Below are 143,609 nucleotides of genomic sequence, written 5' to 3' on the forward strand. Positions count from 1 at the left end.
TCCCACCTTCCAAAGCCCAGGTTTTGGGCAGCTCAGGGAAAAGACAGGAGAAGTCCCCAGTGCCTGGGTGTGGGCATGACACAGCCGGGTCTGTGCACTGGCACTCAGTCTGAGTGACTCAGCGCTGACACCAGGAGCTGTCCTGGGCAACAGCCACAGAACAGCCACAGCTCTGCTCCCCTCTGCTCCTGAGTCACTCATGGACACACCAGGGAGTCACTCATGGACACAGGGAGTCACTCCTGGACACTCCAGGGAGTCACTCATGGACACAGGGAGTCACTCATGGACACAGGGAGTCACTCATGGACACACCAGGGAGTCACTCATGGACACACCAGGGAGTCACTCATGGACACAGGGAGTCACTCATGGACACTCCAGGGAGTCACTCATGGACACAGGGAGTCACTCATGGACACACCAGGGAGTCACTCATGGGCACTCCAGGGAGTCACTCATGGACACACCAGGGAGTCACTCATGGACACAGGGAGTCACTCATGGACACACCAGGGAGTCACTCATGGGCACAGGGAGTCACTCATGGACACAGAGAGTCACTCCTGGACACTCCAGGGAGTCACTCATGGGCACAGGGAGTCACTCATGGACACAGAGAGTCACTCCTGGACACTCCAGGGAGTCACTCATGGACACACCAGGGAGTCACTCATGGGCACTCCAGGGAGTCACTCATGGACACACCAGGGAGTCACTCATGGACACACCAGGGAGTCACTCATGGACACAGGGAGTCACTCATGGACACACCAGGGAGTCACTCATGGTCACACCAGGGAGTCACTCATGGAGACTCCAGGGAGTCACTCATGGACACACCAGGGAGTCACTCATGGACACAGGGAGTCACTCATGGACACACCAGGGAGTCACTCATGGACACAAGGAGTCACTCCTGGACACTCCAGGGAGTCACTCATGGACACTCCAGGAAGTCACTCATGGACACAGGGAGTCACTCCTGGACACTCCAGGGAGTCACTCATGGACACTCCAGGGAGTCACTCATGGACACTCCAGGGAGTCACTCATGGGCACACCAGGGAGTCACTCATGGGCACAGGGAGTCACTCATGGGCACACCAGGGAGTCACTCATGGGCACTCCAGGGAGTCACTCATGGACACACCAGGGAGTCACTCATGGATGCACCAGGGAGTCACTCCTGGACACTCCAGGGAGTCACTCATGGACACACCAGGGAGTCACTGCCTTCAGTGGCGTGTGGATGTGGAAGGGTTTGTGCACAGGGAGCAAGTGCCCCGTGACAGGCAGCAGCACGGGTGTTGTCCTTGGCTCCCAAGCACAGATAAGCTCTGTACCGAGCACAGGCTACGGGACAAGCCCTTTTGAAACATTTTCATTGCAAACCAGCTGCGGTGTCTGGCTTTTGCCAGTGCTGAGCAGCGCGGTGCTGAGTGGGTGGAAGGGATGCAGCTGGTACCCACCAGTGCATGGGGTGATGCTCAGGTGCTTTGATGCTCTCCAGCACGTGCTGAACAATACCAGGTGCAGCAGAAAAGGTGTAGCTTTGTGGGATCTGCTGGCTGCAGCCAAAGCTGGCCTACGTGCAGCAAGAAGGACCTAAGCTCCACCAAGATTCTGGGCGGGCAAAGTGTTTATGCCTTTCCCAAACAGGATTAAACTGCTTTTAGAAACAGGCAGGATGGTGCCGCTCCTCAGGGCAGTGGAGATGTCTCTGTGCAGCCCCTGCCCCATCAGGGACTCAGCACACAGACATCTGGACAGCAGTGATGCCATTCCTGAGAGAGGTGTGCCATGGGTTCCTCACCTGGGGCTCAGGCACTTGTGAACCTGTGACAAAAGAAGCTTGCAGGGTAGGACCAAAGTGTCCCAAATGTCCAAAATGAAAGAAAAGTCAGATTTCATCCTATAGGTCCCCAAGGAGGGACAAAATTGTCACTTTACAAAAGTAAAAAAGGCCAAGTTTGGAGTCTCCTTGGAGCTGCTCTTTGGACCAGGGATGTGTTTTGCCTGATCACAAGGTATTCCTTTTTAGGGGTGTTTTTTTCTCTTAGCAAGGAAATGTCTGTACTTTGTTCATCAACTGCAGCAAGGAATGAAATAACACCTAAATGTTACTTTTCATTTGGGTGTAACTGAAAATGCAGGAAAATTGGAATATCTTCTTGTAGATTATCCATTGGAGCTATTTTTTTTTTTTTTTTCCTATTTATATGGATCCTGACAGGACAGAACTATTTATTGAGAGTTAAATAATGACATCTGCTATTAGGAATATCAAATCCAGTAGAAGATGTTTCATATTAAAATAGAAGCTCATGGCCAAATTTCCTCTTGATGAATATAGACACAGCTTTATAAACTTCTTCAAAGTGTCACTCTTTACACCAGAATAAAATTCAGCCCAAGGAGCTTCTATTAACAAGTCTTATCCACATGTGCAAAAAGAGGCAGCTTTTAAAAAAAGTGTCTCACAACAACAACAACAACAAAAGGCAGAAACAAACCCCCAGACCTTTCAGGCTTTGTTGCATTAGGTGGAATCAAAGTGACCTCTAGTGATTCCCTGTGAACCGTGCAGCTCGGCAGCTGCCTGCACTGAGCTCGAGGGTGAGAGGATGCGTGCTGCTCTCTCAGCTGGTAAAAATGCAATCAATACCTGATTAATGCAAAACTACGGCAATTAGCAGCCCTTACAATAGCAATTCTTACAATTCAAGTGTAGAATATTTTACTGAACTCTACCGTTTCTTCTCATGCAGGCCGTGCACTGCTAAAAGGAGAGTTTTTATCAGTCTGTTAAAAATCAGCAACACAATGAATTTATTAGTAACTTATCATCCATGTGTCTTCTGGCACTGCTGACGTGCTGTTCTTTGGGAATAGACAGGATAGGAAGTGCACTAGATTGGTGATTTAACTCATTTGTTCCTATTTTTTTGGAACAGTCACAGGCTGATCACAAAATTATTACCAGTTGTGTAGGGAGTGTGGACTGTTGCTCTGGGACTAAGCCATACCCATCCCCAGGTTCCACCAGAGAGATTATCACCTCTACAAGGTCATCTTTCCTCTCCCAGCCTATTAACGTGGGGTTTTTTTGTTTTCTTTTTTTTTTAAAAGAACGTAGAGAGAGTGGATGTTACAATTCATCAGCGGTGGGGGAAATGAAAATTGTGTATCAGCCAAATTATGTTGGTTTACCATGAAAATCAATACCAAAGGGGGTTAGAAATGGGATGTCATCATTCAGAGGCAATGCAGGAGAAGATCTGCCAGCAGCAAGATGGCTGTGTGCTCTGTCCCAGTACTCCCCAGGGATATCTCAGGGTTGGGGAAGGCAGAAAAAATCATTGATTCCTCCGGCACAGGAGATTGGGATGGGCACGGAGGAGATGTTCAGGAGATTCTGAGCTCTGTTGGGACTCAGAATGTAGATATTTAAAAAACCTATTTCATAGGCTAGATGTGTCCACCTCTGAATCAGGGCTAGGTGGAAACCAGTACCCTATTCCTACCAGAAGAAAACCCACCCAGCTGCTTTGGTTTCACTCATGTTTTAAAGAATTAATCTCTGACTCCTGATTCTTTCCTGCCCTATCTCTATGTCCATTAAAGACCATGAGGTTTGACATCTGCAGGGAGAAGGACAAGAACATTGCTTCTGTCTTGCTCTCTCTCCCTCGCTGTCAGCTCCCCATGATGACCATGCCGAGAGCAAATTGCTTTTTGAGTCATTTCCAGGGCTGATTTTGCATTCCCTGTAATTTTCACGGAGGCTGTGCCACAGCCGCTGCAATGGAACCAGCTCCCTTGTTGTGGTCAGTGCCAGGCTGATCAGCCACTTGCAATAAAGATCCTTTTCTTCCCCTGGATTTGTCAGCACCTTCCACTCCCACCAGCCAGTACAATTTGGGACATTCCTAAGACGTGTTTCAGAAGGACTTCGCATGGAAATGAGGAGTTTTGCAATGGGTGCTGCTGGACTCTCTGTCTCAGCCTGACCCTCTGCCTGCTCTGCCAGGGATGCTGGGGCCTCTCTGCCTCTCTGGGGTGTCCATGGTGTAAAACCTGGCTGTATTCCTAATAACCTCTGCTCTCTACTCCCCAAATGCCCAGGTTGGGCCTGGGTGTTGGGCTGTTAGTGCCAAGGTATGATTTCACCTGCCACTGCCCAGGAGCATCTTCTGAATTCAGCCTCCTCCCTCCTGGGGCACGAAGAAACTTCAAGGGGTAAAATGCTGCATGTGTTTGTCCAGGGCTAGAAATCAGCCAGAGAAAACCTCTTTGTGTTCCAGTAATGAATCCAGCCAGCAGAGAGTCCCAGCCCAGGCTCTGCTCTGCCTGGATAAACCTTCCACAGAGCTGTGACTGGGGGCCAAGCACGAGGTCCCATCCACATTTCTGTGTGAAGTCAAATATGACTCAATCTCTGTTTGCTTTTAAGGCTTAGAGACTGAAGGGAAACATTTTTATTTGTTGTGAGCGGCAAAACCAATAAAAACAGGTGGGTAAGGAAAAGCAGGGGGCTCAGCAGTGTTAACTCTGAATTATCTTTTAGGCCAAGGTATCTTTATTGGTGTTAAACCAAACCAGAATCCTTCTGTGCTTCAGTTAATTTCTTTCACTGAGAAACATGCACATTTTATTAAGCTCCTTATAAATTTCATTTTCATTTTGGATTAAATGATATCATTTTAATGAAAGGCAGCAGCTAGAAAAATGCATTTTGTCTTGAAAGAATCGCTTTCTGGTAAAGAACCATTTCCTATTTTTAAAGCCAGGACTGTGATAATCCAAATGCTTGCATAGCCTTTGGTTACCAATCCTGAAAGCTGTAAAAATATAATTTATTTTACACATGCATGCTGTGGGTTTATTTTTCCAGCGAAGGAATGAGAATACAGGAGCTAGTTTCACTTTTGTGGTCTAATAGGTCAGTGCAGATTTACGATTTTAAACATGTGCAGCCATAAATACAAAACAAAACAAATTGTTGCTGCTGCTGTGATCCAAACCCCAAATTAAAAACAAATACAAATTAGAAATCCCCTTTAGAAATCTCATCTGTCTAAAGCTGCTGAAATATTGTCTTGACGACAGAACTTCTCACATATAACAACACAGCACAATAGGTTGATCATTTAGAGTATTTTTTTACTAAACTTTTATTTTGTTTGTTTTGAATATCCTCAGAGGCATTTTTAAATTTGACTCTGTGAGCGTGTGTTTGCATGTCAATTCCAGATTGTGTTGGTTTTTTCGAGTTATCTTCTTCCGGCCTCCATTGTCTGCAGCAAAAATGTTAAATATGTGGATCTGAAATGTTAAAAAAAAAAAAAAAAAAAAAAAAAAAAAAAAAAAAAAAAAAAAAAAAAAGGAAAATAAAATAAAACTCGCTCTTGTATTTATGTCATGGTAAAATTCGCACAGTTGAAATTGGCATCAGGTGGTGATTCAAAAGTAGGAGAGTGGAACATTTCAATTCTTCGATGTGAAGTGTAAACCAGACAGCTGGGTACCAGCTGGGTCCACAAGAGAATGTGTCACCTCAGTCCTCCACGGGCACTTGCTTGAAGAAGGAGAAACATAGTAGTGTTAAATATTTTGTAAAAGGTTCACTGCTGTCTGAAGGAAGGTTTTCCTAAGGGACAGAGTGTGACAATCTGTTCCTTAGAAAATATCTCACCGAATTCACTGGGCCTGGAAGCAATGGTGGGGTGCAGGAACAGAGACTGCCCAAACAGCCTGGAGAAATCTAGATGTGCTCCTCTAAATTGCTCACAACCACCTGTGGAGTTTTGGGGGTTCTGCCTTGGTACCCAGGAGTGGATTTAGAAATGTCAGAGGAGGAAGCAAGAGAGAGGAAGGGCAAACCCTGTGGCTGAGGAGTTCCTTCAGCTTCCCCCAGCATCTCCTGCAGGGGTTTCCAAATGGAGCCAGCCTAAGGACTTCCCTCATGCCAGAAAGGAGTGAGTCAAAATATTATAACAGCTCGAGGTTCCCTGGTCCTGGTGGGGCTGCACAAGCTGCCAGGCAAATTTTGGGTCAAAAGAAAAAAAAAAAAGTGTTTACCAACACAGCCTAACACTAATGGAAAGGATAATGCCTGAAAGCACAGTGAAACCCTTTGAAGGTGTGAGACTAGTGGCTCTTCTCCCTGTATCTTCCTGGGCTGTGTCTGTGGTTTAGCCAATTTTGTGATACCTGTAAAGTGTTGAAAATTCATTTCCAGTCCTCTTCAGGCACCTTTGCCCAAGGCAGAACCTGACGCAGCTGCAGGCAGACCTCACTCCTGGAGCCCAGCTGGAGAGCCTCTGAGCAGCAGAGAAGCCAACCTCTTTGGAGGTTCACAAAGAATATTACTATGGGCCAGGTTTTGCAGCTTGGCTTTGCCAAGGAATAACCTCAAAGGTGTTGAAATGTCCAAGTAAAGATGAAGGTGTGCAGGGATAGCTTCATTCACCCTGCAGAGAGGAGCAAGTCAAAGATAACTGAAGTACAGCTTGAAAAGCACCCTGCTGTGGTTTCCTGGAGAATGGTGACACTGGACCTGGGAGGAAGAGAAAATTGGCTCATGGGTACATATGGAAAATTACTGGATCCACTACAGAAATTCAATTTGTCTCTTTAAGCCCTTAACCAAGAAGCCTTGCTGCTGTCCACCCAAGAGCAGACAGGAACCAGCATTTGAGATGACACATCCAGAGAGGATGATGTTACACAGGTCCATCAGATCAGCTGTGTTGGCAGGGCAGCTGTGGAAGTAGAAACTCTAATCTGTGGTAGGGAGGAGAGTGCCTGAGCAAGCACAAGCTAAATGTCTTGAGCCTGGTATTGCACAAAAACCAGAGCAGGTTTTAGATGAAAAAAGGGTCGAAGATTGAGAGCCAAACAGAGAATGGGACTAATAGTACCAGACCGGTCAGTTAATGTAGAACGTTTCTTTGATAAAGTCAGCCATTTTATTTTCTTTTTAGAGAGAACAATTGATCTAAGGTGAATTTGCAATGATGTCACATTAGTACGTGCCACCTCAGCCCAAGAGGATGGAAACAAGCAGGGCTGACGTGCAGGCTGAAGGCTTGGCAATGAGGGGCTGTGAAGAGCTCACTGTGGAAATGGAAGGAGGAGACAAATGGATTTCCTCACACATTGATTGTTTCACTTATCTACTCTAATGCCCTGGCAGAAATTTAGGAGTGTGTAATGGTAGGTGACAAGAGGAAAGCTGACACGGTCAATAAATGTGATCAAAATACTCACCAGGAAGCACGAGACAACCTTGATCAAATAATAGAAATTACGAGGAAATGATAATCAGAGGTGCTCCTTATGAGTAAAAACAGTTGTTTCTGTTAGAAATGGGAGGCAAGAAGGAAGAACAGAGTCCTACAGGCATCAACCACACCCACATAACCATCAGGAATGTAGCACGCCTGTGCCAAAATCCAATGTGATGCTAAGAGGTGTCAGGTGAGGCATTTCCACCAGAGTTGGGGGGAAAGCTTTGGGAAGAAGCACATAGAAAAAAAGGGATTTTGAAGCTGAATTTTTTTGTTTAGAATTTGAGTAAGTCTGATGATGATGGAGGCACAGGAAGAAAGTCAGGGTGTTGTGTACTCTGATGGAGGGAGGATTAGAGATGGACCCTCTGCTGGAAGGCTGCTCATCCTTTATGTACATTTACTCTGGTCAGTCACACCATCCATGGAAAAACAAACATTCAGCAACACATCACATCTCCCCTGGAATTCCAACAGGTTTCACACATACCTCTACACTAATTACTTGTTATTTAAAGCAGTGTTTAACTTGCACTTACATGTCAGGAGAGGTTTCCAGGGCTGACCAGCCTGACCTCTGGGTGTTGGAGCAGCAGTCAGGAGATGAGCAGAGGTCAGGGTCACACTGAAGATACCCATCCCAACCCAAGCTCTGGTGAATCAGGCAGGTCCAACCCAGAGGACAGGGGCTGGCAGGAAAGAGCCCCAGGACAGATGTGCACACCTGGATGGGATGTGCAGGTGAGGTGCCTGCTCACTTACAGCTGACGTTATTTTTGGTGGCTGCAGTCAGAGCTGATGTGATGTGAGTAGGGAGTGAAGCTGAGACCTCAGCCAGGGTGGGCTGCTGAGGCCAGCTCTGCTCCTGTCCAGGAGCAACACCCCACCACAGATGGGTGCACAGGACAGCCCCTGACGTAGGGTCCAGTTGTGGGCGGTTCCTGCATGGACAAACAGCCTGCACAGCTCAGAGCCACAGCCCAGTTTGGTTCCAGTGTGATGGAGGGATTTTGCCTGGCCAAACCTGAAGCCCACACTTCCACCCAGCTTTTCCCTTGTCCAGTTTGGTGCCCAATTCACTATTTCTCATAGCGAGTTTCCTTGGTTCAAGAATCTGCTCTTCAATATACCCACAATTATTATTGAACTAAAACCTTCCCATTTTCAGCTGCATTCCAGGTAAAGAAGCTGACAATTAACCTGATTTGGTTGTGAGTTAATTCATTTAATCTCAAGGTACCCTTAATCTTGAAATTAATACCCCTAAAACATGGCTAAGTAGCATCCAACTCTCTTCCTTTAATTACACGTATAATGAAGCTCATTTAGAAAGCAGCCAGCAGTATGGAGACCACATTGCAGTGTTGCCCCTCTTTCCCACTCTGACCCAAACCCCCTTTTCCAGGTTAGTATGACAGTCAGGACTTCATCCAGCACCAACTGATGACACTGGTCCTAAAATGTCTCCCACAGCACAAAGGCCTGGTGATTTCTGGTTCTGTGAAACACGAAGAAGAAACAATCTCAGTGGACCCAACCTGTGCTGTGTTAGGGTTTTTCCTGCCCTCTGGCAGCAGGTAAAGAACTTTCAGTGGCAGCACCCTCCTTTTGTTCCTCCCACCTCTCCCTGCATTAATATTCTGCTCTGGCACACAGGACTCAGGCTCTGGCATCCCTCAAATGCTGCAGCTGAGTGACAAACTCGAGTTAAACTATTGTTTTCTACCTGTCACCTGAACCTGGAGGACAGGAGGCTCAGGAGAGACCTCATCACTCTCTACAACCTGTGAAAGGAGGTCACAGCCAGGTGGGAGTCGGTCTCCTCCCCAGGAACAAGCAGTAGGACAAGGAGAAATGGCCTCCAGTTCCACCAGGGGAGGTTGTCTTGGATTTTAAGAAAGAATTGCTTCACAGAGAGAGTTGTCAAGCACTGGAACAGGCTGCCCGTGGCAGTGATGGAGTCCCCATCCCTGGAGGTATTCTTAAGACACTTAGATGTGGCACTTGGGGACATGGCTTAGTGCTGGTAACACCTGGACTCAGCATCTCAGGGGTTTTTTCTAAGCCATTCTGTGGCTCTGTCACACTTAGATTTGCCACCAGGAGGAGGGCTGGCACGGAACATGAGCGTGGCAGGAGTTGTGTCCTGCAAGGAGTGCCCCAGACTGCAGCAGGCTGCGTTTCCAGAGCTGCCTGCTCCCTTGCCTGCTCATTATGCTTCTGTCTAAAAACTGTTGGGGATGCCAGGAAGTAAAAAAAAGAAGAAAACCCTGCCCAAAACACTGGTAATTAGTTCCTGTAAATGGGCTTCAGTCTGGTTACGTCTCTGGCTCAGTCTGATGTAAGATTTTTTTCACTCCCTTTCCAAAATCACATGTTAAAACTGGTTCTCTGAGAACATTCTGGGACATTTGGTGTAAACAATTCTGATAGAAAATTGCAACAAGGGTTTGTTGGGTTTTGGGGTTTTTTTGTGTTTCCCTAGGGGGTTTCAAATCATGGCACAAGGACCAGATTCCTGTGGGAAACACGATCTTGCTCTCCCTGCCCTCTGCTCCCCTGGGAAGCTTGGCAGTGCCCAGCTGGGCAGCTCATCCACCCCTGCACACCTCCCAGCACACCAGGCACCTCTCCTGGGCTTGGCACGAGCAGGCAAAGCTCCAGCACAACCCACAGCTCGTTCAGCATCTCTCCTCCCTGGTGCCCACCCCGTGCCCACCCCAGCGCTCCATGCGGGTCCATGGCCCTCCATCAGCACACCTCACTGCAGAGACAGCAGGAAGGGGAAGGGAAGAACTACAAATGGATCTCTAACCCATAAAGGGGATTAGAGACAGGCACAGGCTCCTCCTGGGATGGAGGGTTCCCGTCTGAGAGGGGACAAGGCTCCCCCATCGCAGCAGCTGTGCTAGGAGAGGCAGCCCAGCTCGGTGGGAGGGTTAGGGAGGGGAGTGGGAGGTCCTGGGGGAAGAATTTCTCAGGGAATTGCATCATGGATTGCTGGCCTGGGGATGGGCAAAGGTGTGGTTGAAGGACGTGTACCAGACTTACTTAATTTTATGAGGCTGAGAAAGAAGAAAAGCCCTTTGTACCTTCATGCCCAGCATGAGTTCTTGCAACCAGGGCCAAAAAAATCACAGAGCTGCCAACAGCGGTTCACTGTCTCCCACACTGGCACATCCTCCTTAGGATTCACTCACCAACAGAAGAAAACTTCAAAAAAAAAAAAAAAATGGAGAGGTTTTGTGACACTTGGCTTTCATGTATCTTGTCGGGGTAACTTCACACCTCCACTCAGGAAGCAACCCCAAATATCCTGTAAATAAACACTTCTCCTTCATGGAGAAGGTTCCCATCCATCGCATTGCTCACTCTGCACTTTTAAATACAGCCCAGGAGGTTGGACTACGTGCCAGCATTTTTTCATTTCCTTTCATGTTCTTGATGCTGCAAAAATTCTTGCCTTCCATACCTTGGCCCCACGGCCTGTAAGGCCTCCTCACCTTCCTTTAGGTCTTCTCCTGATCCTTGGGGTGAGCACCACCCTCACCTGAGGGAAAACCCAGGGAACTACAGCACTTTAGTTCAACACCAGTCCCTGGAAAAATTATGGAGGAGATTATTCTGAGTGCTACAGAAAGGCATTTCAGGAACTATAACAATCATCAGGGTCTGTCACTGGGGGCTCACAGGGTGTAATATATGTGCTAAAGTTAATTCGTGTTATCAAATTATAAAAGGTAAATGTTGAACTGTATAAAATATGAATGTCAAAGATGTGATCAAACGAACATAAGTAAAGGTAAAATGTAGAAACCAAAATTGGAAAATTTCCTTAGCTTGGGAAGCACAGGAGGGACACGAGGAAAGTATGATTGGAATTACCAGAGAGGGGGCCTTGAAACTATCGCTGCCAGGAATCCCTGAAAAGAAACAAAAAACCACGGAAGAAGAAGATACAAGTCCGGAGACCAAGATAATCACTTCAGATGGATATCTCTACTCGTCTCCGCCGACATTAACATATCCACGACACACCCGGGCTCGGCCATCAGCTGCATTGTTCCACCCTACCGGTCTATTCAGACCTCCGATACCAGGACTTGAATAATTAATGAAGACGCCTCGGAGAGGATAACGTCAGAATTTCGGACTTCACTCCGCGATCTTGTGTATAAAAAAGGGTGGCTGGAGACCAAAAATTGTGAACTGGGGGGGATACCAGGCTGGCAGAGCTTGATATCCGTGTTCACCCGGCACCGATCCCAGGCTCGGCGCTGTCCTTTTAATTGTGGCTTTCCGAGACTGATATTTTGTCTCACAATAAAATTCTAAATTTTGATACTTTAAATTTGGTCGATTTTATTTATAACACAGGGGAAAGTCCTGTCCTCAGCGTTTATGTCTCAACAGAGACACCAAGCTGGGAGAGCTGCTGGGCCACACTGGTCACCGGGAGCCTGTGAGGTGGGTGCCCTTTCCTGGCTGGGCCTTTGCATCCGATGGGTTGGCTGTTTGTCCGTGGGATTTTGGGGTTCTTTTAGGGTATTTTGAGGCTCTTGGGGGTATTTATTGATACTGTTTTGATAAGGCAAGTGCTTCTGTGTTGAGTAAATCACCTGCTTCGTTCAAGCGCCACGAGAGGAGGGGGAAAGCGAGGCTGCAGCAGCTGCCAGGTGGGAGATGCTCAGAGGGTGCTGCCTCTGGGGCTCAGCAATCTCTTACACGCTGCCTTGTGTGCCCACCCCATCTCCTTCTGAGACCAAACCAAGGGGAAGACGTCAAGAAGGCAGCACCTCTGTGCAGGAGGAGGCCAGACCAGCGACACCGCGCATGAACCAGCCTGTTACCACCCGCAGGGCCTCGGACATTTCACGGGTAAAATTCTCATCTCAAAACGCGGTCTCACCAGAAAGAGCCACATAAAAGAGCAGCAACGAAACAAGAGACCGATGCAGAGTCTCACTGAGCTGTTCCCTCACTGCTGAGGCTCCTCCAAGCCCTGTTTGCACCATGGTGGCTCCCGGCAGCCATCTGGTGAGCACAGCCATCAGCTTCTACAGAAACCAGGTGAGGGATGGCACTGACGGGGACAGAGAGCTGTCGGGCTGCCAACAGAGCCTCCCTCACCCTCCTGAGCTGCCCTGAGATGGACCTGCTTTCCCTCAGGCAGTACACAGCACGGCCCAGGACGGGCTCTTGCACAGTCACAATTAATTAGATTTCAGATACATAGTTTTCAATGTATCCAAAGTGTTTGCGCTGTCGTCAAATCAGTGACAGAGCTAACAAAGACAGGGAAATACAGAGGCATTCAAGCCGTTGCCATCATGCTTTTGTGTTTTACTTCATGTTTCTTGCCTACTCAAAATACTTAGGGTTTGATTTGTGAGGTGTTTTTTAAGGCTCTAGCATGACCTGTGAGGATGAAGATTTAAGGCTGGAGCACCACAAGCCCCTTTCCCTTTCCTTTCCTTTCCTTTTCTTTTCTTTTCCTTTCCTTTCCCTTTCCCTTTCCCTTTCCTTTCCTTTCCTTTCCTTTCCTTTTCCTTTTCCTTTTCCTTTTCCTTTCCCTTTTTCACCCTCTCCAGCTTGCAAACAAATGCACTCGTATTTGTTCCTTGCAATTGATTGGACAAGAAGAAGAAAGCCAGGTGCTTTTAGATCCTAATGCACATCTTTGCGAATAAGAAACGAGGGCTCTCGCTCTGAAATAAAAGAGGCTAAGAGACACTTGCCAGTTTTAATTAATAGTGCAGGGAATATCTTGGCTCTGGGGTCCTCCCTGCAAGATGTTGTGTCAGGGTTTTGAACAGCAGGAGGGATGTGCTGAGTCACTGAAGGACATCTCCCTGTGCCAGAAAAGCTGGGTGCAGGATGTTGGCACGGGGTTCAAGCTGCCAAGACGTGGCATAAAAACAGTGGGAAAGGATCCTGCCTGGCCCGGGACAGCCCCTTCATCAGCAGCATCACCCATTTCACCTCCCAGAGAGGGGGTAATTATTCCTTGTCAGTTAGACTCAATCACTGAACTCCACGCAGCTGGTGGCACAGAAGCATTTAGCCTCGTTTACCACCCTGGTAGCCTTTTAGCTCTTCCCCATTTCACACGGTCTCTGCCATTTTGCCCATAAATTCTTCTTGGGGGGGGCGGGGGGGGGGGGGGAATCATAAAAATTTATGAGGAAAAAAAAAGGCATAAAATGGAGGCAGCTAAGAGAAAAGGTACTAAAATTTTCAAATGAAGATGAGGTTACGTACCCCCAGCTGTTTCAAGTGCAGTGATTGAGGGTCTCGCTGATGAGGGATGATTACATTCCTCCTGCCCCTCACCCCCATTAAAAGCACTGTGCATCCTCCCTTTGGATAGGGCTGATTAACAGTAGCACAGGGGAGACCCAGAAACAACCACATCTTCCCCTTTTTGATGCAATCCTTGAATTTCCCTGACTCAAGTTAACAAACACAAGCCCTTTGCAGGAAGCCAGCACCTTTGAACAGTCTGAAATGTTTAAAGAAGTAGGAACTGTGGGTATCACTTTGCAGAGAGACCCTTTTGTGGAAGTATTTAAAATGGAGAATATACAGGGAAGTTATCTTCTCATCAGTTAATTGGGATTTGGCTTCCAGGATTGGTGTTGCCACACAAAAGCCCAGGCTAGAAATAGAAAAGGACATTACTTACAATGCCAGGGTTCTCAAACTGTATCGAACCCCCATGACTCAGATTTTGCACCCAGCTACTGTTTGCAGAAGTGCCAGTTTCAATAATAAGGTTAATAATGACAGAAATACTTTTTTTTAAACAAACAAATTATAAAAAGTGACAAAGAACGTAAGTGGCCATACCCCAAATACCTTCTGACTCTTAGCAAAAGAAATGAAAGAACTCCAAGAGCTCCCTTCCACTTTTTTTCTTTGAAGCTTTTCAGCTATTTCCCCATTTCTCAAGTCCTGCAGTGGGATCCATGTTAACAAAGGCTGTGGAAGGCACCTGACATTGCACATATAAACAGAGGAAAGTCTCCCAAACCCCCTCCCTCTGCTCTCACTGGCTTTGCTGCAAGTTACAGCTGTGTGCTGCTGTACAGGAACATCACAGTTACAGAAGGCACTGCCTAACTGGTTTGAGACCCTAGACAACAGGACTGGAAAAGGTTGTGGGGCTATTCAGTCCATCCTCATGCTGTCTTAAAATCCTTCTCATGAAAGGAGAATCCTCTCTTCGGTAAATTAATGGAAAGATTGTTAATTAGGTAACAATCAGTGACATACGGGACTAAAATCGGTAGAAGTAGAAATGCTTAACTCCCCACAGCATCCCCAATGCCAACAGCATCTCCACGGAACAATTTCCTGGTCAGCATCTTTAATTTTTCACCAGTTGAAGGCACACATTCCCCTGGGATCTTTTCAGAGCAGCACGGATGGGTGAAAATATTTAATGTATATTCAGCAGTTACCAGAGTTGACATCTGACACCAAGGAGCAGTGGCACCATGTGACCAGTCAATTCTCATGGAAGGATGTTTTCTGTAGCTTAAGCCCTGGTCTTTGAAAGGCAGAATGTGTAGAGTAAAAGCAGAGGAAATCTTTGATAGATGAACCACTCAAAAAAGCTTCTCAAAATAAATAGTCACAGGGTGTTTCTACTTAGGGCAGTAGGGAGGTGGTTGATTGGGTTGCAGTTTTTGAAGACCAGCACTAAATCTTCACACCACACATACATACGCTGATAACTCAATTCTGGATGTGCCTGATGCATCCAGCCTAAAAAGGCAGTAGTCTTTTTCCTCATAGATCACCCCATCAATAGATCAGATATCTGCAATTAATTCACTGCTCTTCTCTTTTCCTGGTGACTCTTACCTTACAAAAATCCTTATTTATTAAAACCAGAGTGCACAGCTTTGCACTTTGCAAGATTAAATTTAATCTCACCTCTATTATTCTAATTCTCTAGCTCATCCAATTCCTCTAGCATACTCGGATCCTCCTTCTCATCTGAGCCCTCCCTCATTTATCTCCCATCATGCTTGATGAGCACGCTCCAACTCTTCCTGCCCAAATCATTACAAATTAATTAAGGCCAATCAAGACCAATTTTTGAAGCACACCACTAGGCATCTCAAGATTTGATTTTAAAGGTTTGTTTGCACCTCCCTTGGTCACTCCCTTTCCACCCCCTCAGTAACCATTTTTTAGCTGCATTGATTTCACCCCTCTCATTGATTATTGCTTATATTGCAATATTGCTCATTGATTATAGCTCATTGATTTCACCAGCTCTCAAAGCTGGAAGAATCCTGCCATCTTACAAAATTACAAGTTCATCAGAGGGACATTTTAACTTCTGAAGACCAACAGAGTCTTATGCTCAATCCTCACCTGCCCTCTTGAGAAGGGAGCTTGTTCTTCCTCTGTGCTGTGCAGTTGTCAATCCATTTGGTTTAGGGCAGGACTGGACTGGAGTCAATGCTCAGTGGTGCCTCAACTTCACTAAAACCCAAATTCCTGCCCCAAGGCTACAGACTGACAGGGCAGGTAAAGGTGGTACAAAGAGGTGAGGAGATAGGACTCACTGAGTTTGGGTTTTGAGGGATTTTGGTGAGGTTTACTTTGGTTTGGAGCCTTCTCTGGAGGATGAGATGTGGAAGGGGCGACACTGCAGTCGGATATTCACAGTGTGCTCCTACTGTTAATATGTGACAAAATCACAGGTTGAAAACTAAATTGGAACTTTGATTACAAAGCTGGCTATTCTTACGTGGCTCCCTATTTAAATCACTGAATCAGAGGCAATTTTTTAACCCTGATGAGCCTTCTAAGGTCACTGTGTGTCCTCCATCAGGCTACCAGCAGAACAAACAGCTTGGGGTGTCATTAGTCTGCCCCAGGTAACAACATTCTCTTGAGATCTACCCCAGTGATTATGTGACAAGCTAGCAATGCTTCCCTGGAAATGTGTACACTGGATCACAGGTGCCACTTCCAGCGATGCCAGGATTTTTACATTTAACTTTGTGAATAACGTTAAACTACTAAAAAACCCCTCTGATGTGCAAGAGCTGATTCTGACCTCTTTTCTTGTTCTACAACAGGCCAGTGGGATTAGCCTCCATTTATGCTGATAAAATTGTGCTCAGGAAATAACTGATGGTGACCAAACTGAGCTTGCCAAGAGCTCCCCTTTATGTCATGAATTAAGATAGGCAATATTTGAAAGTAGAGATCTTTTATTAGACACGTCAGTATGGCTAAAAAGCACCAGAAAAGCTTTAACACTTGCAAGCTTTTCTCCTTGTATGTACTTTAACTCTTTACAAAGAGATCCCCTCTTAGCTTCCAGACCTTTGAACCAGCCACACAAGCACAAGGTCCTTTTACTCTCAGCCACTTTTGTTTCCATCTGGGGCACCTTTGCACAGCTGGGGAAGAACCCTGTGCTACACTGCTCATGTAAAAGTAATAATAAAAAAATAATACCATAATAAAAATGGTAAAATAATCCAGCGTGTAAAGCTCTTTTTGACAAGTTTGAAGTTATACATCAAGCAACAACACAGGGAATTATAAAGATCAGTTTTTTATTGACATATTTTAGGTACAATAAATATATTTACATGTTCACATTTCAAACATGGAATTACATGTAAAAAAACTTGTACATGAGATCGTCTTTGCGCTTCCATTTTTACATTCACTTAAACAGGTACGACAAAGATCTCTTATGCACGTGGAGGATTTGGTATAGTCCAGCATTACACTCAAGCAACCAGCAGTGCACACCTTGTGCAGATGATGCTGTAGAAAACATGAGGCAGACGCACTCCCAGTGCAGTCAGTATGACACAGTCGGCTGCTGAATTTATATCCTGAACTGCTAATGAACAAACTCTGCAATCCAGATTAGAGCAGTACATTTGAAATGATTCTCCAAACACCCAAATATAGAGATATATGTATTTATGTATATATACACACACACTGCTTAGGCCTTTACAGGTTAGGAAGGATCACATTCAGTAATAGTAATAGGAGGTAGGATGGTGTCGACAGTGTTGGTATTTCTACGTGGCAATAACAAAAAGTGCTATTACTATCACTGAATTCAAGAACAGAGCTCCTGGAAAAGTGAAAAGGATAAAATAGTTGTTAATCCTGTTTAGCCTGGCTAAATGCTCAAGCATGTAAAGGAAATGTCTACATTCCCCAGCACGGGTAAAACTGCAAAGCAAAAGTGTTAAGTGATGCTCCTCCAGTGCTCTGGGACGGGCAGCATCGCCCAAGGGGTGCCACCTGTATCAAAGCAACCTCAGCTTCAGGCACCAAAGTCTGCAAAGGAAAGTATGGTGGGATTTCAGGACAGGACATCTAGAGTTCAGGTACCCTCAAAAGAGCTGGAAGAACAGAAAACAGAGCAAAATATTGAATGCAATGCACTCAGATGGGGGGGAAAAAACCAAAACAACTGAGTGAACAGGGAGTGAAAAGGGCAGGAACATAACAAGGATGCAAATATCCTTGTGGAAATGGCAAAATGGAGGCAAATGAGATGGAAATGAGAAAAAGCATAGTAGAGGGGCAAAGAGTACCACAGGAAAAAAGAAAGTTGACTTAATCCAAGGGCCCCTTTATAAATAAAATCACATGCAATGGTACAGAAGATCAGCTGTGAATAAATAAGTGTTAGCATCTGGTCTCTGCTGGATCTGTAAGTGAAAATGTCTATTAATTAGAAGTTAAACTGCTGAAAGAAGTGTCATCATCTGAAAAAGAAAACCTGCAAACAAATGGTTTTGTTATTCTCAAAATAGAAATAAAACTGTAAGGTTCCAAACTCAGCCTGACAGACACTAGGAAAAAAAATATCATGCATATTAAAATCCATTAGATGCACACAAAGAAAATCCTGAACAAGCACAACATCAATACAGCAGCGTTTGTGATCTTCCAAGTGACTACACACAACTTTGCAATGCAGCTACATTTAACTGTACACAGGTTCTTTTACAGAAGTATTCGTAATCTGCAACACTGTTCAAAGTTTAGATGGTAAAAAACACTCAACACAAGTGCTGTTACATAAAATAAAAGCAGTGTAACCTGTTGAAAAAGTGTGTCTATAAAGCCCATTTCCAGTTAGTTAGAAAAATCAGAGCATCCAACCAAGAACGCAGAGAGCAACACAGGCACCTAAAGGACCCCGTGAGATTATGAGCTTAACCTTCAAGGTTTTCTTTAGTGCAATAAGGACCACACTTTCCACCAAAACAAGCAGAGAAGTAGAAAAGGGAGTTTGTTTGCTTGTTTGAAATTAAAAAAACCCAACCCTGCCAAAAGCAGCGTTACAAAGAACAAAATGATCCTTCCCAACCGTATTATACCAGAAGTTGGCATACGCAAGGATCCAATATGAATCTGGTTTTGTACACAAGCCCCAGTGCTCATGTGGACAGTAAGTTATCTCCATGATTAAAAATCAGGTTACAAAAAAACCTTACAGAAAATCCTTAGGATTTGATACTAATTCAAGGTAAAATACTTTCAAGTATTATGTTTATGAATTAATTAGAGGACAAGGCATGATTTAAGGTAACATTGAAACAAAAGCTCCATGTTACCCTAAATGACCTTTATAACACAGCTAACTTTCTGCAATCTGTTCAGGATTTGTTTCCTTTACACTTAATTTCTCATCTACCATGATGCTAAAAAAAGAAATGAAAACAAAAGCACAAAAAAAATGCATTAAAAAAAAAAAAGTCTGTGTCTCTCTGAACAAAAAATGCCTTTTTGACAGTGAACAGGGTGAAGCCAGATTTTCTACCTTCAAGTACCACGACTCGCATCACAGACACAGCACTACACAAAGGACAGGAACATCACAATACTATGCCAGAGGACAAAGCCAGGGTATCTCCCAGGCAGACAAAAAAAAAAAAAAAAGGCCAAAAAAACCCTCCAAAGAAGAAACCCCAGAGCCTCCCACCCCCCCTCTGAGCCCAGCTACAAGGGTGACACACCCACACACGCATACAGACACACAGCTACTGAGGGTAGCAAACAGCAGGAAGTGCCTGCAGCAGCTTCCAGGGAAACTGCATCATTTCAAGCTACACAGATAAGATACTACGTTTAAAAAAAGATAAAAAATCTAGCACCAAGTAAAAGTTTTTTTCTTATCCCCAGCAGTTGACATAAAAAAAAAAAAACAAACTAGAGGACCTCCAAGGTTATTCTGAAATAACACTCAAGTTTTACTCTCATCTGTATCCTTGTAGTGGAAAGGTAAACATTAGTGAATTAAATAATGCTCAGTCTGCTTGGCATTTTAAAGGTTAGGAGGACTTCTTTACAGAAATTTGGAAACCTGAAGCAAATCTTCAGATTTAAACTGGGGGGACAAACTAGATATCCAAGGATACCACGCAGAGGGAGTGCTTGTATCCACTCCTCCCTCCCAAAGTCACACTGGGGATATGTGTGGGCTGAGGACAGCATCCCTCTGGCCATGGAAATGCTACAGACCTGTCCTCATCCCCCTGCCTGCAGCAAGGACCCTGAGCACCCCCAGCACCACACCACACTGATAACACTGCACCAACCCCGCCCGTGTGTGAAACCAAAACTGTGAAACCAAAACAGCCCCAACTTCGGAGGACAGCATCACACCACAGAGCTCACTTGTACCTGCAAACAGCACAATGGAACAAACCCAGAGAGGCCCCGAGCCTTGGTATGACAGTGCACTGGATTTCCCCTCAGAAGTTAAAGGACAGAGTTGTTTTAGGGTTGTTTTTTAATTAAAAAAAAAAAAAAAAGAAAAGAAAAAAGAAAAAAAAAGTAGAACATTCTACTAAAATACCACAGATCATATGGTTAATTCAATATTTTAGTCAAGGGAAAATATGAATAGTTGTAAAGTGAATTTTCCAGTGGTACAAGATGGAAATGAAATAATTTGGGGAAAAAAAAAAAAAAAAAGCTGGCTTCATATAACCACCTACTGGAGTTACCTATTTAAATAATTATAAAATTATGCTAATAAAAACTGAACAAATAATACACAGATCAGGATATATGTATTGACTTACTAGCATCTTTATAAAAATTTGAAGATATACACAAAAACACATCAACATTTATGGAACCATATCAATTTAAATTTAGGTACGACAACACAAAAAACTAACAAAAAGCTAAGATGTGGTTGACTGTAAGCACTTTCAGTAGCATTTTAATTTTAAAAGGTCAATATTTACATACTACATTAAATGCCTTCTCTTTTTTTTTTTCCATTTTGCATCATACTGTGAATTCACTACAAAGAAAGAACAAGATAATGGTTGCAACAGATCTTCCACGGAAGTTAACTTAAAATGCTCAGATTTAACTCTGTGCTGGAAGAGAACACATCAAGAACACGTCTGTCTAGCTTTAGCTCTACTTCCTTTGGGGTTTTTTGGGAGGAGACAACAACTGGATCTAAATGAGCTGCATCATCCAAACTGATCAATGCCAGGAGATCCGCTTTTGAGTTGAGATTTGAGAAGTAAGAGAACACAAACATTTTAAAAAACGACTCACCTAATTGCTACTTTTGCTACTGAGTTTTTTTGGATATTAGAGAGGTATGATGACAACATAGGGTGCGAGTATGTATGTATGTGTATAATAAAACAAATATAGACATACATACATATGGTATGTTTACATGTAGGAAGGTACCCAGGTACTGCTGAAAGCAGCTGAATTAATCCCCAGCAATCCACCCACACCCTGCCTATGCACAAGCAATAATCTCCTGCAACCGCTGCTAAAGAGGATTCATCTACTCATTAAACAGGCACCGCTCACGTCACTCCTTCATTTAAATAGATATGAGGCCATTTCATGCCTTTATTCCAAAGCCACACATTTGTCTCAAAAAAAAAAATAAAAAATTTAAAAACCCAGCTGAATAAAAATTTTTAAAACTTAAGTTGGCTGAACCTCAGGCTCTTTGGGATGGATTCAAAACCCAAAGCAGGAGCGTTTCTACAAACTTCTTTGACTTTTGAATCAAACCCATATTCTTAGGCTCCAAGAAACCCTCTAACCCCAATAATGTTTGCTTCTGACAGGACAGCTGATCAACTGCAGATGTTCCTACTGCTGAACTCAGCTGCTGGCCTGTCTGGAGTTTGCATCTATCCCAGATTTCCAGACACGCACCACTGTAACTGCACTCCGAGATGTCTCCTTGTCCTGCTCACTGCAGAGAAGCTGCTCCCAAACAGTGGGATGAGCAGCTGTTTGATGCCTTGTTTTAAAGGTAAGCAGTTATTTCTTAAGAATACAAGTGGCATAACCTGAGGAGGCAGCATAGGGGTCCCAGAGCTGATGATGTGAGGAGTTAAAGTCTGGGGCTGATCACTCTGCAGGTCTTTGGGGCTGCTCCCACTGGGCACTTCCTACCTGCAGCTCCTGCTCTGTCCTGGGCTTAGCTCTACCCTAAAGCACTTCAATTACACAGCAATTGTGGCTGTCATTAAACATTATTCAGGAATTATACAGGTGGGTGTAAACCTCGCTTCCATGGAAAGATTTTCATTCTATTACTGTGTCTTGTCACTAAGTTTTAATTGGACTTAAAGAGTATTTCCGAAGCACCATGTAATCCTGTATTATTTCAGTGAACAGAGAGCAGGTCTACCTAGAAGACTTTTGACAGTACTTCTTCCCTCATTACTTTTGGTAACTTTTACTAAATTGAAAATATGGACTAAAAGTGGAAGAAAGCCAATTAGGTATCTGTGCCATTAAATCATTAAAAAAAAAAAAAAAAAGATACTATTAAAAAAAGGTACTATAAATTTACTTAACTCATCCCTTTCAGCTTGGCATGCCTATTTTGGCCCCCATTGGCAGCTCTTTTATTTCATACCCATAGTGTTTTTCTGCAGTCACTCAGGTAACAAACCTACATTTCTCTAAGTCCCCCCCTTCAAAATGTAGGTGGAATGCTTAAGAGTATTCCTAAAATAAAGCATGAAGCAAAACATCGTGGTCTAAAAATTAAGGAAACGTTCATAAAAACTGGAATCCAATATAAAGATGACATTTTAATAAGTTTATTCAGAAGTAACTGAAAAAATTACTCCTTTGGCAACCCCGTCTGGACGGTTCTAACCAAAAGGAAATATTACGAATTTTACTTTGAATAAAATATAACCTCCTTAATGTTTGCATGGCATTTTTGGTAACTGAGATGTTCACCAGGAGATTCACAATGTCCTCATAGTCCTTTATGTATCAGGAACACCACATCCAAACAAGTCCTTTCAGTCACGGGTTTCTTACGGTTCAGCATTAATCACAAAATAAATCTCAAAATAAAAAAAACTGATCAAAATAAAGCACGAGGCAACCATGAAACACTAGCCCAAAAGAACTATCAGGAATGTACCACTCTTCCTGCATAACATTTTTGAAGTGACCCACCAAGTATTTCTTTTTCCTTCCATCTGGCAGAGTTATTTAAAACAACCTAGTTACAACTCGGAGTTTACTACCCCACAATCTGAAGGGCAAAGATCCTAGTTTTTAAAAACCAAGGGAAAATACAGCGATGTTATTCCCCCTAGACAGGGTTTTATGGAATATGTGGAGTTGGAAAGAGAAGATGGAAGTCTATGTTGGAATAGAAAAATGCAAAGACAGACTTATTTACAAAGATCAAAACTCCAATTTTCCAGTGTCACCTCCAAAGCTTCTGAGCAAACCGCTATTCAGCAAAGCAGACCATGTTCAAATCTATGCAAGAATACCTTCTGTGCTCTCAGTATACAATGCAACTAATTTGTTTAGAAAAATGAGTTTTCATTCAAATACCTCGCACTGAAGATAAGAGCAACCATTATCAAATATTCTTTGCTATGGAGAAAGGTTTTTGTATCTTTCGTTGTAACCATTCTTTCTCAAGTCACTGTGGTCACACAGTAGGATCCTGAAGAACAATGTCTACATGCATCAAAAGCGTTTTGAAAAAAGAAAAAAAAAATCTCTAATTCCATGTGGTTACAACAGAATGTGAAGAAACTGAACAGAAATTCCACCTTTGCAGATCCCTCTGGAATTCACCTCTCCTGGAGGTCAGCTTGGTGCTTTCTGTAGTTCAACAGAGCAGTTCCAGACTGAGCTGTCGCGGTTCCCAACCCGATGGATTCTCCACTGGGAGTCTGTAGCTCCACAGGACACTGAGGTGGGTGCAGGGGCTTCCCTCAGCAGACATCACTCCACAATCAGCGCCACGTTGATGTGGGACAGATCTATCATGTGCCTGTTAAAAGTTAAAAGAAAATTAAATGTGGTGCTCAGGCTGATCTGGCATGGAGCTTCTATGAAGGTCACTAATGAACAGATGCTTGATTGGATTCAAGAAACACTGAGCCAGAGGAGACTGATTTTATCTTCTGAAAGGAGGGAAGGAACCTCGGCGGCAGCAGTGCTTAATTATTTACCTGTGGAATTTCTGTTGAAATGCTAAAGCGTGTGCTGGCTCCTTGAATTTTGCTATGGCTTTCCGTTGTTGAGGAAGCATCTGTAAACTCTGCAGAGACAAAAAGCCAAAACCATATTTTTAATATTCACTTCAAGATCCACCTCACAATAGTCCCTTATTTTGCATGAAACCAACTGAAAGTTTGCTGTTATTTCTTTATTCAGAAACATATTTCTGTTCTCTTATTTGTGTCCAATGAAAGAATAGACTGGAAAGAGACTTCTGAGACTGCAGTCAGGGTCCCATAAAAGAACAGACTGTAAAGAGACTTCCGAGATTGCAGTGAGGGTCCCAGCTGATGGTGTTTGAGTTGGTGCATTAAGCAACTGCACCCCCTGGAAAACCCAGGCTATCACTTGTTAAGCAAAGGTGACAACTCTTGAATTCAATCCACGCACATGAGACAAACCCCACAGCCAAACTCCCAGCAAGAAGCATTCAACTGCTCAGAGCTCAACTGCCCACACAAGCAGCTGGAGTCATTTACCTGAGGTATGTAAGGGATCAGGGCTTTCCATGGGTTAAACAGGGCAGAAACAGAAAAAAGTGCTAAGTTCTCTCAACTGCACATCCTCACGCTGTTTTTATAAAACAAGTGGCCAGCTTTTGACAGACACCACCACAAAACCCCACTGAGATGGATCAGGTCACCACAATCCAAGTCCTCCATACGTCACATCTCCCCAGACGAGCCCACCTGATACGTGCCTCCCACACCAGGAGAGCAGCAGCCCACAATGCCTGAACTATGACAAAGCCCCTCCACAGTGCTGAGCTCTCCAAACCTACAGCACACCTCAGCCAGGGCTCTGGAGAACTCATGTCCTGATTCCCTGCTTGCAGCAGGAACTCCAGGTCAGGCTGATCCCAGAGACCTTGGTAAAGAGGCTTTATCACATTTAGGAGAATTAAAGTTTATGCTTTGAGTTAGCCCTTCAGTTATAACAGATTAGTTTTCCAAAAGACACTTGAGAAATTCAAGAAGATGAAGCTTTACACATTAAATAGCTGCACAGCCAACAATCAGTGAGAACAACCAGCAAGTATTCAGCATCACAGAATACTCAGGATGGAAATATGATCCTGAAATCCTGCTGCCTGTGAACACAGGCCAGAGATTTCAGAGTAACGAGGTTAAAACGGATCTGAAGGCTTCAGTCAAAATTTCACAGTTCCACAGTGATTCCAACATCTCACAGAAAGTTCTGGATGTTTAATAGCCTATGCTGGAGCACATTAAAGACAGAATTGTTCTGATTCAGCTTCCAGTTGTTCTTACGGCTTTGGATGGAGAATAAAGAATTATTAACACTCTACTTTTCTCTGAGTTTCTACATAAAGGCAATACAGCTTTATATTGAGATTTAAATATATATATATATATACACACACAGACAAATGCATGTATAGGCACACCTTAAAACTTTTCTAGAATATGACCTCTGGATGGAAAAGTATGAACATAATTCTTTGCTCCCCCATTCTGCCTGGAACACAGCCGCACCCCCCACACTTGGATGATTCCAAGCCCTCTGATGGTCAGTCTTGAGGATTTTAAACTTTACCTTCAAAAAGTTCTGTATCACCATCTAGACTGTGAAAAAAGTACCACACACCTTTAGAGAAAGCGACAATTCCTTGGGAAACAACATACAACCCTACACAATACAGTTTGAGTGTGACATGCTGTGGTATCTCTCAGTGAAAGAATTTTTAATCCCACTAATCTGTTCCCTGTCCATTCAATCTAATGGAGCATTGTAAGCAAGGTATCAAATGCCTTGATGAAATTTGTTATTAAAATTGTCTATCTTTTTTTGAACACATGAAACTCTCCTGGTAAGACATGTATTTAACAAGAGCCATGGCACCTGATAAGTTATATTTCTCTGTGTCTGAGCCTGACAATTCAGCTTTGCCACCTTCTGTAACTTACCTACCTGTGATTTTGAAGCAATTAATTTTGCACCTTCTTGTAACTGACAGGAAACTTTCCTCTCTCCAAGAAAATCACAGATGTTTAGTATTTTCACCATCCTGTGATTTCAAAGTGAAAGCTGAGTAAAAGTTAAAGGATTCAGCAAATCTGATAAGCATCAGCAGGTTAATTTGTATTTTATAGTTTTTGGAAAGCTGCTGTGATGAAAAGGTATAGCTAAGTCACTGCAACTTCTCTGTTTCTGAGCTGGTAGAAATAGGATTTACCATTAAAAAAACCCACCCAGCAGATGATTTTTATTTCTTTTTAAATCAGAATGCTGTGTCAAGAAGACAGTTAAGCACATTTTACCAACAAGAATGCAGTCACACTGCAGAAAGCAGCAGTGAAAGACCTTGAATAAAGCTCAATTCACCTGCAGGTTTATCTGCAGGAATAAGTGACAGAGATGCTGAAGTCTGTGTTCTCCTCCCTTACTGATCTCATTTTTTTTATGATTTATAGAACTAGATCTTAACACACATTTTCTTGACACTGCTTTTCTTGCTGAAAAAGAACCATAAACTAAGTAAGTCCCATCACTGAGGTCTATGCTTTGAAGACTAAAAAATTAAACACAGCCCTTAACTAAGATTTGGAAAGAACAAACTTTAAGAGCTGACAACAAAAGTATCTCTGAATTACAACTAAAACCAACCAAAGAAAAATTCTGCACCTTTCAAAGAAGTCAACACTTTTTAATACGAGAAAAACCTGTTTGAATCACCGAAAGGATGAATATTTCAGTGCACATTTCAACAAGAGGAGCTGTACAAGAAGCCAGGGATGCATCCTTCCAGCTGCATCCTGCATGTCCTGCAGTCAGACTGCTTCCCTCCCTTCCCACATCCACCCTCCAGCTCTTGCTGCCAGCTGATCCTCCCCACAATGTCAGGTCTCACTCAACTACCACAGCACATTCGCCCAGTGCTTTATGCTCCAGACCCTTGTTGTGATCAGCTGAAGAAGAGAAGCTGTGTTTGGTGACTCTTCCCACAAGAACTGAGCTATTAATATTCTTGAGAGGCACAAAAAGCAAAATTTGATTTTGCAGTTTCGATGAGCATGATGATGAATTATTAACAAGTTTCTCAGTAATTAGCATGTTAAAAATTGACTAAAGGAAGACATTCCAGTGTAGAGCAGACTTATTAACGAAATTAGGCAAAGCATCTAAATATTACTATAGATAACTTATTTATAATTTCTTATGAATTAATAAGCTTATTGACTGACTAGTTTGGGTACCGTGTTCTTATACTGTATTATTGCTTTATTTTCTACAGGGAGAAAAAAAAAGGCAATCAAAACACTAAATGCACTTTAATACTCAACTGCTTTGGCAACAAGGCATCAGTTCTTGGGTAAGTTTACTTAAAAGCATCTTTATCAGATTTAATTTCACTGCTCAATACAACTATGGAAATAAAAACCAACCCATCTGATCCTTCACTGAACAGCCTAAACATAACCCATCACTCACCCTGGGATAAGGCAGCACCTTCTCAATTGCTGCAGTTACACATGCCTAGATTTAACACTGAAATTAAGGACTGGGAAACAAAGGATAAGCTAATGCTACACAAACAATACTGCTCCAGTTGGAAACTCTCTGAAAAAAAAGTAATTTAAATGGGTTTATTTCAAGTTCTCAGCCTCTGCTGCATTCAGACTTTGTCAGCAAAAATGATGCACAATCACTTCATGTTTGCTAAGGTATATGAAGTATATACAACTTCTCTGGGTATAGATAAAAAGCAAAACCTTCTGGCTTTATTTTAACAAGAGACAATTACTAAGGTAAGTTACTCTGAAGATGTGACCACAGCCTGAAATGTCACCATCTTTGCTGTGTTTTCAAACAAATCCTCATCTACCATGACTTGTAAGTGTGATCCAGCTAACAAAGATTTATTTATGTTCTGATTTTGGGACCATACCTTCTTACTCACTTAACAACTTCAGCCCTGATTTTTTATGTTTTAAGAACATTCATTAAAAGGCACAAAACACATTTACCATAGGTGCAGGTCCTGAGCTGCTGCTATCCCATCCTGAGCAATCAGGCTGGGCATGGAAGTTAAGAGCTCCACTTCAGCAGAAACCTGAAGTAAAATTACTGTATACTCATTCTATTGGATTATTTCTGTCTTTTTGAATTTGGAGTGATTTGTAGTTTAGAGCTGATGCTACATTTATATGATGTAAACAGCTATCGTCAGAAGAATACATTCCTTGTGCACCCTGTGGTATTTTAGTAGCTCTAAATATTCAAGGCATTATCTCAAAGATTTACTGCACCAGCTTCTGCTTTTGTTGATCACAAACACACAAGCTAGGAAAATACATTAAAAAAAAAATATTTTGCAACTCTTAATCACATTACCTTGCTAGTTTAACTTAATTTTTTTCATCCTTTTTGAATAATTTGGCAGCTGATTTGGGTTTTTTTCAGTGATAACATTCAATAGCCCTTGCCTTTTGAAACCACATTATCTCAGAGGCACAAACACCAGTGCTGATGGGCTGAGCCTAGGCCAGTGGGGTGTCCATGCTGGAGTTGGCTGGCATTGGCTCTATCAGACACAGGGGACCCTTCAGGCAGCTTCTCACAGCAGCCACCCCTGTAGCCCCCCAGTACAAAAACATGGCCATGCAAATCCAATACACATTTCCCAAAAAGAAATTCAGTGTGTTGGTCTTAGACCTGAGGCAGCACCACAAAGCAGCTACGAGCACCACACAGGACAAATGACAGCTGCCCTCTCATTTTCAAAGAGAAATGCTCCTACAGCAATCCTTGGTCTTATGATCCTCACTGTAACGACAAAACACATGGTTCTGTATTTCCCAAAGCATGATACCTCAATTTGGTCTGAGTTTGGTATTATTCTGTGACCTACAGATGTTAAAGGCCAGTGGTGGAGGCAAGGAAGGATGCAGCACTGCCTCTGGAGACCAGCTGGTTCTATCTCTTGACTCCTCACTCTTCCTCCACAGGAGACTTCCCTACTGCCACACTGTGCAACACCAGAATCTCCTATCATGAGCCCCTAAACTGAACTATCACAATCCTCCCAAATGTCACAGCTCTGAGAAAACAACTTCATTCACATGTTCTCTTTAAGTTGACTTAGTCAGATGTTCAGCAGAGGATGAAAACCTCTTCCAGGATCCACTCAGGTGGAAAGGATTGACAATACATACAATAACTTCATGGGATTTCAAATGAGTGGTTACTTTACAGATTTGGCTGTACAGATGTACTGTGAAGCACTCCCTGATAGCAGCCTGAGGTCACAGGCATTCTGAGCATGTTCCTGTTTGACTCTGGAGAACAGAGATTACATTCTGACATATTTCTAGCATTAAAAATAAAAAGCTAGTTTAGAGTGAGGAAGGGTACTTTACATGGAAGGGATTTAGGAAGCACGGAGCTCACACTGATCTTGACTGTGTCCTTTTTCTGCTTAGGAACTGCCACGGCAAATTGCAGATCTTAGGCTGAATGGAAAAATTCAAGAAACTCAGTACTTCATTATCATACTTTTGATTGAGAGTTTGCTTACAAGCTGTTTCAAAACATATTATTTAACTCAACAACTTAAAAAATAATCAGCAGCTCTGGCTTTTTCTGCAACTGAACTATTACCAGTGACTAAAGCATGAATATCATAAAAGCACCATTCCCTCTGAAGGTATTTCCTTATGCCTGAAGATCTACACTGCCCTCAAATTTCTCCTCTGTCCAAGCTCTGTAATTAAACTTGCACTTACTTGTACGATATTGAAATAGCCAGTAGCATCATATCAGCACATTAATCTCTAATAAAGCTTCACTGCAAAATCAAGGGCCTTGAGACAAACAGCAGGACATCCTCAAGTACAAAGCTAGAGACTGCTTGCAGAATGCAAACACCTTTGGCACCAAAACTCTCAGAGGTTACACAGAAAGGAAGAAGTTAAAAGGGAGATAACAGAGCACTGGGAGATGGAAACCAAGCAGGTAGGAATGAGACTGGAGCAAGCACTCATTTCAGCTATAGGAGACATACAGGAAATGAAAGTTTCCTCCTTTACTTAATTTCTCTCACTGAAGTAAATGGACTGCCCAGCAGACCATACATTCAGTACACCAGTGGGTTTGGGATTAGGAATGGCAGTTCACATAAAGCTACTCAAAACCACATCTGTGCAAAAAGTAAGTAAACTTCCCCAACCAACATCATCTCCAGTGTGTGATCCAAGCTGCTCTGCAACAAGTCAAATAGCAGCACAGCAGGCACTTTCTGAACAGAAAGATGAGATTATTTTTTTCTTCCCTCCCATCAATAAATGCAGACACATTTTTATTGTCCTCACAGTCTCCTGACACCTGAAGCACCTTTCCTGGCAGCGACACTTCCCAGCCACCACCAGCAGGCACAGAGGCTGGGACAGAATGTCTTTATTTCACCCTCAGTTGTTGCAATTGATCTCCTCCACCTCCTGTTCCTTCCTTCCTGCTTTTCTGCCACATTTGACTTCCTACTATCTGCCCTTAAAAGTACTCAGCTTTCTTTTTCCATCTGCAAGGTGTGATGAGGGGAAAGGCAGTTCTGTCCCTGAGCTGGGCATCTGTCGCTCACACACAGCTCTGCAGCGAGGCTGAACTGGACAGGCTCATGATGGAGCTGCTCTTCTTTTCCCCCAGCCCCAAGGAAGGAGCAGGAGTGGCCATATCTTCTCCCACAGCTTCTGCAAGAGCTGAAAATGTTTCCACAAGTACAAAGGCCACAGGGGTCCCCACATCAGCCTGAGCACCTTATGGCAGAGGAGAACCCCCCTGCGGACCTGCAAGAGCTCCCATGTTCTGGGGGTGTGCATCCAGGGCATTTCCACCCACGCCTCTGTGAAGTGAAGATAAATCCAGCACTTTGGAGTGCAGAGGCAGGGCAGGGGGTTGGCTGTGGCTGCCTTTACACCAGCTGAGCACTAGGCAGCACTGTCACTCCAAGAAAGCAAAGCCAGGCACAGCAGCACAGGAACTGCTTTCCCTTTCCCAGACCAGAAATGACAGCGTTAGCAGAGTAAAAACCTTATTTGCAGTACACCTACAAAGTACATCTACAATCCCAACATTCTCATCGCCTCTGAGATACAACAGTGTAGCTTTCCTTTCTTCCAAGCATTGGAATTTATGATCTCAAATCTTGATAAATACTGAGATTTTGCACTGATGTATTATGTTTGCAACCACTTGATGTAAGAAAACATGATTAAAGATGATGATGATGGAATACCTCCATAGAACAATTCCCTCAGTACTCAAATCATCTGGAGATCTAGAAAACGGTTCACTCTGCCACTATCCTAAAAAACCTCAGTCCATCTGAGGGTGGCAATAACTAGCTGAACACAACTCTCTTTAGACAGTATAAACATTAAACCTAGATTCAAGAGCACAAAAAACCAAGTGCTGTTTCTCACGACCTTTGCAACTCATTAGTAATCTACTTTATCAAGTGCTTCTGGATGGATGTGCATTGAATGTCACTGCTCCACCACCATCCTCAGGAGGTTTTAGTTTGGTGATGTGCTCAGAAATCTTCTGTACTTTCCAACACCCTGGAATACAGAATTTTATTTATAACATGTAATTACTTTAGAATCAGCAATGAGAGTTTACTGCAGGTACATCATTTGCTTCTGAAAGTTTATCCTTTCCAGAAAGAGTATGATAGCAATACTGTCATACATATATACAACTAATATACACTTATCTTGGAAGGAAGCATTTCTGCTAATTCCATCATGTTTGAGCTGTAAAAGGCAGCTATAACAAAGGGGATGTTCCTGGAGCCCCAAAGATTTTCTTATATTCAATGTCTTGAGAATCTTAATGGTTTGTTTTGTTTGGTTTTTTTTCCTGTGTTAATAACAGAGCACCTTTCGTGAATTAAAGAGTTTTCAGTGATTAGGCAACAGAGGGTATTTCAAAGGCTATCTATGGGAAAAGGTAATTTTCTGCATTTCTAGGGCATGGGAAGGGAAAAATGCCAAATATCCAACTTCAACTCTAAGTTTCCCCCATCCTGTGTAATATGCATGCTGAGTGATTTCCAAACTGTGACTCACAGAACACTCACTGAAAGCTGATGGCAAAGCTTGGAGAACTGAATTCCATGAACTGAGGGAAGTTTTTAACTTCCTTTCCCAAGGTTTGTGCAAGGTACCTGTACCTCGAGAATGATATTGACAAGAAAAAGCTAAAAATAAAAACTCAAGCCTTTTGGACCCAGAAAAGCAAAGTAATCTCTTCCTCCCTGTTCACTCCATGATGATCATAGACTTTTTCCACAACTTAAAACTGTTATGCCAGCAAAGATTCACTTTCTGAGGAAAGACACACAGGATGATCACACTGTAACAAATTCAGGATATTTGGAAACCAGAGCTGGTGCGGGATCAGTTGCTTTACAGATGCCCCAGCGCGGAAGATGATTAAGCAGAGGTCCTCTACCAGGTGGGACAAGTGCTGGTGGCCTATTCTTCTTGTCAAAGAGCAAGGAGATCCTTGGAAGTATTTCTTCCTCCTCTCTGCAAGCTCTGTCTCAGTGCAGCCACTCCCACATTCACATCCTGCCTGCAGCAGAAATTGATCCATGAGACGCTCAGATTTCTGAGTTGTGTTTGCATGCTGCTTTGAAGCAAGGTGCTTGTTTAACATCAGAGGTGTTGGTACATACATTTGTGAACCTTTACCTTTAACCAAGGATTTGGGGGTTGGACATGTGTCATTTAAAGACACTATCCAGACAGGAAGAGAACTCCCTAAGTTTTGATTCAGATTTAAATTTCCTTTACAACTGAAAAAAAAAAAAGAAAAACATGAGTTCAACATACTTATTTCCCCTGGAGACAAACAAAATGAGAAATCTCTATCTCAGAAGAGTTCAGTTCCTTAAGGAAAATCCTGGTGAATACAGTTAACAGCTGAAGACAGGATATTCTACACCTTAAAGACTGAGTCAGATGGAATTGACTCACCTTTCCCTCTTACTATTTCTTCAGCTCCATCAGACACCACCTAAAAACCCGGGCATCTTGCCAAATTTCAAAAAAAGCAGCTAGAATTTCACACCTTGCTATCTTCTCACAAATGCCATCTCCCCAAATCCCTCTTATTTCAGTCCATCAAGCTGCAACAACACTTCACCTTAGAGGACCAGAGCTCTGCACTACCCGAGATCTGTCTGCTCTGGTCCCTCTCACACACAGTCCTCACACAGGAACCCACAAAGCCTGCATGGAAAGAGCCCTCCCAGCCACTACTGGGCTCTCTTCAGCAGCTCACTTCAGCACTCCTCCCTGCAAAATCCTTTACATGAAACACATATTAAAGGAAGAACAAGGAAATAATTGAGTCTTTGCTATCAGAGCCTCCCGACCCTCCCAGCTGCAGGGGATTTAGTACTGCACTGAGCACAATCAACAGTTAAAACATTAATTTACAGCCAGGAGAAAATCCACTCATATACTTTGAGATATTGACCTCTTTGAAAATCTAGCACCACCTCTATAGAGCTAATTGCTGTGAATAGCAACAACGTAGATTTTTAAACATTCTGTTTTCCATTCTTGTCCTCCAAGTCACTTGAAATCATTGCAGGAACACTTCTGTGGTGCCACCTCTCATGGTACCATTGAAAAATGAAATCAAAAAGCCAAGTATTTCAGACGGTGAAACCAGTCTCATAGTCTCATATTCTTCCTACAAAAGTATCGCTTTTTTCCTGCGTATCTCACCATTCATACCTGTGAAAGATCATTTAGTCTCAAACAAGCCAGGAAACTTCTAGCCTTCTACAAGTCAGACTTGAAATTCAAGTGCAGAATTAGCACAAGAGCATTCAGCATCATCAGCTAAATTCAAGCATCTTGTTCAACTACTACTTCTAGATTTCTTGCAAGGTGAAAATGGATGATGATTCAGAAAGTGTAATTTCCAAAGGTATAGTTGATGCTGCTGCAAGAATACAAGTTCTGGAGGACACAGATATGCATTAAATCCCACCAGAAAATTAGTCATTGTTTTTTCTCCTGTAAGTACATCCTTCTAAATTGGCCTGTGACATTGAATTGAGCGACCAGGGTTTGGAGTCTGCTATGAAACAGCAAGTACCGAATAAATTTTTTAGCACATTCTCAATAACTTCTCTCAATTGTGAGATTTCCTTGCAGAGTTTCTATTAATTTCCTTCTAATATTCTCATGCAAGATTTAGCAAGTAAACACTGAATAAATGTGCTTTGGAACTGTATGAATAATTTCCTAGAGTACTACAGAACATGAAGGCACAAAGTATTTTGAGAGGGTAGTTTTGCTTTCCCAAACAAATTAAACCTCTCTGAATTGATGACGTAAATAATTCAGCATTATTCCATTTACTAAATTAGGAACAAGTGAGGCAGAATGTTCATCTTTAGGAGAGCTGTGTATTTTGCAACAGAGAGATGATCCCAGTAATAAAGAAGTCTCACAGAACACCTCCAATTCATGCATTGCGTTTGTCTGAAAATGTTCCTGTCAAAAGGAAAAAAAATTCTCACCTTTATTTTTCATTATTCATTGACTGATACTTTTAAATGCAGTAACAATAAGTCAGACAGGACCTCCTAAGCCTTTCACTGCTTTGAAAACCTCCTGCTTTCCTCAAGTCATTTAACTGACACATCAGTTCCAGGAGGCAGTTTGTGAACAGAAGCTGCACAGCAGATACCCCAGTGTGTGCATGTCATAACCTTGCTCACAGGCCCCTACTGAAGAGAACCTTCCAAAAAATTAAAGATCAATAAAATCCTCCAAAGAAGACTCTGCTTTCATCTGAAAAAGTAGAGGATGCTACACAGTAAAAAATGTCCACCGGGTCATTAAGTACTTGTATCCCAGGACTGCAGGGACAGGAAAAGGTAAATGTCAAAAAGGAGAGTAGGTGCAAGTCAACAATAAACAAGGACAGCACCCAAAATACATCTGCTTTGATACAACCACCTGGCTTTAACAACCTAACAGGATGGACAGCCTTGTATGGCCTAAGAAAATAACAAGAGATAGCACTGGAACTCCAAAATGAAGGAGAATTTTGCAGCAGGAATGTGATGGTTAGCAAAATCCTACCTTGCCTCCTGCGCTGCAATATCATCACGTGCTTGTCTTTGCTACCAGGTGTAGCCTGCGTGGGTGGGGGTGCCTTCAACATAAATCACCACTAAACACGCATTGTATTTAGCGTCAGGGAATTAATTGAGCTTTCCGGAATGAAAGCCTTTTGGCACAAAAATGATAAACCAAGGTTGACCTACCTGAATGGGTCCCACTGACATCAGCAGGTTTTTCAGTTGGACATCAGTAGTTGATGAAGAAAGCCCTTCAACTGACACAATACAGGGCTGAGGTTTGCACTCCACCACTCGCAGGTTCTGTTTATTTGGCATCAAGCGTCCTCGGCCCATCTGGCCTGCTACTCCTCTGCCTCTGCCGTGCATAATGACCTGCCAACAACAAAAGTAACAGTATTTTGATTTACTTACCCACTGACTCTGCTTGCTGCACTTGACAGAGGATAGAAAAGTTGGCTATTTACTTGAAGACTTGATTAAAGTACGCATTGATTTAAAACAGCTTGTTGCTGTTTGCCAATTTGAAAGGCCACTTATTAACATTCATCTACTGCTTATACAAATTTCTTTTAGCAGGGTAACAAGTTATATATTGAGTTATATGTACTGCACTCATCCTAGAAGCCTCAGCTCTAGCACAGATTGATCAATCAAGCAGTGGAAGATACCAGACAAAAATACATAACCTAGTTTTCAACACTGATCACATCAGCAGCATGTGCTCAGCTCCCACATTTGGAGTCTGGACAAAAAAAACCCCAAAGGTGATCCCTCTCCTTTTTCTATTCTTAACCCATAGTTAAATTTAATGTACTCACAAGATCAGCAAAGTGCTCCAAGCACCTTCAATCTCTACTGCTACCAACTCTTGGTCTGTTACCAGAACGGAGTTTTATTCACCTAAGGCTAAATAAAATAACTTTTTTCAAAGTTCCTCTCTCCTGTACTCTGGAGTGGGAAATTCATGGATTTAATTCTTGCAAATTAAATATTGAACAGTCAGAGAGTGGAAAATAACAATAAAACAGAGTAACAAACATTAAACAGAGTTAACACTTAACACTGAGTCAACATTCAACAGTTTCCTGATTCCTACTTGGAAAGCCTATGATGGATAATAACTTTTCATACCCTTCAACATCAGCAACAAAACTTTGTCCTTATATGAAGCAGGAAGATTACGGCCAATAGTTCAAAACCAAGAACTAACTTAAAAGCCCAAATGCCAGCTACTTTCAAGGAGTGTGCCAGCCTGCAAATGCAGAGAAGGCACACGCCACTGCCACCCTGACCCTTCCCTGCCTCCTACCAGTGCACGGTCAGTGCAAAAATCAAGTTACAAGATCACCAACTGTTTTGAGTGATACCAACTTTGGGGATCCAGCAAAGAGTTACTGGGTGTTCCTACACATGCAGGAAACAGCCAAAATAAAATCTCAACCCTCAACTTCAAAAAACCACTTGGTTTTAAAGCTTGAAAGCATGTCGGTTACCATCTCCTCCAGTAGCTGTCTCGGGACACACGCACTTCCCCAGGGAGTGCTGAGCTGGCCAGAACGTCAGCAGATGAAGCAACCTGCAGGCATTGCCAGTCTGTGCTGGGTACAAACAAGCCTCTCTAGATTAAAAGCTGTATATGCAATTATGCATCTCCTGGGTCATGCAGCCCTGCGCTAGCAATTGACAAACAGAATGCTGGTTATTAATAGAGCAACACAGCTAGACAGTGAAACTTCTAGCAGCAATATGCATCTAAAAATCACCTTTTTAGGCTGATGGATTCCCTGGATGTTTTTGACTCCTTGAGGAGCTGGTGAATGGATCTGTGCCTGCTGCTGCTGTTGGTGCTGCTGCATTCCCTTTGTCAATGTGACCTTCCGCACTGGCTGCTGTTTCGGCTCCGGGGGTTGTTGAGGTCGCTGGAGTTGGCCCTCAGGGTGAAAAAAGCCAGCATCCTCTCCCCCCTGCTGAAATCAACAACACAACAGCGGCTCAGTGTCCAGACACTGCACATCCTTGCCCTGAGCAGACTCCTGCCACATTCCAGCTCACTCACAGAGTGTCCAGGGCTTTGCCTGCTAAAGCAAACTGGTGGCAGTGTCAGGGGCATGCAAAGGCTCAGCCTGGAAATTGCACTTCAGCCTAAAATAAATCCCTGCTATCTGAAGAACAGTTTACTTTGCTCAGGCTTTATTATAATTACAATGGTCAACAGTGTATTTTCATATACAAAGCAACAAGATGTTTTCACTTCTCTTTCCAAATCATTCTTCCTTCCAGGTTACATGTGAACTATGGTGTGCGTTATATTTTTATTACTTTTCCTTCTTTTTTTAGTATAAAGAGAGACACACACATTGCAGAAAGAGGAGAAAAGAACTGCGGAGGCTGGAAGAATTAGGCAAATGCTCTCTTCATCTTTAAAACTTCAACCTCCCTTTAGTTAAAAACTGGTATTTATTTTGAAGTGCATACTCATTTTGCCAACTTCTATACCAGCAGCGTTTTAAGCAGTCCCCTTCCTCGGACACAGTCTGTACTTGGAAGAGTTTCTCAAGGTGTTTTTTTGTTTGCCTTACAAAGCTCTCATCAAATATATTTGTAATCATAAACACAGTGAAACACCATCTCAGTGTCTCTCTCATCCAAGATAACTCTGGCCATTACATCTCTTGGTGCAATCAAGCACAGTAAAACCATGAGCTTAAAGCACTGAGAGAGAAATTATTCCCTTGCACTGCCTTTACCCAAAACGTTTGGGTTTTTTCCTACAAACAGGTGATTCTTGAATTTCTATCTGCCTGGCCAGATTGGATCAAACACTGAAAATTCCATGGAGCAAGAACCAGCAGTCTGACAAAAGACCAGGTGCTTTTGCATCTATGACATGGATCATATTCTTGCATGGGTTCAACAGCAGAATCTACACCTTGACAGGACTTCAGCTTTAGACCTCAAATACTAATGAACATTTTACACTCCCTAACCAACCTCAGCTAACCCCACAAAAGCTCTCAAACAGAAGGCATGTTGAAGGGGAAAAAGTAAAATATTACAAAAGCACCTTCATTTACACAGGGTTCTGTTTTCCCCTTCCCTTAAATATTCACAAGCCAAAACTCTTTTTGCATCTGTAACACATCACAAACCAGAGGGTTTCATGTTAACTGGCACATTTCTTGTGGATAAGGAGACAAAACACAAGGGTGCAGAAGGAACAGACTTATGGTCTAATAGCAAGATTATTTTCATTAAGAATACAAATCATTACCTCTCTACATTAAAGAAAAGCAAAAGAAACACCTAGTGAGGGACTGGTTACTAAGGCTCAGCTAAGATTTGATAAGAAATAGTCTGTGGTATGTAGGCCAGTCTCATTTTTGCAAGTTCTGTAGTTCACAATTTACACCTCTAAATCAAGGACTCTGCATTATAAAGTATATGCAGGCTACAACTTCTCAAGAACTCAAGCACTTAAATCCCAGACAAATGAGCTTCAAATTTCTTTGCACTAAACTCAAAAGCACAATCTGTCACAGGGAAAATCCTAAAGCTCATCATGGCATTTGTCCACAGTGTCCAAAAGGAGAAAGCAACAGAAACCTGCATCTGTCTTTTTCCACCTCTAATCACAAACAGGTTTTTTTCTTTACTGAACTGAATGGCACCAAGTCTTCACGGAAAGTTTCGTATACAAAGCTTTGAGAGGAGCGATCAGTGAAAAAATTATAAAGCTTTCCCTTCAGTTTCTCTTCAATTTGTATTCAAAAATACAAAAGCAGGAGCACTCCTGAAAAACCCAAACTTATGCACAAAACCTTACCAGCATTAAATCCTCCTCATTTTAGCATTAGTTCTGGTATCAGCATCACCATAAGCTCTATGCCTTGATCAGATAACTTCTTTTATTCAACCCTACAGCAGCTGGAAGATGATGAAACTAAAAGGAACAATACAATTCTAGGAGGAATTTAAATGCAATAACTGGGAATTAAAATCTAATCTCTGCTAAATGCCTGCTGTGAGAACCATAAATATTTGCAACCATTTCTTTCCAAACCAAAAAATTAGCCCAGCACATTAGAAGAGCATCTGAGAGCAAAGCCCTCAGGTACAAAACACATCCAACATGCTCATTACTGAAACTTCAAAAGCAAACAATCATTTCACATAAAAGTCCAGGATGGCCAACAACCACCCAAATATTTAACTACCAAGCTCAATTATCACCAAATAAAACTGTATAAACTCAACACAGAACTGTAACAGAGTCAAAGACATTAGCACACAACACTAGGCTGCACTGATGAAAAATCTGATGGGGTTTGTTCCCTGCTGGGGTCTCAAATGCCACCACTGATCTTTGCTGTTACCATGATGCTTCTGCAAGAGTCTAAAAAGGTGGAAAGCTCTGGACTTTTTAAAGAATTGATCCATTTCAGAAATAAGAAAACCAACAGAAAACAATACAGAAAGAGGATGGAACAAGCTTTGCTTGTTCCTGCAAAAAGAAGGAAAGCAAAGGCAACTGGATCAACCCTTTTGTTTTAAATTACTGCTCTGAACATTTGCTGGTTTTGAGACCACTCGAAGAGGGAAAGCAGAGACAAAAGTGCAGCACTGCTTCTCAAGGGAGGTCTGTGAGTCAGTGACATGGTGCTCCAGGCCTAAGAGAGCTGAGCAAGTCAGCAAGACATTAGTTCCTGTCCCAGGCTGCCTGGCTTCAGCTGAAGATAAAACCTGGTGGTCTTCTTGAGAAATAAAAACCAAACATAACTGCTAAGTGACACATGCCAACAAGCAAAATGACACAGAAGATGCATTTTAGCAGCAATTTCTTTTAGCAGCAATTTCTTTTTCACTGGTTAAAGACACAACAGTGCAAGGACAAACACTGTCCAAGCCAAAACGAACAATGAAGTACCATGTAGAGGCAAATATTCTCACCACCACCATAATTCTTTAAACTTGTATGCAAGACAACAACAAGTGGCTTTTCCAGGTACAACAATGAAGAACCAAGTCAAGCAAAACACCTGAGAAGAGCTTTTTAACTTCTGCACTTAAAGGTACAGAACCTCAGAACATTACTGACAGGTCACATGCTCACAGGAGAACACTGACATTTTGGAGGAAAGGACACAGTTGTTAAGGTGACTGTACATATGCTGACTCCTGATGCTCCCTCAGGAGCTGTACAATGAAAAGCACCAAAACACACAGCAAATTACAGGCAAGCAGGTGAGTCTGCTGAAACTGTACTGCAGGAGCTACCCCAAACGACATCTAAATCACAAAAGCTAAATTGCTAACATCTCCTCTTCTTAAAACATCTCAGGTCCGGCTCGGGTTAAATGAAGTTTTGATTTACCTAAAGACAATTTCTGTATTGCTATTTTTCACCAGCTTACATCACTGCCCTCCCCAGATTTAAACACGCAGCAACAGAGGGAAGTATTAAAATTTTGACATCTCAAGTCAAAATATGTTTTCTTTCCTAGAGTATTTTACAATGTACAGGGCTGCACTAGATTTTTCAGAAATGCATCTATTCATCATCATGGCCCGTCTCACATAATTTGATGTACAAAATGCTGACCCTGGGTAGAACGCCTCAGTCAACCACAGAGACCTGGGACTGACTGATACAAGCTCTGATTTTATACTTCAAATTCCCTCTAAAGTTCTGTGCAGATAATTATTTTCTATTTTTTGTCTGCAAATCAATGATGGAAGAATGTTTTCCTCTTATTGTCTAATCCCTAATTTCTAGATTATAAATCATCATGAGTTTTGAGCTCCACATTTCCAAGTTTTACAAAGGGTCTGCCTTCCTAAGATCTGGCCAGGAAAGAGTTCTCTTAAAAGAAACTTTCCTATTATTCAATTAAAGCTGGACTAATGAAACTGCCTTTTTTTAAGTTGCAGGAGTCCCGTTCAGGGGTAAATATAAAGCACTGAAAGATTGTGAGCAGTGCCAAAGCAAGTTAATTTCAAATACTGTGTCTATATAAACAAAGCTCAGAAGATTGAGGTAAAAGGATTTGATTTACATGGTGAATGTTTTTCAAACCTCTGCTCTGGAAGAATCTGCAGTTTGACCTGAAACTAGACTAACAAAAAGAACTGATGCCATTCAATGGCCATGACTATTAGAACCAATTCACTGATAACTATCAAGGCTGGTTTTTATCAGCCTCTCACTATACAGATCTATATATAGTCAGTGTTATGTTTTGAGCAACATAGAAAGAAATCTGTCAAATATGAGATCACAAATTCTAAAAGCAGAATTTCATGAAGGTCTGAATTTGGCAAGCTGGAGCCCTCTGTCATAATCATTATGACAGTTTTATGATGAAGATGAAGTTTATTTGCCACCAACATTAGCAGGACAAATTTATTTATAACAAATGCTTTAAAATGTACTGATAAAAATGCCTATTGATACTGTCAGAGCTGCTTGCAGTTTGACAGATCAAATCTTATTTTCATTCTTAAACCCCATGAAGGAATGGTATCACCAACTTGCATTCTGTAGTGAGCAAATTGATTAATCCCCCTCTATAGAAATCTCAACTCTTGATTACACCTATCAGACGTTAAGCAGCATTATTCTAGAGTGACAACACTTGACAAATTCCCAAACCATTTTTCTCAGCCTTTGTGGCCCTGCTAGCTTGTATTAACCCTGATGAAAAATTAATTTTCCTTATCTTCTGCTAAACCCCAAAATCCAAATCCGCCAAACTGGCAACTCTTTCTGTAAAGGTATTATGAAAACCTCTAAAAGATTAATTGCATGTCTTCAGGTGACATTAAATTAATTTCTGTACTCGTGACAGACATTTGATACTCCGTACTGAGAGGACAGATAACATTGTCAGGATACACAGAAGGACAGTGGTGCAGTGTCCCAGGGCAGCCTCTTATGAATTCTCCTTTCGATAAGGCCATACTTCACTGTCATTGGCACTGTTAGTGATCATGCAGCCCACAGACCTCACTGCACAGGTTTCTATTAACCACCACAATGCTGTCTCTATCCATGTAATCTTTGTAAAGCTAATTCAAAAATCGTCCAATGGCAAAGGGATGCACATGCTGGATAAGGCACTTAAAGGGAATAAATAAACTCGGGTTGATTTGTGTAAAAATAACGCAGGGAAGCAAAACGTTGTCAGCTTTTCTGAGATGCATTACAACTCAAATTCTCTGTAGCACGATGAAGACTTAAATCTTCTAGGGAAATCTCAGTCCAAAATTGTACTGTGATTGATTTCTTGTAAGAAAGGAGAAACCCCTCATCTGTTACCAGTTTAAGTCAGTATTTCTAGAAATTAGTACCTTTAAAGTATCACTATTAAATTCATCTTTACTTTCTGGACAAGAGAAATGACTATTCATTCATGAGCTATTTAGGTTTTCATAAGTAAACCTGTATTTTACTGATACTGCAGCTGACTGTAGTAAAACGTACCGACATCCACAAAGACAGCTGTGATCCCACCTAACAAAGAGAAAGAAATGTAAAGCAACAACCACATAGAACAGCAGTGACTTTCATCAAATATACACAAGTGCTTTTTGAGTACAATTATCAGGAACATGTATTAAAAAGCAAACCCCTAATAATGAGCTATTTCTCTCTGACTGGCGCTCCAAATGCTTTAGCACTTTGATACAGCTGGCTGACAGACTGGGGACCTGGGAATAGGAAGCCTAATCACTTGCCAAATATCCCACAACCGAGTGACATGACCAAGCACTGTTTCTGAACAGTTGACGATCTGTTTTCAATCTGTCAAATGCCAATGAGAAACACCTGGAGACCTTTTTTTTTTTTTTTTTTCCCCTCTTTTTTTTTTTTTTTCTCTTTCCTTCCCCCCAGGCCTTCTAGGACCTTTAAAAGGTTGGGGGTTTTTTTGGGTTTTTTTTTAAAGAATAGCAGTAGCTAAGAAAACTGCTCTCCCACCAGGCTAGAAAATGCCACTCCATCAATAGACAACTCATCATTAACAATTGGTTTAAGACATATTAATGGGCTAGTTCTGAGTCAAAGTACACACAGCAATAAGCTACATCAGGCTACAAAAGTGATGAAAGAGCCAAGTCATTCCCAGTTCACACCAGAGAAAAGACACTGCTGCTGCTGGAATTTAGGGGTTATTTTCCCCGGCCTAAAATTTTTGTATAAACCAAACTTAATCCAAGCAAGAGCACCCAGACTAAGCAACAATGAAATGCAGAAACAATTCCATTCCTGTGATAAAGACACTGCTACACTGCTTCAGTGAGCTATGATACGATGAGTATCTTCTGTGCCTAATGGTATATGAAAAGTCAGAACAGAAAGAAGAAAATGTGCTGCAGAAAAAGCAGCTAATGCCATTTAATCCCATGTACTAACACAATTCTTAACTGAAGTATCTCCTCATCCACCCGAAAGGAGAACTAAGGCATGGAGAAGGACTGGCCAAAGAGAGTCCCAGCCACATCCATGGTGCATGAAGTTTCAGTGGGAGTGACAAAAGCACAGCTTGAACCACGTTGAATCGGTGTTGAATCACAACTACATGGTTTTTAGTTAAACCACCCACCTGCTCATTATGAAAAAAAATAATAAAAACTGTATGTCAAACCTACAGCAAAATCAAGGTTCTGGAATGGACACGTCTAATACTCTCAGAAATACCTTCATTTTTATGTGTCGCCTGCAAGATACATAACACAGATGAACAACGTGTTCTGTTTTCAGCTGCCAGTCTGAGAGGTTTTTGTACAGGGAATTTTAGCAAAGACTGGACATGCAGAGAAAGACCAAGAGAAAAAGCTCCTGTTGAGAAATAGCAATATAAAACTTGTGATGGCCCAAAGCTCCTGGAGGAGCATTTCCCAGCTGGACACCACCTATGGCATAGAAAGACAGCACTGGGTATCAGAAACCTGCACAACTAGAAATGCCCTTCTTGTGCTGTGTCTGGACTTTCTAGTTCATGCTCCTTGAAGCTTCAAACTACTGGCAAGTCAAATCCCTCGTGCCCTGCCTGAAGCTCCTGGTAAGTCTTAATAAAGACAACCCCCCACTCCCTCCCACCCCAAACACTCCCAACTCCAGAGCCAAACCTCTGCACTAAAGGCCCATTCCAAGTGGGCCAGCTTTTCAACAGAGGGATGTGGCTTCTCAAAATATTAAACTGTACAACCCTGCAAGCTTGCCTCCCAAGTTAAGAGACTGCATTTTCATATGAAATCTGACTCTTTCTCTTTGTAAAGCACTTTAGTGGTGTCACAGCTGTCTTTATTAGGAAGCTGGGCTCCAAGATACTCTAACACCAACATCCTACAGACACCAATTCTGCACTGTAACATTCATGATGGCAGAGAAACTCTCCTTTGAGACTTAACAAGAGTGACAAGCAACAAACGCTCTGCTTTCTGGGTGTTGAGGAGCAAGCTGCACTCTTCTTCAACATACAATTTAGAAGTCTCCTGAGGAAAAGGAGAAACCTGTTCTTCAGTCTACAACAGAAAATACTTTACTGCACTTTAGCTCCAAGTTATCCATAGCAAAGTCAGATTCAATTTAGGTAAATATCTCTTCACCCTTTAACCCATTTTATGAGAAGCCCATAAAATGTATTACCTGTGTCTGGTTGGGCTGTCAACTTAATTCTCAATTGCTAAGTCTGCCCACACATGCCCTTTTATTTCTTTTTCCCAGTAATCAAATATGCCCTTAGAGTACAGCACAGCCCACCTCCTGACCCAATCCATGAATTAGTCTGTCTCTACAGGGACCATCCTCACTGGAGGTCTGGGAAGACAAAGTTTATTACTCATTTTCAAATGTTCCTACCACAGGCAGGGACACCTTCCACGATCCCAGGCTGCTCAAAATCCCATCCAATCTGGCCTTCAACACTTCCAGGATGGGGCATCCACAGCTTCTCTGAGCATCCCGTTCCAGTTCCTCACTACGCTAACAAGAAAAAATTTCTTCCAATATATCCAATATAAATCTACAGTGTGAAGCCATTCCCCTTGTCCAATCACTCCATGCCCATGTAAAAAGTCCCCTCTTCAGCTCTCTTGCAGCCCCTTTAGAAAGGTTCTATAAGGTCTCCTTGGAGCCTTCTCTTCTCCAGGCAGAACAGCCCCAACTTTCTCAGCCTGTCTTCAAAGGTGAGGTGCTCCAGTCCCCTTACCAACTTTGCGGCCTCCTCGGGACACATTTCAACAGTTTCTTACAATTAAGAAATTAAGGTCCATTTGTGAAGTATTTCCAGTGCGAAATCTTGCAGGTTATGGCAGGCAGAGTCCTTCTTCAACAGCATTTACTCGAATGCTGCTTCAGAGGTCTTGCCCACTATGGCTCCTGCAGCTCCCTCAGCCCACTCCTAGGTGGGCACTATCCAGGCTTCCTTCAAACAGCGGGATACAAATAAACACCAAAGCCATCCTCCCATCTCTGAAAAAGTTACAGGACTAAACAGGGCAAGAGTTCCTTTGTCAAGGGTTGGGGAAAGAGCTCCCTCATGAACTTCCCACACAAACGGCACAATACTTAGTGTTTGCAATTCCTGACATATTTAGATGAAAGGCGCTAAAGAGCTTTCAAGTCAAATATTTTTAATTAAACTTGAACATATACATGCAAGTAGAAACAAGTACAAACATTAAGCGAAGTTGGTTGATAAGATTACATTATCAAACAAGAATCATCTCAATCAGTATCTTTTTTTCCACATTTAGAGCTCCATATTCATCTCACGCTTCCCAGTTACTTGAAATATGAATGAAGTTGTCCATCTTCCATTTCCATCTTGTTTTTGCAATCCAAGGACATTTTTCTGTGACAGGTTTTTCCAACATAAGAACTTGCCAGCTCTTTTTTCAAACTTTTCATATGAAGCATTTCAGGTTCTCAGGAATTAGGATCACTCACTAAGATACTGCTTGTCATGCAACAGGGAACACCAAGATTTTTACGTATTTTTACCTACACATGTATTTATGAAAAAAACCTCATCGTGCAGCCTTCCACAGAGACAAAGATTGGTGTGTTCTTGGTGCAGCATTAAGAACCAGCATTTTCAGGCCTTTGGGACAGACACACAGCTCTCTGAGCATGGCAGGACACTTTCTGGCTAAGAGAGAAATCATCCAACAACAACATAAGATGACGATACAGCGATTTTAAGATATTGTAAATTACCACAGAACCTCCACCCAAATACAAAACATTTTTAGCACGTATTTCGTATGACCTTAAGATGTCTAAGGTTATATCTGGTACAAACCTGTTCTTCCAGGACTAAAACAACTCTGAATATATTGACTTAAGGAATTCAATTGCATTTGGTATTAGAATTCTTAACAGACAGATTGATGACAGAGAGCCCAAAGAGCACCACAAACAGCCAAGGTGTTAGGAAACATGACTCATCAAGAGAGAATGAAAGATATTAGAGCTCAGAAACAGTTAAGATATCTTTAAAAAGAGAGACAGGCACAAAGAGAAATTCTTCCCCATATCTCTTCAAGTATAATACAAATAGTCAGAAATTCAAAGTCACAGCAAGAAAACGTGATTTGATCACTAAGAAAATCCTAAATATACACACTTGATACTGGAATAGATGACCTGGGAAATCTGCAATAATGAGATCTCAGAAAAAGGTTGGATATATGTGTCAGGAATATTAGAGTTCAACCCCACCCTTCAAGATAAATTAGTTCAACAGTCTTTTCACCCTTATTTTCTATCATTTTATGGTCACATTTTGAAGTGATTTATTAGCGTGCTTCTTTCCTACACTCTCATTGACTTTATACTTAAAAGTAACTTTAGGATTGACTTCAGGCTCCTCAGCAAGCCCCAGACGCTTTATTAGTAAAATTTACAAATATGAATACTCAGTGAATACACTGAGCTCTTGTATCTCAAAAGGACAGCTCTGAGGAAATGCCACAAAAACAAAGCATACTGGGTCCATCAAAAGATACCTGGTTCTCCTTGGAAAAAATACAACCAAAAACAAAGCAACAACACGCACCCCCCGCCCCCCTTCCCAAAAACCAATCCCCTTTCCCCAAAAACATCCAATCCAAAACCAAACCAGCAACAAAAAAATCAAAAGTCCATGTGCTAAACACTGTCTGTTTTTCCAGGAACATCACATTTAAAGGAGTAATTAAAATGGAAAACTATTCACTTTACTGCCATTCCTGCATAAATTACATGTATATTAGAAAGGGATGGGCAAATCAGTATTGGGGGGGGAGGTGAAGGGTGGGATTTATTTAAAAAATAAAAAAGCACCAACAGACAACATCATTACTGAGAGTACCCCACGTGTCACCTTGATACACAGACTTAGTCTGACATACTGGATATGCTGAATAATCTTCTACTTTCATTTTCCTGAAGAACAAGAAGTCATAAATTAAGGCATCTTATGCATCAGGAAAACTGAACAAGCTAAAATATTCTTGGAATTTACATGGTAATTCTTAAAATTCCAAAAGTAAAATCTTTTCACAAAAGAATATTGTGGAAACAGATGAAAGACCATTTTAACTTTAAGGACCCAAGGGGTATTTCGTCCTGCAGGTCAGAGATCTTCGGTAGCACTGCTGTGCCCAGCAACACAAACAGACAAAAGCTCAGCCTGGTAAAGCCACCGTCCTCAAGAAAAGAAGTCATTCTCTTCTGACAGCATCTGTACCTCACACTTCTCACCAACACACCACACAGCTTAACTGTTAACACAAAAAACATCAGCAACACCAAACCACTGAATCCTGGTTCTACAGATGGCCTTACTGAATTAACAACAGTTCCTCGTTACCGGTTTCTGGTTTAGGCCAGCTTGGTCTAGGAGAGTTAGTACAGCTCTGGACTTGAGCAGCTCCTGCAGCTGAGAGCTCCCCAATGGTGCAACACTTGCCAGGTCTTTACTTGAACCCAGTGAGCTTCAAAATGGAACCTGCATTCTGTCTAATCATGAGCCACCTCATTTGTACACATGTATTCAAAACATCTCTGCACGAAACAGCCCAAGAAAGGAAAAGAGTACAAGGAATTAGAGAGCAAGGGCAGGGATGCTTAGCTGCAGGACAGAGCCAGTGCACACAGGTAAGAGATACCAGCAACTCTTTGCCAAAGGCAAGGAGTAAGAGGAAGCACTATTACATGCCTAGGAGAATGGCCAGGGAAAAATGAGATTTGGCTCTTGCTTTATATTTAGTGCTCAGGCAAAAGTTATGAAAATAAATAAAGCATGTGGCAAGACTAAAGCAGTGGAAACTAAGTATGATCTCCAACTATGATAGTATTCAGAGTCCAAGCACCTTTCAACTCTTCTTTAAATCCTGTCAAAAATGGACTAGAAGATTGTCTGCTCTGCTGCTCAATATTTCTTTTTTTCCTTGTATCATCAAAGAAATAAAGTCACAGATTCAACTTGCCACTAACTGATTAAAACTTAATCAACTATCTTGATCAGTGTTAACAACTAATTGCAATGCTTGCTTTCACTCTCCCACAGCTGGAAGGAAACTTAAAAAGTCCATGGTAACATGAAAACAGTGGCAAAGGCTACATACATGTAAAGAAGCTGCCTCACCTTGCTGAAACCTCAGTATCTGAAAGTTAGGGAGGACAGAGTAAATCTGCTTCTGTACACAATGAAAGGGGAGTTACACATGCATTTAATTAAGCTAATTGCTCTTGCTTACCATGAGACTTATCTGAAACAAATCATTCATGGTCTTCTAAATAGAGCACTGTGATAAAAATTATTTCACTGTGAATGCTGCTGTGGGCACTGATAATTATTTGTTACAAGGAGCTGTATACAGTTGTGACTGGCATTGTTTTGTTTCACCACATAATAAAAGAAGTTGTGCATGAGCGCTTTATTCAATTATGCATGAATCACAAACCTGTCATACCTCTTGCAGGCCACTGGGATTCCTGCAGACATACTTATATAAAAATATTTTTAGCTCAACAGAATTAATTTCTTTCAGCTTCCTGCACTTTATTCTTCTGTAGTTAACTGTACCCAAGTTACCATGTCTGAGGAATTAGAACTGACAACAACTAGAAGTACAGGATGTCTATGTAGTCAATAATGCCCTGTATGTTAATATTTGGAAAGACCATACACTCATTATGCAATTCACAGTTCTGAGTGTAATTAAGTTTTATGAGCTGTAGAAAAGCATTAATAAAAAGTATTCAAGACTTTGGCACTTCAACTTCCGATTTCTACAGAGTAAAGCCTAGCTTCCAAGGCCTTGTTCAGTCCCTGCTACACACTGATTTGTTTTCCTTATAAAATTCTCCAAATAATTTAAAAGCATTATTCCAGAAAAACAATTCCAATGTGCTGCTACATCACATCATTCTTTCCTCCTCAGCATAAACCCAAGGACATACTTCAAACACTGACAACACGATCTCTATGTCCCTTCATCCCTTCTTTAGAGCCCTAACAAATTAACTTGTCTTTTCATTAAGACAGAAGAAATTTGGTCGAGAGACTTTCTCACCAAAACTCCAGATTTTAAACAGGCCCACTATCCTCAAGATCATCATTGTGAGTCCTCCACACCAGTGCTCAAGGGACATACTGCAGATAAAAGACCCCATCATCTAGAGATAAGGAAATCTCATTTAGATGCAGGAGTGAACTGGCAATGTTTTAAACCCAGCCTCTAACAGAAAACACCTCTCTCCAACATACTGCTTAAATTAGCTTCATAACATACTTCTCAAGAAAATAAAAACCATCTTCCCCTGAGTAGAAACCACAATAATATCAGCATCTGCACACAAGCAAATTAGGTGGCCTCACTTACCAAATAAGCAGGTCCTTTTTAACCAAACCTTAATTAAATACAGTCACCTAAATTCTTCTCTCTGAGTAATTATCCGATCAATTGAGCAGTCTTTCAGATTTCAGACTCCCAAGTAACAACTTAAAAGAAAGGAGTATTTCAATACGATTTCATTGGTAACTGCCCTGGCAGTAAAGCATTACAGGAAACACTAACTGCTTAATAACTGCTAATAAATTACAGTTCTGAAAATATAATAGACAGGCTATTAGGTACGCTAAACCTGTTCCTTCCCTCACCAGCTCGGGCCCATTTTTTATTTCGGGATTACACAGAGCCAAACAAACAGAAACAAACCACGAGGAGACACATAGATGAGATGAGCCTTGTAAACTTACCCCTCCTGACAACTTAATCACCCTGACTTTGCTGCCGACATGGGGCCCATCACTACCACTGTTTGTCCGCTGCATGACAGTCCTTTTCACCCCTGGCTTCTGCTCCTGGGGCCTCGCGGCGACGGAGGCCACCCGAGCCGCCTGTGGCGCGGGCAGCGCCGCCGCGGCCGGTTTGCTCTGTAACGCTTTCTGCGGCGCCTGAGGCTGGCTCGCAGGAACTGTTCTAGTCTGCCTCAGCTGCTTCACCGGCTTCAGCTGCTGTCCTTGGTACTGCCCGTCCCCCGCGCCCTGGGGGAAATCCGCGCCTTTGGGGTGGACGTTGGCAACTACCGCGTCTTGCTTTCTGACAAGGAGTCTGTTTTTCACGTTGTGCCGGGTCTGCAAGCCCGAGTGGGGTATGTAGGGGCTGCCGTTGGTGGGGAACTCGGAGGAGTCCTCCTCGTGCTGCACGTAGGGCTGCTGGGAGCAAGGCTGCTGCTGCTGCTGCTGCTGCTGCTGTGCAAGTCTCTCCAGCAACTCCCTCTTCCTGGCCCCAGCCTGCTGCTGCCGTCTCAGCTCCTTCTGCTTCAGGATCTCCTCTCTCAGGCGCTTCTGCTCTTCTATCTTCAAACGATACAACCGGGTTTCTTCATCTTCGTCCGGATACTACAAAGGAAGAAACAAATGAATTTATAAAATTCCAGACAGATGCCCAGTTCGGTCAAAACGACTTGAAATTGTTTCAGATGTTGTAAAGCTGTAACTCTGAAGAGTTTTTAAAATTTTCCTCGATACCAAAGCAAGGCTTATTAGCGGAGTGTATCTGCTGCTGAGGTTTATTTGCTATTCATTACAGACAAGCTCATATCTGGTTTAGGACTTGGATATACTGCTTCCTAGACAGAAAAGAAACCTTAAGACCACTTGAGAAATCTGATCAGAATACTAATAAAAATAATAATAAAAGAAGTTTTACAAATTGGAACTAATTTAAAAGTTTCCAAACCCAATTAAACTATTAATATAATTCAAGATATCAAAATATGTTTCAAATAGAAGGTAACAATACAGGGGCAACCCACTGTCACACAGGTTTTATCTTGCTCTTTTCTGACAAAGTAACAAAAGGTAGGATGGTAAATGACCTGAAAGGCCCTGATTAGAACTATTGATTTTTCTCACAGAATTTTAAGCCTGATCTCAAACTCATTTGTCACACAATAATTGGTTATAATGAACAGCACAAGTCAATCTCTCTGACCTTGAACTCGTGCACTCTCTTCAGAATCAAAATGTTGCCAAATGCAGTGTTGGAATATTAATGGTATATGGAGAATGCCTTTAATATTCCAGCCCTGGGCCCCTCTGAACGTACTAGACACCATCAAATAACCTTTCTAAAGATTCTTCAACTCTAGCAGAACAGGTTCTTTATGAAAAGCTGTATAAAAACGGAAAAGAGTCAAGGAAATGCAGATTCTCATCATCCTGGAAAAGAGATCTTGCAATATTGCTCTTGCAATAAAATCACATATATTTTTCAAAATTAGGAAGGATAATTCATTGTTATATTATTTATTTATTTTTAACCATTTGAAATATTAAGTTAGACTTACAGAAAATGCTTACAAATGGCAATGAGCAGGACATTCTACTCAAGATTTATTAATCACTAACAACAGCCTCTGCAAGTAACGATACTTGGTGTGCTGGTAAATTAATGCATAAAGAGTGTTGAAATATCTCTCAAAAACCAGGAATCCGTGATGAAGCTTTATGTATCTTGCAGTAACTGGGTGCAAACTGTTTTCAACACAACTGCCATTTTTTGAACATATGTGACCCAAATGTGTGACCTGAAGGTTGTGGGTTTTAATATTCAAGTGTTTTTAATCCTAGTGCACCCTAAAATCCCCCCCAGACCAAGAAAAAATCCATCAGAACAGATTCAGCCATAATGTTGGTTCACGGATGTGAAAGCCCAGCAGAGTCAGATTCACACTCACAGCACCCAGATGCACAAATCCCAAATGTCTGTTTCCTTCAGCTGTAGCTGCTTCTTCCCTGAGCAGGTATTGACAGGGATTATTCTCACAGTTACCAAAAACCAGCTCACTGTCTCAAATTAGAAGTCCAATTACAAGCATCTAATTAGCAGTCTAATTAGAAGCCTAAACAATGGCTGAAGAAGACTAATCAAATTGCACCTTTACAGTTTGTATTTATTTTTTAAGTATGGGTTGTAGTTCAGGGATGAGGTCTAACACAGCTCTTTGCATGAGAATGCTGCATCTATCCAGAAGTTCTTGTCTTTATACTTTATGGAAAATGATGGTGGTGATTAATAATCACTGTGACAACTAAATTAGAGATCTGTGTTGATAGATAGTACAGAAACATACTTCCACAGGAGAAAACCCAAATATTTCAACTTGTATTGAAAACTGGAGATGCTGGACTGTAGCAAAAAAGAATAGAATATGACCCTTATGAAATAGAAGGAAAAATTAAGACCCTTAAGAATAGTTTGCAAAGGGTAAGAAAACACGTAAGCTCCATCTAGGAGGAGGAGGTGCTGTTATGCAGATCCTGATGCAATTAATAAAATTTTCAGTCATTTTCAGAGACACCAAGTATCATAATTATTACAATTGTTCAGAGGGAAAACTTGTTTCACTTAACTTACTGAATTAGTTTATTCACCTGCTTTGGTTTAGATCAAAATATTTTATGGTTTATCTAAACAAGCCTGATGGATGCCATAAGCCAATACCAAGTTCACTTTTGGAGGCAGCCCTGTAATTTTTGTTTCCCATTATATTCGATTGGAACATTGCAGCACCAGTCCTCAGAAAATCGCCACTTCTACCAGTGCTCTTTATTATGAGGGATTTGCCTGCTCATTTTATCACCTAACAAGATCTGAAGGCCTTGGGAGATGTAGATCACGATGTGGTAAGCTCAGAACACCCACTCAAAGGTTACACATAGCAGCACAGAGCTGTGTGCTTTGCAAAACACTGAAATGAGTCCTGCCAGCAGACAAGGAAAGAACATCCCGAGGGACTCTGACTAATACATCCCTGCAACAGCCCTTGCACACATACACTGATTCCAGCTATGCAAGAATTAAACACAGGAAGATGACTGACAAACTCTATTACCAACACAAATGCAGTCTGAAGAATGCTTAGTAAAATATTTAGGCAACTTGAACACAAATATAATCTGAAACCTTCCTTTCTGGAACTTAACTCAGGAAATTAGTAATGATCCTAGGAAGTCAATCCCCTCTTAAAGGTTAAAATCAAGCATCAAGAGCCCTGAGGTTATATGACAACTGCAGATCAGTCTGTTAACAGGCTGAAGGAAGACCAAAATCCTTCAAAAGCAAGTTACTACTACTGTTAAACGCTGAACAAAACACCCTTGCAACTAGAGGAAGATAAAGGCCCTGTGATGAGTAACAAAATACCTCTATTAGAAGTCAGGTTTAACTCAATTTGTACAATGGCCCAACAGTACAGACTGAGGACAGCAAACTCCTTGTCAAGATGAAAACAGAGGCAGTTAAATGCCCTTCTCAGCTTTAAGAGCACCTTTAATACATCGTCCTACAGAGTGGGGGAATATATGTGATGTATAGTACATATAAATGACCTGTAGTGTGCAATAAGGACATTTGGAACAGGCAGGACAGGGTCAAGATGAACACAGGACACAATGCCTACTGCTAATGATTTCCATCCCGTTAGTTTAGTAAGCCCAGTATAGATTTCTCCAACAAACAACAACACTGCCAAGGAAAAAAAAAAAAAAAAACGCAAGGCAAGCAAGGATTTTGCCTTCAGAATCAAATGGGGAAAAGTACACATCTTTCAAAGTTCGAACCAGTATTATTTTCACAGAAAAACATGGAGCACCCTCTTCCATAGATAAACTATTAAGCTTCACATATTTTGGGTAGAGAACTCCCCAACATGAAAAAATGGTACATGGTACATGTATATTCAGGAGGCTGCAAAGTACAAAAGGCCAGACGTGCACTTAGTTTTGTGGGGGTGGATTTTTTCTACCAGGTCTTGAGTTTGCTTTTTTTTTTTTAATTGGGAATTCTCATCCGTCTTTGAACAGCTTTAACATAATGCATTTCACTGAGGTTTGAAAAACGACTGAGTCTTAGCTGTAAGGTTTTTCTTCTGCCTTAAGGTCCAAGGCAGTTCTGATGGAAAGCATCAAAAGAAAATGTTACAGGCTCCTTTCCTGAATCTAGCTGAAGCGCACCAGCAAGAGAAGCAGCAGTCCCACATCCTTCTTTTGAGGAGCCTAGAATGGCACTGTTGACTTAGGGAAAAGACAGCAAGGACGCACTCTAAATCAAGGGATTAAACTTTCTACTGAAATTATAGTCCTAGTACCAGTAGCTTGCTTTTCATGTAGTGAATTAAAAAGAAATAAACAAACTCATGCCTTTTCAGAGGTCTGAAGGATTAATTGCCAATTAATTGAACTAAATGCTGAGTCATAAGAACCAGACACTTAATGTTCTGGCTGGCTCCCAAAGAAACAAAAAAGGAATCATGCAATCAGGGTCACTTATGTGTCTCAGTAAAATAGGTGCAAGAACAGAGCAATCAAAATGGTTTGATCTGTGGCAGAAACACAAATCTATGCAGCAGGCTTGTCTTTATTCTTTTAATCTGTAACATTAAAAACGTAAGAGGCTAGAATAATTTGTCTAAAAATTCATGCTAAGTGTTTGCAAAAGCTACAGCCAGATCCAAATTGCTTCATTTGTCTGCTTGTGTTCAAACCCACAAATCACCTGAATTAAAGGATATCTACACACACCTACCTACACACTATCAGATTGCTGATAACATCTGCTCCTGAACCCCAGGAAGGTATGACACACCTTACAAAGCAGACATGCTGCACATCTTGGACAAACAGGGCAAGAGCCAAGAACAAGATTACAAGTTACTCCAATAAGCACTATCCTCTTGCTAATTTCCAACGGCAAACAAAAACTACAATAAGACTCTTCTAAGCATAATACAGGAGGCACCACTACAAAAATCTCGAAGACATGTTTTGTAAACTGGAGAGAATAGTTTAAGACATTTACAATTTTCCAGGTAGTTCATTTCTAAAGAAATGAAAATATTCAGATACATTTGATCTAGTAATTTAATGCAGAAGTTCTTTTCCATATTGCAAACCTTGTTAGAAAAGACAGCCACATAAAATCCAACAACTCAAATTCACAATTCACTGGATTTGGAAGCATGGAATACAAAGGGTTTTTTTCAGTACATCAAGGACATTATCCCCAATTTAAGTACTAACATCAGAACATCGATGACTACGTAGTGCTCTACTGACTTCCCTCATGTTCTGAGCTCCAATATCCATTTCTCCTAAAGACACATTATCTTTCTCCATTCTCCCTCTTCTTTAAATTCAAAAATGCTTAATACTGCCTTAATTCCTCTTATCCTAAGCTGACTTCAACAGGAGCAGAATTAGGCCCACATCATCCAGACTTTCCTATCTCAATGACAAAATGATGTTTCAGACTGAGGATATACAATTTAAATCCTGGGGAGTAAAAGCTATTCTAAACAGGCATTTAAGGTCAGTATTTTGCAGCCTCACAGGAACACAAGCATTCATTAATATATAGTTCCTCATCTTCTAATCACTCACATTGCAAAACTTTCTAATATCTATATTTAGGGTGAGCAAAGCCTCTAACAGGCAATATTGCTATTTTTTTGGTGCTTCCTAAATGATAGGCCACTCATAAATACAGCCACTGACTCTGGAAGAAAGATGCAAAGAAAAGTCTTAATTTTCCAGTTGAAGACACTTGCAAAATAACCTGCCCAATTCAGTTATGTGCCACACACCAGAATAGGTGACAGAACTTAACTCTTTCTCATCATCATCAGAAGCAAAAGAAGAGGATGAAGTCAGCTAATTACAAGAAAAACACAAAAAAGACTGCAAAACATTACAATCTGCCTAAGGAGAGCTATGTAATAACATACAAACACTACAAAAACAGTGAAGAATATGATTAAAAGTTTATAAATGAACATTTTGAGTGCAGCATTCCCATCTGTAAGAGCGACAAGAAGAAGCAGCAGTGAACAAGACCACTGCAGTGGCACAGCAGAAATGGGACAACTGCTACTACACTGTTTGCAGCACCAGGCCCTGTTCCAGGTGTGCTTTGCAAGGAGAAGGTTGAGTGTACATAGTCACACTCTCCTAATGCTTGCCAAATATATCTACAAGGGCTTTACTAGGAGACTTCATTTTTTCCAACACCACCCTGGTTTTTTATCCTGCTTTGCAAAAACTCGCATAAAACAGGTATTGTAATTTTTTCAATGACAGTTTTGACAGAGAAATAAGGCTTTATTTGTAATACACCAAGAATTCACACAGGGAAGAATAGCTGGTCTTATAACCACAGGCTAGAATATGTTTAAAATGTAAAATGGAGACAACAAGATAACTGCTTTGAGGTTGTTTGTTTCTTTTTCTAATTCACTCAATTAAAATAAATTAAAAAAATATGCTTATCATTTTCTAAATATTGCCAGAGATACTTCAGAACTAATGCCTTAATCTTCATATGACTACACTACATTTCGAGATGTTTTAGATGGGGAGCCCTGTGATTTTTCACGACTTACCTTACTAATGGCCTGAAAGACAAGGATGCTCTATGAAGCACTGCATTTTCTGTAACTGAGATTATTCCAAGAGACTGAATTGAGGGGAAAGAGATTACTTAAATATTTTTTCCAAAAAGGTGAATATTAAAGCTAAAAAAGGATTTTTTTTTAAATTTCCATTGAAAACCAAGTGCACAGGAGGTCAAACACTGATAAGCTTTGGGTTTCTTTTGTGCCTCATTTGTGGAAATTAGTTATGACCATCCCTAATTCAAGAACAAGGTGAAAAGCTAATCATGAGCAGCTTAAAAAGAAGACAGCATTATCACAATTAAAGCTTTCAACAGTTGCTGAAGAAAACCTGGTCCTTGAGACAAGATTCATGTTAACTATGAAGATTTACAGTTCTTCACAGAATAGCCTGACAAAGCACACAGGGTGCATTTAGCTGTCATGCTCAGGATAAAGAGCATCATCAGCTCAATCCTACCCCCTCTCTCAAAGTTACAGAGCTCATGGAGAGTCTTCTCTAGCTTCCAGGAGATCTGTACAGAGAAATGGTCATCTGTTCATATGACACGATCCAATGAAGCTGAAAACACTGGTTTTCAGTGTTTGAAAAAATCTGATTTTTTCAATTGTGCAGAGCAAACAGCATCACTTTCTCCAAAATGGAAAACTTTAAAGCATCTCCATTTTTCCCTTACATGAAAAGGTTCCATAAAAAAGAAATTTTCTTTTGCAAGAGCAAGAAGCTCCTCGGACAGCACAGCTATGATCTCCTGCATGAACGCTCATGGCCTAGTAGAGACTGAACTGCTTAAAGGAAAACACCAAGAGAAAGACAGCTCTCCAAAGAGTCTTCTTTCTTCCTTTGAGCTATACAGCATCATACAAGGTGACAGAGAAGAGGCTTTCAGACTTAAAAAAAATATGATCAGCTGAAAATAAATTATAATTCCTCAAAGATAAAAATGGGCAAAGTGAGCATTTCAGAGACTTGTATCACTGATCACCTTTAATCAAATTCTGTCTTTTACTAGTAGAAATGACTCCTGTTCCTGCAAAACAAGTTCACCATTGCCTTGCCAACCTTCCAGACCTTTTATGTCAATGGAGACTATTTCTGCTGTTGCAATAAAAGAGAAAAGTGCAATTCAGAAGGGAGGCCTCTAGTGGCACCAAAAAAATATTTGGTGAATAATACATTAAGCATGCTTTCAGTTCATAAATCAGACCAGAAAAGTTTTTTAAAGGTGGGACCTTTGTTTCTTGTTGTTCGGTTTTTGGTCTTTTGTTTAAACGCAAAAAAAAAAAAATTCCCTTACCTCTGGTTCAGATTTTCCTTCTGACTTTGCCTGACTCACTGGAGTGATTGCTTTAGCTTTCATCTCAGGCCTTCCCTGGGAGCTCCCACCACCAGTGACAGGCTTGTTGGCAGACATGGTGCTGGTAATGGGTTTGACCTGAGCAGCTGGGGTGGAGTTTCGCCTGTTGTTGCTCATCTCCATGGCGTGGGACGGGGCTATCGGCAACTCGCGCAGGTTGCTGTTCCTGGGAGCAGCCGACTGCAGCTGCTGATTCGAACGCTTGACAATATTCTGTGATGGGGTACTCTGAAAAGCAGAAAGGAAAAAAAAAAACCTGCTGACTTGCATCACAAACCAGCCTGAAGTGGTTTTGGTTTCACGTCTTCCCGGTTTAGTTCGGTATGGGAAAACACGCTTTGTGAAGAGCTTGCTTTTTAATGTCACAATATTTTTAATGACAGAAAGAAAAAGCAGGAATGAGAACATTTTCGTAACATTTTTTTCAAATTAAAACCAAAACAATCTCACTTGTTTAACACCATTCTCAGAAATTGGATTCACTGTGCGATTTCCTTTCCTAATGAAAGCAATTATGCTGAACTATAGTTATATTGTCTTGAGCGCTGCTCCAGGCTGTTGTGCTACTCAACTACCAAGCAGCAGAATATGTTGCATCAGAGGAAACTCACAAGATGGAAGAGGCATTATCTAAACTAAAAAACTGATCAGCAGTGGTACAGAGACAACTTCAAATTAAAAGAGTGTCACAGAACTAGGCTCCCACACAATTGCAGACTACCAGCAGTTGTAAAGCCTTATAAAGCAAATCTATCTTTCAAAACCCCTTTACTGCTAGTTCTTGGCCAACTGCTACATCTCCTGTTGGACCCAAATCAAAAAGAAGACTGAAGACCAGAGGAGAAAAGAAAGATATACATGGTATATTTCAATGTAGGCTATAAAATAATCAAGGCAGAAAACAAGCAGGGAATGGTAAATGTAGAGGAAAGAGCAGGAATAGAATAAATAGAATTGAAAACCCACATAGGTGAGTTTTGCAACCTGTGCTTATATTCCTGCTACTCATGCAGGACACTGACGTATGTGGTACTTACATGCCTTGGCTTCATTGGACCCTGTCGTGGCTGACACTGCATCCTGTTGTTATTTGGCTGCTGCTGTGTGGCTGGCATGTGGGGCCGGAACTGCGGCTGGTTCATGGGCATTAAGGGCTGTGGAGGCCCTTGGAGATGGTGATGCTGCTGCTGCTGCTGGTGATGGTGCTGCTGTTGCTGCTGGTGATGGTGCTGCTGAGGCTGAGGTTGTGGCTGAGGCTGTAATGGAGGATGCATGGGACCCTTCACGTGAAAAAAACCAAAAAATTTTAGTTTCAAGGTAATAAACTCCTGAAAAACAGCTCCAGCCTCCCAAGTTCTTAGAACTCTAAGCAGATATGAACCAGCTTAAAGTAAAATCACACAGAGGAAAAAAACAGACCAGCAGAAGTAGTGTAAGGTCGTTCTACACTTAAAACCTGTGTAAGGCAACAACTGAATTTAAAAAAGATGAATTCGAGGGTTCCTGTCCTCTACACCGTTTTCTAATGTTGTTTACCCCGGCCCTGTGCCCATCCCCGAAGCGCTGCCCCGCTCCAGCGGCGCCGCGGCCGCCGGCAGAGGGCGCTGCCGCCCCGCGCTGCCCCGGGCCCGGCGCCGAGCGGGCCTCGGGCCGGAGGGACACCGGGACACGGCAGCGGGGAGCAGATCATCGCTCTCCAGTGCCGCAGGCACGGCACTACACGGCCACCCCCTCGGACCCGCAAGGCCGATGGGCTTCGGCTCCGTACCTGCATGCTGGGCTGCGTGTGCGGGGACAGGAAGGGCTGTCCCGGCGCCTGCAGGAACTGCTGCCGCGGGGGGATGAAGGGCCGCGGGGTGGCAGAGCCCGGCTGGTTGAAGTGCAGGATCCCCACCGGGCCCTGGGGCTGCATGCTGGGCCGCACCGGCCGATCCCGGGGGTACACGGGCTGCTGTCCCTGCTGGTTAAAGGCGGGCCCGGGCGGGCTGAACGGCATGGGGCTCTGCGCAGGAACGGGATGGGCGCTGTTCAGAAGCGGGGGAGGCGGGGGCGGCGGGGGGCTTCGCTGCTCAAACAAGGGATGACCCGGGAACCTCGGATCTGTGGGAACGAGAGAACCGATTAAATGACAGCTTCCCCGGGACACAAATGCATTTCGGAAACATAAAGCTCTAGTCTGTTTCGGAAAGTAACTTGAAATTTGTAGAATGCAAAACTGTACGGGATGTTTTAATTGTAAGACCTACCCTCAAGGTTATGTTTTGTTCCTGTCACTTGTGTATAAAAGGAATTGATCCTTGAAAGACCAGCATAACTGGAATCAACAATACCTTCTGGAAATTCTACTTTAATAAAATCAATGAAGGATTCCACCAATTATAGTTTAAATTGCAGAAGAACTCATAAAGCGTTGACACCATTCACTAAACAGGTATTTAGCACATTTTTACATATTGTACATGTATAATATCATATATATTGGTATAAATATAATATATAATATATAAATATAATTGGTGTAATACTATATAAATATGGTATAAATATAAATATGCACTTAGTCTCTTTTGATCGCTAGGCTGTATAATTTTATCTAATCTTAACAAATTTCTTACACCACACACACAGTCCAGGCAGTTTAAAAGAGTTACAAGAGGAAATCCAAGTGCATGGCGAATTATTTGTTATCCAAACTGTAACAAAGTGCAACAACTTCATTGCAACAATCATTTAGATATTAATTACTTTTGTGTCCATATAAATATGCAGATTCATGGCAGTTACAGGTGAAGACATACTAAAAAAAAAGTAAAAAAGCCACATCAAAAGAAGCAAAAATATACTAGACAACCAGATTTCTGGCATGTACCAGCCTGGCTACATCAGATGATCTTCCAGCCTTCAGGCTCTTCTGAACATTTCATGTTGTGGGATGCGCAGTCACTTTACAAAAGGTGGGTGTTAATTGTTAATGGGATTGAAAATGCTCACCTGCTATGAAGAAAGGATCTCTGTCCTGAGGAGGTGGAGGAGGGAGTGGTGGAGGTGGTGGGGGTGGCCCTCTCCACTGGTCCTGGATTGGCAGCCTCGGGGCTTGGGAGAAGTTGGTAGGAACTGGTCCAGGCGTATGCTGCTGGAAGTCTGGAGGGCCCTATTTAATAAGGCAGAATTAAAATTAAGGCTGCCATGCAGAAATTTATGTATTGTCTGCTATAACTTTTTTCCTCTTAAAAATACAATTGCTGTATGAATTATCTCCTATCACCTGTACAAACTGACAGCCCTTACTGAGTCATTCCTTCACAATGGAAGATATATTAAACCCGAGTACAGTATCTTGAAATGAATTCACAATGTTTTAATAATCACTAGCACCACAGGAATGCCATTTCATCTCAAGCTTATTGAAATCCATGCAATTATTGACCTTCTTTCCCATTAATCCAAAAAAATCTGAATGTCTACTTTAGAAGACATTCCTGACATTTATCTTCATAAACCCTACTATTCTTCATCATCAATTTAGCACAATGTAAGCTACCGAAGGGAGCAGCTTTACTTAAAAAAAAGCGGGGGGAAGGACAATTTATGGCATCCAGAAAATTAAAGAGATCATCATTCTAAAAGAATTAAGGAGAGTAACATTTCTGTCAATTCACAGTTTAGCATCTGAAGCATTGCAAGGAAGAGTACAAAATTTTCTTTCTCCCAGTAAGACATTGGATTTTTATTTTTTTTTTAATGCCTTTGCATATTGCAGGAAGCAGTATGTTAATACAAAAGCAGAACTCCGCAGAACAGACATTTAATTGAGTAATTCACACTAGAGTTCTTTTTCTTTTGTATCAAAAATTGACAAAACACATTAGAAACCTCTGATATACAGACTAAGCTGTGCTTCACATAAATTATATTCTCATTTCCTTATTATGTAAGTAAATCAAGTACATAATGAAAATAATCTGTGAACATCCCTGCTTTCCTCTTTATGAAGATTCTGAAATCAGTGGTGGGATCTGTTCTGTCTACATGTGATGCTCACCTTGAAGATTAAAACTTGTATTACTGAAGACAAGCTTTTCCAAACAGATTCCAGACCAAAAACTCCCTGCTAGACTGAAGTATCGTCATCAGGAAAGGGCCAAACAACTAAACTGCAGTAGCTTATCTTTTATCTCTTGAGTTGCCCTCACCAAGGGTATGCACAAGTCTCACCCTATCATATTTGTACTGCATGAAGACCGGAATTTTAGGATAAGAATTTCTCACACAGTAACAATGGCCCTGGAGCCACTGTTAGTGTTACTCACTATCAAAGCAGCACAAGACAGAGCTATTTTACAGCCTTCTACCAGCACAATACAACTGGGATTGGCAAAGCCCAAATAAGTAGATGAAAAGCACCAAGGATCAGACCCATTATTAAATCTGTAGCCTTCCTGAAACACCTGAATGGGGATATGTGAGATACTCTTATTTGGGACCAAGACTGTGACTACTTATTTTATGTCATTATACAGCCACCAACTGTAAATATACTCTCATTCCTAGAGATTAAAGGGCCTATATCCCCTTGCCAGTGCTTCCAGTCAGCCAGACTCCTGTGGGTATTTCATTTAGTGAAAAGACATTATATTACACTCAAGCATGACAGTCCTCATAACATGCACACTGTTTGCAGGAGGAGCTCTACATTTCTGCAAGTGAACAGTTACAACACACAGTATTCCTGCCACCCTGGAACTGACTACTGCCTTTGAATTGCAGTCTGCCTGCAAACAACAGCAGTTGGAGCAAGAAGGGGCTGTTTGGGATGGAAAAAAGTTACATTTATTTGTTCCATAAAAACTTTTTCAGGTTTAGCTGAACAAGGGTGTTCAACTGCACTGCCCTTCCCTCATGTTGAGCAGGACAGCACTGGCTGCCTGCCAAAAGACCAAATGAACACAAACCATGAGGATCCTGACCCTTCGCTCCCAAAACGCACCTCCAGCATCACTGCACACAGGAGCTGCCAGAGCTCCTTTCAAACTAAGGTTAGATACATTCCCTCACCTTGGAAGCCCTGGGAATAAAAGCCTATTTTTCAAAGTATTGCTCTTACACCAATCCCAGGGAACACACAGCCCTTCCACATGCTGCACATCCTTGAGGGAGGCACCCAGCAAACCATCTCAGTTTTAGCTGTTTGGTTATTAGTTTATCAGTGGGCAATGCACAAGGTCACTGCAACAGGAGCATGGAAGAACCCAGTTCAACAGGGCAGTTGCACAAAAGATGGTTTTAATCTTGCATCTGACTTACAGCACGTACTCATGTGCTCATCTGGCATCTCGGGACAGAACATGGTCTTGACAATCTTTTTTACCCATTTTCAGAGAGCCTGACTCAGAAGCTCTCAAATTCCTCCTATTTTTCCCTAGACATACTTATCTTAGTCATTTGTAAAATAGCCAGTGAAAAACAAATTACGTGGAAACTTACTGAAACCTGGGCTAATAAATCTTAAGTGTCACATATCTGCCACACGAGCTGAAGAACCGGCAGCAGCAATGATCTGTCTGGGCTTGGTTCCAAGCACCAAATAGCAGTGCAGTGATCACAGGCTCCTCTACCTGCTTATTCCAAACTCCATGTATTCTGTCCTGGTCGAGTAACAGATCCTTATCAGTCTCTCCCCTCCCTCCCAAACTTGTTTTCGTGCTAGGCTGAAAGGCAACAGGCTTAGGCTACAAAATAAGCAGCCATCTCTGCTTCTCAACCACATTTGTAACCTGGTCTCAAGCATCTTCTTCACTATTAATTCCTCGCCCAATCTGCCTTTTTGTTCTTGCTCCTTCAGGTACATTATCTCCTCCCCATCAAGTCTTTCACTCTGCTCACTGGTTCCTAATCCCAGCATGGATCCAGCTTCCCGACTCCAGGCTGGTGGTCTTGTGTTGTGGCAGCTGGTCAAGAGCTCTTACTTGTCCCACTCAGCCCCTGATCTCATTGCCTGTACACTTACACCAGGCCATCTCCCCTCCTTTTCCTGCCAGGGAAGCAGCAGGCAGAGATTGAAAAAAATCCAGTATATTTATTTTAAATAAACAATTCTTTGTAATACCCCTCCCTCTCCTGCCAACCTGTACTCACATTATTATGCCCAGATTTATTTCCTCCTAAGGCAGCCCTGAATTGCAAATGCATGGAAAGTCCTGTTGAATTTCACACAGCCCTTATGGACTGAAACATCTTCAGTGCAGCCAAGCTCAGTTTTCTTCCTTGAAAACTGAGTAATAATAAAACATTTCTAAATAACCCACTTGGGCACAAGAGTATTTTTCTACCACTTCAGTCTTGGAATGAAAATATTTGGAAAATTTCAACCAGAAGGATTCAAAATGAGGTTGGCAACCAGCACAACATCTTGGTTTAGGCCACCGAAGTCTTGTTAGTATTACACACACTGAGAGAAACTTTTTATTTCCCATCATAAAGAAACAAATCTTTATTTAATAAGCTTTAGAACTGAGGTCATTTTAGGTCTAAGAAAGCTCATGCTTTTTTAAAAAATATTACAGTTTATTTACAAAAAAAACCACACGGACCAATAACCAGCAAGACATTCTACTGTTAAAATAATAGCAATGCTGATTTCAAGCTCCCTGTGATCATCTCTACCAAAGGTGTCCATCCATCCTAAGAACCATTCACCTGAAAAACGTTTTGTGTCCTCTAAATATCTGCATTGATTTAACACAAAGTAACTGGTATCCAACTGTTATCCAAAAGCTGGTGTCAAAAAATCCCAACAAATGCTCACTAAGATACATTAAGAATTTTTTTCTCTAATTAGTAGTATATCTCATAAGTACATGCCACAATGCAAGTTTGGGTCAAAAGAATTCTTACAACAGTCCGAGAAAGAGCAAGAAGGAAATATTTGAAGTTTGGAACTCTTCCTATTGGCCTCTCTTTTTCCATCCCTAGCAGTTAAGAACTATGGGGTTTTTTTCCACTTCTTAAGATTCCAGATTCACTAACAAATACCTACTTATTTGATTGCTGAGCAGATTTTAACTTTATGTATATGACATTTTGAAAAACTACCAAATTATGACTGATCACATTTCTTGGCTGATAACCAAAGGCTAATCATGCAAAATTAATTGCAAAGACATTTGTTATTTGCTGAAAAAATGAATTACCAATGTTTGCTTCTAAAAAAAAAAAAAAAAAAATTAGTCTGATTCTTTTCCTTCTCACAGTCATGACAGACTGACCTCCACTTCTTTCCTAAACAGCTTTGCTTCTATATCCCTAAAGATAAAAACTTCTGCTCTAAAAAACAGTAAAACAGGGAGGGGGAAGCTTATATTTTCATATCTTACATTGCTGAGATTTTTCTTCTGAAAAAGCTTCCAGGGTAATTCCAAGAGGAATTCAATTGTGTGGCTGATTCATATCACACGCTACATGTGAAACTAAAACTCTAATGTCCAACTACTTCCAGACACATATGAACTTTCTTTAAAAAAAGAAAATATGTAAACTATGATAGGTATTTTTCTACATTATGAGGTCTTTGTCTATTCACAAATGACATTACTTTTTTTTTTTCAAATTCCATAAAAATACAACAGTACTACCACTTCAACTTTTACTTATGTCAAATTCTAATTGTCCTAAAACCAATAAAAAGTAATATAACAGCTCTCTATTACTTAAAGCTTTTGAGGGTGGGCTTGTTTTTTTTGGTGGGGTTTTTTTTTTCATGCTTAACAGTAGTTAAACTACAATTTTAGTAGTGGATTATTTTACCATTAATGTTAAACTCTACATTCAGCAAGTATTTGTTGCTAATAACCCCCAAATGCCTTGTGGTATTTGGAAGAAAAGACCACTCAGAGCTATTTAACTTCAAAAATTAATGAAGAGCAGGTGCAAAAGCCAGGTTTCATAATGGTCTGTTTTTGATAAAATAAGCATACTGTAACATAGATGCATAATAAATCTTTATATGCACAGTAGTTACTCTCATTTTTCATGGTTTTTCTATCCGGACAGTTTCATATTACACCCAACTATTCAGTACACACATCAGCTAAGAGTCCCTGCAAAAAAACATTTTAACTCTTACTTCACCATTATTAAATCTTTCAGGAATCTTCCTTACTCAGTGTCCAGAGCACCTATTTTCAAGCTAACAGGTTCCAGCTTAACAAAAGAAAATTGCAAATTCATACAATCAGCCACGGCTCCAAGGTTCTACATCTCAGTCCAACGCTGGGGTCAACTCTAACACTGAGGGAAAGGACAAAAATTTCTGTGCTTTGCCAGTGAGATCCCACAAGGGTGGTTCACTTTCATACAGAAATGGTTACCATGACACCTAACAAATGTCCATAAGAACAACCCAGCAGACGCCTGTATGTTTTCCTGTTTTTAAAGAAAGCTCAGAACTCCATAATTAATTTATCCTCATGCAATTTTATTTTGAAAATTCAAGAAAAAAAGATATTGGTGTGTAAGAATACAAGACCTGAGGTCTAGAAACAGGATTCTGCGTAGATTTCTTAGGAGAACACAATCACAGACATTTCAGAAATACTTCACTGTGGTGTCATCTTCTCCTCTGAAGTGCTACTGACAGGCATTTTGTCTTAAATATTTCATTTTGTGATGTTTACTCTCACCAAAAAATGTACTCACTCTTCCTCCCACACACACCGTGATTTACTGCACTTCAGACTGACATTTTTATACAATTCTGAACAACTGCAGGTTGTACAATTTCCCCTTTTACTAATTTCAATTATTCAGTTTAGCTAAGGCATAACCTACACCTTATCAATCACTTTTGGAAAAAAAAAGGCAATGCAAACTTGTGTCTACAATTCATTAGAGTTGTGAATAGCTCATTGAACATGACTTTCACACACTCATGCAATCCCACCTTCTGAAAGAACACGAGATAAGGTTACTTTAATCCTTTCAAAGAACTGCACTATTTTGCCTTCCTTTTATCCCTTTAAATATCCTTCCTAGTTAAGAAATTAACATTTTCTCTCATACAATTCTTACACAAATTGTACTTTTACTTTTCTGCATCTCTTGTTAATTACATGATGTTATCTCCAATAATCTATTCATGAAGCACAGATAACTTTGGTTACCAATAAAAGAGAAAACTTAGCATAAATTGCTTAGCACAAAGTTAATCTTATAAAGGAAGGAATAAAGAGGATCTAACAGCTATTATATGATTTATCAGCTTCTCTAAAAGGGTCACTTCACTTTTTTTCATGAGACTAATTAAATACCTTAACAATGTCATTGAAACTTCATGAATCTTTCAATAAAATACACCCTGCCTGTACGACATGTTTTCATTTATTAATCTCGCTTAAAATGCAAAGAACTAGGAGAACCCCATTGACGGTTAAGCAGGGCCACTCAGTTAATTCTTCTTATATGGTTTAAATGCAAAGAATAATGACCACTATAACCTATGACAATTAAAACTACAGCCATCTGTCATAAGATGTTAATCCTCTTATTTCTGCAGCCCCCACACTTTTTGAAAAGCTTTCCTAAACTGACTACCTTCTGTACAAGGAACTGACTTTTCATCCTCTTGTGTAGGAAACCCTGCTCATATATTTTGGATATGGTGCAAAAATTTACAAGTAGAAATATGTATTTGTATCTTTCAAAACAAGGGTCTGAAAGTTTCACAGCTTTTTCTTTTAGTTTGCACAGCATACAGAAAGGAATGACTCATGAAAATATTTTATTATAAAATTAATTTTTGATACTTTTAAAACATGGTTTCAATGATTCCCTATTGTTCCTCTGACATCTATGACAATCACCTAAGTCCACCAAAGTGAACTAAAACCCAGCAAGTACCATGGTTTTCTCAAAAGATTTAGGATAAGATCACCAAATACAAAAGGCACACCTTGAATTAATGCCAATCACGGACAGAAAAGTTCAGAGTGCCCACAAAAGCCCAGACAACAGTTTTATGTTACCATATATGTGCCTTTTCAAAGTTTCTGGAATATGTTTTCTGAGGGGAAAACAGAGATAGCCAAGCACTGGTTTAAGTCCACGCACTGCACAGATCCGGGCACCACAGGCACTCTGAGTCAGAGAGAATGGGTTGATATTTTCAACTGAGCTGAAAGTAGTTTTTAATATTAAAATGTACCACACAACTTGGACAAGCTCCTCGTTGACACTACACAACTCCATGAGTTAATAAAGAGGCTTAGGCAGATGTCCAGGTCATCTGTAAGAGAAATCATCAATGACCTATTTCACTGTTTAGGGTCTCAAAACAGAATTTAGCCAACAAGGTAAACCAGTACAAGCAAGGAAAGAAAGGCATGGAATCCCCTGTTATTTAAGCCAACTCATGATCAAATAGCTAAAAATAAATAACACAGGCAATACAGACAGAGATGGGTATTCCCAGCAGACTGACAATCCCTAACAGTTCAGGAGACTAAAGCTAAAAATTAGAACTATTGTACTGCTAAAAGTGTCCCTTTTCAGCAAGTTTCAGGGCATTCCAGCAAAACATCCAGCAGGAACAGATTCAACTTGCAAATGGAGACGAAAACATTCCCAACTTTAGTGTGTTTCTAAGAGAGGCAACAAAGCAGAGAGGCCCATATGCAACCATTTCTCCACAGGAGAACTTCTGCTTCAGAAAGTTCTTAATGAAATATAGGCAGAGAAAATTTACTGGTAACTAGATCCCAACTCTAGATTTAAACTCCTAATTTAAAGTGCTGATGTGCAAAAAAATCCACACTCCCATCTATCTGTTTTGCATGGATGAAGGAAGAGTGTCTCCAGCAGAGATGAGATGTTGCAACTTGCACAGACTGAGGGAAGAGTAAACTCAAACCACTCAAACCCCAAACCTAAGGAATTTCTTTAACACTAAATTTAACTAATTCACCTCGAAGATTCAGTTTCACTTGAGTTTGCAATCCTCTGCAGGAGTGGGTGTAGAAGAGTGCATGATCATTTTTGTTTGGTGCTCTCTAACTTTTAAGATTAAGTACAATACAAACCAATTGGGGAAAGAGTGAAAGAGACACTAATGTCATTTAGAACAATGAACTCTCCCTTGAAAGATGAGGATTTCATAATCATTTAGTGCAAGACAGTAAAATCCTTCTGCATAGTTTTTGTGCTGAAAGCTAACAGTTTTATGGACGTATAAAAAATTAGGAACCCCTCCTGTTGTCAGAACTAATGAGATAACATCTTTCCTCAGACTTTGCAGAAACTACTCCACGGAAATGTCATCAAGGTTTACATGTATCTTGGTGGCCTGCAAGTCACTAACAATTAGAAACAAAACTTGAGGCTACAACTAAACTGGATCATGAATATCAAATTCCAGACTTCTACATTACACTCCAAGCTTGAAGTTGCAGTTACAATTTGTTTAAAAACAGTCTGAGAACATCAGTGTGACCGCGGGATGATGCTTCTCCCCTTAACAAAAAATGGTCAGGTTGCTACCAAAGAAGTCAAGAAGCAGCCAGCTTTATAGAAAACAAAAATGAGAATTGCTGCTAACCTGGACTCAGTAAAGGACCTGATTATTTAGTAATGCAATTACTGGATTGATGATTTTTAGTTCTGTTAGGAAATCTCATTTTTGAGGTGTTCTGCAAGTCTTTGACCTTACAAACACATTGGTGTTAAGAACTTTATATACTCAGAGTTCCCAACATGCCTTCAGATACTATTCATGCATTGGGTAAGAAAGTCTGAACATTTTAATCATTTTTGGGTACCTTCAGTCAACCCATAATACCAATCTGAATTGCCTTATTTTACTGTAACAGTAGTGACTTACTGCTTTATAATAAAATGAAGCATTTTCACTTTCACATTCTATAGAATCAGCAAGAACTGAAGGCACAGAAGATGAACAAATACTAGTTTACAGATTGGCTCTTTTTTGTATTGTGATGATGCAAATGTACTGAGATACCTTTTAAAAGGACATTTCCTCATCTCAGTGAAACAGCTTAAGATAACTATACTATCATCTAATACTCTCTAGTAATACAATAGACACATTTTAGTTCTCTATTCAGTGTTTAAGCTCTAGATTATTCTTACTGTATTGTACTCAGCAGACTATATTTTAACTGGATTTCTTTACAAGTCTTGATTGCTGCAGAGTAACTCTTTAACAGTGCTTAATTAATGGTTTCCCCTCTTTGTGCTGATAAAAATCTGTGCTTTGCTTACATTTTTTTAAAAGCTTCACATTTACAAAAACCAAATGTACAACCTATATATCTAGATAAACCAGAACTTTTTTACTGTAAAGGTGCCTGAGCACTTGTACCATCCTTGAAGATATTCAAAAGCCACCCACATGTGGTCCTGTGTAACTGGCTCCAGGTGGCCCTGCTTGAGCAGAGGGATGGACCAGGTGACCTCCAGAGGTCCCTGTCAACCTCAGCCATTCTGTGATCCTGTGTTTAGCAGGTACTAAAGCTGAGACTGAAGAAAATCTACCATCATTAACACAAGGGGGAAAAAAAACAACACGACAATACTGATTTTCCTTGGCTGTGCTAAACAGCAATCACCTAACAGAAAGATAAGTGACAGTAACTATAAAATATAAATGCACAAGTTTTCTGCTCCATTTTACTGTCTACAGAGCACGTGCACACTGGAGCCAACATGACAAGTTAAAGGGTTACTGCATTTAGAAACCAGCTATTTCTCTCTTATTTAATAGCTGTTACCCTCATGTTTAGCTGCTGCTGCTGCTCCTCCTGCAGATGGGAATTCACTGATATGATTAAATTTGATGGTATGATAATGTATGGTAATCGTGATTAATCAGAAGCCCAGTAGCAAATGGAGGATGTTGGGTATTATGTCACCTGCATTTTAAACTGCATTCCCTCTATGGCAGCCTGACAATACTTGACAGCTGGAGCGATCTCATGCTGCATTTGCTTGCTACTACTTATAGATCTGATAAGAGAAAGTGCCCATCATTCCTTCACTATCTTAAGTGCTGTAATTACAGAGCTTTGCAGTCAAGTTGTGAAAACAGTACCTGTTAAAAACCAAAGCCTTTTGCTAGCTGCTGAACAAGCTCTGTCTCACAACTGCAAGGGCTATAATCTGAAAGAAATGTAATTTGATGCAGCAGTCTCATTCAAACATGATTTGCATGAAATGCTGTGTAAAGCAGTATCCAAGAAATGTCAATCAACACCACCTGATACCATGTACTCTGTTAAATGAAAACAAAACGCTTTCTACACTACCTGTGATCTGCCACTACTACACAGTGATAGAGGGAAAATTTCATTTACTGTTACTCATTGCAGTGAAGCCATAGCTAAAGCAAAATAATTGTGAGGAAGTAAGAGAATCATTTTCACAAGTGTTTTTTTTATTTCTATTAACAGTTTGTCTCCTATATATGTACTGTTGCAAACATGAGCAGGTTACTAAATATCAGTTTAAAATGACTGCCTGCGGTCAGATGCAGGACTGTTTATAATTTGTCCTTACTATGAGTACTGCAGAATATGAGCCCACAATAACAACTGCTAGAAAACTCCTACTCACATGTAGCAAGTCATGACTGAATTTGAAACAATGGGAAAACATTTCCTTCCTATTTGCATTTCCCACAACACACAGCAAACACTTTTGCAAGGAGTTTTGTTTTCAAAAGCACTGCAAATTTCTGCCTCTACATCCTGTAGGAGGTGGTGCAGCCACAGACCCAGGCCCACTGTAACACCATTAAGCCAACCCTCGTTTGATAAAATGATGGTGGGGTTATCCATGTCAGTCCAAGGACCTGGGAAGAAAATAAGTGAGCTGTATTCTAATGTACCTTTTATAATTAATTTGTATAGCACTAATATATTGCTTTTTAAAAAGAACCATTTCAAGCAATTGGCCGTGAAGGACAGCAACTTCTGTTTTGAGCAATGACTGGTCAATTGTTTAAAAACCTCTTGCAGATTAAATTATAAATAAGTGTTTAAAAACAGTGTCTGGAATACAGACAACACTTGAAAGCTCAGATATCAAACTACTGTTTCCAGAAATGGTGGAAGAAATGAATCAAAACTAATCAACTGCCTTTCACAGCATCCATTTGAGACACCACCTGATGTGCTGGAAATCAAGTGTAAGCACGTTGAACAAGAACATGAAGAAAGTTTACTCAGATTTTTGCTGCTTAAGGAAAAAAAATGTGTTGAGATAAAGATTATTTAAAAACTAAATTTTAAGTTCAAAAAACAAATAATGTCAAAACCCCCAGGGAATAAAAAAAGACATACAACATAGCCTCAGGCCCTTGTGATTAGCCTAAGTCACCCTATTAAAGTCTTTAAAATACTAAATAATTTATAATTTACAATTCAGCCTCTTCAGACATGAATCCAAATAATTATCTGACAGACACCCACCCAGTGCACTTAAGGTGTCCTAGCAAAAGAGAAAAGCTTTATGCATTAAAAAATAGCAAAGCCTTCCTGGCACAAATTAGTCAGGTAGATACTCGTGCCACTTCATCTTGTGCTTGGTGCCACTTCAGACTCTTCCAACTTCAGCTCTGAAACTCAAGTTGACCAAACGTGTCTGTGGGTTGGGCACCAGCCCAGCTCACACCACACCCAAGGTGACATCTTAAGGACAACAGCTAAATAAAAGAGAATTTATCCCAAGTTCCTGAAAGTTTTCTGGCCAAAGGCACACAGCTCCACAACAGGCTCTGCTCTCTGCAGCAGCTTCAGAGGAGGATCTGGGTCACAGACAGAGGGGGAACGGCCTCATACCTGAGGAATCCTCCTCTTCTGCATTTAGCAGTGGAAGGCAGGTTCTCCCCAGCTTCCTCTTCTCTCCAAATGCCCCACACTCCAGCCACAAATCTGGATGCTAGGGATACCTCACAATGTGTGGCTGAAGAACACTGACACCTTCCCTGTGCCACGCTCCATCCCAAAGTGGGCATGACATCACTTCTTTCACTTCTGTATGTCTATAAAGTACTGCACATGTCTCATGTAGTAGTATTACTGTGGTGTTCATTAAGTTCAATAAATGATGACTGATGCCACAAGCTTCTATAAATTTTTCTTCAGGCAAACACTGAAGTATTTCAGACATGGAATGTGCTGGTGGACTCAGATAAGCTGATGGTCCGGATTCTTTCATCCCTTAATAGTCACTTAGCAGCAGCCTTTATATAATATAAAGTGCTTAGAAATACCTCTTCCATTTTCAATTTAATCTCCTCTTCCCTCGTTTTACACCATCTTTCTTTACAGAACACAGGAATTGAAAGAGAAATTAGCCCAAATAACAAACACTGGATGAAGGACAGGAATCACAGTGGTTCCTCTTGTGTAACATAAAACTTCCAGCTCCTTTCCTTGCACTGGGGCATCCACAAGAATCAGTAAATTGGTCAGAAAACACATGAAAAGTTCCGAAGACCCATACGAGCAGTCTGTGAATAAAGTCTCCTGTGACCTTCCTTTAAATGGATCAGTCCCCAAAGCAGACCACTGCTTGTGAAACACCAACTGAGACACTGGGACAGGAACTCTGGAAAAGGCCTCTTAATCACTTTAAAGCAATGGCAGATGATAAAGCCAGACCTTCAGAAGGACTCTGCCAAAGTGGTTATTTAATCTATTCTTCAAACTGTTTAAAGAAAACATGCACTTGGCACTTGCACAGGTCCAGGTTAATTCAAACCATGCTTGCAGACTGGATTACTATGAACTACTGCCACGAGTACTGCGCAATTCAAACAGAATTCACATCCTTAACTCCCAGATCCCATAAGTTCACCATATTTCTCCGTTGTGGCACACCTCAGATCCACCATTTAGTCGGTCCTTATCAGTTGCATACACCTCTCAAGCACCATTCACACCAAGTCACCTCAAATGCTTACAGAGTAACACATAAGGCAACTTGATTCAAGATTACTCTAAGTGTTGAAACAACTCTGTGTAGGCAACACAGATTCATTCCCTTGCATCTGTTCCAGTAGTTCCTCTCTAAACATTCCAGGAGTTAAGTATTAAGAAGGAAATAATTGAACAATGAACTTAACCCCAAAATACTAAAATTGAGATTCAAGGTAAAGGGAATTTAATCAGCCCCCACTCTGAGCAGGTTCAGTCCTGATCAACACTAGCTTGACACAGCACTACATTATTTCCTATAATTTAGGTCTCACACCATATGTTAACATGCTCATTACAACTTTGTTCAACCCTTCAATTACATCCTTCTGCAGAAGGTTGTAAGAATTAACCATTACATGGTTACAAGTCATTTCATCAGCCCTAAATTAACAACACCTGGTTTCCAATACATTTATGACTGGCAATTGATCAGCTCTGATTGAAGTTCTTCCCATATTTGGAGCATGGAGGCACTCTGCACTGAGAGGTTTCTCTCCTAGATAAGATAGAAACTGAGAGACAAATTTTCCCTTCAGTTATGGCATTGCCCACTTCTGGTCTCTTCTTTGCAGGAATTTAATTACTTTTCATGTTTCCACCTCTGCCACGTTCAACCAAAAGAAATCATCCAGTTCAAAGTTCAAGGGGAATACAGACTGCAAATATTTAATTCTAGCCCCACTATCTTTTGGAAGCAAAGCAATCAGAAAAATCAGTTAACTATTATCCTTTGATTATGCAATTGTAAAAACAAGAGCAAATTCAAGTTATTACATATCCAGAGATTCTTTATACAGTGAAGGAAAGGCTGAATGAATTGTGTGCATTCTGGAGTAAGTCTTTGATCTTTTTCAAATGGCTTGTCAAAATTGTCTAACCATTGCTGCATTGCTTTAAGTCAACATTTATACATAAACAAGTGAATTATAATAGCACAAAGGCATCTGACATGTAACAGCAAAAAAGGCAGTTCTGCAAGATAAAACGTTAGGCAGAAAGTAAATTTGTCTTCAGCTCAAGAGCTAACATACTACATTTAATAAAACAAACATGAGGTATGTACACAGTGACACTTAATTCCTAACCCTAATATGACTGATAACCTATGCAAAATTTATAAAGTACTTCATAAGGGAAGTCCACTTTATAACTCAGTGAGCCATGGAAAGATGAAGCAACTTTCTCAGGGTCATGCAGCACATTACTGCTGAAGTAGAAGAAAAACAGTCATGGCAACCAAATGACAGTGCCAGATCCTCCTACTTAAGTCAGCCCTCCTCCTCCTCATGAAAATTTAATTACACTGACTCCTTCCAGGTGCACTGTTTATATAAATAAAAAGGCAGCAAGCAGTCAAGCTTTTCCTGCAGGCTAAAGGAGTAAGAGTCCTACCAAAAAAATGTTCTGTTTACTTTATTCCCTTTTAAAAACTGCTGCATATAGATTAGTTAGGTTTGCCATACTCCTCGACTTGCAACTCCAGAAGTGAACAGAACTAAAATCTAATTTCATTCTCAGTCCTAGAAAAAATTAATTTCCGATTTTTCTACACTGATGTAAACACACTTCAAAGACGCCAATTACAATGTCTTTACAGATGTTCTTTATCCTCCAATTTCTTTTCCATCCCAAATTGTGTTTGCTGGCAAATTAATTTAGTAGCAAAGAAAAACAAATGCAAGACACCTGTTCTCATAAAAAAATAACAATTATAATGACTTTCAAAATGTAAATAAGCTCTCCCCATAATACTAAAGGCTATTGAAGAAAATAATTTCCTTGGAAAACCACAATATTCTGATTTTTAAAATGTTCAAAAATATTTTATTGAAGATAAAATAACTTTTAATGAAAATATAACACTTAATGAAACTGGGTTTACAGCTTAATTTTTTAAGACTTCAGAGAAGAAATGCAGCAATGTAAAGATTGTTTCTCTGCAAAAATACAGACATCAAAATTCCTCAGCTACCTGTCCCGTATGAAAAATTTTCTACATTAAAAACAACCACGTCCACACTGGCCAATCAAGTGTCACAGCAAGTGTTTGAAATCTGCTTCTTTCCAGCACATCTGATCCCTATGCCAGTAGTTTACACTGTGATACTACACAGATGTTCAGACATCTATTTTCCTCCTTCAACACTGCATACATCAACCAAGGATATTTTTTGTGTGTTTTATATATTTGGGAAGCATAATATACAGGTTTTTACCTGAAAATACTTCATGTAATATTGAAACTTAGGTCTTTTTTTTTTTTTTTTTGGATACTCTGCTAACCCTTTCAACTAGAAATTTAGTATAACAAAACTGAAATGATGAGCAGAGTTCTAGAAGCATACACTCTTTCCATTCACAGAGTTAAAAAAATTTATGTACTGAAATCAGCCTAGTGAAGCAGCTATGTGTCTTGTTTTCAAAATTACAAACATAAAAGAAGGCAACTTCATGCAATGCCAGTTCTATTTTTTATATGAAAAACATGAGGGCGTTGAAATACCTTTAGTAATGGTAAAAAGCATTGTTGCATTTTACAATAAATACATATTACTGCTTTTTAAGCTTAAGGATTATTTCAAATAGCCTTTTATTATATCAAATAAAATAAGGATTCTATTTATACAGAAAGAGTCAAGTAATAAAATGAAGCCCATATTCCTTAAGACACGATGCATTCATGCCTTTCCCACTGGAGAGACTGGTTCAACAATTTTACAGTTAAACAGAATTAATTCTACTCGCAAAAATCCATTGACCTTAAGCTTTTAACAAACATTTTGAACAGCAGAGTGTATTGTCAATATTTACAAATTCTTAAAATTATATTTCACTAGAACAGCTTTTATTTGCTATATTAATATTTCCTTGCAAATGTATGCTTATCCATATCAGAGAAGAAGAAACAGCTGCTACTCACAGGAAATCTCTGGGGTCCTACAGCAGGTCTTGGCTGGGCAGGAACTGGCAGCAAGGGCACTGAAACAAGAAGCACCTTTTAACACCATTTGTTTTACCTAACAGTTGTTGTAGCTACTTCCAAAAGCAATTGCAATGAAAAGCCATGATTAAAATCACCTACTTTTACCCTCACATGTCACAGTTCCTACAATTAACTTTGAGCAACCGTTCCCTCCCCTGCAACATGCAACAGGGCAATTAGGAATTCTCCTAGTTAATTTACATAATTTAGTTCTCCATTTTCCAGAATTAAATTGCTCCTTGTTGCAGGAAGGCAAACTAGAACAGTTATTCAGCCAAAGACATCTCTTTGACAAAGCTGACAGAGACACTAACAATAATTTCGTGTTTCAAATGGAAGGATACACGATTAATTTGCCTTCTCAACTTCATGCCACTCAACATTTGCTAGGCATCTCCCAGTCTCACCACCAAGCTACCACAAGCATGGACATGAGACACATGAACTGGTAAAAATCACTGTTCACGAGGGCAAAATGAGGCAGGCAGCTGCAATTAACAGCACACAAAAACTACTTAGTCTGGCCTTGCCACCACAGTGGTGGGAGCAACTGTGATCACAGAACTGCTGATCTCAGATGAAAACACTGATTGCATGGAGACACCAAGAAGAATTAGGAGACCTTTTTCCTGCAAAAATAACCTCTAAAACTAGTACTTGAGGGGGATTAACGTGGATGATTTGTCCTTACAACTGCACTTTGAAATGCTAGTCACAAAAAGCTATTTCCCAAAACATTCACTTAATGTTATGGCAAAATGCACGGAGTGCTACAGCTGGATCACCTGGGGAACTGAACCTATATTCGAACCTCTAATACAGAGTGTAATGACAACTTTCCCATTTTCCAGAGCATTTTTTATTTCTTCTCACAGTTGTGTAAGTGGTTAAAAATACAAACATTTCCATGTTAAACAAAATGCCTAGAGAAGTTAAACAAAGCATTTCAAACCACACAATGTGTTTGCTCATTCACTAAAAGCTTTTAGTAAGATTCCTCTCCAGCTTGTTTTTAGCACTTCTGAAAGTGATAGGGAAACATTTTCCAGGCAGGGCTAAACGCTGACTTTGCAGACAGCTACTGTGTTACACTTCAGAGCAGGAAAGACATCAAGAATTGCTGCTCGTCTGAGAAGTTGGGAGCATTTCCTAACACAGAAGTTCGCTAAGATGCCTCAAAAATCCCTTTTCCCTTGGCAACCAAGGCATAAGAACTAATGCATTAGTGGGTTTTTTTTCAGTTTGTGTCCATGTCTGGCCTCTGTCCACTTTTGTTAAGTACTTGTGGTTTGCTGGTTCAGAGACTGATGGGGTAAAGTAATTGCAGCAGTCTTTCAGCACGGGAGGACTGTGTGCAAGCTTTGGATCACATTACAGGAGAAAATGACTGGAATCGTTTCATCCTGGCTTCTAATGAACATCTGTCGGTATCAAACAGCCACGGCCACACAGAGAAAAATGGATAGGATGCTCTTGACAGACTTAGTCCTAAAATAGTTCAGGTATTACAGGTCAGAGTGGCACTGAGAAAAATAGCATAAGGTGGGAAACGTAGAGAAATGTCAACTGAACAGAGCACGAGTCTATTTCAGTATTCTGCCTCCAGCAGTAGCATATAAATTCATATATTTATATATTTTAAACAAATTAATTTAATACTCATGAAAGATAGTAGTTCGAACTCTGTGCCCTTTCAATCCTTGGACACTTGCTTAAGCAGCAAAGAAGTCTCAAGCCCTCATTTTCCTGATGTCAAATATTCCATAGGTGTGAAAAGTATGTTTCAAAAATAATACACAGCATGTTGTAAGACACTATTTTAAGAAGATTAAATTGCTTCTTGCTATAAATTCCAACACTACAGTTGAAAAGATCAAGAAGCAATTCCCACACTGATTATTCAGGAGAATTACGATGTGATTTTTCCCAAGACACCAAACAGTTTTCAAAAGGTAAATGGCATACTGAGCTGCCACAAACTGCTCATTAGTTCATGTCAATTTTGGCAGCATCACAGTATCCCTGAAATAGTTACTTGTGGTATAAACATTTAAGGGGAAAAAATGCAACACCTATTATCACAGGTTCAATCATTACTTCATAGTACATCCATGCGTGTTCCTCCAGCACTAATAAACTGATCATACTCAAGTTTGGACACGCATTCAGCAGAATTTCCTAGCTACAACTCAAAACTAATTTATGAAACAGGAGACAAAGAAAAGATAGAACTAAGTGACAAGCTAAAAGATATGGGATTCAAATGCCACAGGAGGCACAGCTGAACACCAACTGCACAGTACCTGCAGCAGGTATCCACAGAGGCTCATTTTTTAGGGGTTTGATAGATCAAATCCCTAATCATTAATGAAGCTTCAAAGACTAAAAATAGCACCAATTCATTTGAAACAAAACCAACTTGCAAGTAACTATTTTTTCAAGTCAGGATTCAAGGCTGGGCAGGGAGATGGTGGCTACTGAAAAGAGATTTGCCTCTGAAACATCAAAGGAATAAGCCAATGACAGGATTCTTCAGCAGTGTTTCTACCCCTTTTCAGGCTGAAGTAGCTGTCTACTAGAGCTCTTACACATGGTATTTTATTCATATGAAAATTTTGTAACAATTTTGATTCTATTTTAGAAAACACCGATATAGCCAATGCATTTCAAGACTAACTCAAACCAAAAAAGGTTTAAAAAGCGCATTTCTATGATCTGCAGTTAGGAAAAGTGTCCCTGGTGCTGACAATTAGAAGTGTGTGAGCTTTATCCTGCCATAAAATTAAAGAGGAAAAAAATGCCAGTCTATGCTGAAACATGACAGCACACCATTAAAATTACCAGAACCTAAGTGTGCATATCACACACTTCCAGACATGCCATTTTTAGCTTCCAGACATCACATTTTCAACAACAGAATCCCAATAAACTTTGCACCTATCTGACTGTACTCTCCAAAGTGTAAAGCCCCTCATGTATCTAGAAATATACTCAGCCAAGAAGGGGCAGAACATCATCAAGAACACAAAGTCAATCTGATCTGTCATCCTTCCCAGTAACCTGAAAGAAATGATGCTGCAAGTGAAACACATCCTTTTGTTGTCAACTACCAGTCTCTGCCTATTGGGGCTTCAAGTAGATGGATTAAAGGAAGATTTTTTTTTTATGAAAAATTTTGGAACAGCACTCCCTACATTGTAACTTCTATCTACCATTTGCCTGCAGCGACTGCTTTAAATTTCATCTTAACATGCAGATACCATTGAAGATTTCAGAATTATGCTCATTTATCTACAGAAAGCTCCTGATTTCCAACACATTTTCAAATTTTCCTTACATGTGCAAGTGTTTACCTTCATGTAACATAACTGCATTGCTACAGATTAAGACTGAGATGGCCACTACTCTCAGTCACTGCTGGAGACTCAGCTTCCAATACATGCCCTCTAATCAAGAAGATTAAATTTCTACAGTAAAAGATTGTATTTAATAGTATGCTGCACACCTGTTAGTAGAAAAACTCAGTAGTCTTGCCAAGGACTCTTTCAGTAAAATAAATGGCACAAAGGGATTTCATATGAAGCAGCTGCCATCAGTACACAGAGCAAAGAATGTCCTTGCAGAATGCAGGTTTTAAAACCATTCTCCAGGGCTGCTCAGTCTAACAGAACACCTGGACTTTTACAAGTCAAGAAATGAACCTGCACATAAAGTCAGCAAATGGAAGATCTAAAAAAACCCAAGAATCACCCTCCCCCTTACAAATCCAATACTGGAGATCTCCTAACCTGCAGGAGGTACACAACCTTCTGGAAATGAGGATGTGCACAAAGACTTAAAAACAGACTAAGAACAAGATCAAACAAGAGACCTGCAACAGCTACAGTGGTTGCTGTTGCAACCACTGCAGTGGTACAGCTGAGAAGAGCCTGAAACTGCCCAGTAATGTGAAAAACAACCTCCTCAGACTGAAGAAAGAAAATACACTGGGATGCTTTTGACATTAGGCAAAAGCACAAACCCTCAGTAGCCATTCCCAGCATTATGATCACATTTACTTACCTAGATAGAAAAGATCTGGTACGGTTTCACAGGGACAGAGAAAAGGCATCTAAAATAGTCTAAAAGCAATTTCTGCTTCTCATTTGACAGTAACTTAGTTTGGTAGTGCTAGAAAAATGCACAGGAGGTACAAATCCAAGAGTAAAGGCTCCTTTGGAGTGCCTCCAGATAATCGGTCCTGATGCATAATTTGGTGGGAAGCACCACAAGGAAAAGCAAAATAAGCTCTCTGACACAGCTACTACAAAGCCATCTGTGAGAAGCACAACAGACCTCCATATATTGGCAATATTCTACCCTGCCAAATTCCTGCTTTTCACTGATCAAATAAATGAAGCAAAGATAGCACTGGCTTGGAGTTCTGTGGATGTAAAGTGGGGGGGAAAAAATACAGAAAACCTCATTATAATTATGTATAAATATTTATGTATTTCTTTAGTCTGTCTTGGCCCAACATAATGAGAAATCAGAGCTTTGCAGGTGTCTCTTTTTTTAACCCTCGTTGGGATTAAACACTTCCTAAATAAACAGTAACATGAACAGCTTTGCTGAGAGCTACTCTAAGAAGCGCAGCCCAAATTAACTTAGTGGTAGCTTAAAAAAAAAAAAACATATTTGCAAATCAAAACAATTACAGATGTGATTCCGTGAAAGGAGAACTGAGGGCATGTATCTTGTCAAGTAAGGACAGCAACCGGTATCTTTCACAGAGCAACACTGCATGGAGCGCCTCTTACCGAAACAGGCAGATGGTCCTGGGAAATTTACAAATTGTAGTACTTTCCTAGTTTTGAAAACTGACATTTATTGTTCATTGAAAAGCACATTCTCTGTTGAGTTTCCATGTTTACTGCTCTTCTCGGGCTTTACATTAGAATAGCAAACATGATAAAAGCTGAAAACGCTTTGCTTGTTCAGTTGGCCACAGTCCAAAAAGATTATGTCTTACTTCAGGCAAAACATTTGTTTCAAGCTTCAAGAAAAAAAACCAGCAGCCTGAAGCACATTTCCATGAAGTGATAAACAAACAAATTGTTCCATCTCTGGCAAAGAATGAGATGAGTCATGCTTGCATGACTGGGAAGGCGTTCAGAAAGCTCACCTTGTACAGGCGTCACTACCGTCCCCTTGAAATGAGGATTTATGTGTATGTTCTTCGGTTGCTGAGGTGTCACTGGAGGGGGAGTCATCATTATTCGAGGTGTTTCTATCTGAGGGGGCATATGTAGCCCTGGAGGAGGAGAAGAATGATGCTGATGCTGTAAAGGAAGCAGAGATTGTAACTGTTGCTGCTGCTGCTGTTGGTGCTGCTGCTGTTGGTGCTGCTGCTGTTGCTGTTGCTGCTGTTGTTGTTGCTGGAACAGACTCATAACAGGTTGCTGGTGTGTTGGAATTAACCTCTGTGAGTGAGTCTAAAGTCAGACAAAAGAACAGAGTCACTAGGCTTTAAAGTTAAAATATCCTGACATAAATGAGCACAAAACCAAGACATTTCTGGAGAACAATTAAGGTCAATTATGAACAGAGAAACTTTCCTATAATCAACTGGAACCACTAAAAACCATCAGCACAGGAAAGCAAAGGAGCAATCAAAAACATTCACATGAAGGAGAGGACAGCAAAGAGCAAAGAAGCATGGGGAATGCAGACACGTTCACTCATTTTTAACACTGAAACTATCTAGTTTCATATGTCAGGGTTCTGCACATGTTAGTGTTATTAACTGCAAGAAGGCTGATGTGAAGATCACTAGAAATCTTGAGTCCAAGTATCAAAACAAATCCACTGTCTTTTGTCTCGTGTATAGATATGCCTCTCTGAGATAAGACCTAGCACTAGCAACAAAAGTCAAAATACAAATTGAGGTATCAGTGCAGCACACCTATCCATACTGCTTTAAGAAAAAACACATTTGAAGATACCTTTCGAAGTATCCTTGTGTCTTTCTGAACATAGAACAAAATCTCTTTCTGCCTAGCTCTCAAAAACAAATGGCCAAAATTAATGCTAATTAAAAAAAAAAAAATTGTGTCTCTTTTCAGAGACATTCTTCTGCCTCTCAAGTCACTGTTACTGTATCTCAGTCCCAGCCCAATAACTTCCAAATGGAAGTGCAAGACCCAAAGAGGCACCTTTTAGCAACAAAAGTGTGACATTGTTTCTTTCAGCAGCCCCAAACATAAACCAAGCAGCTACATAGTATGCACAAGAAGACACTGTGATGAGCACAAAAAAATATACATTTAAAATCAAAATAGCTTGCAAGGACTGCAGCAAAATGGAAAAAAATATATTCAGCCTTCACTGCTTAAAAAGCATGAAATATACTACTGCAGGGCTCTCAAGCACTGAGATACCCACTGACTCCTGCCAGTGACCAGCACCTACTTACTGCTGTTGGAAAAAAATCACATCTTTAACACAGATGACCTTGTCCTGTAAAGACATACATAGACTTTGTTCTACAATCTCAGGTTCCAGTACATTTTATGACAGTGAACAAAAATAAGTGTTTGAACCTCTTGATCACTTCCTAGAGTTGGTTTCGGTATTTGTAAGGTTTTTTGATGGAAAAAGTAAAGTCTTTTATATTGTGATACCAATCACAGCAAAGAAATTAGTAACAAAGATAAATTTAATTTGAAATCCCAGAATAATAACTTATCTAGTAGTGAAATGATGATCACTGTCCTAGGGTTTTCTTAACCTCCACAGTAGCATAGTTTATATGCAAATAGATTTTTTAAAGTATCTGCAAAAATATTACCTTGACAGAACTCAAGAAATATTTTACAGAACTGTATTTTTTAAACTACATTATTATGAATAATGGGGGACTGCACATGTTTCCATGTTGCATACAGACTTCTCAGAGAAGTTCAGTTTTTCCTCCATCCTCATGCACCAGTAGGTAAGTCTGACTGGGATTTATCAGTCAAAACGCACTTTTCATTTGGAGGTCTTGAGATTGCTCAAGGTGAAGGCAGTAACAGGACTAAGCACATACTTTACAACCATCACATCACACAAAGCTCATACTGCCTAACAGTGCCTTGCAAGAGCAGAAGGTCTACACTGGAATATACATTCATTCCACCTTTGCAAAGATTCATGATTTAAAATGCATTTCTCCACAACTCCCTGCAAGGATGCTCAGAGAATACTAAGGACTGAAAGGTACCATTGTTGATGGCTGGTTTGGCAGCAGTGCAGGCCTGTGATCCTTCATTCTTCCCCTATCATTGTTGTCTCTCCTTTGTTCTCCCATTCCGTGGCACATAACTGAGCCTCCTCTTCTCCCTCCTCTCCTGGAGCCGTATCGGCCCTGCTTAAGCTGCCTTTCCCTCTCTTCAAATTCACGTAATGCTGCTTGGGCTTCTGCAGAAAGCTCTGTTGAGAGAGAAATGGGGGCAAGTACTTTAGCTTAGTGCTGAAAAGTCGGAAAACACAATGAGAAATAACACTGCCGGAACTACAGAAGAATCCCTGCAACTAACAAATTTGCAGGCACTTTGATCTCCTTTAGGTGGCATGTTAACATTTCATTAAAGACATCTTTAAAAGGAAAAAGCACAGACACTTGTGTCTTTTGCACAGGCAAAAAGCAGCACATAAACGAAACAAATGTGAACAAAAAGGTTTGGTTGTTTTCTTTCTGAAGAAGGTACTGAAGTCTGCCTCCTGCTCTAAGAGGAAGCTGTGGCTCCTCTCAAGGTTTTGTTATCTTTAACATCTCACTTATCTGCAGATGTCAGGCAAGACAACGGATCTCCAGTAAACTTTATAGTAATGGATCTGTTGGGTGTTCCATATAAACTGATTTTATGCACCATACTCTTCTGCATATTGGCCTGTTTCAAAGAAGGACATTCTCCTGTTGAAAAGTTTCTAGTACATAACTACTTAATTTTTGTTTTATTGTATGTGGTTTAAGAACCAAGTGTGCTTCACAAGTGGTAATTCCACTGAAGAGAGAACACATTAAAATCTGTGCTCAGCTCAAGTCAAACACCTGGCTGCTGGTAACACCCACCCAACTCACATCATAGGTGAACACCACAGAACATGTCAGCAAATATGCCAAATTTGCCTGAAACCTTGGACAATGCTGACAACTTTAAGCAAGAAATGATGCAGTAATAGAACTAGGTAATGAAATCACTTGAAAATACAGAAAAGTCTGTTGTAGACTTCAGGAAAGACACCATGAAAGTATAAGCAGAACCACTCACCAGGTTTCAATCACTTACAAGGGGTAATAAACTTTAACTCAAGCATGCAGCTGAATCTTTTGCCATGTGGTAGTCAGATCCTCTGTCACCCCTAATATTGATTTCTGCCTCTAACAAGGCAAAATTAAACTACTAAAAACAAACACACTCCTTACAAATAAAAGCATATTTTGAATTAATAAGGTATTTATTTGTCAATACTACACACAGTGGCCATAATATCTGAATATAAGAATTAAAGTAATTTGTATCTGGCAGGAGACGTTACTGCTATGTCTCCACACCATTAGATATCCTCTCCCAAGAATACATAACTAAATCAATTAGAAAAATCTTACAATTTCTTGCGACTCTAAAGGCCAAAGCTACTTAAACCACCATCTTAAACATCTTCATAAGTAATCTCTATTAGTCTTTGAAGTGGAGGATTGACAGAAGGGCAGAAAAGGGTGAGCACTGAGCATTCCCTCTGCGGCAGTTGTTCTTACTTGGCTACAAAAACTACCTGCATGACTGAGCTGCAAAGACTGTAAATTTGCATGTCCCAGTTTTCAGAAGTATTCAGCACCTCCACAAAGCAAGAGCTTTACAATTTTTAAAAGTTCTGAACTTGGCTGATTGCCTATGGACACTTCTAAAAGCCCAGGATCTGCCTGAGTTCTCTATTTCATTTTTGCATGATGGTGATGAGACAAGTTTCTCTACCTCCTTTTCTCACCACTCTGACATCACAACTGAATGGCATAAAGCCTTAACAAATACTTTGAAGAAATGCTACCTTTGCCCTCAAGGCACCTCCACAGCAGAGCCCAAGACAATCAGGCTTTATCAGGAAAATCTCACAGAATGCGTAGAATGAGGGAAGGAACCACAGTCCCTCAAGTCTTCGGTATCAAATGTGCATTTCTGACAAAAAATTAAGAGAAATGTACTCTTGCCCAAGGCAATCAAAAGCATTAGATGCAAGTAAAACAACTGCCATAGCCATCTTTGGCTGCCAGGGATCAAAATGGCTGTTTAGATGGGAAAAATAGAGCTCAGATTTCAAGTCTCCTTCCTCTTCACACCTGCAGCAAGTTACGTTTCTTCTGAAACCCACAAACATGAAAGGGACAATGTGGGTTTTGACCACACCTGCCTGAAAGACACACAGCTACTCCCCACATATCCATGGGGGAAAAGAGCATCACTGTGTTGCAAAAGAGTAACTTCCTTTTCCTCATCCAGAAACGACCCAAGTCCTGCAGGGCATCCTGTGGGTGTGCTGCTGCTAGGACAGTTTTGTTATCCCAGGAACAGGACAGGCAGGGCAATTTCTCTTCCACGCTACAACCCTGAACTCAGCAATGCTGTAGTCTGGAAAAGAAAGTTCAGTCATTGCAACAAGTACCTACCACGGATGGTCAAGGAAGATAAGAAGCAAATTCCTATTAAATAGCTTAGAAATCAGATGTGAGGAAAGCAATTTTTAATGAACCTGGCAACAGTGCAAAGCTTCCTAAAAAGCAAGACTATGGCCAAGTCTCCCAGCCTCTTGAGCACACATTGAAGGACACAGAATAGAAACAACTTTGCAAGAAAGAATGGACAGAAGTCTTTTAATTCAAAGAAAATTTTTTCCAATCACTGTGCTGATTAAGCTTGGGGAAGGGATGACAGCGGCCACGCTAAATCAAGACTGTCAATCTTGGATGTGCAGAAACACTGTCTTTAAAATACATAAAATGTTTTCCTCCTCACTTTACACAAAATTTCTCAAACTTTTAAGGCCATGTCCTTAAAGGCACAGTCCACACACTCAGCTTTTCAGCCAAAGCAGGGAATGTATGTAACACTAACTTTGGAAAAAATATCCCAAACAAAACCACACACGAACTCACATTCATGCTATATCTACGACCACAGAAGTACAGTATTTTAAAAATAAAACGATTACATCAACATCAAGCATACTTCCCCCAGAACATGCCACTGAGGGCAACTGTCCTACCTGTGAAAAATTTTGCTTAGACATGTAAGTGCAGGTTCAGAACCTTCTTGCAAAAGTTAGGACTGATGCCACGCGCACCTCAAGTGCTGCATGTAGCTACACATCACCACACAGCAAGATATAGTCAGCTGTATTATGAGGGGGGGCTGCATATTGAATTTGAGTGCATTGTGTCCCACACACAGCAGAGGAGATGGCATGAGAGGCAGTTTTGCAAAGGGGGAAGCAACAAAAGCAGTCCCTGCTTCCCTGAAAGCAACCTCAGACTGCTCAAGAAAAGAGGTGATGAACAGAGGAGGATGACATTCTCTTCCCCTCCCTCCCTGGGCTCTTCCAAAGCACAGCCAGGTATTCACATGAATACAGCTTCTCCCTGGCTAAGAACTTGTGCACAACCACAAATACTCACTCATTTACATATATATATGCAGTGTGCTGCCATTTCTTTTCTCCTCATCATCCAGATCTGCAAACTGATTATACTCTGTGCTTCTGGACACAGAGCAACTGGATAAATTTAAAACACTCACTTTAACTTCCTAGCCCTGCCTGAAATCTCAGCCACGAGGCATCACAGTGAACATAAGCCATCTAAGCAGGGTGTAAAAAGAAGTACTGTCACATCCAACTGACCTTTGTTAGTATTTTGCAATCGGTTCTGCCTAAGTCTAAGGGTTTGGGTTGTGTATTTTTGATTAGATACAGAGGGAATATTTTAGTTTGGTAATACCAAAGACATTTTTCCTCTTCACATTCCTTAACAGGTAATTACATCCAGAGAATTATGACAACTCCTACTCTGAGAATACTTCACCTACACCGAAAGGCAGTGAAAGAAGATATGTATTTCTAATCAAAGGCGACAAACTTGGTATCGCTAGAAATCAATTGCACAGCTGTCCTACGATATCTCTCCTCTGAACTTTGAAAAAACATTCTTTACATTATCTTGGATGAAGAAATGTTTAGGAAAGATCTTAGCTACATTATTGAGAACACTGTATTTTTACATCTTTTTTACCACCACACTCTTGGTCTCATCTTGACTGTACAGTTCTCACACACAGTTAATGCAGTGAATCAGCAATTATTTTTCTAGTGTCTCTAAGTGTCAAGATTAATTTCGCTATTGCTGGTAATAAAATGGTTTCAAATGACATCTTTAATCAGTAAGTAAGAATGCACTCTTCCAATAGAGACAAGCTGTCACAAAAGGTCACCAAAATGTGACAGGATGGAAATTAGGTTTGTAACTTCAACTGAAATGTTAATTCCTCTTTAAGTGTTTTCTGAACTATGTTCATATTTTAGACCAAGGAGATGTAGGTCTGCAATGAAATTTCATTTTTAAACCATAGCAGCTGTAAAAATTTGCTCTATAAACTTGCAAGGAAGCAGATATCTATACGCAAACAATTTTTTTTTGTTTAACCTTCTACCACATGGTCAGTTACCTGGTCTCTATCAGCAAATTATTAAGAAAAACTAGCAGGAATAGCAACCATTTCACAACAGCAATATTATGTTTTTGCCAAACATTAGTTTCCAAAACACCTCTTCACAGAATCATCTACATTTGCACTCATCTTTTCCTTGTATCTCAGAGCTACATCCCAGATCACTTAGAACTACATTTAAAAGTCTAATTCAAATCACTGTTCCTTTAACAGTCAAGCTCCACTACAGATATTTCTCCATACTGGCTGGTCTTGTTTTTATATCAAACTAAAGAATAAATCCACAGATACAGGAAAACAAATGCAATCTTCATTTACCTTGCAAACATGTGCAGAAATTTAGTTATTCCAGTGCACTCTTGGTTTTAAAATATTCTGGTTTGTAAAGCCACCAGTACTTTTTGTACAAACAAGACATGGTCTCTATGTGGTTTGCAGAAATATGGTTTTATGATTGCAAATACATTTGGAATGCACCTCAGCTAAAACACCCTTTGCCCTTTACTGTCATTCATTACAGCTGTGCAAAACAATCCATTGCCACAAATCCTCACCCAAAGTTTCTGGAATGTTTCTCCTTTCTCTTGTCACATCTGAGAGCCTGATGATCGTTCCTTCTTTCCGCTCAGTCTTGAAACGTAATCGTCCAGACTCTTCATCGTCATCCTCCTCTTCATCAGATTCTTCTTTTGCTTCTTCTTGAAGTTCCAGAGACCCAATAGCTGCCTAAATCACAAAAACCAGAGGACATGCAGCCTCAAAAAACCAAGTCTCTTGTAAACAGTGTCAAAAGCAAAGCTTTCTTCAAAAGCCCCTTTCTACAAATTTTGCTGGCATTATACATTGTGCTCATATATAATTCAGTGAACATTTAAGAGCTTGGTGATTTTTTTTAAAATGAAAATATATTTACTACATAATAAATAATAAAGTAAAATCTATTTAGAAAATAAATTTTCTGCAGTATTCAAGGGAATATTGAAACTCCAGTTAGAACCTCCATCTGATTAGCAGGTACTTCTGCACACAAATTGACATTTTATCACTGAATTGACTATGATACAAACTTTGGTTACTACCAGATTCAAATAATAGGAACAGAAAAATCCTAGAGTTTTTTTCATCTTTTTACAACTGTCAGTACCATGCTGTTAAAAAAATCCCAACCAAAACCCAATAAAGATAACCTTGCATCTCAATACCATTCCTCTACGTATTTATCCCTTTACCTTGTTCCTCAAATACTTCCCAGTTTCAATTCAGTAACTGATGGGGAGAATGAGAATAGGATGAGATAAATCTGAAAATATTAAATTTGTATTCTGGATGCTACTGTAATTCACTTTCCAGTTCTCTCTAAAACAGAGAACATTTATTTAAATAAAACTATGTTCCAAATGAAGATGGATCCCTCTCCTTCAAATTAACAGAAACAACAACAACAAAAAAATCATTTTCCCATGCAGGCCTGATAAAAATATTCAGAGTGTTACACAAGTTATACTGGATTTCTACAGCTGAAAATTAGAAGTGTTCTAACATTGAATGATTCTCCATAAAAATTTTTGGTTACTGGGTGTTCAATTATTTCTAGTACAAGCCTACTTTTTCATTTCTTAGAGCCTGTTAAATTAAAATGCACATGCATTTTAATTCTATGCAAAGCCACTAAATACATCATAAATTTTATGCTGCTTGAGGACAGTTATTAAAAATGAGCCAAATCTAACATGCAAAAATGGTTTAATCTTCTAATTAACCAGATCAGTGCAGAAATTTATACGAGACAGACACAGCAAGTGTGACAGTCAGGTGGACAGATATTAAATCCCATAATGGCAAATTGTGCAAGAGATTGAAAATTTCCCTATTCAGCAGCCTAACTTCATCTATAACCAAAAAGAAATGTGTGAAGCAAGATCAGAGACAGGGTGAGCTGGCAAAACAATTTCTGCTTTAAAAGACAGCAAACCTTCTGCACTCAAGCTCAAAGCTACTCCAGCTTTGGTCTGGTGAATAAATGATCTGTATACTTAGTTCCAGGGTTTTAATGGGCCACTGATCCCAGGTTATGTTTTATCCATTCCAGACAAACTTTTAAGTGCTACATTTCCTGACCTCACAAAACTGCTTTAAGATACAGCTAAGAGAACAGTCAAATTTTACAAAAGGCTTTAAGGCTTTCACATTACAAATATATATATTTTGGTGTAACAACTTTATCATATTTTAAAAAAGGCAGGTAAAAACAACAGGCAAAGCAGGAGAAATAAAAAAAGCCCTTCAAAACTGAAAGAAATCCAAACCTCAAAAGCAAAGCCGAACTGAGCACAACTGGTCTAATTAACATATCCACATATAATCAAAATACCTTTGAGGGCAAGCAGTTGATACTCGTGGAACAGAGGAGGGATCTTAGCAAGGAAAGAGATGCTAACATGGTTTAATGAAAACAAACAATACCAAGAGTAAGACAAGGTTGGCATTTTACTTTGAAAAGAAGGACTCCCAAAAGAGCAAGGAGAAGCAGTATCTCTATCAAATCTGGGTTTTTATAAATATCACAGACCCCATAATTTTACTGTATCACTGCTTTTTTTGAGAAACCTTCCCTTCAGGACCAGGATCTGAAGTCAGAACTGGAGCAGCTGTTCTGCAAGACATGCTTACACTACACTGAGATTCCTGCTTTACTCTAAAGCATAAACCCCAGAAGACACATCCCCTTCTCTGTATCTAAGGTCCTTAAAAGCTACATTGGAATTCTGGTTTTTTATTAATCAAAGACTGGTCTCAGTGATGTAATCTCATCTGTGAGTGCTAAACTTAATCATGCAAGGCTCTACGTGTACCTCAAACTTCAGAATCAGGACTAGAAAGGGTAATGAAGTCTACATTGTCCTGAAAACTTCTGCTATGTTTTAATGAAATGCTATTAAAAACAAACAAACAAACAACCCACCAAAAACCCCCAACAAACCTACAGAAACTCTGTTCCATTTTGACAACTTTACTTTCTGGAAAAAAAAAAAGAATCTATTCTAAGAAGAAAACATCTCAAGTTCTGACAGACTCTCCGACAACTACTTACCTACAGAACAATTAAAAAAAAATCTCAAACTTTTCTAGACTAGCACTTCTCTAGTCTTACCCACTTATACCAATTCGGAAGTCTTGGTCTGACTCACTTTATTCATCAGTATAATGCTCATGCCACCCATCAACCAGCAACAGCCATACAAGCATTAAATATCAAAGACCAAAAAAAAAAAAAAAAATCAAAGGAGCCAATAAAAAAGCAGGCAGCAAGGCAAGGCAGTGCTGGGGAATGGTAACTGACCCATGTCCAAGTCTGATTACACCTGTTACTGAGGGATTTATGCAATGGAGACACGAACATGTCTCACAGCCACTCATATGTTCTCTCCATACAGCTCCAGGAAAGGTTGGTTCAAAAAGCCAAGGAAAGGGTAGGAGAACACACCTTTCCCCTGCAATTTGTTCTGTGTTGCTGTAAATGCAAGACTCCTACATGACTTCTTCCAGCCAAACAGAAGGAGCTGTTTTGCTAAGATTACAGCACGAATGGATTCTGTGTTTCAATAAGACAACTGCAGACGCAGAATTAAGACATATTATTACTTACAGGATTGGCTTTAATACCTGCTAATTGTGAATATCTCAGCATATATATAAACAGTCCTTGAATGGCCACTTGAGGTCACTGGACTGCACTCACCAGCCCAGGCTTCTCAGCAGCTCTCCTCGAAGGAAGCTTTACATCTCCCACTATGACACCTTACCTGAAGCTACTGAAGAGTTTTACTGACCCTTACATAGAAACAGAATGACCTTTCTTCCACCAGGAGGTCAGGAGTTCCTGTGCCATAAATCCCAGCCCCTGAGCAGAGCTCCTCACACTGGGTTATCATCTGCCATAGGGAGGCAGTGAGTGCTCCTGCACTGAACAGCTTACAGGCAGCTGCAGGAATGGGAACAGACACAGCCCAAGGGAAGCTGCAGAAACACTGACAGCATGATCCTCCCAATCATGGGATCCTCCCAAACAGTGCTCAGGAGAGCTCTCTGCCAGAGATTCCTAAGATGTGCAAAACCAACCCAATTAAAGGTGAAACAAAGAACTTTTATTAACAAGCCATAAAATAGGAAGAGGAGGCATCTACTACAGGCTAACAGTGAAGAAGCAGCAATTGTTTAATCCCAGGGGATCAAGAACTAACAGGGCAGGTAAGAGGACATTATACCTATTCTAATGGCACCTCGATTCTACAGGTGAAAAACAGAACCAAAAAATAAACCTAGGTGCCTTAAAATATGTTTAAAAATTGGCTGGTTTGATTTGCATTGTTTTCACCACTCTCCTCCAGGCTGGCAGATAGCTGGCAGATAGTGTTTGCAAACTTGAACAACAGAACTAAAGTGCAGAAGCTCTGGCTAAAAACAGATGGGACAATTCATACAGACACATTGGCTTTTTTTTTTTTTCCCCAAGCCTATATTCTATCAAAAGAAAAGCAGTAAGCAGCATTTCTTCATGAAATGCTTTCTTGATTAAAGTACTCTTCATTTCTTATCAGCATAACCCAAGACATGGTTTAAAATATGCAATGATAAATCCCCTATCATTGACTTCACAGATTACTTCCAATATAAAACAAAGACGTTATGAATTCTAATTTCATGAGGTTTAATTTTTATGAACATTTCACTGAAGTAATTAGTGATATTTTTCCTCTAAAATATTTAGGACATGATACCCCATGTGACTGTTCTACCACACCTATTTGCTGCTGAAGTTTCTGGGTGCTGGGTTTTGCTTTACACCTTAAGAAGGCAAAAAAGTTTTCTGAAGCACTGCTACATTTTTCAAGGAAGCCACACAGAGTGTTATTTACTTAAAATCAAAGTTCTTCAACTTTAAGCAGTTTCAAAAACAAACTTCACCTGCCTATTCTTTACTTCTCCCACCTGAGTGCCGCTTGTAACAATTGTCTCACCTCCCTTATTCACTTGTTTCCCCCCATGAAGTTCGAATTCCCCAGTCAGTCAATTTTGCTCTCTGTTTACAAAAAGATTTCTTCATGCAATATAATGAGAGACTTTCATTGGTTTTAATGTGGTAACTGCTTAAAATAAACCACCACCCAACATCTTTCTCTATTATTCAGATGCCAAATTTCAACCAAGAGATAATAATGCTCTTTCTTCGTGCCGCATCCATTACAGCTCCACTCTCGTGTTGCAGGAGAACACCAACACTTACCCCTGTTTACAAGCACTTATGAGATTTAAGAAAAAGTGCTGTTATATAACACTTGAATAAAGAACAAAACTCTTCAGAGCTGGGGGTAGGTGTCTCACCATGCAATGAACAGAAGTGAATACTCTACAAAGGTTCTCTCTCATGGTGGTTTTCTTCTTCAGAGAGTGCAACTGTGAGCCTACTGCCAAATGGAAGTAAGATCCACACAAAATAATAAAGGAACAAAAAGATGGCACCATTTTGGAAAAAATAAATCTATGATAATCTAAAAACCACCAGAATAAAGCCAAAATGTAGAGTAACTGAAGGTAGGACCCAAGACTTTTGCCTTATATGATGAACGAATTCCAAAAAAGCTCCATTTACAAAATCAATTGAAATTTGCATCGATGGTACCTTTTGAATGAAATGTAATTGTGAATTGGTCAAATTTAACAATGTGATTATTAGAGAATTCTCACTCTAGAGCTCATACTCCCAAAATGAAGCTGTGTTTTTTTACAGCAGTAAGTCCCAGCTATGCATTTAATTTTACATGATGTGCGCTGTGTCCATCATCTCAGACTGTGGCTGCAGACACCACAAATGCATCAGTCCACCTCCAAAACAAAAGCGTGTATCATCAATCCACTGAAGGAATGAAATGTTCAAGTATCTCACAGTTCTTTTGAAGAGTAGATTTAACACTTGACAAGAAGGAAATTAACTACATTAACATGTATTTGGTCCAAGACCTTACACTTGCAAGTGAAGACTGAACAATGCAGGTGGCCCCTTTCAACACAGATCCCTATCTACCAAAAAAAGTTGTTTTACCAAGATATGTTTGATACAACTGGAGCATCACAGCACACCCAGTTGTCAGAACTTCATACAGTAATGCTGCTGTGTCTTTGAGGAATTAATTTCCTGATGAGTTAAAGCTCCAAAGAGGAAATACACTCTGACTACACTTCTCAGCAGGTGATCCATTCAATCCTATTTAATTAAGAACTGGAATAAAAGTAATATTAAAGCAGATTCCTGGTGGGGAAAGGAAAAAAAATCTTACATCAAGAACTTGCTGTGAATTAAAAACAGCGGTGATACTCTTGCCAAATAACAAAAGGAAAAACTTGCAATAAAGTGGCAAGATAAAGCAATTGTTTAATGAAAGCTTGCAGGTGCACAAAATACACGTGACGCAGGATTTCTGTAATTTCTGTTAGGTTAATTAATTAGAATATCTAGCCAGTATATCCAATAGGAAATCAGTTTTCCCAGTAACCCAGCCCTGGGTCAGCTGGTCCAGGGGCTTCTTTGCCCTGTTTCCTTGTTAGTCTCTTATGCTCTGATGGAACATAAGATGCCCTTGTCAGGAATTTTCTCCTTAAGAATAAAGCTGAACAGAATTTCAAGAATGCATAGTAAGGGTTTGTTAAACTGTAAGAGAGGAAAAATACTAGAAGCTACACAAATATACATAAAAATCTACAAGGCTATAAATATATGAAAAATACATAAAAAGCTAAGAAACCTTTAGGCATCAGTACCAAGCCATAATTAGTGAATGCATACTTGGCAGATTTGGGCATAAGCTTCCTTATTGCAAATGAAGGAACTCATCCATTTTTCTCATCAAAGAAGATAAATCTCACAGGAATTACAGTCTCAACACAACTTTCAAAACAATTCTCACCTTTGCCTGTCTAAAACACCAAACATTCCATGCTTATACTCCTCCTCAAAGGGGGATATCCAAGAATTGTATTTACATCCCAACAGCACCAGTGATCCATCTGGTGAAGGGAAGCAGCTCTTGGAGATTTAACACACTGTGCAGTATTACTGCCACTTCCTACCCAAACAGGCCCCTAAAATTTCTCATGTTGAAGCCAAGACTAAATATGCACATTTTGGGCTCTCCCTTATGATTTTAATCCCAAGGGGGAAAGGAGATCTGATGTATCTGGCCTTACAGATGCTATCACAATTCATTTTATACACAATAATTCAACAGTGGCAAAGTTGCATCAACTCTTACCCAGCAGTATGCACAATTCTACACAATCAAATTGTAACAGAACTAGTTATTTTAAGTTTCCATTAAATTCATGACATACCTCTTCTGATTCATTAGCCATTGTCTGGGATCCTTCCAACTCCTCATCAGCTGCATACTCTCCTTGTTCTTCCATTGCTTGCTCATTATATGATTGCATGTAATCTTCATCCTAAAGCAGTAAACAGGAAGGTGAAAAGACACAAGGCCCACTGAATAGGTGGGGTCTGACTGCATTGCTACAGCTTCCAGACTGGAAGCATTGGATGTCTCAGAACAGTCAATTGTAAGTGATATGACCCACATACAGCATAATTAGCAGGGCTTTTAACGAGACAATTTCAGTATTATCAAAACCAAAACAGTTTCCATTCATAGCCCAGCAATGTCATCATAAAGACCTCATTTACCACTGTTTGTCCCAACTACTTCTATACATCTGCATCCACTGATTACAAATTCACGGAGCAAACACTGCAGGACTTTCTTACAGAACACAGCCATCTATAGCACATATACATTAACATCAGATTTTACTCCATCGAGTATAAACATTCTTTAAGCATTCTGCAAGTGCTTACATATGAGTGGGTTCAACTCTGAAAAATTATGAACACAAAACAAAAGGGAAACCTTGCTTAAGTTTGCTTGTATTTTCAAACACCTCACTGACCACATACTGTTTTAATTAAGATTAAATCATTTCATTAGCAATTAAAGACAGTGCATGTTCTCTAATATGCTGCTTAAATTACATTGAATTATGCAGGTGACATTTTCTAAACTAACCTCCAATCTCTTTATTCAGGTTTAGACAGCTCTCAGTTACAAAAAGGATGAACAAGCAGGACATCAATCACTTTGGGATATTAGCACCTTAAAGATGTCTTTAGCAGGTCAATAATCTTTTCACCTTCGAAGGACTTTATCAGATCTTGTCTAAAGCCTGGATAAAAGCTTTTGCATTAAGTACTTCTAACAATTGGCAGTGTATCTCCTCCACACAAAGCTGTTTTCTTCTTTAAGGATACAATCCTCAAGGTCATGATTCTCAACTGCTTTCCGGCATGACAAAAGAGCATTACCTAACGCCAAACAAGCTGTCAACACAAACTTTGTCACAGCCTAGATAAAGAAACTGGCAGACAGTGATAATAGGTCTAATTTCCCCTCCTCCCCAGGGAGGTAAACAGATTTTAAATCGGTCTAAAACCCTATGCACGTGAAGCAATGTTATCTTTGAAGATACAATAGAAGGAAACTCACTGGAAATTCATCTAGGGGTTCATTGATTTCAAGGTCTAGCACTTCATCTTCTTCTCCAGGCTCTTCCCCATATTCTATTTGGTCTTCTGTCAGTTCAGGATCATTGCCTTCATAATGTCCTTCCTCTGCATACTCTGAGGCATATTCTTCAGGTGCCTCAGATTTGTCATAACCGATTTCATCTTCCCCTTGGTCATACTCAGACTCATGTTCCAGTGAGGGATCGTTGATGGACTCAGAGAGTTCGTATGATGTCAGGATGCCAGATGTGGCATTGAGGCTCACTGTGACACCTGGAGAGCTGTGGGATGGGGGAAAATTCAGAGGCTGAACTCTAACTGGCAACTACTCACTAAGATTTAGCAAAACAAAGCCAACAAACATAAAATCTCCAAGTTGCTGGGCAGAATTATACCCCATACACTATTTGACTCCATGCCATGTTCTCATAATGCATACTAAAATGCAGCTTATCACCAGCTGCAGGCTATTTGACCAGGGGAATCAAACCAACCAGATGGTTTAGCAGGTCAAACTGGCAAAAGTCCTGCTTGGTAACCAAAGCAGACCAGATTCAATTTTAATTCCAAGACTAACAACAACAACAAAAATATATATATATATACAAAATGACTATTACTGCATCTGTTCTCCCAGTCTTTCAGAATACACTAGTAAAATACATTTTACTAAATGCATTAACATTGTTCATTCTTGATTACCTTAAATTCAAACTTGCATTTTTATGATAGATTTCATGTTCTACTTAATATAAATAATCAAGAATTGTAATTTATATGATTAAGACATTCTTAACTAGCACAGACACTGAAAAAAACAATCAATACACAAACTGGCAAGTTTATAATCTGCAGGCAGGCAAAACAAAGCAAAGCTCAGAGTTTGCTGTTTACAAAAGCCAGTGCCATCAACACAAAAAAGCAACTAACCAACAGCAGACTAGTTCTTGATTTGAGAGCTGCAGGTATAAGGAGCACTTTTTTTTTTTTAATAACATTCCTGTTATTCTCCATTTTCCTAGTAAGGAGAAGAGAAAGGCTCTCTGGCAATAAAACTGCTAAAAATGCAAAATTTGTCTACAGAAACCTGCTTCCACTGAGCAATATTATCACATTTGAAATCTTTATCATCACTGTGTTTGGTCACAGCCATCCCTTCTACCCAGGGGTTTTGAGGAGGACACACAGCAAAATAACAGCCAAGAATTGTAACTGGGATTCCCCTTCTTGAAGGGAACAGTCCAATTACCACTCCTGGAGGTAGGAAAATGGCAGCCAATGAGGAGATTGATGGTGGAGCATTTTGTCAAACCCCCATCAGTCCGACATTAGGACAGAAGTCCTTATCCTAATTACAGCTAAAGACAGGAGATCTCAGAGATGGAGATACACCTGTGTATATTATAAATATACATACATTCATAGCCCTTCAGATGACATGCCCTGCACAGCATGCAATAAGGAAAAGCTGGAAAAACGGGCCAGTAAAAGCAACAATAGCACTGCATCACTTTGGCATCACAAGCATCTTCTCTCTTACTTCAGTCCAGCTTGAAAAGTAAAAACAAGATGCTCATTTTGACTTGTAATACCCATAATTCAACTGAGGAGCTGTATTACCACAGGGCAGGATCCTCAGTAAACTCCCATGGAAATATCTGCCCCAGCCTATTAAGTCTGTTGAAAAATTTCTGCTATCTAATTGGACATAAATATTTAAGTCACAAATTCCCCTCCTCAGAGTCTTAGGAGGTAAGAGATTTTTAAAAGAAAGATGGCAGAAAAGGACTATACTACAGGAGTGATGCTTTTCCCTTGGTCCTAAAATTTAAGAGTCAAACACGGTTAAGGGATAAAGGGTTTTTACCTCAGTATTTAATGAGGATCCTTGTGGTGCACCACTTTGCCAAGGGGGAACGTGCCGAAATGCACACACGATAAACTGCATATACAATTTTACAGACCTTACAAATTAGCATATCTACCAAGGATGCTCCAATGTCACCCCGAGGAATTCCCCCCAGGATGGGCTAAATCTCTAGTTTACAGGATATGCTCTAGAGAGGATCTTGGTTTCTCAAGATCGCGTAGGGTTTTCTGGTCTCCTAGTATACAAGGCCTTTAGGATGTTTGGTCTCCTGGCCTAACAGAATACTAGGACTATGCTAAATTATCACACTTAGGGAATTACAAGTATGCATGCTAAGAGTACTGAGGATACATAAAAGCGATATAAATGGTATATAAAAGAAAAGGCAGAAAATCATCTTGGCATCAGAAGGAAGCTTACCACTGTAAGCAATACTGAGGCAGTACAGAAAGCTCTGTAAGTGCTTATAATGAATTCTATTAGCACAACAGATTACACATTTTCTTCTTATAAGCTTTTCAGAGATTTGAATAAATTTATTAGATCAAAATAAAATGTTAACAGTGATACTGAGTACATTATATATACATCACTAAGTAGGTGGCTAGGTAAAAAACAAAACTGTTTTAAGTATATACCAATAACTTCAGTTTAGTAGTTATTAGTTATCAGTAATAGGAGTCATTCACAGCTTTGAGTTATCCAAAACAAGAGTCAAAAAAGAAATACCGAAATTCTTGTTCCTCTTCATTGTCACTTTGCAGAAGATCATCATTCAGCTCTTCATCTGACAAGTCTGACTGATTCTAGGTTTCAAAAAAAGTCAGTCATGAATATAAAAGATACAAACTTCTAGCTGCATACTGATTGCTAAATATTTTTCACGAAGAATACATCCCAAACTAAGACCAGATCTTCAAAGAAATTACCTAATTCAGTGAGAAAAACCACACAACACAAGAACACAAATCTTAAAATACATATTTAACAATCCTACTGAAATTTACAGAACTCAAATTTGCCTATCAACACTTCTTTTCCACTGATCCGTTCTCAAATGCAGCCAAAGATGACACATCACTTAAGACACACCAGGAAGGAAGGTTAGCTCTTGTACACAGCCTTCTGACTTTGCTGCATTAGGCAAGTCAAGAAAATGTATGAACTGCAGCTTCTAGAGAGAAGAGATAGGAGTCTGGAGGAAACTATATGATAAAGAAAACTGAAAAATCATGGTTAGTTTGTAAATGAAGAAAAACCCAAAAGAAAATACTGTGTCTCCTCCGAAGTTGTCTATCAAATTAAACAACTTCCAGTTGTTTCTCTTTCTTTTTTTTTTTAATAATTACCCCCTAGGGAGAGAACTGCAGATCTTCTAAGCAACACTTCCAATCCTTAAAGTAATAGGGCCAGAAAGGTTACACAAAGATAGATTTATCTAAAAGTACTGGGATGAGATTAAGAAGAAGGAAGTTTAGCCTAAATAACTCAGGAAAAACTTTCTGAGAAATCCATTATTACCCTACCATATGAGTCCATACCCACAGGTACTGCCCTGTAACATGGCAAACTAAAAAGAATAGAAAAAGCACAAAAAACCATAATACACTGTAGAATCAAGCTCTGGTTAGTATTCACATACATAATTTTTAAAGGTAAGTAAGTAGCTTTATCACCTCCATTCAATGTAAATTGCTTCTGGTTTTGGTAACAGTGTAACAAACATCTCCAATCCCTACACTCCTGGAATTTTACTCTCTTCAAACCAGCACACGAGAATAAGGAACTTCCTATCTTTAATAGGAAATGCTTTCAGAAGCTATAATAATTTCAAGAAGCTAACTTCCAGCATTTCAAGGATGCTTATAAAAACCTACAACAAATAAAACTCAACTCTTAATAGAGCTGGGTTTCTAAACAACCGATTAATCTCCAACTAAAACTTCAAAAATTACTTTCAGAATTAGTTCACTTAGAAGATAAAATACAGAAAGAAATGACCAGTCAAATTGACTTCTCAAACAGATGTCCTATATTCTACTGACATCTGGCAAATCCAAAGATACATTTAGCTCTTTTCACAGAGTTCAATCCTGGAAATAGGTACCAGCAGGAAGAGTCTATAGCAGACATGGGGAAAACTTGTTTATGTTCCCCAGTTTTAGCTGCTTCCGTATTTTTCCCCCTCACTTTTTAAAGGGGAAATCCTCTGCCTACTCATCAGACAGCGAGGCAGCAGATCGTGCACACAGGGTGAACTTTCACAGACAACAATGACTGCTTTTTTAATTTCCTCTCTGGTAAATACTGCTGGTATTTTGACAAGTGATTTTTTAATAGCCACAAAACTGGCATTTGGATTAATTCTCCATCAGGCTAATTAGCATTCAAGAGACCTAACTGGGTTGGAAAAAAAAATTCTCTAAGTTTTATTTTAGAAAGCCACAATTGGAGGCATTTCACAAAAGGAAACAAAGCCCTGGGTGCAGAATACTCTGGCAGCAAGGCAGGCCTCAGGTACCTGTGGCTATCAGGCTTTGGGGATGTGACTGTAAAATACATGAGGTCAAACCAAACACCTGAACTGGCTAAGCTGCACAACATTCACATTTTAATATCTGCAACAATTCACTTCAATGCACATCTCTTACCTTTTTTCCAGTTAGCAAATCCTCTCCAAGCAAGTCATCATCAAGTTCACTGTAAAACAGTAACAAATTTAAGAAGCTGAACTTTACAAAAAAAACCCCAAAACCTTACAGGGCACCTGCCTTAAAAAACTGCCTCAAGGAGAATTGCTGCCAAGCCAGCACAAAGCCTATTTCAGCAAAGCATTCAGGGAATAAAATGTATGAATTTTCAGTGGAACAACAGACCATACATATTAAATAAGTCTCCTGTTGCACAGTCACTTCATTCTTATATGCTCTCCTTTCCATATCCCCTCCACTAAACACAGCAGAGAAACCTACACAATCAGAGGCACAGCCAGCCAAAACACAGCCTTCACTCCAAGGCCATTTGGACACATTGACCAAAGTCTTTTTTGTCCAAATCGCTGATTTCCAGCTCCCCAGGGAGGACATGAGACAGGAATGTCCTGTGGGCAAGACTCAGTCCCCAGGTGGCCATGTGGCCTGAGCTGCACCTCAGCAAGGAGCTGGGAGGCTGGGAAGCTGGCTGGCTTGGGAGCCTGGATCTTTCCTAAAGGCCAGACTTAGGCCTTGATCTTTCATAAATACATTATCCCCTTCTCCTCAAGTGGAGGGTAAGGTCAAACACACATTTGTAGAGTGACAAAATCAAATGGATGTTTCATCAGTTTTATATTTACGCCCAAGAATCCAGGCACAATTCCGGCACAACTGTTGGGCCAGATATTCTGCGCAGAAATACTGGCTTAAAACACTTCTGCCATCACAGTGTTACTGCCCCTTAAATATTATTCAATACCAGGAATTACACTACATGTGAGCTAAACTTTAGAAAAACTGCTTAATGTCATTTCCCTTCAGTGAAAGAATTATTTAGTGACAGGGACGACCAGATCCCCCTTCTGTAATAAAGACTTGTTACTGACAAAAGCATGTGTTAGCATATACGTATCAATACTAAAAAGAGATGCCAATGATTTGAAAAATGAGCTGTATTTTGAGACTATTTCTACCTGCACACCTTAAAAAACCCAAAGAAAAACAAAACCCACCATGCCTTAGGCAATACATAAAAATCATGGTCCCAAGTGAGAAAAGCCTGTATGAACTGAAAAGGAATTAGTGTAAGAGTTCCTTAGGACTACATGGGAAATACTTGAAAATGGGGAGGCAATCCCAAAACATAAATCAGTTGGTTTTGAACATGGATCAATCTCTTTCAGAGCCAATTACTGTAGAGGTAACATAGGAGGGAAGAGGGAGTGAGGGTTGTAAAAATCTTGTGGGCTAGGAAAGAACAAATGATACACCAAATAAGACCTAAATTGGGCATTATCATCAGTATACAGAATTTATCCACTGTTACTGATGACAAATAGTTCCGGGAATGACTGAACATTAACAAATAGCAATTGTTTTCTGCTCAACGTAATAGTAAACAAAAACTGGGAGACAAGACATATCACACATTTCAAAGAGCAAACTGACTAGAATTTCAGCTTTTTCTTTCAGAGACAGGAAACTATGTAACAGAAATAGTTGCAGAAGAATTTCCTACTTCAATTTTGTCTCTAAAAAAAAATATCACTAATCTTTTCAACTGCCAGTAATCTGACATATGCACCAAAATGTTAGAAAATATTTGCAAGCACTATGGTCCACCACTGACAGCTTTTAATAAAACTGCATTAGAGAAACTCCAAGAGATGGCAAGAGTATTTTACAACAGTATTCAAAGTCAAAAACCATGTTCAGGTAGTAACAAATTCAGATTAAGGAAAGGAATGCAAAAGAAAGTGAAAGATTAAATTAATTATCTAAATATACCTAGGCCTATTTACCACATTACTAAATGCATCCTTGATGTAATTATTTAGAAAAAAACTTAACATTTGTTCTCTAGAATTAACTGCAAATATATTCCAGATTTTCAGAAACTCTGGCCTATTGCTTGACAGTCAAAAAATTAGCACTAGAATATAAATGAAGTTTATATCAGAATGAAAAAGTAGTTCACAGGGTGCCCTTCAACACCTATTAAAATATTCAATGTTATTCAGTATTTTCGTTGATAAATTAGAAGAAAAATTACGATAAGTAACTTTTTGAATAAACAAAGTAACACTGAAAAGCCTTCACTGTAAAGTGGAACTATCCCAAGCTCCTTTAAAGTGGCCAAATCTGAAGTTGTCTGTAGAAAAAAGACGCACCACAAGGATTAAATCTGTCCCTTAAAGAACAAAGCAAACAAAAGAATTACCAAGAAAACAAACAGAAAATCCCCAGGCACTAACACATCTTCGGCTAGCTGAGAGAAATAGACAAAAATGAACGGCTGCAATTTGATACCACACAAATCCACATAAAATAAACTGGAATAAAAGTACACATCTAGGCTAGTTCCAAAGGCACCTCACCCTTGCTATCAAGACACAACAGTCTTTCCAAAACCACAGTATTAGGAAGTTTTGGGTTAAGATGATTTGGGGTTTGCTGCTCTCACATGAAAGAAATTTTTCTCCCCTTCGTACAAATTAACGTGATAAAGACGTCAGACTGGCCCTTTTAAGTCTCCAACTTCTTAAGCATGCCTCATTAAACCTTAGCAGTAGCAAGGACACAAATGTTTCAGGAAAAGAACTTGTAAAAAATGGGAAAAATTCTCCAAGAACAACGTTACACTTGTACTCCCAAATAACTGGGGCCTTCCGACTCTCAGTTAACACCCTCCAGGGTTTGAGAAAGGACAGAGACCCAAAAATTCAAAATTATTCAAGTGACTCAGTCAAGTAACAACACAGTAAGAGCTGAAGGCTGATTATGTGTGACTAACAGAAATCCTTCATTACTCCCCCAACCCGATGATGCTTCAGCTTGAAAACAATACATTAAGGATTAAAACACAGAGACTACTGTGCTCATCCAGCCTTTTCTCCATCTTCAAGAAACTATGTACTATACTGAATTAAGCCAACAGGTAAAACCCCAAAGCAATTACAGTAGGCAATGTATCCATGTACAGCATTCGTAATTGCCAAGACACCCATAGAATCCAACACTTACAAAGACAACTTTGCAATTTGAAGAGAATAACAGTAACCAAAAAATATTCCAACACATGCAAATAGTATTTTATTAGATACAGTTGTAAAATACAATTTCTGAAAGGATCAGCAAGATGAAACTCCAGAATCTGCTGCTCTGCACCTGAAACCGCTTCCCTCACATTTTCACTATGGAATTTTTGATCATGTCTCTTTAATTAAATAAAGTTAATAAAAACCACAAATTAAAACATTTTTTTAAAACTAAGTCCTTGTACACGTCAAAGTCTCAGCTTGGTGAAAACACTCTAAAACTGTCAAGCCCTATTAGAACCAGCTTTGCCCAAGGAATTTATCACTGGGTAAAAGCTTCCAACTTCTGATGCAACAGCTGCTTGACTCTTCCAAATTTTCTCAAGTGATGAATAGGGCAGCTAAACCCAAATGTGACCAGTCAGCAGCTAAGAGCCCACCCATTCATGCAACAAAGGTCAAAAGTTCAGAAAATATTCTATTACAAAACATCCTGCCTGTAATACTGATTTTAAGGTTTCTGAATAGTCAGCCCTGGGGATGAGAGGCAGCGCAGGAGTGACCCAGCCTCAGCAAGTTATTTCAATTACACTCTCAAACCAGAACAGCTCCTTGGTACACTTCAGCATCCAACCCTCTAACAGCTGTACTGGCCTGACAGAGAGCAGACACTGAGCAAACAGCAGAACCCCCTGCATATACCAGAGCTACTGTCCAAATTCCTCAGTCACGTACTCGCCTCATGCAGCAATGAAAACTACCCACCAAACCTAGCAGAATACCAGGGAGGAGGAAACTAATGCCTCTGGAATGACAATAAATGTAGAGCAATTGATTTACTTACTCCAAGGGCTCAGCTCAGTGGAAAACTACTTACAGTAAAATTTGCTTCCTACATTCACTTGAGTGATTATTAGAGAAGACAGAAATCTACTTGGAATATTTTTTTCTCCCTTTCAGAGTGAAAACCACTGGCAAAATCTGAACAAATCTGTCACTAAAAAGAAATCATAGAAAAATAACAGAAATAAGTGAAAAGTTTTCTCCCAAAAAGAGACCAGCGTAGCTATCAGCTTAATTCCTGTCTCATAAAACAACACACATTCTCCCCCAAAATAACCCAGAGCATACACACTTCTAAATCTTTAAAACAGTCCTATTGTCGAAGAAGCCCATGCCTAAGCTGTCCTCCTCTTCCCCAATTTAAAACTGAAGTAGAATTTTGAGGATAAAAACTTAAACATCAAGTTAAAGTAAAAAAAGATTTTAAAAATTAAGTTGGGCAGATTCAAGTACTAGCAAATTCTATTTAAGCCATTTAGGTCTACTAAATATTTAAAAGCAAAACCAAAACATTAATTGCAAAATTACACACCACAAATACTTTGTATTTATCCAATTTTAAATGGCATCTCTTCACAATGCTCCATATTCCTCAAGGCAAGTACATGTTTGGCACAATCTAGCACTGGCTGACACATGAAAAACAACTAATGTCTTCATTAGAATCTAAATGTGCACTGCTCTAAATGTTAGAATACAAAATGCCAGAATGGAAAAACAGAACAATGAAATTCAGCATACAGAATCTGAACATGAAAAATTTCACCTACCTGTCCCAGTCATCATCTCCAGCTCTTCTTCTCCAAGACCTTTCTGCACCAGGCTTATCAAACTGATCAAAGTCATCATCTGCAAAAAAAGGGTGACTACATCAAACAATTCTTACTGAAATGAAAGGCTGCCAAAGCAATTACACCGATGGGATTTTCTGGGTGGGTGTGCATGCTGTTCAGAAGATGTAAAAATACCTTTTACTACTTTTCAATTAATATGAAGAAAACAGATGATTATCAGCATAGAATTACAGAATCACTATGGTTGGAAAAGACCTGTAAGATTGCCAAGTTCATCCATCAACCCAGCTCCACCACCGTGTTCACCATTAAGCCATGTCCTCAAGTGCCACATCCACACGATTTTTGAACCTTTCCAGGGATGATGACTTCACTTCCCTGGGAAGCCTGTTCCAAAGCTTTACAATCCTCTCAAACATCCAATCTAATCCTCCCCTGGCACAACCCGAGGCCATTTCCTCTCATCCTGTCCCGTGTTACCTGGGGGAAGAGACAGACCCACCTGGCTACAGCCTCCTCTCAGGTGGTTGTAGAGAGTGATAAGGGCTCCCCTGAGCCTCCTTTTCTCCAGGCTGACCCCCCCAGCTCCCTCAGCTGCTCCTTGTCAGACCTGCCTGACTGACCTTGTCAGACCAACTTCCCTGCATCTCTCTGGACACACTCCAGCACGCCAGTGTCTTTCTTGCAGTGAGAGGCTCAAAACTGAACACAGGATTTGAGGTGGGGTCTCACCAGTATGGAACAAAAAGGGGTGATCACGGCCTTCATCCTGCTGACCACACATACAAACCAAGATGGCCATCTTGACCACCTGGGCACACCTCTGGCTCATGCTCAGCCACTAGCTACTGACATCTCCGTGCTTCTACAATAACCACCCCCCCAGACTGTACTACACAACTTTGCCTCTTCTCAACTGCTGCGACAAAGATCACCCAGGGAAACACAGCACGACCTAAATCACTGGCAAATTCTGCCAACGAAGGTCATTCCAGAAACAGCAGCTGCCCAGAAATGTATGAAACTGAGGTGCAGTGGAGGTGAAGGTAACATCATGTGCCAAATCTTTGCTGCCTTGGAGGCCACAAGCTCATCCACTAACACTGAGGCTGCAAAGGCACTTGGAAAACAGGAGTAAACTGCAGCGCAGGGCAGGTCAGCACCAGCAACACGACACAGAAAAGTCAGGTGGAAGGACCATCAATCTTCTCAACTGGGGCAAAGTAAAACCACCAGAATTCACTGAAGCAGGTTACACTCTGTACCTCAACTTGACTTCCAAGAAACTGCTGCTCCATTTTCTCTCAAACAATACCCCAATTTAGCCCACCACTTCCTCTTGCATAGCTTAGTTTGCAAATGGCAACTTTGCTACTTAAAAACATAAAACCTTCCATTTGTCTGCAAGAATATACAAAGAACGTGTTCAGACATGTCTTGTCACCTGGAAACAGGAAGCACATATCCTCACACACACTCAACCTCCACTCTCTCCTTCTCTGACTACAGCCCAAGAGAGAATGCACACCTGGATTCACTTTCTTTTCACACATTTGAACAACTTTGCTAAGAATCAAACAAATGGGCAATCAAAAGTTATGCTCAACACAGAGGGAAATCTGCTGCAGTTCAATGGTCTGCAAAATACAGGAGGTCAAGCAATCCAGTCCTTGCAGTCTGACACTTTGAACTGGGATCACTAAGATGCCATAAATCCATTCACCCTCCTGAGTCTATCTGCATTCAACTCTTTGACCAAGTACACTGCCAAGGAACAACTGCTTTATTCAACTGGGTTTTTTGTTTGGTTGGTTTCTTTAATAAAGCTCCAAAACCAAATCTGTCTTCAGTTCTTTAAACTCAGCCCAGTATCCTTAAGTGAGTATTTCCCATATGCAGTGACAAACCTATTCATTTCTCACTTCATCATATCAAAATATCAGTGTTAGTGACTTTTAAAAGGTAGAAACTAAAAAGAGAAAATCCAGATTTTGCAACATCGCTATATTAAGAACATTCAAACAGAAATTTCAATCATAAATAGCTATGAAAGAAAGAGCGCTCAGTATGAATTATGATGCAACATGAGCTAAGTGTGGCAACTCCTTTATTTTGAAATGGTAGAAATAATTCTCCTTGATCAGGTTCTCCCCTTTACTATCAACAGATGTGTCTATACTTTAACTAATCTTTTATATTTTAGCTGATTTACATGAGCTAAAACCACTGAAAACAGTTGTTTTACATTTCTCTGCTCAAACATCTACATACTGCAACCTCCTATACCAATTACTCTTTCACTCACATAGGAAAGCAAAAAAAAAAAATACACAAATATTTCCCACCTTCCTCTTGAACACCAAATTAAGTAATTCTGTCATCTTTGGGGGGGAAAAAAAAAAAGCCACATTGCTCTCTTTATGGTCATTTAAAACCATGCTGCAGTGACTGCCCTAGTGCACTGACATTTTAAGGGCACAAATAAATGCACACTGACAGTGTCCTTACAGCAGGACTACAGTAATCCACTGACTTGATGTAACCACCACCAAAGATATTTCTTTTAAGGTAGAGCAACTGCTTTTTTTAAGGTAAAGCAACCCAAATAACAAGTGTCCACATATTGTCTAACACAGCTCAAGACAATGACCACCATCAGGAAGAAAGTAAATTCTATTTAAGCTATGCCTGCTTGCAAGATATATTTCTTTAGCACTAGATATTTATAGTACTAGATAATACTAGTTTATATTATAAACTAAGAGCACTTAAGATCTGAGCTCTTAGGACACAATCCTTCCAGAAATGGACCCTCACATCAGCCAGGTTTAAATCTGGACTACACAAAATTACACACCAAACCCTTCTTCTCTTCACATACAATCTCACAGCACAGTGAAACACTTTTTGATATAACTCTCAGCCAGGTTGACTTTTCCAACCCAGATGTTGAAGTTTCACAGCCATAAAAATGTTTCAATCTTTTATTGCTGCTAATGAAGGAACTATAGAAAAGGATGGTCCAAGCTCCTGGCAAGTTTCTAGTGTGGACCTGAACTCCCATCACTCAGCCAATATCACAAACCTCTACCCTCCAGCTCTTCCAGCCTCCAAATTTCTAACATCCTACTCCTTATTTATGGGCAACTTCTACCAAATTTCAAAGCTGAATTACATCCAGCAAAGCTCTTTAACTCCATTGCCCTCTAGCAGCATGCACACAAAATCCTCAAAAATGACTGGTCCATTTGCCTGCAGTGATCACAGCTTGCAAGAACTGCTCCACATTCACCTCCCTGTCCTCATCTCTTCTCTCTCCATCTCAACACACATGATATAAAGATCATCAGTACAGAAGGAGACAGCTTTTCTTTTTTATGCTTATTTGTTCTGTGACAGCTGACACTGACAATGAGCGTTACAAATTATGCCATTTTGACATTAAGGACTGTCAGAGCCCAGAGCAGGTTGTAGCTTTTCTTTAGAAAAGGAGGTCACAACACTCACGCACCTACAAATAACATTCTGTGCAGCATTATTTACGAGACAGCAGCTCTGAAATGGACTCAGGCCTTGCACCTGCAATGTGATGTCAAGTGATACCTAACAGATCTCATGAGGCATCATTTTCTCTCCATTTCCAAAACCACACAGACTTTTATTTTTCTTTGACCTGTCTAGACAATAACATTGCAAAATACCAGTAAGTAACAATCAGTGTAACATTTATAGCTGCTTCTTGAGAAAATTCTAAGTCAATGTTTGTGTCAGAGGTGGTTAAATGCCAGTAAAACATTAACTTGTACAGAAATAAAACCACTCAGCATTTACAGAGTACACAACCACTAAGAACAACAGCCAAAGTTTAATCCTTTTTTTTTTTTTTTTAAATAATTCTCAGTATTACTGTGTGGAAGACAGTAGGAAAAAATGGACAGTGGGAATCCATGAACATAAGCTTATAAAGCATTAAATTGTCCATGGCAGGAAGAAGTTCCATATTTCTTCCAGCAGTCTGGGTACAGCCATACACAACTGCTGCTAAGACACAGGAGGCGCTGGGCCTGGCTCCTCCTCTCAATTCCAGGCAAAGCTCACCAGGATGATGAAGTCTCAGGACGCTACAAAGGAGGACTAACGTCGGCTGATTTGTTAGACCAGCCTGCCATGCAAGGCTCTGGCCAGCTGTGAAGTCAAATAAACACAAACATACTTGGACCCAACACAAAAAGGTTCCTATCTTATTTATATTTACCCTGATGCTGCACCAGCAGTGATGCGAGTTGTTCCATACAGCTTATGTTCTGGTTTTATAATATATGGCCCAAACTGGCTTCTTTTTTCCTGTTCAGTAAGAATAGATCATCACACCAGAAATTCACAAAACACAAGCCTCATTTCTTCCCTGGCAGTGCTGATGATAGTTTCTAACTCCGTGGACACCCCTTCGATAAAATCCTCACTAATTTTTCTGTGTAAAATGGAAGCCTTAAGCTTCACAATCAAGTCTCACAAGCGTAGGAGGTGAATCAGCAGAACACTGCAGAGCTCTTAACATCTTAAAATGGTACTAAGAGCCTAAAAAGGTAGTCACACACATAGCAACTGTTGCTACGATGGAGTATTTTACTGCAATGACATGGCCAAGACTTGTGGAGAAAGGAAAACATTCAACAACCGCATTTTTAGTCCTCCCAGACCTACACCTGAAAGCTTTCTGGAACATTAACCAGGTACTGTCCAACTAACTTGAACACTTCAAAATTCTGTGTTTTGGTTTGTTTCAGCATTACACTTTCATTAACACAAAGCTTATTATTGCAGTTTTAAGCACTGAAATGCACTGAAGACTTCTCCTTATCCAAAACAAGATGGAGATGCCACAGTGAGCCTACAGTTCAAAGGATAAGAAAGTCCTACATAATCTTTACCCAACAGGTCTTTCAATGAAGTAACTAAACCTTGCTGCTTTGGGGCAAAATAAAAATAAACCCAACATGACTCTATGATAAGTAAGGGAGCTAGTAAAAGAAAAAAAGAACAGAAAATTAGAGGGGGAAAAGTAATTTACCACATGAAAAAACACCATTTCTTTACTCCTCAAATAATATTGACTATAACAAGCCCATCTTGCTTTATCCCATACAAAACACTAAACATGACAACTTGACAGCATTTCAGGAGCAAGACTCCAGATTAAAAACATTTTACCAGATTGTTTTTATGTAACAGCATATTTCTACAAAATATTTTTCTTCGTGTTTCATTGCTAAACGTTACACAAACCTTTTTATGTAGGAATTGTAAAAACTTGATTTTCAGAACCTGAGTACACCATGTAAAAACAACTAAACAGTGAACTGAATTTGGTATCTCTTGCTATGCAGTGCAAAATAACAGGTTCATGAGGAATGTCTGTGCCTGTAGCACAGGCTGGCAATGTAACTGCAGTATTAACACCAGCTGAACAAAAACTTCTGGTAACAAATCCTGACAGCATTTGGCAGGGAAAAAAAACCCACGAGGTCAAGAGGAATTTCTGAATCCAAGTCTGTGCTGTAAACCCAAGACTTCATTAAGCCAGTTAGGAATCCAGACCCACTTACTACAAAAAAATCAACCTTTCTACACCATCCCAAAAATCACATTCAGTCTTACTACCACATCATGCACAAATACACCACACTCAAACAGTTTAGTTTATCTGTTCAAGAACCGACAGCAGGCAGAGTTGATATTGGTAAACAATTACTCATAGAAGCCGTAAGTACTCGGTGACTAAGTATTTAGAACAACCTAACAATTGCCTAACACATTCCTCAATTAGTCTATTTCAGGTTTCGTTTCCAAATTATTACTATAGACAGAGAGTAGCTTCCTAATAACAAAAAAGAGCACAGAAAAATAAGTTCTACAGGAGAGAAAATATTTTTATCTCCTCAACACAACTTTTTTTAGAGATTGTATGCAAAGCAAGTCACTAGCAATACACAAGGTCAGAACTAACTCCATGCTTTCTGTAATTGAAATTTTCTAACCAATGCTTGAAAGAAATAGGGCCTTTCCTTCTTTTTTATTTGATTAATAAACTACATCTAACCCCAAAACCAAGCCATAATAGTGATTTAAAAACTAAAAAGAATTGTTTTCAAATAAAAAAATAACTACTTTCAAAGTCTGATGGAAAACTAGAAAATACATTTGCTTTGGAAAACCAAAAGTGCCATAGCCCTTGTTTTACAAATGCTGAACACTGAAGGAAGGATGAAAGTTTAAATGAAATCCACAAGAGCCTGGGTGCCAAATGGATTTGGACACTAATGAGAAACTGCAATTCTCCAGAAACTCTCCAGTGTCTTTCACAGCAACCAAAAGTTATAGTTAAAACTGAGGCTGCATTTGTCCAACATAACATAGGATGAATCACATCACTAACTTGGAGATTTTTGGTCAAGCCTTTGACAGCCATAATCCTAAATTATTCTACACAACAAATTCTATGTGACCTAAAATCTGAGGTTTAGTATTTGGTACAAAAAAGTTTGGCTGGGCTTTTGTAAAAACAATTGATACTAAGGCTGTGTTTATTTCAGACGACCTGAAAAGAGAAAACATTCAGAAGACTGAAACCTTGTCAATAAAGCAGGGATATTAAAATTTGCTGTGTTTAAAGGACATCTCCCTGCCTCAAGCATACTGAAGTAGTATTGTTTTTCGGCACTAGTTCTTAGCACAATACTAAGTACAACAGGAGGGCACTAGTTCTTGGTACACTCCGGAGCCTATTATTTCATGAACTGTAAATTCTCTAGGCCTTTAAGACTTGGAGTTTTAGTGTGTGCACCACCAAAGCACAAATGCAGAATCCAGTCCCTGGATGCCACTGCTGAATAGCCCAAAGCACAAGTTCAACTGAATTTGTTATACTGGACAGTATTTACTACATCCTTGGAGAGTGACCCATAACACACAGAATGTACCACACATTCTGTGTTAGCAGTATCAGCTTTTCTGCATTTTTTATCAACAGCTTCACAAGAGGCTTTTAGAACCCTTACACTGCAGAGAGTGCAAAAGCAAACCTCATAGATGCTCAAATGAAATGAAGCTGATGACAGCCTCAGAGGCAAAGAAACACCCATTCTGCTACTCTGGTACAGGACTTCCAGCAGGAAGGGACACGCATGTCAACGGGACCCTCTCCAATTCCTCCTCCACCCCATCCCATGTCATGGCCCACAACCCAAGGACATCTCCACCCAAAGTCCTCTAAGCCACTGACATTCATCAGAAGTACACTAACCTGAAAGGAAGAAAATTTACAGTAATTTTCCCTTACTGCAGTATGGCAGACAATGAAAAGGTGCTCCTTGCTTTGTTTCGGATATGGTTTGTTGTTTAATCCGTAACCGTCTCTCCTTAAATGAGTCTAAAATCTAGCTGCACACTGACTGCAGTAAATATAAAGAAAAAAATTCAGCATCTTTACAAAATGGTTGCTACCTTATATGATCATTAAATCACACAATAGTCCAGATTTGAAGGGACCTCCAACACCACTTGGTCTCCCATGAAAAAGGGAGCACTGTTAATTTATCTAGCACCCTGCCCTAACATATCCTGAAAGCCTCCAGTTCCATCATGTTCCATGATGTCCCTGAGGAAATTTTTCCAGTGACTGATTACTCTCCCGGTTAAAAGAGTCTTTCTTGTAGCAAGTGAAGCCTCTCCTAGTGCAATTTGTTGTCACTGTCCTTTGTCTTCTCCACGTGGCTCCTTGTGAAGAGAAAACCTCCATCCTCTCTGTACCCAACCTCTAAGATTATGTTACTCAAAACTCAGTGTTTCTTCTGGTTCTGTTTTTGTATGTAAAATTGGAACTAAGTTTGGGAACCACTGCCTTATCAATGAGCAACTATGAGCCCTCAAGGTCCCTTATCACTTTACACACCCACCTCCACTTTTCATGTTTCAATATGCAGCCATTGTAGAACTAAAAGCAGGTTGAATCCGGCTGATTAGCTGAAGAATTTGCAAATTATTATGCAATTGTGAATTACTCCCAGAGACCTCACAGACCACCACTTCAAAACTTTCTAGTTTGTGAAACTTAACACCAAAAGAGCCTTAACCTTCATCCTTAGAACGCTTTGCAACACATCTGGTCACAAAAGTACTTGTGAATGCTTTAATCTTTAGAATCACGCCAGTATTTCCCCAAAGCTTTTCAGATTATAGATGACCAACAGGTCCATACATGTTGCCCAATAGATAAATCACCTTCCTTCCATCAAATACATTTAAAGGTTCAGCAAACACAGTCACTTCATGTTACACTCTCATGCCTGTAATATACCCTTACAGAGGACTTAAACTTCAATCTGCATCCTCAAAGCCAAAACTATCTAATTTTGTCAGCTGTTATGCTATAATGTCATCAAATTACCACTAATTTATATTTCCAATACCTATTTTGTACTATTTTACAAATCATTAGCCTTTTTTTGGTACGAAAACAGTGGGGTGCTGTTATATCTGTATTTTGAAGTCTTTCCCTCACTCCAAAATTTCAAAAACTAAATCCCTATCGTTAGTCTCTACAGTTAAAACTTTAAATTACCAAAACCACTTAGTTCTGAGCTTTTTTTGCATGCTACCACTACTGACTTTAGCTAGCAGTCCCTCTTCAAAAACAGCTGTGTATTTCTGTAAGTTCTAGGCTTTAAAAGTGTATTTAACAACCTCAACGAGGAATTTTCCCTGAGTAGTGACATGGACACATGTACGTGACCTGTGGGTTCCTCCATTCAGCAAGCCTTGCACAGTGATCACCAAGACTAAACAAACACTGTCTATATGGGGCAGGGATCCTATTTACGTGGCCACCATTTACTGAGGAGCACAGTGAGCTGAACAAGCAACTGCTTCTGCCCATTTAGAACAAAGGGATCCCAATTCACCCTTGGACACAAATGGAACTCCACAACAACAACAAAAATCAGCCTTGAAATTGCTGTTGCACCACTTTGTTGAAGGTTGTCTGCTGCAGCACACGCCCTTGGACATGAAAGCACATTCATTCAACTTGAAGCAGTTTTAAACACAAGAACCAAAAAGCTTCAAAAGTGACACTTTCTTTAAATTGCTCTATCCTCATAATACCACAAAAACTTCCACCTATTATCTGAATGGCAACCTTACTTCCACATCACAGATCCAAACCACAGAAATTAGCATAAAGATTTTTGGAGAGTGACTCTAATATTGCAGTATATTTAATACTATTGTAACAATGCTCAAGGTATTAAAAATATTTGCTGTTTTACCAGTAGTGCTGTCCTTCCTAGCCTTCTTCCCAAACTCAACTCCTAAATTTGGGAATTTCTTTGTAACATTTACCTTTATGTATGGCAAGACCTACCACAAAAATGTAATTATGTTTATGTGTCTTTCTACCCATCAAATCAACCACGGAGCACAGTGAGACCACTCAGCTGAGTAAGCACTGAACCAGCCACTCCTCTCCTCCTCGACAACAACTTACAGAGACTAAATGACCAAAAACCTTTGTACAGACAAGGGCAAGTGGGTCAACTGACCACTCTGATCAGTCTTTATCAAAAACTGTTAGTCCTAACGAAAGCATGCACAGAAAAACATGCTTGCTCTTAACTGTATCTCTCCTGAACACTCCGGAGAGACCCCTGAAAGACTTTCTTCTAATCACCCAAAAAAATATTCTCACTTCAATGTTTGCTTAATCAGAACTACAGAGGGTTTTGAGCTGTCTATTAAAATGCTGCGTGTAGAGGTGTCTGTAGTCATGCAGAAGCACAGTGGAACAAACACCTGAGAGTCTTGGAGTCAAACACTGACTTCATTTCCCACTTTTCAAGTGAGATCTTCTACTTGTGGACAGTCTGTGAAATAAGTTATAACTACACTACAGATTAAAGACGCGTTACTCAAGCCATACACATGTATCTGTAAAAACTACGTGAAAAAAATACCCACCATCCCTAGGGGCGTTTAAGAAAAGACTGGACATGGCACTTCGAACCACGGTTCAGTTGATACGGTGGCGTTCGGTCACAGGTTGAACTAGATGGTCTCAGAGATGTTTTCCAAACTAAATTACCCTGTAATTCTGTGAATGCCTTTCAATAAAACACACCCACGTCCCCCGAAGGCCCCGTACTCACGGCGAGGCCGCTGTCCCTCCGGGCCTTGCCCCGGCCGAGCGGGCACAGCACCTTCCTCCCACCGCCGCACAACGCCGACCGCCAGGACCCGGGGCGGCGCTCCCGGGACTCTGCGGTGCCAGGGCAGCTCCCCCACCCCGCGATCCGCGCTCCCCCGGCCCCCGACCACGCGGGACGAGCCGCTCCCGGCCAGGCTCGCAGCAACGGCAGCGCCTCCGCCCCAAGAGGCCCCGCAGGAGCCCGCGGCTCCCCGCGCTCCGCCGGCCGCACCGCCCCAGCCGGCCCCGCTGCCACGGGCGCGGCCCCCGAGCACCAACCTGCGCCTCCTCCCAGCGCGGCAGCCATGACTCTTCGCCCGGCCCAGGCGGCGGCGGCGGGTCGCGGCAGCGCCGCGGTGCCGCCCGCCGGAGCGGCGGGTGCCGGTGCCGCGGTGAAGGACACGGGCAACGGGCCGGGAAGGGCTCGGATTCAGCGCCCGGCGGGCCCCGCTCCCGCCGCCGGAGAACAACAAACTAGCACAACATGGCGGCCGCCACCGCTGTCGCCGCCGCGCTGCATCCTGGGACGGCGGCGGACCTCGGTCCCTCCTCCGCGGTGGGGGCGGGCGGGCGGCGCGCGCCGCTGGTTGGCCACACCGGCGCCTCTCGCGCCTGCGCGGGGCGGGCGGGCGGTGCGCGTGCGCGGCGGCGGGGTGGGCAGGGCGCGTGCGCGGGGGCGGCGTGAGGGCGGAATGGCGGTCGGGCGGGGCGCGGGTGGTGCTCGGCGTCCCGGCTGCGGAAGGGGTGGGCGAGGTGGTACCCGAGGTGGTGCCGGTGCCAGTGCAGCGTCCCTGGCCTGGACAAACAGCGGGAATGGGAGGGAGAAACTTCCTGGTGGGGGCCTGTGGACGTCTCTTGCGGATGTGGGTGACTCCTCGTACCACCTCTGAAATGCGCGGCTCACACTGAATCACGGACTAGGTTAGGTTGGGAAAGACCTCTGAGATCATCGAGTCCAACCCATGACGGAACACCAGCATACCAATTACACCACGGCCCTGAGTGCCACGTCCAGTCTTCCCTTGAAGGCTTCCAGGAACGGTGACTTCTCCACCACCCTAGGAAGTCCATTTCAATCTCTAATGGCGCTTTTTGTCCGATATAAACTTGCTCTGGTGCAGCTTAAGACTGTCTCCTCTTGCGCTATTGCAGATTGCTTTAGAGATGAGCCCGACTCCCCCCTGGCTGCAGCTTCCTTTCAGGGGGTTGTAAAGAGTGATCAGGTCTCCCCTGAGTCTCCTTTTCTCCATGCTGAACGCCCGCGGCTCCCTCAGCTGCTCCTCATCAGACTTGTGCTCCAGACCTCCACCGGCTCCGTTCTGTGGACCCTCTCCAGCGCCTCAATGTCCTTCCTGAATGGAGGGTCCCACAACTGGACACATGGGACTGTACTGAGGCTTCAGGAGTCACAGGTCCAGCTTGAACCATCGAGTTCAGCTGCCTGTCGCGTGACAAAAAAACTTCATGAATTAAATACACCATGAAGGGGATGGGTCAGCCTGTCTTAAATCTGTGGTCCTCCACCTTTCAAGGCTTAGCATGCAGGGAAATTAACCCATGTATAAATTGACCTAAAGAAGTTCAGACCATGTGGTTCTTGCTTCTGCACTCAGACCTCACCCGAGTTCTCACTTTACGGGGTCAGTGTTACAGCACGCTCGGGTTAGTTCACTGCAAGCTGTGGCTCCTTTCTTGCTGGCCCTTCAAGCACTTCCCTCCTGGCTGCTTGCTCCTCTTTCCTTTTCAAAGGACACGGAGTGGCTGCTGAGTATATCCGTTTGGATCACTGATCCTGCAGTGAAGTAATTACCAAAAAGTTTTCCTTTGGAGTTCCCTTCCTGACTTCTCCAAGTTTTAACAGGGGAATGCAGGCTTCTGCATAGGCCAGGTTAAATGCAATATAAAATTATGCCATGATATAAAACAAACTTCTAGGTTATACTACTTGTAGGGAAACCAAATCTGATCTAAAACAGTTTTAACGGAGCCTACTATAACAAGACTAGTTCAAGTAAACGGCAAAACTTTCCCAGGTGGACAAGTCCTCGTGGAAATAATTAACAATGTTAGTATTTAAATTATCAGCGTTATCTGATTAAACCCTCGCTATGAGAATAGGGAAGTTCTCATGTCACTTTGTTCTGTGCTCCCTGCAGACTTGTTTCTACATTGCATTTGATCTCATTTTTCAGGTTTTCTTCACAACCATACACCTGGAGGTTTATTCTTTATGTATTCCTAGGAACTCGGCCGAATTCTGTCTGTAACTTGGGAAGCAGGCCACAGTAGGTGATGCTTGCTGATAATTTAATGTGTGGTCCATCAGTCCAGCTCTGATTGCCTGACATCGGGTGATAAGTGAATACTGCAACTACCAATGGTAAAAACGCACCGTGATTTCAGTGGGGGGGCAGGAGTTCACCAATTGCTTCTTGGTATTGATCTTTCTTTCCTGAAGCTGGTTTGCAATACAAAAGGGTTTCCTGGCAGGGAAAGGAGTTTTCTGGACCCTTTAAAGGCTATGTGGGGCAACACTCAGCCATGCTCAGCTGCACCCTGTTACAATTCATAGCTCTCTTCAAAATTCTCTGTACCCCTTTTGTTTGGTGCTGGGAAATTGTTAAACATAAACAGTGTTAACAATGGGCAGCTTTTTGGAATTCAGATGTGTAGAAGAGTGCATTTACAGATATTTTATGCTCTATATTTTTTCTCATTTTAATAGCAAAGTTTTTTGGCTGACAGTCCAAACAGAAACCAATTTACCATTTTCTTAACAAACCAGTCCAATGTTAAAGAGGAATAACAGGACATTTAACTACTATTTGGCTAATATGCAAACACTCCAGCCACTTTGCACAGCTCTGGTATAGAAAAAGTTGTCATTCCCAGGTGTCCAAACTTCAGCAGGTGCAGAACAGAGACCTAAATGATAATGACAGAGACAGGTATGGTGACTCTACTCACCTTCACTCAGAACTTTCTATAAATTTTCATGTTTCAGGAACTGTACTTGCTTTGGATTCTGTATTTAAAAAACCCTTTTTCTCTGTACCACCTACTCTGTGCTATAAAATGCAGATGTGCTCATGTCTTTTCAGTAAGTTAGCATATAGCTTCTGGAACCCATGAATTAAAATTATGTGAACTAATCATCATCAGTTTAAAAAATATTTTTGTAAGTTCTGCATAAATAACATATTTGCCTGTGCATCTTTACCAAGCAAATCCTGTTGTGGTCAGGAATGCAACAGATTGTCTTGCAAGGGGATTAAGTAAATGACAGAGAACTCAAGATCCTGGTTCTGCACTCACTGCATTGCTGGAGCAGGTTGCTTTGCATTTCCTGCCTCAGCTTTCTTCTTTTAAACCTTTCAGTAAAAATTCTTGTGTTCTAACTTCTCTCCATAAACCTATTTCCACAGTAATAGTCATTATCAGTTTTATTTACAATGAGTTTGGATGTTTACATTTTCTTTTCAAAATCAATTGTAACTTATTTCTGGAGCAAACATAATCTTTTTTTAAATCATTTTATATTTAAATCATTTGAATAAACCTCTTGAATGGTTAAGAATCACTCAGAAATCCAGTAGAGCAACCTTCCAAGTTTAATTCCATGAAACACTTGGAATTAATATGAGGGTGTTTAGAACAGTGTTATCAACAATAAATCCTAATTCCATCGACAAAATATACTTTTGACTTACTTTTTAACCACAGTTACCTCTTTTTGAGCTTGCTTTCCAGTCTGGCAAAACCAGACTGATTTTTCACAGCATGGCAGGCTGGCCCAGAGGCGTGATCCAGTCATGGTTTTGGCTCATAACCTCCTCGTGCTAAACCTCTCATTGACACCTCACTCCAGGGCACCATCTTCCATCCAACATTAAGCCTGTCTTTGAGTGAAGTCCTCCAAACCAGACACTAAACACTTCCTGGGCTATTTCAGCAATATCCTGTGATGCAGCAAATGTTCTGTCACACCTGACAGGAAATTCTGGATTTAAAGTGTACAATGAAGGGTGCAAAAGCAAAATTGCTCTCTTGTAGGTGTCACTGGGCCAGATCTATGACCTGTTGGCAGTGATAGCAATCATAGGAGGCAGGAGTACCTCTTGAAAGAGAGACACAGGTGAAAGGTGCTTTCCCTTTGAGCCAATCCCCTGGAAGGGCAGAGGCAGATTAGGAAATTGCAGATTTAAAAACTAATAAATGTCTTACTTAAAGAAAGAAAACAGTATGAGTATTAAAACTAAGTATATGAAAAACACTGGTGATAAACTTTGAACAGAGTCATTTCTGAGTGTGTTACAGCCCCATGACTAACTGTGGTTTCAGGGCTGTGGACAATGTTCATGTGTATACAATTTTGGTTTCACTGTAATTTTTATTTCTCTTTCCCCCTGCATTCTTGATACGTATTTATCCCCTTGTTGCAGCTTATCTGCCTTGTAGTCTGCAATCCACTTGATGCATCTTATTTCATTTGTAATTTCTTCCAAGCAATGTGACCCTGGGACCCCTTAAGCAGCTGCGAGGGTGGAAAACAGGAGAACTTGTGAGCTGAGAAATGGCCTAAACAAGCAATGTGCCAAGTGTGTTATTGATGTGTCACGTGTGGAGTCCCTAGAAAGCTGGTCAACCACCAAAGATCAAAGTCTCATCAGAACACATACCTTTTGTAGTGTAAAATATAAAATTTTTTACCAGCTCCAGCTGCCTGCAGGGAGGTTTGGGCTGTACTTACGGTTCTGAACAGCAATCATCACTCAGAAGCCTGGGTAGTGCTCTGGATCCCAGTGTTTGCAATATATTTTAGGAATCTAGTGAAAAGAAATCAAGAAACACCAAGGAAATCCAAGTGTTAAATGTTTTACTGGGGTTTATTTTAGTTGGTTGGGTTTTTTTTCAGTCTGGATGCTGGAAATCTTACTGAGCTTTTCTTCATTTCACCAGGATCCCAGCTGGTGTCAGGGACAGCACATGAATCAGAGTGAAGTTGACAAATTCTGGGCAGTCTTTCCTTTCAAGAATGACTCAATGTAGTGGATAATGTCTAAGATTCCCCATTCCTAGGTAAAGGGAGTGGTACCCCATGATAAACACATCAGAATAAATAGAGGTTAGGAGTGTTTCCCAAGACTTCCTGTCAAGGAGCCAATGTACAACGCTGTTGGCCTTGCCCAAATGCTGAGCTTTGGGAAGAGCTTGCTTTCTCTGGACACAAGCCAGGCTGTAAAAGAGCAGGACATGTGATGGCTCTAGGCAAACCTCAGGGCATCACAAGGAGCTCCTGTGGCTCAGAATCCTGTGTCCCATACCTGTGAACAAAACACGGTGCTCTGTGGAACCCCACTGAACATTGTGCACAGGTACCAAATGTCAGCAATCCTGTACGAACTTCCAGATACGAGCTCATGTTCCTAAGAACTCCTGGTGCCAGAAGGCTATAATCCCGTTAAAAGCCTCTGGGAACTACTGCAATGCAAATAATAGTAGCAATAATTAGCTCTGCTTTAATTGATACTGTGTATTCCTCAAATGTCAGTGAAAAATTGCTTTGCTAAGCCAACAACTTCTCCCCTGGAACTCTGCTGTCTTTACCAGAGTTACACGAGGGGTGAGTTTGGATCATTGTAGGTTTCTGGCATAAATTATCAGCTCTTGATTCCTTGCCCTTTAAAACTTGGCAAGCATACAAGAAGAGTTTGCCAGACATGGAAGAACTAGCTCTATGCATTTATGGGTAAATCCTCTGGGACTATGCACAGAAAGGAGTACAATTTGCTAGAAGTAGCCAGCTGTGAAATCCAGGAACTCCTGCACACAGCTCGAGCAACTTAGAGCATATTTAGCCTGTGTCAATACCAGTGGTTCCTGGAAGCAGTTTTGCACCCTCAGCTTTATGAAAGCAGAATGTGATACCAATAAACCCTGTAAATGCGTGGAGATGCTAAATTTACAGAATAATTCTAATGGGGGTGCTTTGGAGTGGCATAATCTAGAGTGAGTTTATGGTTTATCCCAGTGGCTAGGAGTTGTCTCTGCTTAACGTTGAGAGTGCAGGTCTGAGCACTCCAAAGCTTTCAGCATCTTCAGCATGAACCATGTCATCCTCTGGACCTTTTGTTTTACTGAGCACCTTACAATTTTAATGTCCCATCCTTCGTGAACAGACATCTTGCCTTGTAGCACTGGTACAGCTCCATGCTCAGATGCTCCTCAGGGCTTCTTTCTAAGGGGAGGATAAATGTTCTCTACCTCTGGTTGTGTAAAGGTCAGAGCTAAGCTCATTGTGTAAGCTCCTTCACTTAGTTACATTAGATGGGTTGAATGGTGGCTCTCAGCTGTGGGAGGCCTCTCTTGGTCAAAGTGAGGAGAAATAAATCCCAGCCATGGAATCTCTATTTTTATAGTATTGAGCAAGATTAGTGCTGGTAGCATATCTTGAGTCCAATGTTTTCCACATTTACCAGGGACTCCTGGCTTGGGGAGCTTCAGTGCATTATTATAGAACCAAGCAATTTCTGTTTGCTGGGCCTAATGGGTAATAGGTTTAGGCTAAAGTGGGTCCTTCAAAGACTGAGATGCAATGCACCTGATTTTATGGGTTTTCCATATGTACAAAAGTGTTGTTGCCAAACGACTCAGGAGCAGATCACTCTAGCACATTACTAATAAGCCAATTAGTGAGATGAAGCATTGCAAGTATTAGACTGCTTTATGCAAATATGTTTGTGTAGAAAACAGAATCATTTGAACTGGGTTTACATTCAGGAAGACCTTGCCAGTATGATATGTGGTGATAGTTGCTATAGCTTTTATTGACCAGTTTCTCTTTTCATCCTGATATGTGTGGATTCAAATGCAATGAGTGATGAGAGCCTTAAGGAGCACAAGGATAGTCAGGATTTAGACCTTATCATGTGTTTTTATCAGTACCTACGTTTGGTCCACAGGTTTTGCAACACCTTCTAACATTAACATTGGTTATACTGTTTTTCCAGTACAGTCATTGGCAAAACCAATATTTTATTTGGTCCAAAATCCACAATTTTTTTACATTCAGCTAAATTCCTTACAAGGAAGAATGATATAATTAGGGCTTTTGTATCAAATCAGTTTGATTTGGGGACTTTAATTTATCTAGTTGATCCAACAGATTTATTTATTGCAGCCTGTCCACATTAAGCTGGGTCCCTTTTTGTAATGAATTCCTGGCAACCCCGGAGCAGGTTATGGAACATGACCCATTACAGTGGGCTGAGGCACAGGGAACCAATAAAGATGCATTATCCAATGCACAGGTTGAAGTGCTATCTTGTATAACAAATTATTGACTTCATTGTACATAGTACTAGGATTTAATTAAGCGATAAGGCCCATCATAGTGGTCCTTTATCTGGCAGATAAGGATTTACCAAGCTTACCCAAGAGGTCTTTATCTGAAAGATAAGAAAAAGGTATATAAGGTGCCTTCTGCTTTTAAATCTTTCATTGAAAAGACCTTATTTTTTAAGTTCTAGGTTGTTTTTTCTTCATGACCTAGTATTAAAGATTCAGATGGATTTTTGTAAGGGAGGTTGTAGTAGGGAAGAATGTTACCAGTGGCCTTCACTGTGTGAAATTAATAGAATTTCTGTCATTTTTATTCACAATGTACCAGCTCTAAGATGAAGTAGAAATTCAGCCTCTGATTTCCAGGAGATTTTCCAGTCACTTTATGGTCCCATGGTCATAAAAAAGATTCATTCAGTGATGATTTCAGAGGCTTGTAATTGTGATTATGTTGTGAAGTTTAGAAAAAATTGTGATAGTAGACAAAAATGAAGGAAAAATTATTTCAAGACAGTTCTTTTAATGACCCTGTTGTCAGCTTAGCTAAATAGTGCCTAATTCTTTAGTCCTTTACATATGTGAAGACATGTAAACAGAAAACATAAAGAAAGTGAGGCTGCTGCGAAGAACTGGCACTTGGAATACGATGAACACACTGGAAGACACAAAGCAATACTAATGCTAATGCTCAGTAGAGAAAAACACAGAGGAAATTCCAGCGAAAGGAGAGAGGAGCATATGTTTTTTATGAGAAAGGCACACATAAAGGCCATTGCATATGGTGGAAAACAGGACAGGATCTTTGGATTTAGCTGATTTAATCCCTAATGTTACAGACACTTTCTAAATAGAATCATTTCATAATGGCTCAAGCTCTTTTTAGGAGTAGCTGGGCTGTTGGCTCCCTCTCCCTTAGAGGAAGGCTGTTGTGCAACATCCGTACACTCATAATTACCTGGCACCTTCCAGTTTGCAGTATGACTGTATCCCTGGCCAGTCCATACTTGTTCTTTCCTCCATGCTGATACTTTCTTTTAGCAAAGTGACATTTCTTCCTTCCCAGTGTTTTCATTCCATGTAAGCCTGGACATCAGTCAGCCTTTACCACAGAGCCCTCCTTGGACCACTCTGTCCTTGCCGGTCCAGAAGTGACAACCACCAATGGACTCTGTGCCCCTTCTGGGACCAGGGACGTATCAGACTCACTGTTCGTTCCACCTCAAGTTGCCTTGTGTGTGCTCTGTGAAATTCTCCTGAATTTCCAGGCATCCAAGGACCTAAGCTGCCACATACTGGAAATCCAGTAGGTTACTGCCCAAAGCAGTTGTCTACCACATAAATTGATAGCGTTGGCAGCTCTGCTTGTGAAAGACCCCCTGTTCCCCAGATTGTTAATCATCCTGCTCTGCACCTGTTCCAGCTTGAATTCTTCATGCTTGAACAAGGGCAGTAAAGCAGAGTCTGAAGGGATCAGATTGTATTAGAAGAGCTTGGAGCAATTCAAGCCAGGACCGAGTAGCAATTATAATGAGAGATACCCTCCAGGTTACACAAGAGGCAAATTGCCTCAGCGGTGAGCAGAAGTTTTTAGTGCTGTTTTGAGCCTGTTTGTTCAGGAACAAGGGGATTTCATTTCCATTGTTGACAATATGACACCTTTTATGGGCTATTGATTCCCATTCTTAAAAGCTATCTGACACAGAGGCAATAAGTGAGTGGAAAGGTGTGAATTAAAATATGTACACGGCTAAAGACAATCACTCATGTATTTACTTAGATCTGAAATTCCAGCTGTGAAGCTGGTTTTGTTGTCTGTTTCTCCAACTACCCCCCAGTAATTGCCCCATGAGCAATTCTTCTATGTCCTTTTACTTATTCATTAGCAACTTCGAAAACTGGTTGAGCTTTCTGCCTCTGAGAAAGCTATAAACAGGGTCCCTTCACTTTAATATACCCCACATGGACTTCCTTCACATTGCTGTAACCTCTCATGCCTGCAAGTCTTTGAAACAGGTCTCTGCTGCCTCATACTCCAGAGAAGCCAATGAAGCTGCATCCACTGGCTTCAGCAGAATAACTTTCCCACCACATTCTTCATGTTTATTTCACTCAGAAAAAGATTTTGTCCGAGTGTTGCTCGCAGGCACTTCTGCTGTCTTCTTACCTGACAACCTGGGAACAAATTCAACACCCTTTCACTTACATGTATGTCAATATGAAATTATTTTGCTTAGTACATTTGAATGGTATCCTATAAAAAGGGATTTTTCTTCATTGAAATCACACTCCAGCAGGAGCTGCCCCAATAAGCAATGTGTGCTCTCTCGCTCTCTCTCTGTAGTTGTTCCATTAAAGTAGTGTGAAAGCTACAACTGTGTGTCCACTGTCATTCTGTATTAGAAGTCAGGAGGAAGGTAATGCTGTGCAAGGTTGATCCTTCTGTAATACTTTCCTTGGAAGTGCAGTTCTGCCGTTCCTGCTGTCAGCCTGTATTTAGAGTGCAGAGAGTGTTGCATGACTTGAAAGCAGCAGTAGGCAATTCCCAGTTTAAGCCTTAGATATTTACATATTTATGCTCTCTTCAGTGGAGTAAATATGCTATGAATAAATCCTATTATGTTTGAAACTGTACTTACAGTATAATAATAAAACCGCAGTACTGTGTTGCAGTCTCAGGTTTTCTTTTGGTATCAATATGGGCATAAATTTTGTAAATTGTATATTGTTCACATTACATTCATCATGCAACACAGAATAGATTAAGTGATTAGGATACTTTGTATAATGTGAGAAAATAATGAAGAAAAAGTTCTTTGATTTTTAAACAGGAATTGAAGGAAAAACATTCCCTGCAGGAATTTTCAGATAGAAATGGCCAGTCCATCAGGGGTGACTCTATAGCTATTACCTTTGCTGTTAATGTTTTTTAAGTTGTTTGCATCTGAATGTGCCATCTAATGCAAGAGATTTTTTCAAAAGGCATTTCCAGGTATTGCTGATACAATGCCGTGATGTTGCATATGTCACAACTGTATGCTGATGCTGAGTTCTGGGGAGGAGATCATTTGATACCTGCCAAAATTTCTCAAAGTTTATGTTCTGGAGAAGGTGGCTGGCTGCTGCTTGTGTTTGCAGGATCTCTGCAGCAGTTATTGCAGCATTATGCTAGGGATCCCTATGATAAGAGAGGCAGTCTTTTCTTGTAACAAAAACCACAGCCAGAACATCTGCTTTGTGTTCTGAGTCTTAGTACCAGCCTTTCCCGTGACCTTCCTCAACACACAACACCTTCCTCTGCTTTTATTTCCTTCCCATCCTCTGTCTTCATTTGTGTACTCTTCATAATATTACCATCCAAAGGAATTTTAAGTGCTTTCATTATTTCAAATCACTGGTTTGTGTGTGTGCACAAATTTTAGCACCAACATCTCAGCCAGAAGACTCATGAAGAAACCAACGAGCTGCTCACTGTAGGAAGCTCTGTAGTAGGCTCCACATGATTGCTTTGCTTTGACAGCTTGACCCCAAATCCACTGAAGTAGAAGAGTTTTACATTACTTCAGCACAGACAGTCCCCTAATGTTTGCCAAGAGCCTTTTGGTAAATTCAAAGATCAAAACTTGCTCCGTTTGCTGGATGGTGTATGAAGACTACATATCTTAATTGGAATAGACATAGGCTTTTCCATGGAGTATTTGACAGCATCAATCTACTCTAAAGCTTTTGAATTCAGAGATGACCTGTCTTGCAGAGGGAACTTCCAGGCTCAGAAGCAGACTCTGAGAAGCTGAAAGTATAACACTTTTGTGTATGTACTCCTAGTGCAGGGCATGAGAATCTCTTACAGAGAACCTGAATGAAGGAAAAAAATTGAAGGAGTTGTGGAAAAAGGAGAGTTGAAAAATAAAACAAAGTGAGGAACTATAATAGCTGTAAAAAGAAGAAAATGTATCTCCAGCTAAGCATGTCAGAACTTAAACAATAGATAGTCGTGTCAGGTTGCTGATGATAATTCAGGCTTTGCTGGACACAGGGATTTGGGCTGAATCCAGTAATGTCTACTTGTCAGAGAAAAGATAAGTGTATCAATTAAATGTTTTGAAATTTGCCATTGACACCGAAATGTTCTTCTTAACTTTCAGGGAGGAATGAAAAAACCCACCTCCACAAGGCATTTGATGGTTTTTTCAGACAAAGTATTATCTCTGAAGTTTCCCTGTGGAAGTATTTTTTAGAAAGGCCAGTTTTAATAGAAGTTGCAAAAAGAGGCTCATGCCAGTGCAGTCTGCAGTCTTGGACTGTGTGTTGAGTGTGTGGGGGGTAGAAGAGTTGCTGTGCTTATCTCAGAGCACCTTCATGCAATGTTCAAGTGGCTGTGCCTACTGTAGGACATAAACAATGGAACTTGCTCTCTGCAGAGTTGGTGTGCTGTGACAGTAGCCATTTCACTTCTCATAGTTGCCCCTCTTCCTTTATGATCTTCATTACTGTGTCTTCAATATACTGTTTTTATTGCTTTGTATGTTTCCTCTGTGAGTTCTTTGAGGTAGGGACACTCACAAAATCTAGAAGAAGGCAGATCCTAATCTCAATAGGAGAAAGAAACACAAAGATCTTATAAGAGCATCACTTTGGTCGGAACTTGAGGAAGATCAGGAATCAGTATGAGTTCTATTTTGAGCAACTACTGGCAAAATTAGCTCCAGAAACAGAAGAAATATCTTGTGCACTGCCTTTTATTGAAGTCTGGATCAAATTTTCTTATATTTTTTAGTAGTTTAGTTTAGGGAAAATACCGTTTTCCTTCTGTTAGACATCAGCACTCTGCTATTGTGACATATTCACAGGCCATTTATTCAGTCAGCACAATTTCAGGTCACATTACTCACCACAGGTCCATTATTTAAAAAGCAAATTAGTCCTTCAATTAAGAGAATGGCTACACCTGTCTCAGTAAAGAGAAGACATCAGAGGACACCCTCTGGTCCTCAAGATGAATGCTCCAGCTCACTGAACTCTGGTTATCCCCAGAAGAGGGTGGCCAGGCTCTCCTCACCACTCACCACTATCATTGCCATTTTAAAATTAAGAATAAAATGCTACAGGAGAATTAAGGGTCTATAGAGACATATGAGCTACCGCAGCAATTGCTGAAGCTAGTGTCACAGGAATCAAAGCTCATTTTCTGGACTTCTTGGGTCTATGACCACAGATGCTCCCAGGGTTACAAAGCAGATCAGTGTGGAGATACCAGCATGGCTTGTTTGGACCTGGCTCAGGACCCAGGAACAGACCAGTGACATGAAGCTCCAGATACACCAATTCATCACAGTCATGCTGCTTCCCAGGCAGAGCAGCGTAGACCTTCACAAGGATGTTGTCCAAGATCACACAAGAAGCTTGATATTATGGCAAAACTGAATTCCTCTGCCCTAATTCTCAGCCTCGTACAAGACTATTGGGTCATTGTTCCCCTCTTAGGAGGTTAGATTTCATTTCTGTGGCGAATCAAACACAAATCTCCAGAAGATTGTTGTTCCACAAAGCACAGACTGCTGGCAGTTGTTCCCAGACTCGAAGGCCCATAAAACAAATTATGGGGTTATTTACTGAGAGAGCAGGAAGATACTTTTGAATTGTAGCAAATACATTTCTAAATTGAGTCTATTAGAATTGTGGTGGGTAGGATTTTTGACATTGCTTTCAGTGAATAGAGCCATGAGAAATTTGAAAGCATGAAGACCTCGAGTTGTTTTTATTTTAGAAAACATGAGAAATGGTATGTAGAGAAAACTTTTGTTCAAACCACAATAACTTGACAGATCTTCTGCTGAGGAGAGAGTGCACCAGAGCAAGCCAATATGTCTTAATTAATAGCCCTGTCTACTCTGTACAACTGCAGTAATACTAATCATTTCCCAAGTAGACTTGGCTGAACACAAAGGATTTTTAGACTTCTGTTTGATTTGTTTTTTCGTAACTGTACTGTTTTGAAGATAAATAAAAACTGCTAATGAATATTTATATGTTTCCTGATGCAGAGTATCTCAGAGAATATTCTAGGACAGATTTGTAGTCTGCCATGAACATGTTCCTTTGAAGTTTATTGATTTAAAAATGAAGTCATTATGTTTGGGTCACACATTAGTTTACTGATCTAGTTAGACAAAGAAGCTTAGACAAAATATTTCAAGACAGGAGCACTTTTCAACCTTAAACCACAAAATACCATAGAAATTCTTCTCAGTATCTCCCAGACAATTAAAAATCAGCTTAACAATATGGAACACGATTTAGTGTTACCTCTTAGGAAAAACCCAACAAATCCCACCATTTTCTCATTGCTTAAAACAAGAAAAGTTAATGAATTGACAGGCACTGGAGGACTAGAGATGTCCATGTGAAGCTTGTATGGATACTGTACTGTGAAGAACCTGCTGTATGGACTGATGACTTCATGTCCTGCTGTCCAGGGAGAGCCATGGCAGCTGGATCTAGGGAGGAAAATATCTCTGTTCCACACCCATGGGCAATCCCAGGGATGAGAGCAGAACTGGCTGCACGGCTCTTTGCTTGTTGACTTGGTCTGATTTCAAAATGACAGCTGTGGGAAAGTCCTTTGACTTGGCTTTCATGGGAAATGAAGATGGGTGAGATGAAGTCTTCATCTCCAGTCTTTCCAAGCAGGGGTGAAAAAAAATGAAATGTCCGTTTCCTCTTTGTGTTTTCAACCTTCCAGTGTCAATCAAAAGATTGAAGCAAGAGCATTGTCCTGTTGCATAAGGGACTGCAAAAGTGCCAGGCAGCCCAGCCACATTCAGCCTGCTGCATTTAAGGTTATTTTAGAAGCATTATTTGTCTTTGCCATGGGATGAGGGGACTATGTTTATTATGAGAGCATTTATAAGGATGAACAGAATTTATAAGAGAGTTGAGCAGAATTGAGATTAGCTCCCTTGGTTAGAGATGGCACTATCAAGGTCACAGACTCGATCCCTATATGGGCCGTTCATTTAAGAGTGGGACTTGATGATCCTTCTGGGTCCTTTCCAACTCAAACTGTTGTGTGATTCTGTGACTGCAGCAACCAGTGCTGAAGCCATCACAAGATGCCACCCAAACCTTCTCATAGCCCCAAAACCTTTGCTCTAGATCTCTCTGGAGAAGATGCTGCTCTGTGTGCATGTGTGTGCAAGACTCCTGTGACACAATCAACTGGGAATTAGTGAAATCGTACTTTTGTTGATGACTTAAACAACATTCAAATTCCCTGAAGGGGAGAAGGGGAAGGAAGAGATCCTGCAACCATCGATGCTCAGGTCCTGTAAGACAAATAGCATTACAACCAGCTTTACCCCGTCATCCAGAAATCCTGTGCTAAGTCTCCAGTGAGGTCATTTCACCCCAGATGCTTTGCCATGAGAACCCCAATTCCAGCCTCACCATGATGCTACCTGGCCAGAGCTCCATGGCAGGTGTGGCAGGGGGCTCTGCTGCTGAGGTTCCCTGGTTCTCCTGGCCACTGTTGTCACCTCCCACGGTGGTGGCAGTAACAGAGGGCCCTTAGAGCAGACCTGTGACATACCAGCAACGTGCTGTGTTTCTTCAGCGTTGGTGCCAGGACAAGGAAGGACATTTATCAATCAGCCTTGGGCTCTGAATGAGCCCAGCCTGATCTCAAGTTGGGCTGCCTGCTCCCAGATGATGAGGGTGGGTTTGGTGAGGTTTCAAATCCAGCTGATTCAGCTGACAGGTGTTGGGCTGCAACTGCAGAGCAAAGGCTGCTCTTCGATGGGACCTGCTGACCTTGTTAATCTGGGGAAATCTGTGGCCAAGTGCTCTCTGCAAGCAGAAATTTGCAGGGGAAAATGCAGCATCTTTCACCTGCTTGATGTTTTGGCTATGTCAGGTTTGGCAGCCACTTAAAAACAGGATTGATTTTGTTGGCTTTTTGGTTGACAAGTATTTTGTGTTTAGTTAGCCAGAAGCCAGGGACTGATGGTTGCATTCCTCTCTTTCCAGCAGGAGTTGTGCTGAAATGCACATTTACTGCCTACCATGGGCCAATGCTGCCTGCTCTGGTGTCAACGGTGCTGACTTTGCATTGTACCTCCCAGAACCTGCTCACCTTTATATTTACACTGACAATACAAATCAGCTCAAGAGCAAATGTCAGGGATTGCACAAGTACCAGCTCATGGTTTATCCTTACGTGTGCACAGCAGCTGTGGAGTCTTGTTGAACAGATTATTCCAGGAAATGATTTTGCACCATGCCAGGCATCCTGCAAAAAGAATAGGTCAACAATGCTATTTAGTGCCTTAATTTAGCAAAAGGGATCTTCTGCAGCAAGCTAAGGGAGCACTGCTATCAAACTTTTCCAAGTTTGAAAGCCAGGCTTTGTTGGCCTAAACATCCTGCCTACCAGTTTGGTCTTGTTCCAGCAGTTATTCCGAGAGGTGATGTGCATGTGGGGTTTGTTGTGGCTCTGAGTGTAAGAGGAGCTCTCCGAGACGCATTGGTCCAAGTCTGCGAGTGCATATGGGCTGGATGTGCCTGGGCGTGGAAGCTCTGGCTGACAGAGATCAAGGAGGGTGTCAGTGCCAGGTTTTGTCTCGTGCCTCCCAGGAGGCTCAACACAAGACAAGGGAGGAAAACAGCTTCATGATGTCTTTGCCTTTCTGGGCTTCGGGACTGATCCAAGGGCTGGCGCAGCTGCCAGCCGTCACCCCAAGCGTTGCTATAGCTCATGGATGCTGCCCACAGTTGCCCACCAGCTGCTATGCAACCCAAAATAGGCACAGCACAAAGCACTCCAGGAAGCTCCCTCTTCTTTTCCCTCCATGTCCCCTTCATCCGGCACTCTGATGCAGAGGTTAAACTGAAATGAAGAGGTTACCTCATGAATGGATGGAATTAATTTAATTCATACTTAATAAATTTTAAAAATAGCCATTTTTCTCTTGCAAATTTGAAATGGGACAGTGTTTTGTTTTAGCTAATCATTTTTAGCATTTATTTTCACTTTTTAAGATAAATTTAATACTCATTTCACCTCCTTTTTGACTTGTGGGAAATAAAATGAGTGGTTGGGGATTTCTTTCTTTTTTTTTCTTCTTGGCACCCTGTAACTACTTAATACTTTTCTGGTTATTATGAATAGTGCAGGGGATAATAATAATAATAATAATAATAATAATAATAATAATAATAATAATAGTAATAATCACCCACCAAAACGTAAAACTGTTACTAGATTGATGGCATTCCTTTTTCTTTTCCTTTTCTATTTTTCAATGCTTCCAAATCTGGAAGATTTTAGAAAGCTAGGTCTTGGTCCTAAAACCATGTAAGTTGTGTACTAGGTCAGATCAAAAGTCCATCTCCAGGAAAGACCAGTAACAGATATGTAGAGCCAAGACCAAAAAAGGAAGGAAGAACAAATAGATGTACTCAAAGTGTTTTCCATACATTGGTGACTGAAGAACTAAAGGTTATATTTTTGTGAGTAAAACTGTTTCACTCTTGTCATTGCTATCTTGCTTCCCAGTTCAAGACCGAGGTTCAAAGACAAGGTTAAATCCTTTGCTTCTGTTGCAAAATTTAAGTCATGAATTGCTAGAAGTGACTGCTGAATTTGGGGGATTTCCCTGAAACTTCAGGTCTTTGAAATTTTAGGTCAGTGAAATCTTTATAGGCACTCTTGGTTTCCAGATGCATTGTGGCTATTCAGCACAGACTTGCATGAAAGTGTTAAGTACAACCATGGTGTGGGATGAAAATATTTGTTAAAGGGGCAATACTAGGCAAGGAGGATGCTGGAGTGCTTGGGTGAGAAATTAATCATGTCAGAGTCAATGGAGAGGATATATACTGAGAAAAATATGTTTAGAAATTTTCAGCTAAGTGTCTTAAGTGTTGGAGAAGATCAAAAGCCATTTGTTTGCTTGTTCTTTTTCTTTCCCCATGGTGCTGTATTTCTTCCTGAATAGAGTAATTTCTTTCTAAAAGATATTACAGAGTCTTATCCTTTATACAGGATTCCTGTATATCAAAGTTTAGCTTAAACATCCTGTCCCAACATTCCCTGCCTTTCACTGTGGAGGTGATCCTTGCTCACCTCACACCAACATCTCATGAGCTTTGTTGTCCTCTCCAAAAATTTACTGATATAAGAAATCATTACCATTCTGCTGATCAACTCAGAAAGCCTTACCAGGGTGTTGATGGGTCCCCATGCCTCCCAGCCTTGAGCATGTTATATTGTGATCATGAAGATGCCCTGCTCTTGGAGCAAGATTCTCTCTTTCCTTTGCCTGTTCACCTTCTGACGGTTTCTCTCCCTTGTTGACCAAGACATCCTGCATGACACAAAAGAGGTGTTTTCAGTGATGTGTTTGAGGTATGCAAATTATAAGCAGGATTTGCTGCCTTGCTTCGTTCCCTGCAACGAAGACAAGTATAGGATGACTCCTGAGTGTCACCCTACCAAACATGTTGGCCACAGCTTTAAACTTTCGAGACAGAAGAGCTGGAGAGCCTGGAGTGTTACTTCTCCTCATACCTCAGGTGCATTTCTTTAGTTTTGCCATCCTCACCAGGACCTCCATAGCTTTGCCATGAAGCAGAGGTTCATGGTGCCATGTGATGCTTTCACCCCTTTATTTGGAGTGGAACATCATGGTTGTGATACTTTAGAGAAAGAGGCTGTCAGGGAGAAGATGGGGAGCAAGAAGGGTGATCCGAGGGAGTTTTCCAAGGATATCTGGTCAGCTTTAAGGAGAACAAAGCTGCCTTAACACTTGGGTTCATTGCTGACTTTTAGGCTTGGAAAAATGCCCATTTGGCTGCTGAGACAGCAGCCTGAATTGTTGTGCAACTTGGCTGTGAAGGGAATGCAAAGGGATTTCTTCCCCTTCAGGTTCACGCATCGCTAACCATGCCAGGCGTGTTGCTCTGTACTGTACACCCAGAATGAATAAACTGTTCCTAATAAAGAACTGATGTTGCTAATATCTTCGTGTAATTTAAACCAAGGCTTTTTGAATTTAGCTCATTTGGGGAAGAAAAAAAACCACTGATGTTGCAAATGCTTATGCATCTGATTAACTTTGCTGCTTAGCTTAATTTGCAGGATCAGGGCCTTAGCTATCAAGAGGCTACATGGCATTACAGCCCTTCTATACATCTTCATTAGAGCCTCTTCCTTACGAATTTGCTTTCACGCGTATTTTTACAACCTCAGTTATAAACTGGATTGTATCTGCCAGCAGCACTGTTTAACTATGTCAGCTCCTCAGTGCCTGAGCTAATCCCTTGTCTTCCTTGACAGGGGTTGGGGGGGAGACCTGTTTCCTAAGGATCGATGCGTAAAAGTTGTCATGTTGCTGGTCATTTGCCTAAAAATTTGAGGAGATTGTGAGTTTTTTATTCAGGCCAGAATTTTTACCCATTTAGAGGTTTTTTTGTTTGGGTTTTACTTTCAAATTTTTATAAAACCAAAACTGTTGTTTTTCTCCAAATGTACTCATTTTTAGGACTGAAAGTGATGGGGTTTTTTTCCTGTTTCCTGTTGCTTCTATTCCTCTCCTTTCCACCTTGGGCTGTCAGCAGCTTTTATTCTTCCTGTTCTGGTTTTTTTGTTGTTGTTGTTGTTTCTCTACTTTAATTCCATCTTCTTTTCCATTTCCAATATTTTTTCCAAATTACATGATGGAAAAATAGTTCCTCACAGCTTCTTCCAGCTGCTGTGGCTGCTGCACCTCATGTTTTCAGATTTTAGATCTGGCAGCCTTAGAGGGTGTCCATCTGGGGAATTATACAGGTGCTGAAAGGAGCAAGAGTTTATATTCTTGAAGTTTTGTGTTGTTTCTGCCCTTCCTGATGTCTAAGGACATGCTCCCTCAACCAGCAGATCCCTCCAAGGTGCCCTGACTCTGGCCTGCCCACCCCCCAAAGCTCTGTGGGAAAAGCTTGACAGAGGCTGAGATGTGAATGCAGATATTAAAACACAAAGACTTCATTTGTTTAAAGGGCTATGCTTAATCCTTTCCCTCCCTCCTCTTTTTTGGAGTCCAAATAGTTGTTGCAGGACTCAGCTTCTAGAAGCAGATGATGTAGCACTGGCAGCTTCCCAGTTGCAAGAGGAAAATTTTGACTGTGTGGGCCCCCACATAAATGCTGGTGAGCTTGGTCCATGGCTGAAGCATCCCCAAGCCAGGGGACCCTGCCAGCTGTCCCCTTGCCATGCCATCAGACATGCAGGCGCAATATGTGGGCTCTCAGAATGAACTCAGACGTTGCTGAGAGCTCATGGCCAGCAGAGCTCCTCTGGAAGTTGCTTTAAATGCAGAGATTCACATGCCTCAAATACGTATGTGCATAACTTATCAGTTTGTTTGAAAGGAGTTTTATGAATTCTTAGGGTTGTTTCATGAGCATGTGTGAATTTAAATTATAGTAGAAGTAAATTAATGGAGGAAGTAGAGAAGAGATCTACAAATCAAGCTATCCTTTTCTCTAGTAAGAGTATTCTATTTAAGTGTTGTGGTTTTTTGTTTGTTTGTTTGGTTTTTTTAATTTAGTTGTATCACTTGGCAAATTAACTCCTGATTCTGCTGTGTGACATGGGAGGAGGGAGCCTTAACTACACACAAGCTTCAAAGGTGAAATCTCTGTGTGGATGAACTGGGCATCAGTCAAAAGTTGTGTTTGTCTGGAAAAATCTAGTGTGAGAAGAGTTGGTCCTTTGGTTCCTCCATGGCACCTCAGGCTCTCCCCATGTCCCTCATGATTCCTGTGGTTCACACCTGATCCCTGGTGTGGCACATCTGAGGCAGGGACCACCTCAGCTGCCTTTGCATGTGCACAGACCCTGGTCAGAGTAGGTGTGAGCAGCTGGAGCCCTTGAGGCTTTGCCAAGGTGGAAGCTTTGGTTGAGCTCTGCTCAGCTTTTATGAGAAGTTCACTGAGGTTCACTGAGTCCTGCTCAGCTTTTATAAGAAGTGACAGATGCAAGCATCTGCTGGCACCCCAAAATGCTGCCTCCCAAGGGAGCATCTAGGTCTGAGCTGTGAAAGCAGGTTTGAGAAGAGCTGAGCACCTCTGGGAGCAGGGCAGGGGATGAAGGGGGGAAGATGTTTCTAACACTGGTGTAAAAAATTATATTTTTTGATTAATTTTCAGAAGACCTTTCTGGCATGCCCACCTCAGAAATGCAAGGAAATGCATTTCTGCTTTTGCTGCTGACTTGTGTCTTTCCAGAGGACAGCAGAGCTGCTTGCACTGGGAAATGCCGCTGCCTGCTTCCACCCTTGTGATGGGAGACGGGCTGAGAGCAGGACAAACTTTTGCTTTCCAGTGAAAATAAATACAATGTCAGTTCCTATTCTACTTGGATCCAAAGGGATCACAAGTGAAGAGCGACCTGAGTGGGCTGGCTCTTTCCGTAAATCTTTCCTTCTCAACCAACATCCCCTTTCCATAAGTCTTCCAATTTTCAATTAAATTTCTTGTTACAGTCTCCTGTCTGTAAAGACTCCCTTTAAAACTTCCAGCCCACAGTCTCAGAAATGGACCCAGTTACGCTGGAAAATTGTCAGCTCAATATTAAAAGGTGTGATAATCACCCCTGGAAAAAAGGAGTGTTATTGATGCTGAAGCCAATAGCTGCCTATGGCCATAGGGGGACCTGGTGCTCACTCTGTGTTTGCTTTTTTCCCTGCAGGACTCAGTGGGTCAGTCAGCAGAGAGGGTTTCCTTTGCAGTCTGGGGCACTGGGGACACCGTGCTCTGTTAAGCTCACACCAAGCCTCCACTGAGAGCTGAGGCATCTCCACTGAGGCAGCAGCTGAGACTTTGGATTTTTTCTGTCTCTGAGGTTCATGGTGCTGTTGATTTGGTGACTTGGGGTAAGCACCATCCACAGCCAGTCAACAGGAGGGTCAAATCTGCAGTGGGGCTGCACATGTTGCATGGAGCTGCATAACCTCCTCCTTGAGCTCTGCTGCTGGGGTTTTTGCTCAGTGTCCTGCAAGCCAGAGGGGTTTTGGGGACCTGCCCTCGCTGGTGCAGGCTAGCTCTGTTTGTTCAGCTCATCTGCACGCTGTGAGCCAAGGTTCTTGGGAAGGCCTGTGCAGCAGCACCCTTCTTCCCAGGCGTGCTTGTCGTGGTGGTGATTCCACCTGGCTCCAGCTAGGAAGGCTTTGGCATGTATTGACAGTAATGCACACAGGGGGAAAAACTCCCCATCTGTGGTCACGGAGCGGAGAGACGAGTGGCTGCCTTTCTTAACAGATGGCATAACAAACTACACGGAGCTCGCGTCCCCCTGAGACACATAGCTTGACATCAGATAGTTTCAAGAACATATTGAAGTAAGTCCTCCCTGATGATCGCCGTGACTTCAGACGCAGCCACGTCTCTCTCCCCGAGTCCCTTGACAAAGCCGTGGGTGACGGAGGCACAGCAGTTTTGAGGGGTCCCACCCTGCTGCCTCTGCCAGCAGCAGGATTTGGGGCGGCAGGCTGAGCAGTGACTGAGACGGCCCCCAGATGCCGGGGACTGGAGCAGCGGGGAGCCGAGACGTTAGCACTTCTCCGTAGGTAGTGAGTCTTTTTCAAGCTGAATAAGCTCTTTGTTCTGAGAAATTCGAACTTTAAACATCTGTGGTAGGAGTTGTGGTGTTTTACTTTAGGGATTGGGCTTGTCCTAATGGAAGGAGAGCAGAACCACTTTGAGGAACGAGCGTGTTCAGGAGTTGCTTTTGCTGCTGGGAAGCTCTGTGTAGCGGAACGCTGCCCTGAAGCTGGGCCGTGGTCATGTCATCCTGGCCCTAAGAATACTCTGGAAATGTGAAGCAATGCTCAAATATGAGCACGTTTGAAAATTTGGGAGCTCAAAATCATAGCAGCCCAGATTGAACCATCAGCACCAGAGATGCCAGGTGTGTCCGTAGGGGTCAGGGCAGGACTCCCATTCTATGTCTGTCCAGGGCCTGGGATGCTTTGTGCCAGTACAGCCGTGTCCTCAGTGATAGTGAGAAGTGAGAAAGAGGAAGAAACAACCCACCCCACATGCAAATAGCATCAGCATCAGTGGAGTGGGAGCTGGTAGAGAAACAAACATTAAATTAATTTAGTTCACAACTCTCCTGTAGGGTATGGGATCTCCCTGTTTTCCCGGGAAGAAGTCTAGAGAGATTAATGTCAAAAAGATCCACTAATTTTGATGACCCAATTTGCATGCCTAATGACCTGATTTTTCTGAGCACTTCACGTTCTCTAGCATTTTATGTGCTGGAAGGACAATGCCCTTGTTTTCTTTCACAGCAGCGAGTGCTCAGCAGTTTTGTGAATCAGAACTTGGGGTATTAATTTATGCATTCAAAAAACAAAACCCCACACAATTACCGAGACACAGCTTTCAATGTATGGTTTGGATGACTTGGCAGTATCTCAGAAAAAGTCTTCAACAGGGACAGAGATAGCAGCCAGTGCCCCAGGACACCATTCAGCTGCCTTCACCATGTCTCCTTCCTCCTCAAATTTCCTGCCTCGTTCACTGGGCAGTTTCCAGTTTCAGCAACAAATGAGAGGGGAATTGAGTGGATACAGGGCTCTTTCCCAGCAGATGCTAAGGTGGCTGTTTACAAACTTCTTTTCGAATCCTGATTTGAAACCTTAATATATTTGTGTGATTATTTCTGTAGACTGTAGCATCCTCTTTTTTGCTCTTTTATTATTTATTTCATCCCATCCTGAAGAATTTACACTCTGTTTTAACATACGGTAGAACCACAGAATTGTTTGTGTTGGAAGGGACCTCTGGAGGTCATCCAATCCAACCTCCCTCTCAAGGCAGGGCCACCTGGAGCAGGTTACACAGGAATGTGTCCAGGTAGGTTTGGAATGTCTCCAAAGAGGGAGACTCCATGACCTCCCTGGGCAGCAATTCCAGTGCTCTGCCACCCTCAGTGTTAAGAAGTTTTTCATGCTAAGGTGGAACATCCTGTGTTTCAGTTGATGGCCATTACCCCTCATCCTGTTGTGGTGCACCACTGAAGAGAGTCCAGCTCCATCGTCTCAATACCATCCTTGGAGATATTTATCTGCATTAATGAGATCCCCTCTCTGTCTTGTCTTCTGCAGACTAAACTGGCCCGGCTCCCACGTAATTTCTTTCCCCTTAGTGAATCAATGCTGAGTACTCCTGATGACCTTCTTTTCTTCTTGGTGATGACCTCCAAAATGATCTGTTCCCACGCCTTTACTGGATTGGAGGTGTGACTGACTGGCTAGTAATTTCCTGGGTGTTCCTTCTTTAAAGTATTGAATACTCCTTTTTTTAAGATTGGGAGTAATATTGCCTTCCATCAGTCACTGCGCACCTCTCCCATTCTCCATGACCTTTCAGAGATGATGGAGAGTGGCTTAGCAACAACACCTGCCAGCTCCCTCAGCACCTGTGTGTGCATCATGGATATATGCGTGTGAGGTGTGTATAGCTGAGCTCTAATCCAACCCTCTGTGACCAAGGGAAGTCTTCTTCTCTCCTGACTTGTTCTCTGACCCTGAGGTCTGGGACTCCTGAGAGCTGACATCAGCAGTAAAGGCTGAGGCAAAGAAGGCATTCAATAATTACACGTTCTCCAAGTCTTCCATTACCAGCACACCCAACTGATTCATCAGCAGCCTCACGTTTTCTCTAATCTTCCTTTTGCTGCTGGTGGAGTACCTCTGTAGCTTCCTTCTTGGGTTCTGCAAATCCACATGTGTGGATTTGAACTTGAGGAGGTTCTCACAGGCCACCACTGTGGTCCTGCAAGGAGCGCTGCCATCACAAGTGACAGCTTTGTCCTTCCCCCCTCTGCCACTGTGCCACCATGGCAGGTATGTGACTGGGTCCAGACCAGAGGAATGACCCCAGATAAACCCTAAGCCTTTCATCCATGGAGCTGAAATAGAAAACACATTGGATTTGGACACGTTGCTGAAAAGGAACAATATTACTTTTCTTCAGCCTCCTGCTATTGGTCATACCTGTTGGGTGCTGGTCTGGCCCCGCTGTGGACCAGTACAGAGGGACAAGCTATTCCAAATATCTTCCTGAGTATTTGCAGGATGTTTGCTTTGTTGCTGATCCCAGCATAACTTGTTCTTTGGCCCAAGGAAAGCCCATCCTGTGCCAGCAGTTTCACTTTTGCTGCATGTACATGTGCCAAATGCAGACTGTGCTACCTGCACAGGACAGGAATCCTGCTCCTCAGTGGGAAGTGTTCCAGGGGCTGATCTGTACCTGGGCTGATCTGTGTCACCCACAGAGAACCTAAAATACAGCAATGCTCAGGAGCAGTGGGGTGGCCTTTTGGCTGTGATATGTTGCACACAGATTTGAGGTAGATGGCGAAGGAGAAATTCTGGCGGCTTGCTTGAAATCAAATGTCAAATAAAATCAACACGATTTAATTAAAAGGAAAAAATATATATTTCAAAGAAAATCTTTGAATTAGATTGAAGACTCTATCTCTTAAGAACATACTGCAAGCATAATTTTTGATGTTACAGTTAAATGAAGACATACTTATCTGATTAGCTCTAATCCTCTCATGTTTATTCCTTGAGTCAGAGATCCTATAAAAATGTATCTGAGATTTAGAAGTGGGACCCAAGGACAGTCTGCACCTGGTCTCTGTGTCTGATTGCAAGAAGATATCTCTGCAACCTTACCAACAGAAAATTACTCAGCTGTTTTGTTAATCTCTGTTGTACTCAAAACTGAAATGTAAACCAAACATATTTGTCTATCTCCTTCATGGCCACCAGTCCTCACTCAAGTTTTTTGGACTTTCTCTCCCTTGTAACTGAAATGGAGCACAGACTTGACCAAAGTCCCAAGACTCCATGATAAGAGTGTTGAAACTCTCCCTGGCCATAAACAAGAACCTCCATCCCATGGCTCTGATGCCATAGTTTGGGCTCCCTCGAAGGGAGTCCTACATAGGATTCTCATTTCAGCCATGGTTTTCCTCACTGGCTGGGCACAAGAAAGATGGTGTTTTCTGTGTGACACCACCTTGCAGTCATGCTGGGCTATCTCCATCATGTGCCTGAAGCAGATGCTTGTAGCCAAGACAGAATTTAGTAGGCAAATCGAGTTCATGGCTCATCCCATGCCTGAAATAGGTCAGACCATCAATTGGAATCACACCCTGGGTCTTGCTCCCTTGTATCTCTAGAAGTCTCCATTGCAGGTGTTTGATGGTGAGATAAAACCCATCCGAGGAGACTAATATTCAGATTATCTTCTGTCATGCTCATATTCTGACAATAGAAAAAAGATCATGAAAATCTAGTTGGTAACTGTACTTTTAGAAATTTAAAGCCAAACACCAAAAAATGGGTTGAAGGAGGATTTTGCAGAGGGTTTTTTTGTCTCTGCTCCGTTGGGAGTTCCCGACCTTTCCCTTGCTGCCATTAGTGGGAGCCATCGCACAGGGCAGGGCAGGACCCGTCTCTGCTTGGGGCTCGCTCCACTTCGATACTGGTTGAGATTGTCTGCAAATAAAATGTGGGATTGATTTGGTTTTTTCCCCCTATCAACTATTGCATTTGTTTGTGAAAAAATACGTTTTCTAATGACCAAACTTCCAAAATTTAAGCGGTCATTTGCTCACTTCGAGGTAAATCTTTAGCATATTCAAAATTAATTAGTTTCGATTTTCAGTTTAAAGTGATCTTTTGAGCCAGAAAGTTGTCAGTGTCTGCCACTGACTGTTGCTTCCCATTCCACTTGTGTACTCACAGCTCCCTTGCCTGTGAACAAATGTTACCATCTACTACTGAAAAATTTTTAGGTTTATAAATCTCAAGAAGTGGCAGGCTGAGCGTCTTCACTTCCATCAGCTAGCCATTTTCTCAAGTTCTATATTTCTCTCATGGTAAAAATCCCATAACATATTACATCAGACATCACAGTCTCACAGGATTGCACTGAGGCTGGTACTGAAGCACATGTGGTAGGAGAGGGGAAACTGAATTTGCAGGGCACTGGAAAATATTTTTAAGCCACAGAGCCTGAGGCCCTTCAGTTTTCTTTCCCATTTGCAATATAGTGGCATACACAATGAAACTGCTCCTTTCCATGGGGAAATGGGTGTGGTTGTGACCTTGCCCCTGCGAGCTG

General features: G+C 41.0%; 1 protein-coding gene across 5 annotated transcripts; it reads right to left on the reverse strand.

Annotated features, from left to right (window-relative positions):
* Positions 1 to 20,365: 20,365 nt before the first annotated feature.
* Positions 20,366 to 117,442, reverse strand: RBM33 (RNA binding motif protein 33). 5 transcript variants are annotated; one of them, XM_040059278.1, is made up of 19 exons: positions 117,366 to 117,442; positions 106,823 to 106,901; positions 102,130 to 102,178; positions 100,208 to 100,284; positions 97,589 to 97,889; positions 96,384 to 96,494; positions 89,552 to 89,723; positions 84,500 to 84,708; positions 82,421 to 82,577; positions 77,194 to 77,252; positions 61,276 to 61,435; positions 60,053 to 60,384; positions 59,322 to 59,564; positions 58,225 to 58,512; positions 50,229 to 50,873; positions 36,744 to 36,947; positions 35,164 to 35,352; positions 23,801 to 23,889; positions 20,366 to 23,619 (listed from the first exon to the last, which is right to left on the reverse strand). In XM_040059278.1, the coding sequence occupies exons 1-19, from the start codon at positions 117,391 to 117,393 to the stop codon at positions 23,571 to 23,573; spliced, it is 3,441 nt and encodes a 1,146-aa protein (XP_039915212.1). In that variant the 5' UTR covers positions 117,394 to 117,442; the 3' UTR covers positions 20,366 to 23,570. The 5 variants fall into 5 exon arrangements, with proteins under 5 accessions (XP_039915212.1, XP_039915201.1, XP_039915194.1 ...); XM_040059267.1 differs by having other exon boundaries at positions 36,744 to 36,944; positions 82,421 to 82,730; XM_040059260.1 differs by having other exon boundaries at positions 82,421 to 82,730.
* Between the last annotated feature and the right edge of the window lie 26,167 nt (positions 117,443 to 143,609).

Source organism: Hirundo rustica, chromosome 1, assembly GCF_015227805.2.
Source record: "Hirundo rustica isolate bHirRus1 chromosome 1, bHirRus1.pri.v3, whole genome shotgun sequence".
Classification (NCBI taxonomy): domain Eukaryota; kingdom Metazoa; phylum Chordata; class Aves; order Passeriformes; family Hirundinidae; genus Hirundo; species Hirundo rustica.

Excerpts from the sequence above, each read along its gene's own strand:
- RBM33 (XM_040059260.1), bottom strand. The coding sequence starts at position 117,393 with ATGGCTGCCGCGCTGGGAGGAGGCGCAG. Across the intron at positions 50,874-58,224 it reads AAGGAAAATCTGAACCAGAG|TATCCGGACGAAGATGAAGA; the intron begins GTAAGGGAATTT and ends CTTCCTTTGTAG. Across the intron at positions 36,948-50,228 it reads TGATTAAGTTGTCAGGAGGG|CAGGGGGGAGAGGATGCTGG; the intron begins GTAAGTTTACAA and ends TGTTGATTTCAG.